We start from the raw sequence: 121896 nt of genomic DNA on the forward strand, positions 1-121896 counted from the left end.
TAATATAATTATTCTCCAGTTTGTGGGTCACCACCTGGGGATATAGGACTTGATTATATTGCAAGTACATCCCTCCTACCCATCTCGTTGTGGTTCCTTCTTTATGTTTTTAGTCGTAGGAGATTTTTTCTGGTAGGTTCCAGTCTTTTTTCTCTGATGGTTGTTCTGCAAACAGTTGTGATTATGATGTGCTCACGAGAAGAGGTGAGACCTCTCTAGTTTCCCATCTTGTAGCCATCTACTTTCTGAATTCGGCCCTTTTGGGTTTTTAAGGAGACTTTATTAATTAGGCATGATTGATTAAATCACTGGTTATTGGCAATCAATTCAACCTCCAGCCCCTTTCCTCTCCCCAGAGTTTGACAGAGTTCCTTTCAGAGTTGGGACTCAAAGTCCCAACATTCAATCCACTGGGTTGGTTCTTCTGGCAACCAGCCACCATTCTTAGGTTCATTCCAAATATCTCCTCATTTGCATAACAAAAAACCATTATGGCTCTCATCACTTAGGATATTTCAACGGTTTGAGGAGTTCTGTTTTGCCCAGCAAATTATGCTCTGAGACTGTTATGCTCTGAGACTAAGATTGCTCTGAGACTAAGATTGTCTTTGCCAATAATTTGTTTAACGCAGGTTCAAGGCAGTAATTATAATTTAAAATAGTAATATTTCACAAGCCAATAATGTATGGGATAATTTCTCTTAATAAGCCAGTAAAGAGATTTCATACGTCAATCCAATGATAGGTAAATTACACTATTGCCTGAGGCAGAAGGGAGGTAAAAGAAGTCCAAATTTAGTTGAGATGTACCTTTCTATAGTTCTCAGTAGAGTCAGGCAATCAAGAGCGGGTTTCCAGTTGCCAGTGCAAACAGAAAATCCCTTTTGTTGCTAGAGCTCAATGCCAGCAGAGTGAAGCTGCCAGTGTTGGCCAGGAAGGTAGGCTGCTCCGGAGACCCTCTCTTGCACAGCTTGCACCACTCCTATGAGGAGTAGCCTCTCCAAGGCAAGAACAGATGTCCTTTCTCTTCCTGAGACTGCTGCGCAGTTTAACATCACTGCTGATCAGGAGTGGCCATGGCAGGAGCCAGGGTCTTTATTATTACTATTATTATTATTACTTTTGGCTGCACTGGATCTTGGTTGCTGCACCAGGGCTTTCTCTAGTTGCGGTGCACTGGTTTCTTGTTGTGGTGGCTTCTCCTGCGGAGAAGCACAGGCTCTAGAAGTGCAGGCTTCACAGGCTCAGAAGCTGTGGTTCGTGGGCTCTAGAGCTTAGGCTGTCATTGAGGCACAAAGGTTTAGTTGCTCCAAGGCATGTGGAATCTTTCCAGACCAGGGATCAAACCTGTGTCCCCTGCATTAGCAGACAGGTTCTTATTCATGGTACCAGCAGGGAAGTCCAGGAGCCAGTGTCTTAAGCTTGTCGGATAGCTACTTTGATCAACAAACAGCTTTGCCCAGACTGAACGCTCCCAGTGAATCTTCACAAATACTTGGTATTTAAAATTTAAATGTCCATTCTGTGTTGGCCACTTTTCCATATGTTCTGACCCATTAGCACCTCCAGCAGCCCCTCTCAATAGCTGAGCTCCTGAGTGCTGATGCACAACAGATGTCAATGACATCGTCTTGACATAGCTTCCTCAAGATAAACAAGATCACTCTTAGATCAAAACTTAAGTCATAAACAAGCGGACTTGAACTCATAACCAATCCACAACAAGTTTCGTGCCAGAAACAGGGAGGACGACCAAACATATCTTATTATAAATCACAATAGCACACGTCCTATCACCATCAGTTGAAAAGACTATTCTTTCCCCACTGAATGTCTTGGCACTCTTGTAAACTGACCACGTAGATTTATTCCTGGACTCAATTCTTTTCCATTGATTTATATGTCTAATCTTACACTAGTACCAAACAATCTTGATGATTGTAGCTTTGTGGTAAGTTTGAAATTAAGAATCGTGAGTCCTAAACAACTTTGTTGCTTCTTTTCAAGAATGTTTTGACTATTTGAGGTCCCCTGAATTTCCGTGTGAATTTTAGAATCAGTTTGTCAGTTTCTATAAAAGGGCCAGACTGGATTTTGATAGGAATTGCATTGACTCTGTATATAAATCTGAAGAATATTCCCATCTTAACAGTGTTAAGACATCCAAACCAGTACTTGTTTCCTTTTGTTGAGTAACATCTTCCATAATTTCTTTTTTTTTCATAATTTCTTTCAATGGTGTTTTATAGCTTTCTGTGTAGCAGCAATTTTTGCAAAGCTCTTCAGAGAGTTATAATATGCAGCCAGTAAGGATCATTGTTTAATATCCTGAAAATTTTGTCCCCAGATCACAAATCTTAGGTTATGTGTCCATGTATGGCCCTGCTAGGCATAAGGAAGTGGGGCTGACTTTGACCAAGATGAAACACTTCTGAGAGATGTCCATTTCATGACCTTTCCTAGGACAAATCGGGCAGCAAAATCTAATTACACCATACAGAGAATCATAGAGTTGCAAAATCTTAAGAGGCATGAAAATTCATTTGTGTTGGCCCAGAGGGATGAGATCTATCCTGTTTTAGTGTCTGCTGAGAACAAATGTTCTTTGAACGATCTTTATCATTACAACCCATTCCCATGTTAACAAGTTCTCTCCTCTGGAAATATCCTCATCTACTACCTCTGCTTCCCTATTTATCACTAGATTTTGAATCCTCTGGGCTCTCCATCCCATCTGCACCAAAATTATGAGGTTTCTAAATTCTTATTATTACTACTTAAGGCCATTTCTCAGTGATCTGAGGAACATCTGTTCACCATCTCTAGTACAAAGATCAGAAGGAATTTGTTGTTTGTTTTTGTGTTGTTTGGTTTGGTTTGGTTATTTCCTTCTGGCTCTTGATTTTCACTGCCTTCTAGACTGGACAAAATCACTATGAGAGCTAAAGGGAATGAAGTGACCTTTCACTTTAATCCTATATTCTATGATCACGTCAGTGTCTAAGTTGGGCCCTGAGTAGCTGGACGTGTTGACTAAAAGTGCTTTCCTAGGACTTCCCTGGTAGTCCAGTGGTTAAGACTCAGCTTCCACTGCAGGGAGTGTGGGTTTGACCCTGCTTAGGGAGCTAAGGTTCCCATATGCCGTGCAGTATGGCCAAAAATAACTATCCTAACAAATGATCAGTCTATTTCCGGGGAAACTTTGTAACAGGTCAGCACATGGACTTATCTGTGGCTGTCATCTATTCTTGACTCCATATCACTCTCCTTCCTGTTGCTCAACCTGAGGGTCCCTCTAGGTCCTGACACCATCTGCTCTTCTGAAAGTCCAGTCCAGGTGAACTGCCTGGAGATTGAGGAGCAGTCTGGATTTCAGAATACTGATGTAGAGATGGGGTTGAAATACAGGCCCAAGGTTCTCATCTTTTTCTTACTGCAATCTGAATGATGGATGATGTTCACAACCATGCCACTCTCTCATGATCTATCCAGATATTGAAAAATATCTGGAAATATTTTATAGAGAAAAAATAAGAAAATAGTACTACTGACCTTTTTTCTTTATTTGAGATTAATGAAATCATTTTATTCATCTGATGAGTCAGTCCTTTGGAATTAAAAAAATTATGATACAACATGGAAAACCACAGGGTTTGTCTAATTTTTAAATTTTATTTACAATGCAAGATGAGTTATTTTTCAATTGACTTCTCCACATGCATATTAACATGACAAGGAAATATTACAACTGAAGAATAAGCTTAGATAAAACTTGTATTAATATGCCATCTGTTGAGTTTTTTTTAATTAGCATTAATATAAATAAAATAAATAATATATATTTATAAATATAAATAAATATTTATAATATAATATATAATAGTAATGCTAATTTCAATCACATTGTTTTAGTAATAACGACTACATATTGACTCTTTTGGGACCCCGTGGACTGTAGCCCACCAGGCTCCTCTGTCCATGAGATTCCCCAGACAAGAATACTGGAGTGGATTGCCATCCCTTCTCCAGGGGATCTCCCCAACCCCAGGGATCAAACCTGCATCTCCTGCATTGGGAGGCAGCTTCTTTACCACTGAACCACCAGGGAAGCCCCATTACATATTAGTAGTGATGCACATAGTCCCACTCTTGTTTACAAAGAGTATATGCATGTTGTCTACTCTTTATTTGTATTCTACTATATATCTATTCATGTTTCTCATTTAAAAGAAAATGAGAAATTTTCTCATGAAAAAACGTGTTTCAATGATTTACACTTTTCTTAACAAGTAATAGTATCTCAGAAATGAGGGCTAATTTGGGGCTTGGGAGAAAATTTGGCAAGCTGTATGACTCTTTTCCAGTGGGAAAAAAAGCATCCTACCAACAGCAAAGGCACAAATCACAAAATAAATAATTGATAAGCTGGGTTTCAATTTCAATTAAAATTGGAAACTTCTCTGCAAAAGACAACATGAAGAGAATGAGAAGAAAAGCCACAAACTCAGAGAAAATTTTCAAAAGCACATCAGATAAAGGACTGTTACCCAAAATATACAAAAAATACTTAAAATACAACAAAAAGGAAGCAAAAAAAAAAAATTTAAAAAATGGACCAAAGACCTTAACAGACACCTCTGTAAAGAACACATACAAGTGACAAGCAGGGAAATAAAAACATACTCCATATCATATGCTATCAGGGAAATGAAAATTAAAATAACAATGAAATACCATTTTACATCTATCTGCATGGCCAAATCCAAAACACTGACATCACCAAATCCCACTGAGGAGGTTGAGCATCAGGAACTCTCATTCGCTGCTAGGGTGGATGCAAAATGGTACACAACCACTTGGGAAGGAAATTGGCAGTTTCTGAGGAAACTGGACATACTCTTACCATACGAGCCAGCAATCATGAACAGTTGAAAACTTCTGTTCAACAAAATTCTACATAAAGATGTCTTTGTTTGTTTGTTTGTTTTAAACATTTATTTATTTGGCTTCACCGGGTCTTAGCTGTGGCATGCAAGATCTTTAATTGTGACATGCGCGATCTAGTTCCCTGACCAGGGATCAAATGCCAGTCCCCTGCATTGGCAGCTCAGAGTCTCAGCCACTGGACCACCAGGAAGTCCTGTATACAGATGTTTTTGTCAGCTTTATTTATAGCTGCCAAAACTTGGAAGCAACCAAGATGCCGTTCAGTAGATAAATGGATTGATAAACTGTGGTACAGACAGATAATGAAATATTATTCATCATTAGAAAGAAGCGATCAAGCTATGAAAAGACATGGAGGAAGCTTACATGCATGTTACTAAGTGAAAGAAGAAAATCTGAAAAGGCTACATACCATATGATTCCAACTATAAGACATTCTGAAAAAGGCAAAACTATGGAGACAGTAAAAAAGGTAGTTGCCAGGGGTTGGAGGGTGAAGAGAGGGATGAATTGGAGGGATGAATTGGCAGATTTGGGGAGCAGTGAAAATTCTTTGTATGATACAATAATGATGGGTTCAGTTCAGTTCAGTTCAGTCACTCATTTGTGTCTTTGCGACCCCATGGATGGCAGCACGCTAGGCTTCCCTGTCCATTACCAACTCCCAGAGCTTTCTCAGACTCATGTCCATTGAGTCAGTGATGCCATCCAACCATCTCATCCTCTGTTGTCCCCTTCTCCTGCCTTCAATCTTTCCCAGCATCAGGGTCTTTTCCAATGAGTCAGTTCCTTCCATCAGGTGGCCAAAGTTTTGGAGTTTCAGCTTCAGCATCAGTCCTTCCAATGAGTATTCAGGACTGACTTCCTTTAGGATGGACTGGTTGGATTTCCTTGCTGTCTAAGGGACCCTCAAGAGTCTTCTCCAACACCACAGTTCAAAAGCATCAGTTTTTCAGTGCTCAGCTTTTTTTATGGTCCAATTCTCATTTGTCCAAACTCATAGAATGTACAACAACACTAAGAGTGAATCCTAACGTAAACTGTGTACTCCGGGTGATAATGACATGTCTGTGAAGGTTCATCAGTTTTAACAAATGGTAAGGGATGTTGGTAGGAGAACAACATCTCTGGTAAGGGATGCTGATAATGGGGAAGGCTGTGCATGTGTAGAGCAGAGGTATTTGAGATATTTGTGTATTTTTAATTTGGCTATGAACTTAAACTTGCTTTAAAAAATAGTCTTTTAAATGAAAAAAAAAATTAAAGCACACTACCTATATAAGAACTGAGAGATAAACTGAGTCTGCTCTGATTTTTAAAAATCCCAGTCTGATATAAAACATTAACTGCAACATGTTTCACAGTTATTCAATTAAGACTGAGACCCTCTGGTCTAGACTGATAGTCTCTGATTTTTTTCTTTTTTTTTTGCACCCTACCATTAGAAAATGTGATCCTGCAACCCAGTGCTCTGTGACAACCTAGAGGGGTAGGATAGGGTGGGAAGTGGGAGGGAAGTTCAAGAGGAAGGGTACATATGTATGCCTATGGCTGATTCATGTTGATATAGGGCAGAAACCAACATAACATTGTAAAGCAATTTTCTGCCAATTAAAAATAAATAATTTTTTTAAAACATGAGCATGAACACCCCATATATGTGTGTGTGTGTGTGTGTATTTATTTTTAACTTATATTCATGTACCACTGTGCTGATAAATTCTGTACAGAGAGAGAAGGGAAATTTTTAAAAGGTGACATGAAAGTCAATACAAATCAAAACTTTAATATGTTTTTGTCCCATCTATATGGATTGTGCTGCAGAGACTTTGGCAAATTTATTTTCCCTCCAACTTTTAGCAAAAATAAACCGGAGAGTTATTTATGGGTCCACCAGGGAATATAGGCCTTAAATGTTGTTCTTTGGTTAAAAAAACAGCAAAACTACTAAAGAGCAGATCAGATATTTGCTTATCCATGTCATCTGTGTTCTGTGGGTGTCAGGAGGACTTTGGGTCTCCTTCAGAAGATTCCAGATTGGATTGGTTTTGACCTCTCCTGTGAACTCTGAAAAGAAGGCAGAAATGTGTCATCATGGAGACTTGCAATTTTTCTCTTATTTCCGCCTTTCTTCCCATTGTAGGAAGAGTACAGAGTGTTATGCAGCTTTCACAGTCTTTTCCTTCTGATGAAACATTGAAATGATGAGCCTTTGTGAATCGTCTGTAACACAAGGTGTGTCACGGGATATTCATAGACGCCTGCATTTGACTTTTGATCTATTCTGTACTTTGTTGTTTTGTTATTCATGTCTCCAGTGTCAATGATATGGGAATTGCAGTTATTTCATCCTCAGTGAAACTGAACCAATAATAATTCATTTACTTTCCTAGCTTCCTTTCTTCTTTTTTAAAAATTTTTAAAAAAATCTATTTTTCTGTTTTCTGATTCACTGATTTCTGTTCTTATCTCAATTTCTGTTACAGTCCCTCAGTTTATTTTTTGTTTTTATTTACTTTTCGTTTTTTTGGCTGCATCACTCAGAGTGTGGTATCTTAGTCCCCCGCCTAGGGATTGAACCTGCGCCCCTGCAGTGGAAGCAGAGTCCTAACCACTGAAACTCCAGGGAAGTCCCTGGATGGTGGTATTTCTGATATGCTGAAACAAGGCGGTAAAGCTGGGGAAGCTCCAGGAGCCATCATTCCTCTGTAATTCAGAAGCCCTGTAAAGCAGTTTTAATTTTTTTTCTATGCTGAAAACATAATCCTTCCTCTTATAATCTCTTTTTTTGTTTATGTTTAGAATGTCCGTCTCTCATTTATATCTTAATCTTTATTTTCAAATAAAATTGTATATCTTACGGCTATATGGAAATCTTGAGGCCAAAACATTGGAATTAAGCTTGGTTTTGTTGTTCTTTTTCATATAATCAATGAAAATATATATCATCTGTTGAATAATCTTTCCTTTTATCATTGGATAGTGATATTCTATCTCAAATACATATATTGATAGATACTAATAAATCTGTTTCAGGGCAGATGTTCTCTTCTGTTGTATTAATTTTTTTCATTCTTACAATACCACAACATTTAAAAAGCTGACATTCTGTGCTTTAATAAAGTGGAACAATAAAAATCTTGATTTTTCGCCTCATTCTATTTAGAATTATGTCCTCAAATGCCAACAACAAAACAAAATTCCACCGGGATTTTTTGATGGGATTGCCTTAATCTTGTAAATTAATATAAGGATGATTTGTTCATCCTTTCTAGCAGTCAGGTTTTATTCACCCGGGAATATAGTCTACCTCTCCATTTATTTCACCCTACTTGCATATTTCTTAATAAAGTTTTGGTTATATAGTGCCTTGTATATCCCAGAATGTTGTATGTTCTTCTGCTGCTCCTATGAATGTATTTTTTTTCCCATTGGTGTCCTTCAACTGATTATATATTGGAAAACTAAGCATAATTTTGGATAATTTACTCAATTTCACCCTACTCTTAGGGGCCTTCCTATTTAAGTTTATCCATGAAGTATGTCCCAGGAATAAAAGTTTTCAGTAAGAAAGAATTCACAGTTTCATTTGGTTCTCTGTTTTATAATACTTAAAGTATTGTCACTTCTTTAATATTTAAAAGTTACCAAACTGTCCATCAGTTCAGTTCAGTTCAGGTCAGTCGCTCAGTCATGTCCGACTCTTTGAAACCCCATGAATCGCAGTATGCCAGGCCTCCCTGTCCATCACCAACTCCCGGAGTTCACTCAAACTCACGTCCATCGAGTCGGTGATACCATCCAGCCATCTCACCCTCTGTCGTCCCCTTCTCCTCCTGCCCCCAACCCCTCCCAGCATCAGAGTCTTTTCCAATGAGTCAACTCTTCACATGAGGTGGTCAAAGTATTGGAATTTCAGCCTCAGCATCAGTCCTCCCAATGAACACCCAGGACTGATCTCCTTTAGAATGGACTGATTGGATCTCCTTGCAGTCCAAGGGACACTCAAGAGTCTTCTCCAACACCAAACTGTCAATATTATCCTGCAATTTACTTTTTCCACTCGACTGACAAGGAGAATTAGCTCCCTGAGGACAACCATTAGTGCTTCCTTTTCCTCGTTGTATGATAGTCCACCATGTAACTGATTGAAGGCAAAAAGAGCAGGGGGCTGCAGAGTACGAGATGGTTAGATAGCATCACTAACCCAATGGACATAAATTCGAGCAAACTCTGGGAGATAGTGAAGACAGGGAAGCCTGGCGTGCTGCGGTCCGTGAGGTTGCGAAGGGTTAAACACAACTTGGCAACTGAGCAACAGAACAGTACTTCCTTTCCCTTGTTGTATGATATTCCACAACATGATTACCCTAGTGTATTTGTCATCTTTCATTAATGGAAACTTAGGTGGTTTTCTGGGTTTTTTGCACAAGCAATGTTGCAATAAGTATCTTTGCCCTTGCTACCTAGGGCAGAGAGTAAGTGATGGTATATCAACTGAAATATTGATTTGTCATTGAGTTCCTAACCTATTTTCAAGGTCTTGGATCATTTTCATTATTTTTTCCATTGTTAAATAGTTAACCAAGATTGAGGCCCAGAGTTCTATTCTCAGACTTGAACTAGTTAACAAGCAGATCTGGCCGTTGTTTTCTTTATTGGGCAGGGTGATTCCTGGAAGCCTCTGGAAGCAAGCTGCTGCTGTTTGCTTTTTACTCTGGGCCGTTTGACTTGGAACATTTCTAAGGCTGTTCAGTTCCTGTGCATCTAAATGGACGGCTGTTTCTGAGTCCAGGTTGGTTGGTGGTTTTTAAAACCTGGACCCGGGCCTCTGTTTTTGGAGGACTGTGTTCTATGTACTTGCGTTCCCCTGTACAAGGGAGCCTTATGTGCGGAGCCATTCATCACACCTCTCAAATGGGCCACAGGAGAGAAGCAATTTCCCTCCAACCCACTGGTTATCACTATAAGGCGAGGGCCTGAGCTGAAGTCAGTGAGGGAAACATTAGTTCTCCTCATTTTGCATGGTGTAAATTCCACTCTCCCATATCTCATCAATATGAAATACCCCTCACCCTCTTCCCTGCTGCATCCTCCCTTTACTCCTCATTTCCTCATCCAACACCATGTTTATTATTATGTACCTACCAGTCCAGGCAAAACATCGAGTAACCTGTACACTTGGATGTATGAGGAAGGGTGATGGAATATGCTAAAACTTCTTTGATGAAAACGGAGTAAATTTCAACTAAACAGACCTTAAAATTAGCTGTAGTTTGGAATAAGATCATTCTGGGTTCAAATCCCAGCTTTGCTTGTTCATAATAAGCAAATATTTACAATCAACCCTAAGATCTTGAGCCAGTTACTTAGACTGGTGGAGTCTCACTATTTTTCATTACTAAATGAGTATAGTAGTAGATATCTCACTCAAGGTCATGAAAATATATGAGTTTGTTGTGAGTGCTCAACCAGTGATACCGGTTATCTTTATAGCGAGAGTTTAATATGAAATCCCACCAGGTTATAGACTAGTCTCTGTACTGATTTAGGTAAATCTCCTATATTGTTCTTTTAAAGCCCCATAAAAAGCCTGAATTCTCAAAGATTGACTCAGTTGGGTTTCTCATACTTTTAGGACTAATGTAAGGAAATTGATCAAACATCTTAATAAGATCATTAACAATAATCCTAGAAAGAAAGACCTTACTTAATGCTCCCAAATACTCCATTCCAGATTTGTGGGACTTGGGCATGGCATTCTCCAGATGACAGCCAGATCTGGTCATGAAAATCTGTGGCTTCAAACTTATCCGGCCTATGCCTGTCAGTCTAGTTGATGAGATCGCCACTGATCTAGGCTTACTTCCCTCTGCAGCCTCTACTGGTTTCCCTACACACAACTCAACACACACACACACATACACATACAATACAATACAAACTTGTATTCCATGTTCCATTCTGATTCACATTTTCTCTGTTTCTTAAACACAACCTGTTCTCATCACCAGGGCATTGAGTACACTGCTTTTGCTGTCTGGAACACATTTTCTTCAGCTTCTTGCCTAACTTCTCACTTTAAATGTCATTTTCTCTGAGTGACGTTGCTGCACCCATCACATCTGGTGCTTAATTCCATCCAGTGCTCCGTCTGTCATCGTCATAGTCAGTTCATTTGTCTGAATCCATGTCTAAACAAAAAATTCTTTGAATACAGAAACTGTACACCATCCTTTGCCACAGCACTGCCACACAGAAGACATCCAATCCATTAATTTTTCTTTTTCTTTGGCCACACCACATGGCATGTGAGATCTTAGTTCCCCAACCAGGGATCAAACCCATGCCCCCTGCAGAAGTGCAAACTGTTAACCACTGGGCCACCAGGAAAGTCTCATCCCATCTGTTCTTGAATAGATGAATAAATAGACTGGACATAGCATAACAATCTGGCCAATTTGTCTGAGCAGAATATTTATTAAGAGGAGTTTGGAAAGTAAGGTCAGAAAATAAGTTCATTTCCAATTTTAGAAGCTCTTAAATTTGAGTTAAACTTAGAGTTTGATCTATATCCTGTGAGCAGTGAAGAGCTATGAAAAAGTTTTAACCTTATGAAAGGACATGATTAAAATGTTTACTTAGGAATATTAATTTGGATGTGGAATGCTTGATAGAGAAAATGACTAGCAGACCACAGACAGGAGACTTGAGTTGAACCTTCAGTTTCTCACAAGGAGAAAAATGCCTGAGAAAGAGTTGATGACTGTGACCCTTAAGAAGCTTTGTGGGGCTTCCCTAGTGGCTCAGTGGTAAAGAATCCACCTGCCAATGCAGGAGACACAGGATCCGGGAAGATCCCACATGCCGCACAGCAGCTAAGCCCATGCAACACAGCTATCAAGCCTGTGTTCTGGAGCCTGGGAATTGCAACCGAGCCCGCACGCTACAGCTACTTCAGCCCACACCTCTAAAGTCCGTGCTCCGCAACAAGAGAAGCCATTGCGATGAGAAGCCGGTGCACCGCAACTAGAGTAGCAGAGAAAAGCCTGTTCAGCAATGAAGACCCAGCACAGTCACAAATAAATAAGTAAATAAAATTACCAAGCAAAGAAACTTCTTACAATAAGAACCAATTCTTCTTGGTCCTGGTTTAGTCACTAAGTCACATCTGACTCTTGCGACCTCAGGCTATAGTCCATGGGATTCTCCAGGCAAGAATATTAGACTGGATTGCCATTTCCTTCTCCAGGATCTTCCCAACCCTGGAATTGAACCCAGGTCTCCTGCATTGCAGGCAGTCTTTACCGACCGAGCTATGAGGGAAACCTATCTATTTCTTAGTCTTATTTTTACCCACTGCAACCGATACAATGGCTTACATTTCACTGATGCTTAGTAATCGTCACTAAGCAGATGAATAAGGAATGTAAAAAAGAACAGATGCACAGGCTTTGGAAAGGAAGAGCTGATAAGACTTGGCTGGTTGTCCCTGGAAAGATGTCATGTAGAAAAGAGGCCCTTTGCTAGAAACAGAGGATAAGGGAAGAAGATCCAGTTTATGTGAATCCAGGAATGCAACTTTTCATGGATGTTTTTCCTAGAAGGGATGGACAAAAAGCAATTCATTCTCATAATATCCTTAGGCCTTTGCAGTGTTCATAAGATTCCCCACTCTCGTTGTCTCCTTAAATGGCAGGAAGAAATTGGCCAGGTGGTTGAGTGAGTCACCTGCAGTCATAAAGCCAGGAGAGGCCGTCCTCAGAACAGAAGCCAAGCCCCCTCCTGACACGGGATCGAGGGGAGAGACCATGCCAGCTCCTCTTTGAACTAAGAGGCAAATGCAGTCTTTAACTAAGCAAACCACGACGCTCCAGTTGTGCTACCCGCTCTTCAACTTTTCACCGAGGCTCAAGTAGATGAAATCCTAACTGCCTGACTTCTGAGTGAACAGCAATAGTTGAAAGGAAATAAATCCACACACTGCTCTTAGCAGAGTCCTCAGGTGGGCTGTTTTCCAGGAATGCTGTCTTGAGTAAAGACGTAAATGTGGTGAAAATGGCTAAATTACAACTAAAACAAAGGGTGCGAGTGAAGCCTGGTGATGTGCAGTCCAACCTGGGATTAAGTAAATGGTAATCATCCTTGATGCAGGTTCAGTTAGGGGTCTTCCTTTCTATCTATATAGCATTCTTTTTTTAAGGCATAAAGATGTTAACTGTCACACATACTTGACCTGGGGTCTGTGGTCTTTGCCTGCCAGCTGTGAGCCACACACAGCCCTCCCAGACTGCCTCCTTTCCTCACAAATGCTCCGGCTGGGTCCCCTCATGTCAGGGATACTGGCTGCATAATACATGGGGCAGGCCATGGTTATTCATTCACACACAAATATTTATAGAGTGCCTGCTTGCCTGACGCTGTGCTAAGCCTAGCGGAGGTGGCAAAGAATCATAAATCCCAATATGCAGAAAGCATTCCCTGAAACTGAAAGGAGCTTACCATCTACTCTGGAAGACAAAGGAAGTAAAGCAGTATAAAACTGTATAAACATTATAAACACATGATAAGAGGTATAGGTGTCCCATGATACTATGCTAGGACTTTACAATGTGTGGGAAAATTCAAAGGTGGGTTGAGTCTGTAAGACAAAGACAGAGTTTATTTTTTGTTGGAAGGAAGATCTGCAGGAGGAGGACAGAGCTAAGCTGGACTCTTTAGCCATCATTATCCAAACCTGGCCTGAGGCTAAGCTAAAGCTGTTGTATGAGTCACCAGAGATAAAACGCTTAAACAACAGACCGCATGGCTTGCGCAGCCCAGCATCCAGTCCTGAAGCATTTTCCTTTGAATGCCCGACTGCTCTGATATCGCACAGCGTCAGCCTACTATTGCACCCTTTATTAAGCCTCTAAATTTACTGAATTTACTGTTTTAAGACTGGTATGAGCTTTAGTTGTTGTTATGACTTCCCTGGTAACTCTGATGGCAAAGAATCTGCCTGCAATATGAGGGACACCGGTTCACTCCCTGGGTCAGGAGGAGCTCTTGGAGAAGGGAATGGCTACCTACTCCAGTGTTCTTGCCTGGAGAATTCCATGGACAGAGGAGCCTGGTGGGGTACAATTCATGGGGTTGCAAAGATTCAGACATGGCTGAGTGACTCACACACACACACGCAAACACGAATGATTAGTTAGATCTCTGCATAATTACTCAGCAAATGGAAGCCAGCTCTCCCTAGAACTCTGGATTATCAAGACTCATCAGGAACCCCAAAGACCAATGGAACATGCCCGGCCTGATGAGTAACCCCAGTCTAAGACTCCAGCAGACAGGAGATCCTTTCCCTTTCTGAGCAGAGCCCTGGTTGGGAGGAAATGCTCTGAGATGGGGTAGAGTGTTCCCTGTTCAGTCTATTTGTTTAGAAGTGGGGAAAGACAATTTGGGGTCTAGAACTGTGTAAAGTTGCCCATCTTCTATCTCAATCCAGAAACTGTGATTTCAGTACAAGCTTGCCCACACCATGGTTGTTATAGAGCCTGGGAGCATACTCAAGGCCTTCCTACTGAAAGCCTTGGGCCCTTGTTTTAGCCTAGTGAGAAGAGGGTACCTAGGTCTGAGCTGGGCAGGGGGAAGGGAGTGATTTCAAGGGCAAATCCTTAGAGACAGGTACCACCCCTAGCCTCTTGTTCATCTGCAAACTCCTTTTCACCCAAGCTTCATCTATTAAAAATATATATATACATATATACTTATTTATTTAGTTGGCTATGCTGTGTCTTTGTTGTGGAATGTGAGATCTAGTTCCCTCACCAGGGATGGAATCCAGGCCCTGGAAGCAGGGAATCTTAGCCCCTGGACCACCAGGGAAGTCCTGCTTCATCTATTCTTGAAAGCTTTCCTGCCTGTGTCCTCTCTGAGCCACCAGGGTTCCCTGCCCTACCCTCTGTAACTGCACATTGCGTTGCAATGTGGTGAGTCACTCACCCAGGTGAATCACTCCTTAGAGAGTTCCTAGAAGGAAGAGACTGTCTTCAGTTCAGTTCAGTCACTCAGTCGTGTCTGACTCTTTGCGACCCCATGAATTGCAGCAAATTACCTTCAAATGCTCATTGCCTTCTTCATGCCTGGCACACTGTAAAGGTTCAACACAGGTTTATTGAAAGGATGAGTCCTTGGAAATAATAGTTGGCAAACTTGTGGCCAAGTGTGTTTCTTAAGCTAGGTTCATCAGACTCCTGGAGCTTCTGCCACTCTAGGGGTGTTCTAAAGCCCCAGAGACGTGTCTTGGGGACCCTCGTGGGAATGTGGGGGAGGATGTTCCCCAGGGCTCCTTCTCCTGTTACTGTCTTTGATCTGAGTGGTTCTGCTTTTGTGTTTTATATATTAGGGGGTGGGCGACAGTCCATGGAGGTCTCAAAGAGTTGAGTGCAACCGAGCACACACACACATCTGGTTTTGCTTGAAACTTGCTGGCAAACCCCTAAAGGTGGAGGGAAGAAGAGCCTTTGGGTCTGTATGGCACCGTTTCAGCAGGATATCGTCACAAGATAAAGAGGAGTGAGGCACTTGGGAGCATCTGAGCATGGTCACAGCCTCAAGACTGATTGCAGGCCACTAGGGAGAAGACCTCAGGAGAAGGAGAAAGGTGGTCACAGGGGTCTCTGAGTCACGTCTCAGGGGCCTCCTTGAGAAGATCACCGGCCATGGGCCAGACTCCTTAGAACAGCAGACAAGGCCCCCCTTCCTCCTCTTGGTGTTTCCATTCCCTCAGTCTACACTGCAGCCACTCTCCCCTCAAACACAATGCGATCTTTCCTGCCTCAGTATCTTTGCACAGACTGTTTCCTCTTCCTGGAAAACTTCCTTCCTCCTCTCTATCTGGACCAGTCCTTCTTTAAGCCTCCACTGAATTGCCTGTCCGTGACGTGCATCCTATCTCCCTCGACCTAGACCGGATAGGAGGAGCCTTTATTCCCTGTCTTTCCAACTCAGCCTGTTTGTTACCAGTTGCAATCATCTGAATGGCTGTCCCCTTTCCCCCAGATAGGTTGTGAATTGTGATGAGAGAAGGGTGCTCCTCACTGTATCCTCTGTACCTGGCACAGGGCCACACAGCTAGGAGGGGCTCAACAAATTCGTAACAGATGAGATGGACAACCTCTCAGATGGTCCCCACATATCTCTACCTACTGGTGTTCACAGCCTTGTGTATTCTCCTTACCCTGAGAAACTTGTTTCTGAACCATGAGAAATGGCAACTGTGAGAGGATCTCACTTTCATTATCAGGTCATAATAGAGTATAAATTCCATCTTGCTGGTTACCTTCTCAGCTTGCATACTTTGATGAAGCTAGCTGACATGTTGGAAATGATCACACAGCAAGGAGCCAAGGGAGTCCTCAGGAGGAGCTGAGGTCCAGTCCAACATCCTGCAAGAAACTGAATCCTGCCCACAACCACATGAGCTTGGGAGTGGATGCTTCCTGACTGGAGACTCCACCCCTGGCTGACACTTTGATTACAGCCCTGTGGGAGACACCAAAGCAGAGATCTCAGTTAAGCCACATCGGACTTCTGACCCTCAGGAACCAGGAGATAATAAATGTGTGCAGTTTTAAGCCACTAGGTCTTGGGGGTAATTTGATACACAGAAATAAACCACTAATAAGACAAGCACATGAATAAATCAGTACACTAATGAATGAAACTGAAGACCTCCACCAAAAAAGGAGGAACTTCAGACTTCGGGGGGGATAAACTGAGTTGCTAAGTCAATAACAAGGGCTAATGTTTCCTGTTTTTTCTCCTGGCTGTGAAATCTAAAGATGGGATTCTGAAGTTTTGATTCTGAAAATTCTCCAGAGTTTTCAGAATCAGAAATCCATCAAGTCTGTAGACATTATATTTGCCCAAGTCCTATTTGACATCTGAGTTCTTGAGAAACCTATATGCAGGTCAGGAAGCAACAGTTGGAACTAGACATGGAACAACAGACTGGTTCCAAATAGGAAAAGGAGTACATTAAGGCTGTATATTGTCACCTGGCTTATTTAACTTATATGCAGAGTACATCATGAGAAACACTGGGCTGGAAGAAACACAAGCTGGAATCAAGATTGCTGGGAGAAATATCAATAACCTCAGATATGCAGATGAAACCACCCTTATGGCAGAAAGTGAAGAGAAACTAAAAAGCCTCTCGATGAAAGTGAAAGAGGAGAGCGGAAAAGTTGGCTTAAAGCTCAACATTCAGAAAACGAAGATCATGGCATCCGGTCCCATCACTTCATGGCTGATAGATGGGAAAACAGTGGAAACAGTGTCAGACTTTATTTTTGGGGGCTCCAAAAATCACTGCAGATGGTGACTGCAGCCATGAAATTAAAAGACGCTTACTCCTTGGAAGGAAAGTTATGACCAACCTAGATAGCATATTCAAAAGCAGAGATATTACTTTGCCGACTAAGGTCCATCTAGTCAAGGCTATGGTTTTTCCAGTGGTCATGTATGGATGTGAGAGTTGGACTGTGAAGAAGGCTGAGCTCTGAAGAATTGATGTTTTTGAACAGTGGTGTTGGAGAAGACTCTTGAGAGTCCCTTGGACTGCAAGGAGATCCAACCAGTCCATTCTGAAGGAGATCAGCCCTGGGATTTCTTTGGAAGGAGTGATGCTAAAGCTGAAACTGCAGTACTTTGGCCACCTCATGCGAAGAGTTGACTCATTGGAAAAGATTCTGATGCTGGTAGGGATTGGGGGCAGGAGGAGAAGGGGACGACAGAGGATGAGATGGCTGGATGGCATCACTGACTCGATGGACATGAGTCTGAGTGAACCCTGGGAGTTGGTGATGAACAGGGAGGCCTGGCGTGCTGCGATTCATGGAGTCGCAAAGAGTCAGGCATGACTGAGCGACTGAATTGAACTGAACTGATTGAAGCAGTCTGGCTTCAGAAGCCTTTATTATAAATGACTGTATTTTAAATCTTGATCTGAGTGGACCCTCTCAAAACACCTCTATCTCAGGTATATCTGGCTGCAAGAAGGGTCTTGTGTGACTTTGAAAATGGAAACAGCACTAATTAACTGGAATGGGTTAGTGGGCATTGATTGTTTATATAGTCTAGATGTAAATAATATTAAATCCTTGATGGAGCTGTAAATACCAGCTTAACAAAAACTCTCATAATTTATAATTTACCAGTGCATTTCAAGATGCCAACTTCCACCTTTTCCCTAGATTGATGGGCTCACTTCAGTGTAATAAAAGGGTGGGAAAAAATAATGATATACTTTAATGTGGGGCTTCCCAGGTGGCTCAGTGGTAAAGAATCTGCCTGCCAAAGTAGGAGATGCGGGTATGATACCTGGGTCAGGAAGATCCCCTGAAGAAGGAAATGGCAACCCACTCTAGTATTCTTACCTGAAAAATTCCATGGACAGAGGAACCTGGCAGGCTACAGTCCATGGGGTCACAAACAGTTGGACATGATTTAGCAACTGAGCAAACACACGTTCTTTAAATGTTATGCAAGTTTCAACATCCGATTTTAATAGAGGTCTACAAGGAAGTTCCTTTTGTACATTTTAAATTCTCATATTTTTTCTTGCTCAGTTACATATGGGAAATATAATTGCCTGTTGAGTTTCCCTGGGTTAAGCTTATTTCAATAGTAACTACTAATTACTTGATCACTGTGGGATTGTAACTTGCCCTAACATTTAAAGTTTATTTGCTCTCAGATAAAGGGCATTTGCTTTTCCTGTTATTTATAATCATTTTCTTAATCTCCTAGCAGCATACTCCCATTTCAATTGCTCATTATGAAAAACTCTTATTTGCTGTGTGGAAATGCAGAAATGTGTGTAACGGCGTGAGGTACCTTTGTGTGTATCCTAAAAAGAAAGGGAGCAGGCTTATTGAAGAAATCTGAATGCTGAAATCTGAGCTTGAAGATAGGTTACAGGCTGTCTATTTGAGTAGAAAATCTTTTTTTGTCTATGTCATTTGTCATGCGGGATCTTAGTTCCCCACCTGGGATCGAACCCATGCCCCCTACTTTGGGGGCACAGAGTCTTAACCACTGGACCACCAGGGAAGCCCCTTGAGTAGCAAACTTTTAAAAATCACTCTTTGCAGAGGGATGTGTTGCACTTTTGGACTACTGGTTGCAAGACCATGATTCTTAAAGCTGCCATTTTAGAGGCCTCCGTCAAGAGACAATAGACCAGAAATTAAGATAAAGCGTCTGTGAAGTTGTAATGCAAGTGCACCAGAGCTGGAAGTCTACCCACACTGTGCTCAGGTGACCTGAGAAAGCAGCTTCTGACTTTCCCTCAAGCCCTTGCCTACTGACTCACCTTCTTCTGCTGCAATAATAAGTGAAAATGCTTGGGCTTTCTGATTTTGTTGCCCTTTCCTTTGTTTCCCTAAAATGGGATTGGGAGGAATAATCATGGGACTAGGGACGAAGGTCTAGAATCCAGAAGTGTCTCTCGTGCTCCGATCCCCACTGTTGCCCATTGCTGCCTCCCTGCTGACCTCTGCATATAGCTCAGTTGGCTGGAGATCAGGGTTTGGGGCTGATTCCTGGTGCCTGGGGGCTTCCAGGCAGGGCTTCTCAGTGTTAAAGAATCCTCTTGCCAAATCAGGAGACTCAGATTTGATTCCTGGGTCAGGAAGATCCCCTGAAGAAGAAGAAAAAATGGCAGTATTTTGCCCAGGAAGTTCTGTGAACAGAGGAGCCTGGCAGGTTACATCATGGGGTCTCAAGAGTAGGACACAACTTAGCAACTAAACAGCAACGTGGCTGCCTGGCTTCTGCAGCCTCTTGCTGGTGTTAAGCCCTCCAGGCCATGCCCTCTGTCCAGTCCCTGCTCTGGGGGATTAGCCCATCCTCCCTGCTGTAGGGTCAGCTCCCCTCGTGACAGTGGGCCTCTCTCAGCTCAGCTCCATCTTCTTCTCCCTTTCCATGAGAGGACGTCTAGGGCCCCTCCATGCCATATGGGAGCTGAAATAGTCACGGTGCTACCAGGCTTACTGAGGAGTGGCTACCTCCTAGGTTTGGCACAGGGAGGTGGCAAGACAGCCTCACCCCAGAGTCCTAGCCATGAATTAAAACAAAGAAAGAAATGAAATGCCCCTGCCCTTGGCATTCCTCTCCACCGCTCCCCCAGACTTCTCCTAAAATGGAGAGATGGAGTACCATGTGACTCACTTCCTGACTCACACGACTCTCTTCCCACCCCTTTATCCCTACAGGGAAGGAAGGGAACTTGTATTTCCCCTTTCTGAATCCCTGAGATCTCCTTACCAGCCCCAACCTCAAGGCTGAGACTTAATGACTGATAGTGTATGACAAAGACCCGCTTACCCATAAAGGAACTAATTCAGGAGGTATTTGAAAGATATCACACCTGTTCTATAAGTCAACGGAAAATATATCACCTGATTTGAAATGAGAATTGTATCTTGATTCTTTAAATCCACTTAGAAACGTATTGGATGTCAAGTATATGTCAGTCTTTAAAAATGATGAGCTTTCTTCTATTAATACATACTGCATGGTGACATTTATGACATTCAGTAAAAGGCAAAACTAGAGGGAGAGAAAACAGATCAGTGGTTGCCTGAGGTGGGGGGTGGGGAGAAGAGTTGATGACAGAGGGGAACAGAAGAACTTTTAGGGGTGATGCACCTTGATTGTGGTGTTGGTTACATGATTGTGTGTGCTTGTTAAAACTTGTGCATCAAGTGGGGTGAAATGTATTACACATAAATTAGACCTAAATAAACTTGACTTTTAGCAAAAATGATGAGCTTTCACACTCTCGGCATTATAGCTGACACGTATTGAACATTTATGAATGTTAAGTGGTTCTACCACTTTGACTGCCTTAGCTCATTCAGTCCTCAAAATAACTCTGATTGGACGGAGCTATTGTTATCATCATCTCCATCTTACTGATAAAGGAACTGAGACCTAGAAAAGTTAAGTAACTTGCCTAAGGCCACACAGTGAGCGCAGCTGGAATTCACACCTACATCTTTGTTGCCAAAGCCTGTGGGTTTCATCATGTTATATAAGTAGGTTTAGGCTGATAAATCTTTAAGAGATAAACTTGTAACGTTTATGTATGCCTATAACTTACCTTTCCCAGGGTAAGTTCAATCACATTTGCTCTCTGATCAGAAAGTAAGTGGTACACCCCACCCCCAACACAAACACACACACACACACATGCCCCAGGAATGTATTTCTCCAGTTTCCCCAATTCAACATCCTTAGTTAGACTGAGAGTTGCATTCCTGTTGGTGAACTAAGAATGAGTCAGAGCTGGGTAACTGCTGGTTAGGAGGATCTCCTGGAAATTTCCAGGAGCTGTGTGGCCCACCAAAGTTCAAACTCCTGACCAGGCCCCCATCCTATACTCTCAGGTGAGGTGAAGTTGCTCAGTCGTGTCCGACTCTTTGTGACCCCATGGACTGTAACCTACTAAGCGTCTCCGTCCATGGGATTCTCCAGGCAAGAATACTGGAGTGGATTGCCATTTCCTTCTCCAAGGGATCTTCCCTACCCAGGGATTGAACCCGGGTCTCCTGCATTGAAGGCAGACGCTGTAACCTCTGAGCCACCAGGGAAGCCAGATACTCTCAAGTAGGGGTCTTTTAGTTCCAACCCAGATACCTCCACAGCCTGGTGTAACAACGATGGCAGACTTCTCTGCTTCCAGAGACTCCTACTCAAGTTCCTGTTCAGTTGACCAGGGTCTGAGAACTCCAGCTCCTGCTTCCTCTGACAGCAGATGAATGAAGCACTGTTCTCATTAGCTGCTGGTTGCTAGCACACCCAGATTTCTGAGAGAGTCTTCCCAGTTCTTCTCTCTACAGCAGAGGGCTTTCCATAATCAGCCATGGAGTTCGATGGAGGACAGTGGTCAGTCAGTTCAGTTGCTCAGTCGTGTCTGACTCTTTGTGACCCCATAGACTGCAGCACACCAGGCTTCCCTGTCCATCACCAACTCCATGTGGCAAACTGTGAGAGCTCCAGGCTGATTCTCGCCAAGGGAAGGGGGCACTGAGGACCACATCTGGTCTTTGGTTCTCTCAGTCGGGAAGATATGCTGTGCAGCTCACTTATCAGTGAGCAAAGTGGTCCAGGAGTGCGCATCATTACAACAGGCGTGGGCATGTGCTATGCTCACTGCCGAGAGAATCTAACTGGTCGTATATCAGTTTGCTCAGCCAGGGACCTTGGTTCAGAAGTAGATGGTGCAAACACACTGAAAGGGAAATGATTTACCGCAGCAAAGACTACTTTGTGTTTTTTCTTATCTGCTTTACTTACGGGACAATTTGGTCCTCTGAAGTACCAGAGAATCACCAATGCCTATAGGGCTGGAGGAAGGTGCTATGGAATCGGGAGGGGACCACGCAGGGCACAGCTTCACTCACCTGTCAGCAATCTTTATGGCACTCCTGGATCCAAGGGTAGGGTTGCTTACGTTGGGTGATTTGAAGGTCTATCATCTCAAAAATGCACTTTAATTCTCACTATTAAGGGGCCTGTTGTTAGATTTGGTCAGTTTCTGACAAAGATACTGAAGACTGGGGCAAGGCTGGGTAAGTTTGGATGGGATGGTGAGAAGGGGAGAGGTACGGGGGTCAGGGCGAGACTGTAGGTCCAGAGCCTTCCCAGAGGCAATAGAGAGCCTCAGAGACATGCTCTGGGGTCCAGGGACACCTTGACACTGAAAACAGAGGATTAAAAGTAGTCAAGGAGGGGACTTCACTGGTGGCTCAGTGGTGAAGAATCTACCTGCCAATGCAGGAGACAAGGGGTCGATCCCTGATACGAGAAGATCTCATATGCCACAGAGCAACTAAGCCCATGAGTCCGTGCTCTAGAGGCTGGGAGCTGCAACCCACGCATCCTAGGGCTCCACAACAAGGGAAGCCTCTGCAATGAGAAGCCTGTGCGCCGCAACTAGAGAAAGCCTGCACAGCAAGGAAGATACAACACAGCCAAAAATAAATGAATAAATACTTTTTTAAAAAAAGTAGTCAAGGAGAGCCTTAGGAGACAAATTGGTCTGCAGTTTGGCCTGGAATACCACATCTCGACTACTCTAAACTGTCATCATTACCAGTTGTTCAGACCTGTGTATAGTTTTTCCCTTTTTACTACAGGAAGCCATGAAAATACGGGACACCTGATGGGGAGGATCCTGGGTGTAGGTCAACAAAGGACCCAGAGGAGTCTTAAGACTGGAGACAAAAGAGCAGATGTCGCTTCTATTTACCTTTGCAACCTAGGCATGAAGGATGAAGATTATTCAAATTTGAGAGGGCCTAGCAAATAAGCAGTAGAGAGATCAGCCAAGGTAATACCAGAAAACCAGTCTTCCTTCCTGAACAGAGGGTGGAGGGACCTGAGAAGGCAGCCCTCCTCTAATTTTATCTTCTCAAGCATTAGAAATCATGTGCATGAAACCTAGAAAGCCATCTTATATGTGTAAACATAAAAGAACATTGCTACATTTAGAGCCATCTCTTTTTCTGTCTCTTAGCAACCTGTTTTGTTTTTTCAATCCTCCTAAATCTTATTGTTTTGATATTCTTTTGTTTAACAAATAGGTATTTTTGGTGATGGTATATGCAAACCTCTTTCAAAGTTTGTTGCTACCAGTGGGGAAAGATAGCAATTTCCTAAAACTGCTCAGTGCTCTATACTCAGATTGTGAAAGAAATATCAGGGTATTTTTAAAAAATGAGCACCTACTGTATACAAACACCCTGCTGATAATCCAGAGTCACGCTGCTCTAACACTTTCAAAGATGGGGAATCCCTGATGAGAGGAAATGTCCTGGGAGGGAAACTGAGTTATGAAGTTTCCATTTTCATGATTAATTTCACTCTTTCCAAGCTCCTTCCCCCAAACCGCCTTTTTTCATCTATAAAATGCAGTCACAGTTTATTGATTTCAATAGTCTTCTCATTGATTTGTAAACACAGATCAGGATGCCAGACCAACATTTGTGCAAACTGGCCTTGCTCAAAGACGTAGAAACTAAAATAAATCAGACCTTGGGTTACAAGCGGTCAGCATGACCTCAGGAGGCAGAGTCAGGGTACTCCCTAGGAGCTGTCTCCCTCCCTCCTTCAGTGCTAAGTGGTGATTCAATGCTGACCTGCATGCTGGCTTGGTCTCATCAACTCTAGAAGATCCTTGCCCTCCCTCTATCTCCCAGGGTTCAGTTAGCTGCAGAGTGCACCTATTTATACAGTATTAGTTCTTAGATGTTAAAGATTCTATTCTGGTTCCCAGCACCAGAGGCAAGACCAATGCATTTCCAAAGTCCAGAATGTTTCAAGGCTAGCCTTTTTTAAAAAGTGGAAGTGGGGACTTCCCTACTAGTCCGGTGGTTAAGACTCTTCAATGCCACTGCAGGAAGCACAGGTACCATCCCTGGTGTGGGAACTAAGATCCTGTGTACTTCAAGACGCTGCTGCTAAGTCACTTCAGTCGTGTCCTACTCTGTGCGACCCCATAGAGGGCAGCTCACCAGGCTCTGCCGTCCCTAGGATTCTCTAGGCAAGAACACTGGAGTGGGTTGCCATTTCCTTCTCCAATGCATGAAAAGTGAAAATTGAAAGTGAAGTCGCTCAGTCATGTCCGATCTTCCTGACCCAATGGACTGCAGCCTACCAGCCTCCTCCATCCATGGGATTTTCCAGGCAAGAGTACTGGAGTGGGTTGCCATTGCCTTCTCCGCATACCTCAAGGTGCAACCAAAAAAAAAGTGAAAGCGACATAGGTTCATTTGTGGACAGTTTGGGGAATACAGAAAAGCACAAAGAATAGACAGAATTTGCCTTTAACCATGTCTTCTAGTATTGTTATGCATACATATCCAAATCACCTTAAGACTGTATTTTAGAGCAAAATCTGGCCCTTTTCATATGGTTGATTCTGCTCTTTCTTTAAGATTACCCAAGACTCCCCATGAAATCTTCTTTATCCTTTGCTTTACCCTCTGACCTGCTCATTAAGACCATTCTTGACAGAGAAAGAGGAGGGGGCAGATAAAAATTCTAAATACAGGATGGCAGTCCTTTCCCAATGATTTGGATTGTGTAAGGCACTTTCAGAAAATGCAATTCCCCTGTTTTATTTTAGGTTTTTGGCAGCGGTGGTGTGTGTGGAAGGGAATGCCAGGACAGAACAGGAGTATCTCTTAGTCCAGAAGACAAACCTTAGGGGCAAGTAAGTCAGAAACACAAGCCCCCTGCGTCCCCCCAGACCTACTGGTTGAGAATCTGCATTTTCATGAGATTCCCAGCTACTTCCACACTGTGCACCTGAAGTCTGAGAAGCCCTGGCCCGTGGAGCCCCTTTCTGGCCTTCCTCAGGTGGTACTGATTGTCAGGATTTGTACCTAACCTCACACCTCCTTGATGTTGAAACTAACAATAAAATCCCACCTCCACGGGAGTAAACACCTCTGGCTCGGGCCACAGCCCTCATTCTTCTGGGAGAACTCTATAAGTCGATCTCAATTCCCCTGCAGAGCGGGTCTAAATGGAAGTCAAAGGAGGCGGCCAACTTTTTACTCTGCGCCCCGCCCCCTAAAGTCCCCTCCAGGGTCAGAGCTGTCATCATAAAGCATTTACCAGGGGGACAAGAGAGATTCGGGACCGCGTTCTTTATTATATTTTTAAAGCTTATTTACTTATTTTATTTGGCTGTGGAGGGTCTTTGTTGCTGCACGCGGGCTCTGTCTAGATGCCGCAAGCCGGGGCTCCTCTTGATTGCGGTGCACGGGCTTCTCCTTGTGGTGGCTTCTTTTGTTGAGAAGCACAGACTCTAGGCGCTCAGGCTTCAGTAGTGGTGGCACACAGGCTTAGCTGCTTCTCAGCATGTGAGAAGACCAGGGATTGAACCTATGTCCCCTGCATTGGCAGGCCCCACCAGGGAAGCCCTCAACAGCACTCTAAGTTCTGTTGGAAAAATATCCATCCAAACCCTCTCTCCCTGTCTGCACCACCCCACTGGCCTCATTTCCAGCCTCCACTGATGCCTTTAACCTTGGTGGATCTACCAGGGGCCCCACGGGGGCACAGGCAGGGACCCACGGATTGCGGCGACCCTAATCAGGAGAGCTGGGATCAAGGACTCTTGAGTGTGGTACTGCTGATAGAGGGAGAAGAATCAGTGACAGAAGCCAAAACAGTCGTGTCTGCCTGAGCCGTCAGCCACAACCATGTGTGCACATCGGGATGCATGTCAGCCCAGCCTGGGGGAAGCCTCCAGAGAGCTGCTGCCATTAGGGCTTTGCTTGATGCCTCCAACCAGGCAGGCGGTGTCTGAAGCCCACCTGAAGAGGAGCATTCCCCTCCAGGACTAGCTGCACCCAGGGGGGAGGGGCGGGGCTTGTCATTCCTCTGTCTGCGCACAGACTTCAAAGGTGTCCCACAGCCTTTGTGCCTGGGCACTGCAGCTCCCTCTGGGTGCTGGCACCACATCCTCTCTGTCTGTTTGGCAGCATCAGAGGATCCCGCTGGCGCTCAGCCCCGGCCTTGGCTATCAAGCTCTCATCTGGCGTCTCTTCTCTCCCGGGGTTGGCACCCTAAGCTCTGGTGTTGGATCTGCAAATCCTTCCGTGGGTGCAGATGGGACACTTATGGGGCCCCACTGCCTGTAGCAATAGGGAGAAGGATGGTTAGAACTGGCTGCTTCCTAACCCTGGGGGAACATACAAATGTCACCCAATCCATCCTGGCAACACCGTGTTTATAAAGCAAGCAACTATAGTGGTCATCTTTCTAGAGGTTATGGTGCATAGTGAAAGTCGCTCAGTCATGTTCGACTCTTTGCAACCCTGGCCACAATTCTCCAGGCCAGAATACTGGAGTGGGTAGCCTTTCCCTTCTCCAGGGCATCTTCCCAACCCAGGGATCAAACCCAGGTCTCCCACATTGCAGGCAGATTCTTTACGGGCTGAGTCACAAAGAAAGCCCAAGAATACTGGAGTGGGTAGCCTATCCCTTCTCCAGACAATCTTCCTGACCCAGAAATTGAACCGGGGTCTCCTTTGCAGAGGATTTCTTTACCAACTGAGCTATTAGGGAAGGAGATGGTGCACAAGGGGTCGAAAACTCAGACCCTGAGGTTGCAGAGGCCTGTACTCAAAACCTGGCTTCCCATCACTAGTTGGGTGCTTCAGCTCTAAAGTGGGGCTCACAAGCCCAGCTTCACAGGGTCCTATGAGAATTAAATGAGATGCTGTCTATAAAGCACAGTGCCTGGCAGTTAGTGTGTGCTCAGTGAGAGGTAACTGTCATTGTTGTTATTATTACCTAAAGAGGACAGCAAGTCAGGCCAGAAAACCCATGAATCAGCGCTGGGTTCTGGATCCGTTCTGGATCTGCCTTGAATCACCCTGTTCGTCTCTGTTTCCTCATCTGTAAGATGGGGATGACGCTGTCTGGTGTCCTGACTTTGCTGTAGCTAACCCTTATCCATTCGCACCAGGCACTGTTGTAAATGCTGCTTCTATTCATCCATTTCATCCTCAGTATATCCCTGTTTGACAAGTGAAGAAACCAGGGTACCTTCCCAAGGTCAAGCAGTTGGTAGCAAATGGAGCTGAGATCCCAACCCAGGCCGCCTGGCCCCAGAGCTTGCATTTCTCCCTTTCTTACTGCGTCTCCGTTTTTCTCCACCAGCAAGCGCACGTGTGTGACAGCCCAGTTGCTTCAGTAGCGTCTGACTCTTTGTTTGACCCCATAAAGTGTAGACTGCCAGGCTCCTCTGTCCATGGGATGATCCCAGCAAGAATACTGGAGTGGGTTGCCATTTCCCCCTCCAGGGGATCCTCCCAACGCGGGGATCGAACTCGTATCTCCTGCATTGGCAGGCGGATTCTTTACCACTGAACTATCTAGGAAATTTACTTTTCTCACTGTGGGGAACCAAATGGTATTTTGATTATGAAAGTGCTTTGGGTGTGGGAAGTATAAAAACATGAGAGATTATTACCTTATTCAAGTCTCTCGGTGCTCGGTCTTATTTTTTTAATTTCTTTTTTTTTTTTTTTTGGTCATTCCCCTGGGCTTGTGGGATCTTAGTTCCTTGACCAGGGATTGGACCCAGGTCCCCTTCAGTGGAAGCTCGAAGTCTTAACCACTGGACTGCAGGAAGTCCCTCTTGGTGTTTAGTCTTGACCTGGAATCCTTACTCTTTCCTGGCAGGGTACAGAGCTGGGGGTTACTTTAGTTTTTCCTGAAGTCTTTTAATCACTGGATGTTGAGGTGAATTGTGTTCTCCAAAAAAAAAAATACATGTTGAAAGTCTAGCCCCTCATACCTTAGAGTATGACTGTTTTGGGAAATAAGATCTTTTCTGGTTACAGCTGGGGATTAGTCTTAGAGGAACAGATTGTCCATAGTCCACAATGCCGTGTGACTGTATGGATACGAAAGTTGGACCATAAAGAAGGCTAAGTGCCAAAGGATTGATGCTTTCGAACTGTGGAGCTAGACGATACTCCTGAGAGTCCCTTGGACTGCAAGGAGATCCAACCGGTCCATTCTAAAGGAGATCAGCCCTGGGTGTTCTTTGGAAGGAATGATGTTAAAGCTGAAACTCCAGTACTTTGGCCACCTCATGCGAAGAGTTGACTCATTGGAAAAGATTCTGATGCTGGGAGGGATTGGGGGCAGGAGGAGAAGGGGACGACCGAGGATGAGATGGCTGGATGGCATCACCGACTCAACGGACATGAGTCTGAGTGAACTCCGGGAGCTGGTGATGGACAGGGAGGCCTGGCGTGCTACGATTCATGGAGTCGCAAAGAATCGGACACGACTGAGCGACTGAAATGTACTGAACTGAACTGAAAAATAATTTTACTGATTGATTGATTGTTTTTTTCTGGCTGTGTTGGCTCCTCCTTGCTGGGAGGCTTTTTCTCTAGCTTCCGGTAGCAGTGGCTCCTCGCTAGCTACAGTGCTTTGGCTTCTCATTGTGGCAGAGCTCGGGTTCTAGAGCACAGGCTCGATAGCTGTGGTGCACAGGCTTAGTTGCCCTGTGGCATGCGGGATCTTCCCAGACTAGGGATTGAACTCATGTCTCCTGCATTGGCAAGTGGATTCTTTACCACTGACCCACCAGAGAAGCCCAGAAATAGGGTCTTGACAGAGGTCATCAAATTTAGATGAGGTGATTAGGGGGAGCCCTAACCAGTATGCCTGGTGTCTCTAACAAGAAGGGAAAATTTGGGCATGGATGTACAGAGAGGGACAGAGGTCATGAGAGAATGCCAAGTGGAGGCAAAGTATTGGAGCCATCATTCCGCAGCCAAGGATCACTGAGGCCACCCGAAGCTAGAAGAGAGGCACAGAAAAGATCCTGTCGTGGCTGCCAGCATCTTGATCTTGAACTTCTAGCCTCCAGAACTGTGAGATGAAAATTTTCTGTTGTCTTAAGCCATGTAGTCTGTGGAACTTTGTATGGCAACCCCAGGAGACAAATACACTTACTAAGATCAAGGAGGTGGAGATGAGATGAGGACAGAGATGACTGGGAAAGTCAAGGCTGACGATGGGTGATGAGAGGATGCTGAGAGGGGCTCAACACTCCCATGTGTGCACACGTGTACGTGCGCTTTGACTGTGAAATCCGAGCTGTAGGCTCATCAAGCCTGCAGAACTTTCTTCTACAAGATCACAGGAGATGTCAAGCAAATGTTCAATCTGTTCCATCTCCACCTAAACAGGTAGGAAGAGGTGTCTTCTCCAGGAGAGCATTTAATTAAACCCCACCCCTTTTTTTCTGCACCAGAGGATGTGAGAAGCGGGGAGCTGGGCTCCCAAGACCCCCACATCAGTGAACAGCAGCAGTGGGGTCGACATCAGCCACGCTGACATTAGAGGTTTATTTCTGGTTGGCATGGAGGAATTGACTTTTACGCTATTATAACTTACTTTACAAAATTACATTCTGGTTTGTTTATTTTTTAGGAAACTGTTGAATGAAATATAACAGACATACATGTCACAGATCCTAAGTGGACAGAACTGTGTCTATATCTGTGTAAGCAGCATCTGGACAAAGACTGAGCCCATCACTGTACCCCGAGGCCCTCCTGCCCCTCCCAGCCACTCACACAGACAAAGGAACCACTATACCGACTTCTAACATCACAGATGGATTTGCCTGTTTCCGAGATGATATGAATGGGATTCACAGTCCTCCTTTGTGTCTGCCTTCTTTCTCTGCACCTTATGTTTGTGAGATTTCTCTTCATCTCTCCTATGGAGCAGTTCAGTCTCACTGCGAGAGAATAATCCGTGTTTCTGGTCTTTTGAATCAAATCAAGAGATGCACAGAGAGAGAAGTGTCCTTACATAATTCAAGCTAGTCCTTTTAAAAAAACAAAACAGTTAAAGCCACTCAATTGCTGAGACAACAGCAAAACAAGTTAATTGATCTTTGTAAATTGGATCCAATTTATTGGCCCTCTTTTAAAAGCCACTTTCCCAGATCACTTTCAACCCACCCTTTCCTTTCCTGTTTCCCTGGATTCCCAAGCTCCAGTTATGTCACCCTGGGCTGACCCAGTCTGGACTTAGGGGAAGGGATAGGGGGTTCACTTGCTTGGATTTCCCCGGGTGAACCCATCTCCACCCCAGAGGAACTGGGAGCCTGGACTATCCCTCACTTGGCTAGGAGGGTTTCTGTGCCTTGAGCAGTGTCAGAGCCGCCTTCACCCAGAGTCGAGGAGGCTGCCCCCCACATCTGAGATTTTGGAGTTCTTCCCCGCATCTGAATCAGAGATAAAGCCTTTAGAGCTCCAGTCCCTCCGAGGCAGGAGGGAGTCCGAGAAAGGGGGCGGCTCCTCTGCGGAGTCCCTCCCCTGGTGCCGTGGCTGAGAGTCACTCCCACAACTCGCTCTCGGCCTCTGGCCTTCCTTCCCAAGAGCAGCCTGGCTGGAAAGGGTCTGCACCCCACCCCCACCGCACCGCCGCCCCGTCCCTCATCGTTCCACGCCAGACCACAATTGGCCAGATTCCTTTATGCTGACCAGCCTTTCTGGGGGCTTCCCTTTGGCTGGTAGCAATGACTTAATCCCAAAATGCAATTTTCTGGGAGCCCCGATGCCGGCCTGAGCCCGAGTCCATATATGGTCTTAATACAACCCCTGGGCCCGGGCAGGGGTAGCGCTGAGAGGCCCTCTCCCTCCCCACGCCGCGCCTGCCCACTCCAGTTTCCAGTGACGTCAGCCCTGCACCCATAACAAAAGATTAAGGCGGCCCCCCTCGCAGCACTTCTTTGTGCCTTTGGAAGGAGCAATATAGTTGTTGCTTCTTTTCAGGCTCCCCAGTTCCTGGGGGGCGCTTTCCCTTCAGGAATGTGATAAAACCGCGACACGACTGGTACTTTTCCTTCAGTTACTGCTCTGGCTGTGGGTGTGGGCAGGGAACTTGAGGAGAGAGGACAGTTACTTGCTCAAGCCCAGTTGCCCTGGACTGTTTTGAACTGGAAGCAGTCTCAGGGCCCCACCCTGGCATGGGGCAGAGTCCAGTTTTCGCAGACCTTAGTTGGAGCCTTGGCTGTGCCCTGGTCTCCACCCTCAACTAGTTTTTATTTGTTTGGCCTTCTGTATGAGTGAGAGAACTAAGACATTGTCAGACAGGGGAAAAAATATTGAAGTCTAGTTACCAGCTCTATTCAAAGCTCATTAGTAGATGAGCATGTTCTTTTTATTAGCATCCTCACCACCATTCTAGAACCAATTAAAAGTAAAGCCTGGGACTAGACTCCAGCAGTGGCGTGCTGGAGCTAGCTCAAACCAGTTGTGAACCTAATTTAAGTTTTCAGGAACTTTGCAAGCCTATGGTTAAACACAACAATTACTAAAGATTAATTTATATACAATTAAAATAGAAGCAACTGGATTTAAAACAAATTTTAAGAAATTATCAAAACTCATTCACTTCCTAAGGATTTTACTGTGTTTGCTGTTATCTGTGTTCTTGAGGTTGAAAAAAAGTGAAACTGTCAGTTGCTCAGTCGTGTCTGATTCTTTGTGATCCCATGGACTATAGAGCCCACCAGGCTCCTCTGTCCATGGAATTCTCCAGGGGAGAATACTGGAGTGGGTATCTGTGTTCTTGAGATTATTCACATCTATTGTATCTGTGGCCTTCTCTGGTGGTTCAGATAGTAAACAATCTGCCTGCAATGCAGGAGACCAGGGTTGGATCCCTGAGTCAAGAAGACCCCCGGAGAAGGGAATGTTGGTAGAAACCTCCTATAACGCAAACATCCTATGATGCTGCGCACTGTTCAGTCTTCCCACATCCCGGTTCAGTAAGATCACACTGGGATGTTGAAATCAGCTATGATGGGGGTATTTAACCACTAGAAACATTACAAATCAGACCTCCAACCCCCAACCCCCAAGGCAGTTGTTGACCTTAACTGTAGCTCTGAGAGGCAATAAGAAATGACTCACTCCCTGCCCTCAGGGTGCTTATAAGACATGGAAGGGGACAAGTCCAAATCCTTCATGACTTGAACTGCTCCGGATTTCTCTAAAATCCCAAATGAAGGGTGTCAGAGGACACAGGCATTGCAGTCGGAGAGACCTGCATCCGCACCCCAGTTCTGCTACTTACTGGCCATGTCCCCTTAAGTAAGTTACCTGAAGTTTCTGGATCATTTGCCAGGGAATAATAGCATCACAATATGGTTGCAAGGATTTAATGGTGAAGATATGCAAGTGCAGAAAGAATATTTCCAATTGAGGGACCAGCCTGAAGGGATGGTGTAGAAGCAAACAGAAGCGGAAAGACTATTCAGGGAATGGCCAGCAGTCTGGGAATGTCTGGATATTACGATACACTGGAAGTATCAAGTTGGGCAGAGTGCAGGTAAGATGTGAAGCTGAAAATACGGGATTAACAGGGAGGGAAAAGCTGAGACTCCTTGGAGCAGCGCTGGGGAGACTAAGCTGCTGTGAGGGCCACCAGTAGTCCAAGTCACCAGGTTTGAAGGACACAGCAAGTTCAGGTGCGATTCAGACAATCCTCTCAACCAGGATGTACAGGATGTTGTTATTGTTCAGTCGCCAAGTCATGTCTGACTCTTCCGGACCCCAAGGACTACAGCACACCACTCTTTCCTGTCCTTCACTATCTAGAAATTGAGTTTGCTCAAATTCATGTCCATTGAGTTAGGTGTGTTATCTAACCATCTCATCCTCTGCCTCCCACTTCTCCTGCCCTCAGTCTTTCCCAGCATCAGAGACTTTCCCGTGAGTCGGCTCTTCGCATATGGTAGTCAAAGTATTGGAGCTTCAGCTTCAGCATCAGTCCTTCCAATGAATATTCAGGGTTGATTTCCTTTAGGATTGACTAGTTTGATCTCCTTGCAGTCTAAGGGACTCTCAAGAGTATTCTCCAACTCCACAGTTCAAAAGCATCAATGCTTTGGCACGCAGCCTTCTTTATGGTCCAACTCTCATATCTGTACAGTTTGGCACATGGCATTGTGGACTATGGGCAATCTGTTCCTCTAAGACTGATCCCCAGCTGTAACCAGAAATACAGGGTCCTCCTCCTGCCCTAAAGAGAGGGCCAACAGGAATAGGTTAATAAGCTATGTTGATTCAGTGGCTCAACATCATCATCAAAAGGCCAAGCACACTTTTCATTTTGATATTCCCACAACTGTTCTCAGTGTGTGGTGTTGATGCCAAGCATGGTATGATGGTTGCCACAGCTCACAACCCTTCAATTAAAGTAGGTAAGAGTGGGGGCAAACCTCAAAATCATTATGCTGCACTGTGCTTAATCACTCAGTCGTGTCCAACTCTTTGCATCCCCATGGACTGTAGCCTGCCAGGCTCCTCGATCCATGGGATTCTCCAGGCAAGAATACTGGAGTGCATTGCCGTGCCCTCCTCCAGGGGATCTTCCCCACCGAGGAACCGAAGCCAAGTCTTCCACATTGCAGGCAGATTCTTTACCAGCTGAGCTACCAGGAAAGCCCCAAAGTTGTTGTATCAGGAAGCAAAATCTTTCTCCAAGCCCCAGCAGATTTCCTCTGTATCTCATCAGTCACAGTGGGTCACAAGCTATAGCAGGCAGACAATGGCCTCCAAAGACGATTACACTCTTATTCCCTGGAGCCTGTGAATTCGTTACTTTAAACAACAACATTGACTTTGTAGGTTAAAGGTAAATTCTTGAGATGGAGAGGTTATCCTGGATTTCTAGGATGTTCAGCATAATCACATATGGAAACTCCCTGGTGGTCCTGTGGTTGGGACTTCGAACTTCCACTGCAGGGGGCATGGGTTCAATCCCTGGTTGAAGAACTAAGATCCTGCAAGCCATCCTGTGTGGCCAAAACCCTTGCAAAAACAAAACAAAACAAACAAAAAAAACCCAGCATAATCACATAAACCCAGATGGGTGACAGAGATGGTAGTGTGGGGCAGGGGTTATATGTAAGAGAGAGGCTGCTAGATACTAACAAAGGCCCCCAGCTGATAGCTAGTGACCTCAGTCTTTCAGCTGCAAGAAACTCAATTCTATCTATGCCTAAAGGAACAAGGAAACCAATTCTTCCCCAGAGGCTACAGAAAGGAACTCAGCCCTACAGCCTTGATTTTAGCCCAGTGAGATCTATACCTGACTTCTGACACATACAGCCATAAGAAAATAAATTTGTGTTGTTTTATGCTCATTTGTTATGGCAGCAATAGTAAACTAATACACCTGCCCATCTTGTAAGCCAGTAAAGGTAAAAGGGACTGAGCTAACTATCCCTGGCTTAGGGAAAAACTAGGGATTTTCCCCTGGGACTAGGTGTTCCCTGCGGGTGCTGGCAACAGTCCATAAAACCAGGAAGAAGTACCACAGCCAGGGTGGGGATCGAGTAAGCTCCGGGACAGACATGTCTTCTTCTTCTCAAAAATATTTATTTATTTATTTGGCTGCATCGAGTCTTATTTCCAGCATGTGGGATCTAGTTCCCAGGGATGGAACCCGGGCCCCTTGTATTGGAAGCACAGTCTTAGCCACTGGATCACCACAGAAGTCCCTATCTTTTGTTTTGATGCTGCTGCTGCTAAGTCACTTCAGTCGTGTCCGACTCTGTGCAACCCCATAGACGGCAGCCCACCAGGCTCCCCCGTCCCTGGGATTCTCCAGGCAAGAACACTGGAGTGGGTTACCATTTCCTTCTCCAATGCATGAAGGTGAAAAGTGAAAGTGAAGTCACTCAGTTGCGTCCAACTCTTCATGACCCCATGGACGGCAGCCCACCAGGCTCCTCCATCCATGAGATTTTCCAGGCAAGAGTTCTGGAGTGAGGTGCCATTGCCTTCTCTGTGTTTGATTGGATCAAGTCTCTAAACATTTCAAATATCACACAGGGTTGCAGGCAGAGGTCCATACAGGCTTCCAGAGTTCACTCCTGTTACAGCAGCACCCAGGTCTGATTAGTGGGTGGTCTGGGGGGAAGACTCAGAGAATGGGAAAGCAGCTTTCTAGTTCTTGGACAAGCCTCCAGAGCTCTACTGTGGCAAACGCTATCCACCACACTCCATCAAACCTGAGATGCCTTCAGTTGGAAGCAACATCGTTACTTCATGAACCAACGAAAGAAAAAGTGCTGTCAGATATACAGCAGCCTGCCACAAACTGCAGTGTTTAAATGAGTAAGGTGTTAAAGTGAGAAAAAGAGTACATCTTAAAATCAAGAGTTAACTCTTAAGATGCTGCCAGCTCAATCAAAATTGGCAGGGGATGTACTTATGAGTTTCTAAGGACCAAGGTGGGAGGGCGAGCTTGGGCTTACAGCTCTCCTCAAAGCCAATCGTAAGGATGTGGGCTTCCTCCTGTGGGCAACGGGCAGTGACTGAGGGGTCCTGGTAGGAAGGGGGCCCCCAGTTTCCGAAATCAAATTTACAACTTTGTTTCAGATCAGAGCATGAAAGACTGCTCCTCTATCGCCCAAGAGAGTTGGGCAAAGCTGACCTCACCTTTGACTAGCACTGGTCACCTCTGTTACAAGTGAGGATGCATTTGAAGGATAGCTCTTTATTAATAAGGGGCTTGGGTTTACCCACCCTGATGTGCAGGGTCTACCTGTTCTTTGATTTATTCAGTTCAGTCACTCAGTTGTGTCCAACTATTTGAGACCCCATGAACTGCAGCATGTGAGGCCTCCCAGTCCATCACCAACTCCTGGAGTTTACCCAAACTCACGTCCATTGAGTCAGTGATGCCATCCAACCATCTTCTGTCCTCCCCTTCTCCTCTTGCCCCCAATCTTTCCCAGCATCGGGGTCTTTTCAAATGAGTCAGCTCTTCACATCAGTTGGCCAAAGTATTGGAGTTTCAACATCAGTCCTTCCAATGAACGCCCAGGATTGATCTTCTTTAGGATGGACTGGTTGGATCTCCTTGCTGTCCAAGGGACTCTCAAGAGTCTTCTCCAACACCACAGTTCAAAAGCATCAATTCTTTGGTGCTCAGCTTTCTTTATAGTTCAACTCTCACATCCTACATGACCACAGGAAAAACCATAGCCTCGACTAGACAAACCTTTGTTGGCAAAGTAAAGTCTCTGCTTCACGACTTCACTTTGAATATGCTATCTAGGTTGGTCATAACTTCCTTCCAAGGAGTAAGTGTCTTTTAATTTCATTGCAACAATCACCATCTGCAGTGATTTTGGAGCCCCCCCAAATAAAGTCTGACACTGTTTCCTCATCTATTTGCCATGAAGTGATGGGACCAGATGCCATGATCTTAGTTTTCTGAATGTTGAATGTTAAGCCAACTTTTTCACTCTCCTCTTTCACTTTCATCAAGAGGCTCTTTAGTTCTTCTTCACTTTCTGCCATAAGGGTGGTGTCATCTGCATATCTGAGGTGATTGATGTTTCTGCCGGCAATCTTGATTCCAGCTTGTGCTTCCTCCAGCCCAGCGTTTCTCATGATGTACTCTGCATAGAAGTTAAATAAGCAGGGTGACAATATACAGCCTTGACATACTCCTTTTCCTATTTGGAACCAGTCTGTTGTTCCATGTCCAGTTCTAACTGTTGCTTCCTGACCTGCATACAGATTTCTCAAGAGGCAGGTCAGGTGGTCTGGTATTCCCATCTCTTGAAGAATTTTCCACAGTTTACTATGATCCACATAGTCAAAGGCTTTGGAATAGTCAATAAAGCAGAAATAGATGTTTTTGTGGCACTCTCTTGCTTTTTCGATGATCATGTTGGCAATTTGATCTCTGGTTCCTCTGCCTTTTCTAAAACCAGCTTGAACATCTGGAAGTTCTCAGTTCATGTATTGTTGAAGCCTGACTTGGAGAATTTTGAGCATTACTTTGCTAGTGTGTGAGATGAGTGCAATTGTGCAGTAGTTTGAGCATTCTTTGGCTTTGCCTTTCTTTGGGATTGGAATGAAAACTGACCTTTTCTAGTCGTGTGGCCTCTGCTGAGTTTTCCAAATTTGTGGGCATATTGAGTGCAGCACTTTCACAGCATTATCTTTTAGGATTTGAAATAGCTCAACTGGAATTTCATCACCTCCACTAGCTTTGTTTGTAGTGATGCTTCCTAAGGCCTACTTGATTTCACATTCCTGGATGTCTGGCTCTAGGTGAGTTATCATATCATCGTGGTTATCTGGGTCATGAAGATCTTTTTTGTACAGTTCTTCTGTGTATTCTTGCCACCTCTTCTTAATATCTTCTGCTTCTGTTAGGTCCATACCATTTCTGTCCTTTATCAAGCCCATCTTTGCATGAAACGTTCCCTCAGTATGTCTAATTTTCTTGAAGGGATCTCTAGTCTTTCCCATTCTATTATTTTCCTCTATTTCTTTTTTTTTTTGTTGTTAAGATTTTCATGCATTCCATTAATTATTATTATTATTTTATTTTACTTTACAATACTGTATTGGTTTTGCCATACATCAACATGAATCCGCCACAGGTATACATGAGTTCCCAATCCTGAACCCCATTGAGGAAGGCTTGCTTATCTCTCCTTGCTATTCTTTGATTTATTAGGTGATAGACAAACCTTCTTTGGGGCCTCCCAGGTGGCTCAGTGGTAAAGAATCTGCCTGCCAGGCAGGAGTCGTGGGTTCAATCCCTGGGTCAGGAAGATCCTCTGGAGAAGAAAATGGTAACCCACTTCAGTATTCTTGCCTGGGGAATCCCATGGACAGAGGAGCCTGGAGGGCTACAGTCCGTGGGGTCAAAACAAGAGTTGGACACAACTTAGCAACAAAACAAGAACAGCAAATCTTCTTTTCATCCACCCAAGGATTTGGGGGCCCAGAAGCATAGCAGGACTCCAGAGGCGTGGTCTGGACAGAGGGAAACATGGTAGATGGAACTCCGAGGGGTCACCAGTGATCACCTTTGCCACCCACTCCATCCCTTTGCCTGTGCTTGACCTCAGGTCCAGAGAGCTTGGAGATCTTTTGGATTGCCTTTATAAGTAACGGGGGAAAGTCACAGCATCATCACATGGAAGGGCCCCAAGAAATCACCTCTTCCTCTTAATTTTTCCCATTAGGAAAGAGTGTAGCTAGCCTAAGTTCACCCATCCTGGTAGTGGCAGAACCAGTCTGGAGTCTAAGTCTCCTCCTTCCCCCAGGGCACATCCGGAGAAGCGAGGGTGGGGACAGAAGTGCCATCCCCAGGCACACCCTGCCCTAGTGTCCTGGGACCCTGGGCCAGTTACTTAGTATCTCTGGGCTTCTACGTCCTGTAAATCAGGACTAATAGCAGTACCTGAGGATTATGTTCGTGAGAGGGCAGAGGCCGCTGGGTGCCAGCTGGTAATTGCTCCATCAAGAGCAATGGCTGTCATTGTTATTCTTTCCTGTGATTTCAGGCCGCCTCCATCACCATGCTCCTGCTATCAAACAGGAGGTCTGAACTTTGAGACTCTGGGACTGAGGCATCCATGGAATTTGCTCCCCTTGCTAATCTGGCAAAGTCAACAAACCCTTTCTGTCCAATCGGACAGGAGTCTCCTGGAGGTGTTAGGTCGCAGCATGGAAGAGTGTGCTGGGAGGTCCCAGTGATAGCAGGGAGGCGGCCCTCCGGGGGCTGGGGGGGCCTGGCCAAGGGTGCCGGGGAAGGGGTGCAGGAGCCAGCAGGCGCCGGGCGGGGCACTTGGCATGTGAGTGGAGTGTGGAAGGCCAAGAAGGGGGTTGTGATTGGGCCTTCACGCTAGAAAGGAAGGGGACTGGAGTCAATGAAAAGAAGCATTTTCTGTGGTGCTCAGGAAGGGCCTCTCACTGGGGATTTCCTACCCGGGGCCGCAGGCCTTGGCCGCCTTCCCAGGAAAAGGTGGTGCTGGTCGTGGGGAGCCCGCACACTGCGAGGCCTCAGTCTGCGGACAGAGGTGCCCACTCCTGTCTCTGGTGCTGCTGGGCTCCCTGAGCCTGCTTCAGCCTGGAACAAAATGCTCTTTGCTTGAACTGTCCATTTCAGATGTCTCCAGTGCAGGACAGGGACACCAAGGTCTGGGCGGAAGTGGAAGAGGGGACTGGAAACTACGAAGAGTGGGGAGTAAGGGAGGTCAGGGCCTCGCAGGGTGGGCCTTGAAGACTGAGCAGAAAGGCTATTTCAAAGCAACAGGCCTTGGCACAGGGGCTGGCGTGGGCCTAAGACCGCAGGTCAGCCCTGGACCACTGCTCGTGCTGACGTGGCTGTTCCAAGGAGCTCGAGGTGGGCTAGGGCTAAACCTCCTTGGGGAAAAGAATTTCAAGATTAAAAAAAGGAAAAAAAAAAAAAAAACCAACCCACAGATCAACTCCCTTTTCCTCTTTTTTCCCAACCCCAATCAAAAAGTATGCTATCTGCTATTGAAAAATCACATCTCAGAAGCAGCACCACTTTCTGACAGTATCAGCCAAGACTTCTGATGAGGCTGATGGACGTGCGTTCCATTTTCACATTGTATAGTGAGTAGAGAGAGTCCTCTCACATTTGTTCAGGCGAGATAATGATGATATTATTACTAGAAGCACTGTGTTGCAAAGAGAATCTATCTTTTTTTTTTCTCCTTCCTACCCGCTGGCTATGTCCTATCCGCTTTGTCTCTTTCCTCTCTTCTCTCTTTACTGTCTTACTCCTCCCATCTTCTGGTGTTTATGTTCTTGCTCTCACTCTTAACTCTTCTCTTTCTTTCTTTCCTCACCTCAGTGCCCCACTCAGCTTGTGGAAACCCAGAGGACAAAGCAAGGAATTCTTCTCTTATCAGGAGGAGGGGCTGCTGAGAAGGGGCAGCGGCCAGGGGCTGGCTGCCAAGATCAGGAGAGAGGGGTCTTGTCTCCCTCCACAGAGCCCTGCTGCTGCCCAGTGAAGGGCCCTCTCCCACTCGTCAATGAGTCCTTCAGCCCAGTCAGAGAAACCTCTGGGCTTGCCCAGCAAAGAATCAAGCAAAACAGCAATGTGACCCACTCGTTCCTGCCAAAGAGACAACAGATGGAAAGGGTTTCATGTATTTAGCATCCAGGAATATTTTGCATCATAACTGGACACTTTCTGGACACTTACTTGATTTACAAAGGAATGAACTTTTCATGTTGGAATATAATCGCAGAGAATCAGAATGTGAGGATGACTATCAGAGTCAGGGGGAGCTCTCGTTGTGTTTCCCAAATAATTTATTCATTCATTTTTGTCAACAAATATTCACTTAGCACCTATTCTGTAGCAGAGAATGAGGTGGTTATTAATACTAAGGCACACATGAAAAGTTATGATTCCAATCTCTCAGGGTCTTAAAATCAACCTCAAGGTTCTATCCACCCTAAATGTAGCTTTGTTCTTGAACACACCTCCTGTGTGGAAGCAGACTCCCCTTGGGGCTCCTTCACTATGGAATTACCTTGGGCACCTATATAAATATGGAATAGTATGGATTCCTTCATGATGGTGGTGGTTTAGTTGCTAAGTTGTGTCCAACTCTTGCAACCCTATGGACTGTAGCCTGCCAGTCTCCTTTGCCCATGGGATTTCCCAGGCAAGAATACTGGGGTGAGTTGCCATTTCCTTCTCGAGGGGATCTTCCCAACCCAGGCATCCAACCCACATTTTCTGCTTGGCAGCTGGATTATTTACAGCTGAGCCACCAGGGAAGCCCAGATTCCTTCATGTTGATCCGTTAATCCATACACTCTTCCACACATCCAATCATCCACCTTTCCAACCTTTCATTCACCTATCCAGCTACCTTCAACCTTGTATCCATTCATTCATCTACCTACCCATCCAACCATCCTACCATACACCAATCTTCCCTTCCACTCATCTATCCATCCATCCACCCACCCTTTGACTCACACATCATCCATGCAAGCACACAGCAGGAGGTCAATTATCTGCTCAGTGGGGATCGAGGCACCCAGAAACAATTATTGTGGTTGGGAACTGTACAAAGAGAGACCCAGTGGTTGTATGTAGTGTTACTGATCGACAGCTCACAAGTGAATGGTTCCTGAAGCCTGGGCTGTGATGTGAGAATCAAGATGGGATGGATTTCGTGGACTGGTACCAAAGGTCCACAGAGAGGTGCTTAAATGTAATCAATGTCTCCCTTTCTCCCCAGTCTGGGCGAAAGCTGCTTGGGGAAGGCAGTGGCTCCTATAAGCCATGTTTCCATTGAGCTTTTCCTCACTGTGACGCCCACTGCATAACAGAGCTACTGCTCTGATAGTTACTGCTTTCTTTTTATAAAAACTAAGGATAAGTTTCCCAGATAGTTTCCATCTAAAGATGCCCCCCACACTGGAGAACTCAGTGGAAGTCAAGATCTGAAATTGTTCCTTTCCTCCCCAAATGTTGTATTCAAATTATTTTTCTGGTTGCAGGAATTCTGACCTCAATGTATTCATTTCTAGTGTTAACTTGAGTTGCGTCTCTTCTTAAAAATGCCCCCCACTTCCCTTCTGAATGGTGGCACATTCGTTAGTCGTCTGGAATAAATCTGTCTCCAACTGAATGAGAGCTGGAAAGAGGAAATAGAGGGCAGTGGTTAGAGCCCTGAGTGTCAGGAGTCCTGGTTCCCATGTGTTACTCTGCCCCTGAGTCACTAGCTGCCACTGGACGAGCTGCTTGTTTTTTCTGAGTTACTGCCTGTCAGCCAGAGACTAGTGAGCATGGGATACTGAGACTGGGCTGGGAGCTCCAGGCCGGGAAGGGAGGCCTTGTCCTTGCCCCAACTCACCAGTCTTATGGGCTTTCTTCTCATTGTCTCTAAAAGGAGGGGAGTGGGCTATTTTAAGGTAGTTTTTAATACCTGGACTCTTAACTCTACATTCTCTTATACTTAGCATATTTAATAGTGAGCTGGCATTTTTTTTTTTAAAGACTCTGCTCCTTTCCCCCCAGCAAAAAACAAAAACCAGAAATAATCATGACACATTACATGAAATTAATAATAATAAAAAATAATAATGGTATTTGTACTCTGTCTCACTGTTCTAAATTTTAAAACACAAATACGAGCTGCAAGTGGTCACACAGAATGATGGAACGAAAGTAACAATTTGTCTCTTCATCTGTAAAATCATTATCATTGTTTATTTCCAATCTGTGGTTCAAATGCAAGCTTCTGCTACACTAGAGGGTGGAGATCTGGCTGTGCAGGAATTGAGTTCCGCTGATTCCAATCCCGTATGAGCTTACCTGAAACAAATGTGAGCATCTGAGAACCTGTAAACTAGGGGCCAGAGGTGTATATGAGAACTGAATTAACTTCACATAGGGTGCAATGCTTATTAAAAGATAAGCAATAAAAATGGGCTAAGTTACATATTTATTATTAAAACTCAATAGCAACAACAATTATTTAGAACTTAGAGCAAAGGTTTTGGGCAAGAAGGAGATAGTTTACATAGTTATTATAACTTAACAGCAATGACAACACTTGTTTAGAACTTATAGCAGAAGTTTTGGGCAAGCGGGCGGTATTTTTACTTCTAACGTTGCTTGCCAACATCCGCTGGATCATCGAAAAAGCAAGAGAGTGCCAGAAAAACATCTATTTCTGCTTTATTGACTATGCTAAAGACTTTGACTGTGTGGATCACCATATACTGTGGAAAATTCTTCAAGAGATGGGAATACCAGACCACCTGACCTGCCTCCTGAGAAATCTGTATGCAGGTCAGGAAGCAACAGTTAGAACTGGACATGGAACAACAGACTGGTTCCAAATAGGGAAAGGAGTACGTCAAGGCTGTATATTGTCACCCTGCTTATTTAACTTCTATGCAGAGTACATCATGAGAAACGCTGGGCTGGAGGAAGCACAAGCTGGAATCAAGATTGCCGGGAGAAACATCAATCACCTCAGATATGCAGATGACACCACCCTTATGGCAGATAGTGAAGAGGAACTGAAAAGCCTCTTGATGAAAGTGAAAGAGGAGAGTGAAAAAGTTGGCTTAAAGCTCAACATTCAGAAAACAAAGATCATGGCAACTGGTCCCATCACTTCATGGGAAATAGATGGGGAAACAGTGGAAACAGTGTCAGACTTTATTTTTCTGGGCTCCAAAATCACTGCAGATGGTAATTGCAGCCATGAAATTAAAAGATGCTTACTTTTTGGAAGGAAAGTTATGACCAACTTAGATAGCATATTCAAAAGCAGAGACATTACTTTGCCAACAAAGGTCTGTCTAGTCAAGGCTATGGTTTTCCCTGTGGTCATGTATGGATGTGAGAGTTGGACTGTGAAGAAGGCTGAGCACTGGAGAATTGATGCTTTTGAACTGTGGTGTTGGAGAAGACTCTTGAGAGTCCCTTAGACTGCAAGGAGATCCAACCAATCCATTCTGAAGGAGATCAGCCCTGGGTGTTCTTTGGAAGGAATGATGCTAAAGCTGAAATTCCAGTACTTTGGCCACCTCATGCGAAGAGTTGACTCATTAGGAAAGAGGGATGCTGGGAGGGATTAGGGGCATGAGGAGAAGGGGATGGCAGAGGATGAGATGGTTGGATGGCATCACTGACTCGATGGATGTGAGTTTGAGTGAACTCCACGAGTTGGTGATGGACAGGGAGTCCTGTCGTGCTGCGATTCATGGGGTCGCAAAGAGTCGGACTCAACTGAGCGACTGAACTGAACTGAACATCACTTAGAATTGCCATGGTGATATTAAAAAAAAAGAAACACCAATTTTTAGTCACTTTTTTCATTTAAATTCTTTTAACTTTGTAATAATTTTAAATTTACAGGAGAGTTGCAAAAATATTATGGACAGTCCTCATAAAACTTTTCGCTCAGCTTATATAACTGTGGTCCCTTTTTTGAAACAGAAATTAACATTGGTACAATACTATTAACACTATACTCTGTGTTTGGGTTTGAGCAATGTTTTCACTAGTGTCCTTTTTCTGTTCCAGGGTTCAATCCAGGATACCACAGTGCCTTTAAAGGTTTTCATTGTTTTAAAATTCTTTATAGATCATGCAACTCCTTTGTCCCTGCCCCCAGGGCTAACTGCTTCCACTGCCCTGACCTTGGTACACCACTGATTCCACTACACTGCTGTGGGGTACAAGGCAAGAAGATCAGATGGTTCGTCATTTGGCAAAAGGTGGTATGGAGTCTGCTTTAATATGCTAGACTCCAAGAGAAACAATACTTCACTTTGTCAAGCTGGAGCTCCGTCAGCCAGACGCTTCAACAGTGACTGTTAGGTGTGTAACATTTGCAAAATTCATATGTCTACTGTATAGAAACCAGAAAGCCGGACTCATTTTGGGCAAGAGTGCCATGAGTCCCATAAGGCAAAGAAGTGAAAATATACAGAGTAAAAAACCTTGACAGGGGCTTCCCTGGTGGCTCAGTGGTAGAGAATCTGCCTGCCATCGTAGGAGACATGGATTCAATCCCTGATCCAGGAAGATCCCCCATGCTGTGCAGCAACTGAGACTGTTAGCCACAACTATTAAACCTGTGCTCTAGAGCCCAGGAGCCACAACTAGAGAAAAGCCTGTGCAGCAAGGACGTCAAAAATAAATTAATAATAATAAAAAGCCCTGACAAAAATTACCGTGCAGACGTTTCCGGATGCCTGCTCCATACCAGTCTCCCAGCCCTTTTTTCTTGCCGTCAGTAGTCAGGATCTTCACAGGAGGCTGAAAGCCTCAGCTCTTCTGAGGATGGCTTCCTGGTGAGGTTACTCTAATCATGCTAGTTCCACTCACCTTGCCAATGATTGGATTAAGTATGGACATGTGGTACGATCTGGTCAATGAGGCATGAGGGGAAAGTCTGGGGTTTCTGGGGAAGTTTTCTTCACTCTTCAAAATGCCCCTCTCCATCTTGTCTGAATTTTGGGTCTCATTGTATGAAGGATAGACTACCTGGTGCTATCGCAGCCCCTTTGTAACCATGAGGAACAAGTCTGAGACAAAAGCAAAGTGGGAGGACAGTAAGATTCCAGGGTTGGATGAATCACATACACACCTGGGAATGAACTAATTCAGGACTTCCTGCTATGAGGGAAAAGACATTTTCAATTTGCTGGGGATAGTTGTCATCCCTGTACCAGCCATGACAACAGCATTTCTCTTTCAGCCATTTATTCGATTAACTAACACTTGATGAGAACACACCATGATATGAGAGTTAATGGCTAGATTCCTGCCTTGAAAGGTGACATCATCCAAAGGGGGTGTAAAACTCATGGGCAAATCCACTGGTTGCAGGAGAACTTGCTGCTTCCTGAGTACGCAGGTGCCACGTGTCCAGCCTGAACGCCCTGAAGACAGTTTTGTGAAGGAAGAGGTAACGCCCTTTATCTTGAAGGTTGGCTACTTTTAGCAAAGGGACACACGGCACAAGGGTCTTATGAGGGGAACAAAGACACAGAAAGTAGAAACCACAGGGTGTGGTCTAGAAAGACGGGCTACTTCAGTTTAGTTAGGAATTGGTGTTCAGAATTATCAGTCTCCACTTCCCTGGTGACTCAGACGGTAAAGAATCTTTCTGCAATGAAGGAGATCTGGGTTCAATCCGTGGGTCAGGAAGAACCCCTGGAGAAGGGAATGGCAACCCACTCCAGTATACTTGCCTAGAGAATCCCATGGACAAAGGAGCCTGTGGGATATAGACCATGGTGTTGCAAAGAGTCAGACATGACTGGGTAACTAATGCTTTACTATGGGACTGGTGGAGAGAGAGAGATGGCACCTACCTGATCAGTGCCATGCTCTAGGAAGCCTGAAAGGCTCCAGTCTGGGCAGGCAGAGGGGACCCAGTGCTGACCTCTGGTCTGAGTCCTGTTTCATCAACCTGCTAATTATGTGGCCCTTGGTTCATGTGTCTCAGAGCAGCTATAAGAAGGGGCTGGTAATCACTATCTTGCTCCCTTACGGGGCAACTGTAAGCACAATATAAATGTGAGAGGTTATCATCTCCTCCACCTCCAGGCCTAACTATATATTCACCCATCTTAGGTTGTTGTCCTAGGCTCAGAGGAGTTTTCCTTCTTGCTTTTGTCGTTGGAGCGGCCCTCATGCCTCTTCCTTGGTTTCATCCATGATCTCCCGTATTTCTAGTATTTTATATTTCCTTCTCTTTCTCCTGACTGTTTCTTCTCCGTCTCCAAACAATCTCAGATCTTAAAAAATAAAGATCCTTCTTTGGATCCTCCATATCTCCCAAGAACACCATCCATTTTCCTTTTTTTTCACCAAACTTCTTAAAAGAATAGACTATTTTCTCATCGCCTTTTCTTATCTCCTACCCAATGTTAATTAAGTCCACTCCAATATCCATTTAAGAGTGGGCCTCAAAACCCTCCTATACTGTAGCCAAGACATGGAAGCAACCTAAATGTACATCAACAGACGAATGGATAAAGAAGATGTGATACAGATACACAGTAGATTGTGTGGATTGAATATTGTTGTTCAGTTGTTAAATTGTGTCCAACTCTTTGTGACCCCATGGACTGCAGCACACCAGGCTTCCTTGTTCTTCACTATCTCCTAGAATTTTCTCAAATTCATGTCCATTGAGTCAGGGATGCTACCTAACCATCTCATCCTCTGCTCTCCTTTTCTCCTTTTGCAAACTTCCATCTTTCCCAGAATCAGGGTCTTTTCCAATGAGTCAGCTCTTCACACCAGGTGGTCAAAGTATTTAGCTTCAGCATCAGTCCTTCCAATGAGTATTTAGGGTTGATTTCCTTTAGGATTGACTAGTTTTATCTCCTTGCAGTCCAAGGGACATACACACAAGGGAATATTAACCAGCCATTAAAAAAGAATGGAAGGATTTCCCTGGTGGTCCTGTGGCTAAGAAGACTGCACTTCCACTGCAGGGGCATGCACACGAATCTGAAATATGTATATAACTGAATCACTTTGCTGTATGCTTGAAACATTGTAAATCAGCTCTACTTCAATTAATTTTTTTTTTTAAGTAGGCTCTTGAAGACTGTAATGCCTACATCTAGGGGCTTCATCCTCTTCTCATCTTGCCTGATTTAACCTGTCCTGCTGAAATGCTTATGTTCCAGCTTCCTCCACCCCACCCTTTACTTTTCCTTCTCCTTCTCCTCTCTTCTTAGGATTGGGTAAGGAATCTCTTCTTAGAGATTCTCAGAATCTCTTCTCAGATTCTGCTGAGTCTGGGCTTTTACCTCACTCAGCACACTCTCCTAGAACACTTGGTTAACCTCATTGATTCAACAGTCCCCTTGCAGATGAAGCACTGCTGCTGCTGCTGCTAAGTCACTTCAGTGTCTGACTCAGTGTCTGACTCTGTGCGATCCCACAGATGGCAGCCCACAGGCTCCCCCATCCCTGGGATCCTCCAGGCAAGAACACTGGAGTGGGTTGCCATTTCCTTCTCCAATGCATGAAAGTGAAAAGTAAAAGTGAAGTCACTCAGTCGTGTCCGACTCTTAGTGACGCCACTTTCCAAGCAAGTGTACTGGAGTGGGGTGCCATCGCCTTCTCCAAGATGAAGCACAAATACCTTTAATTCTGGCTTTCCCTCCCTTAATCCAATCCAGTGGTTTCCAACTTACCTGTCAAAGCATCAGGGACTCCTCAGGCTCAGCTTGTGCAAAGGGGAGGCTCACTTTTCCTCTCTTATAACTGTTCTTTCTCTGTTGTTCCATATACATTTTTTTTTTAATGGTCCCACTATCGTTTAGGTCATTGCCTGGAAAATTCCATGGACAGAGGAGCCTGGTGGGCTACTGTCCATGGGATCGCAAAGAGTCTGACTCAACTGAGCAAGTGAGCATGAGCACCAGAGCCTAAAGTTTTGACTCCTCCATCTTCTATACATCATATATTAAAGCAAACACCAAATCCAATGAATTAACCCTTGCAATGTCCCTGAAATCATCCACTGCCCTTTCACTCTTATCACTATTGAGAAGGGTTCCTTTTTTTTTTTTCTTCTTGACTAGGCTGTTATAATAGTTTTTCAATTGGTCTTCCAGATACCACTCTTTTTAAATAAAAATGATCTTTATATTCCTGATGGTTCTCTCTCTAAAGAGAAATTCAGTTATGCTAAAAAAAACTCCCACTGTCTGCAGAATAAAGTCACAATTCTCTCTCTCTTTTTATAAATTTTCAGTTTTACTAAGGTATAATTGATAAATAAAATTGTAAGACATTCATGGTGTTTTGATACATGTATACCTTGAAAGGTACAATTCTTTATCATGGCATTTGAAATGCATTACAATCCAGCTCCATCTTAAGTCTCCAAAATTTATCTCACACTGCTCTTCTGCATTCTCTATTAGTAAAATAGAGAATGGACCTACTAAAGGTCCAGCCTGAACTTCCTCTTCCCAATACCCAAACCAGAATTAAGTTGCCTTTTCTTTGTTCTCATAGGGTACATATTTCAAACTGTTCTTAGAGTCACCATCATCACACTGAATTGTAATGATGCCTCTGTCTCTTCTAACAGATTGTAAGCTGCAGCATACCTCTTGCTGTATAACAAATGACAACCAGATTTAATGACTTAAAACAGCAGATGTTTATTATTTCACAGTTGCTGTGTGTCAGAAATTTGGGAGTGGCTGGTTTTGGCTAGGGGTATATCATGAAGTTGCAGTCAAGAGGTCAGCCAGGGCTGCAGTCATCTGAAGGCTTGATCAGAGCTGGAAGATTTGCTTCCAACAAGGCTCATGCAGAAGCTTGGCAAGTTAGCCCTGGCTGTTGGCTGAAGGTCCTGGTTCCTGTCCATAGGGACTTCTCCATAAAGCTGCTTGAGTATCCTCAGAACATGGCAGCACACTTCCTCCCCAGAGCAAGTGATCCAGGACAAGAAATAAAGAAGAAAACCAAAATGCCTTTATGACCATCACTTATTCTGTTAAAAGCAAGCCACCAAATCCAGGCCACACGCAAGGGGGAGAGGTGAATTAATCACCACCTCTTTTTGGGAGAGAGACGGAAGAACTAGAGGACATATTTAAAAAAAAACCACCAAGGGCTGTCCTATCTTCCTGTCTTCAGTAACTAGCACAGTTTCTGGCACTTGGTAGGTGCTCAGTAGATATTTCTAGTGGAATAATGTGTGAAGGGGGAAATATTGGAGTCATTGTAATATGGGTAATTAGTGTGGTCCAGGTGAAGAATGGTGGAGGTGAGAGTTGAAGGGAGAGATTCTGAGATAAGAATTCATGGAACTCCATGACTGGTTACATGAGAAGGGTTGGGAAGAGATTCATTTGGGGTTGAAGGTGGTCTCGAAACTAGGACTTAAAGATGGTCGTGTCAGTTGAAATAGGCATCTAGGACTTCCTCGTTGGGGTTTCAAAGGTAATGATATATAAATCATACAGCTAAACTTAAGCCCCAAGTCTAGTTGTTCAGTGATATTTGGAAAGATTTGGAGTTGGCAGTCATCAATTTGAGCCAGAAGTCATCCCCTATATATCATGTTTCTCATTTATAAATGTGGAGGTTATAGTACCTAACTGTGTACCAGAACTGTCCAACTAAATTCTTGGGAATATTAAAAGGTTGGCAACATCTCATCTTTTGCAAGAAATTCCCACCACTGCATCCTCTAGAAATGGTCATGTTTAAACACAAGGGAACCATCAGATTAAACCATATGAAATACTGGTATTCCAGTTTTGACTTAAAGAAATCAGTTCCATAGGGTTCAACCTAATAGATATACGTCTGCAGTTTGAAGATTTGAACACCTCTTCACAGATGGAAAATTGAGATGTTCCAGAGTTCTGGATCTTTCTATTCCTGAGACTGAGGTCCAACTAAAAGAAAGGTCAGTCTTGAAGTTAAATTAGGTTTAGCCCAATACAGGCATTACTTTCTCATTTTCTTAAGTCAGATAAAGGAATTAAAGAACAAAGACTAAATACTGGATTCAAGAAACTTAAGATGGAAAACTTATCTTGGAACTCCAGCTAAGTCCAGATTCAACTCCATTTCCTTCACTGTGCCGTTTCTAAGAAATTGTATTTACTTAGAACTGAAATAGCTGAGGACCTAATAAAAAAGGAAGTAGGAATTAAATAGTTCTTTGCTCATTTTTGTATTTTTGTATATCTGGAAGGTGATTAGTTGACTCCTTCATTACTGGTAGGAATAATTTCAATATTTGCCGATATAAATTAATTTATGAAAAATACCTTTTGTCATTTCCAGGAGTACTTCTAAAACTTAATACCGAACAGAAACTTTCAGTGTGAAAGTTCTTTCTTTTCTTCTTCTTCAGTGTTTATTCTTCCACTTTTTCGGATTAATACCGAAGATATTTGGGTAAAAGGTGTGAAACTCATTGATAGCGGCATAAAGATCTCAAATGTCAGAGCAAACCCGCACGAATTCATCCATTCCCCTCTTTGGAAAACAAACTCCCCGAGGGCAAGGTCTTTGCCGCATATTCCCAGCATTCTGAACCGTGCCTAACGCTCTCCAGCTTTCAGCAAACACTTGGTTATCCGTCCATTCATAATCATCGGTGCAGGGCGCGGGCCATCAAGGAAACCGGCCTGCAGCTTTTCCTTCCTGCGCCCAACCTGCGCTGCTCTCAACCCCCCAGGGTCACAGCTCGCACCGCCGGAAGAACCCTGGAGGCGCGGCCCACCTCTCGGTGGCCCTGCGGCCCTTCCCTTCCCGTGGAGGAAGGAGCGGTAGCCGAGGAGAGAGGGAAACCCGGGCCCACTTCCTGTCCGGGCAGGGCAGGGCGTCCGTGAGCCCCTCAGCTGGAAACTGCAGATTCGCAGCACTGGAGAAGGCAGTGGGGTGCGGGAGCCGGGCGAGAAGGACCCGGCCGCGGGTACCGCCCCCACCGGCCCCGGCCCCGCCCCCCGCGCGTCCCCGGCGGCGGCGAGAGGGTTAAGCGCGCGGGGGGCGGGGCCCGAGCGAGCCGGGCGCGCGGACTGAGGGCCGCGGGCGGCGAGGGGGCTGCGCCGGGGGCGGTTCCGGGCGGCGGGGGCGGGGGCGGGCGGAGGAAGGGGGCGGGCCCCAGAAGTTGTTGGGCGCTGGGCCGGCGGCGGGAGGGCGAGCGAGCGGGCGGGCGGCGGGCCGGCGGGTGGAGCGGGGCCGGGGCTCGAGAAGTTTGCACGGCGGCTCCTGAGCGCCGGGTGCGGGCCCCGCCGGCCGTGCGCGCCCGCTGCCATGGCTTTCCGCCGGCGGACGAAAAGTTACCCGCTCTTCAGCCAGGAGTTCGTCATCCACAACCATGCGGACATCGGCTTCTGCCTGGTGCTCTGCGTCCTTATCGGGCTTATGTTCGAGGTGAGCGACATCGGGGCGGGGAGCGTCCTTCTCGCGCGCCGCCCGGCGTCCCCCTACGGGTCCCCCGGGGTCTGCGTCTGCGCCCGGGCGCCGGGCCGCCGTGTCGGTCCCCCGCATCCCCCCGGCTTTGTGCACCGTGCGCCCCTCGGCCTCCTAGTCAGCCCAGACACCGCCGCCAGCTCCGCGTCGTGCCCGCCAGCCCTGTCGCCCCGTTGGGTACCCACTGGACCCTGCAGCTCTCTCTGCAGCCCCGGCTCTCAACCCTGGCCTCTAACCGACGTGGCCCTGGCCCGCCCAGCGGAGGTTCCTTTCTGGTGTCCAGGAGCCAAGCCCGGAGACTCCCAGACCCGCAGGCATTGCACAACTACCCCTTCCTAGCCCTAGCTGCCAACTCCTCCGGGCTTTTCCAGTGGGAGGGACCCCGGCCCTTTTCCACTTCCCACCTGATTTTCGGTGTCTTTTGCATCCTCAGTTCTGGGCCATAGTGGGGGTGTTCGGGGTACGGCCCTAGCCCCATTCCAGCAGTGCCCTTTGCGGTCCTCCTGACACCCCTCCTTTTTTTTTTTTTTTGCTCTTGCCCCAAAGGCCAGTTTTCATATACCCTGTGAACATAACGTTCTGTGAACTGTTCCTTCACTCCATCTGTGGTGGACCTAGAGCTTCTCCCTGTGACAGGAGCAAGGTGAAGGCGAGGCATACCCTCTGCTTTTAGGAGAAAGGTGATTCTACCATAACTGTGGGGGTAGGGGGCAGCTGGAGCAGGCCTCACCGACTTGCCTCGAATGGGGTCGGAATCCAAGGGGGCTCATGGGAAGACTCCCTGCTCCACAGCCAGAAAAATGTGATAGTCACAAGCAGGGAGAATTGGCAAACAGTGAAGGACTCGCCCTGGTCTGCCTTGTCTCAAGGTGAGTGCCGCTTCATCGGCAGCTTATCTGCATCTCAGGAACGGGCTGGGAAGCTGTAACCATCTATCAGTTGCCTTGGATATGGAGGATTCCTGGTGTGGCTAATTTCCTCTTCCGTGTCCCTCTGTGTCTGGCTTTCCTATCTCTTCTCTCAGGATGAGGAGGGCCCTGCTAGGCAGGGAAGCTGCCCTCAAGGTGGGGATGTTCTTGTGGTGGCTGAGCCAGGGTTGGATGGGTGCACGCGTCCTTGGCTGGGCTTCAGGGTCTGTTGGAAGTAACTGGAGACCCCTATTGGGGTCTGCAGGCCTGCTTTACTTTTCCCTCATAACCCCCATAACTCGCATGGTATATCCGAGGCAAGGGCTTTGTCAGGCCAGGATCATCTCCTGTGCTGCCGTCTCTGCTTGGTCACTAATCTGATGAAATTAAAAAAAAAAACAAAAAAACAAACAGCTGCAGCCTCAGTTTCCCCATCAGTACAGATTAGTAAAAACCCGTCTTTCTCCTGGGGGTTATTGTGAGGTTTAATTGAGATCGTGTGAGCAGCAAAAGCAGTAATAGCTTCTACCAATATAAAAGCAAGTCATTTGCGCCTGAACCTTTATTGTTGGCCATAAAAATAGCCTATGGGATAGGGAATTTGTTTGCTCCAGCAGATGCCCTCAGTATCTCCTTGCTGTCCTTCGTTCTGAGGGGCCTCCCAGTGCCTTGTCACCAGTCTTGGAGGGTGTGGTTGGAGAGACGCACGTGACAGCTGTCGCACTCACAGCCACATGCTCGCTCCGCAGCCTGGTGGGCCTCTGCTGTGTCTCTGGCGTTCATTAAGGGTGGTGACTCTACCTACTCTGTCTTTGCTCCAAAAGAGCTGCCGAGCATTTAAACTCTGGATACCTCCTTCCCTCACCACCTGTGGTCTGGTGAAAAGTCCTGTTGGTTAAACCTGGCCGCCTATGGGAGGTAGAAAGTGCCAGGAGTCCTTAATCCCGTACGTGAAGAGGAGGAAGGAAGGCCCAGGGTGGGAAAAAACAGCAAAAAGACTGCCCTGCTGTCCTCCCCATCTTGGGATTGGACTGGGAAATGCGGAAAGGATCGTGGCTGGAATGCCTCTGTCCGTGTCACCACCCTCTTCCAGTAGAGTCAGTCCAGTGGCATCCATGCCTTCAGGCAGGTTGTCTCCTGGGAAAGGTGCACTGAGGTGTGATGTGGGTCAACGTGGGCTGGCCTGGGAGGAGGAGGGCCATGCCCCATCCTCCCTTACGAAGCATGAGTGTTCTGCTGTGCTAGGCACACAGAAGGTCCTCATCGTATCTACCAGCTGATGCTCCACGGAGATAGGTATTTGGGGAGACTCAGGTTTCTAGAACTACCTAATGAAAGTGGAAACAACTCACTGTCTTCTGGGGACCTCCAAGAAACACATGTGGGCTCCCTCACAGGGGAGACCGTCAGGGAAGTACTGCTGTCACTCGGGGCCATCTGGGCTCTCCCCTGGAGGGGTGCTGTGCCTGTATGTGTAGGTAGGGATGTGGGTGAGAGTGCAGGGGCAGGCCAGCACTTAACGCCGCCCAACTGAAGAGGGAGGAGATGGAAAGGGGAGGGGGAGGCAGGGCGAGGGGACTGCCAGCTTTTGGGTTTCTAACTTGGGGCAGGGCTAGGATGCCTTCATTCAGAAGCTGAGTCAGGAAAACTCAATTATAATTCTTCCCACAAAGAGCGAGTATCCTGGCCACTCCCTCCTCTAGGGTCCCCTGCCCAACCTCAGCCAATGAGCTGAGGCCCTCTCCCCCCACCCTGGCAGCCGCGGCTCTTGCATCCTAACTGGTCTCCACCTCTTCTGTGCCTCGCCCCTTCCCCAACTCACTGGTCAACTCACCAGCATTCAGAAGGGCTCTCGTTCCCCAGCAGGGACCTCAGGACCTTAGTTCTGTCCCGTGGGAGATGCTGACTCCAAGTTCCTTCCCTTGGGATCGCTTCCTTTGAGAACACACGTGAAAGAGTTCCCCTCCCACCTCCATCTGGCTCAGTTTTGAACCCTTCTGAAATTCCTTCTCCCATTTTTGAGGCTGGTGTAGGGGGACAGGCTCTTCCCCCCTGAGCCCAGGTTTTCTTTCCATCCTGCGGGCTGTTTGGAATAGAGTTGTTCTGTGCAGTCTCGGCGCTCGGCTAAAAAATGTCAGGAATGTGGAGCTTTATTTTCCCCCCTCCTTCCCTTCCAGCTCTCTCTTTCTTGACTCTGCTGGGGAGAGATGGTGCAAGGGGGGGTTTCTACTCCACACTTTGGGTCCTTCAGGCCTGTCTTAGGTGGAGTCCGGCCCCAGCGGCCTTCAGGGTGTGGGCAGCCAGTGGGGTGTGTGTCCGATTTGAAAGCCGCATTCCCTCCCCTCCCCTTTGCCTTCCCTTTCCAGTGTCCTGTTCCTTCGGTGCCACGTTTCAGACCAAACCAGGCAGGGGAAGAGAGAGGAAAAGGCACTCATTAGCGATCTGAGAATGAGAACAAGGTTGGGGGGGGAGGGGGCGGCACATCCAGCGGAGACAGGCCACTTGTATATTACCTCTAAAGTCATTTCGAGACAGAAACTTTTGTTTGTTGCCCAAGCTCATTTACAAGCGCTGCCGGTCTGCAGCATGGAAACGGTTCTGAAATTCTGGGCCCATCGTTTGGAGGTTGGGTTTCTGTTTTGGTCCATGATGACTGTAAGAATTTTGGACTCAGAACTTTGAGGGCAGTGGCTGGCTTTTGCTTTCAAATTGGTTTGGAGACAGATGTAGTAGGGCCACCTTTCCCCCAGGAACCACCTTCTTCCTGGTTGCCACGGTCAGCTTGTCAGGGTGATGTGTTTGCAGCATATACAGTGGGAGCCGGTTGTGTTACAACCTGGCAGGACACGGGTCCGTGGCACCAGTCCACATCCTGCCAGGCGTCCCCATAGGCACCGCAGCCCGAAGTGAGGCTGCCGGTCCTGCCTCTTAGCATTCACGAGTGCCCTAAGACAGTTCTGCGTCCCTTCCGCTAAGACGAAGAGCTGTGTATACGGCACAGATGTTCATCCGCGGGCATGTGTCGCCTCTCTTTGACTAACTCCTAATGGGCTTTTAAAGACGTTCCTCTGCCAGCTTGTACAGTTCCTGACTTACGCGTCTTCCTCTCCTGCCTCTGACGTGGCCCATCAGTGGTGTTCTAAAGAAATGAGTCAGGGGAAGCCGAGAAGGGCTGTCTCTGGGTTGCCATTGCTCTGTGATTGGATTTCTACCCACATTTCAGTGATCTGAACGACAGAACAGAGATTTGGAGCTAGCGTTCCTCCTGGTCTACCTAAAGCGTCAAACCCTCTCCTGTGGGATGTAAGGGTACCTCAGTGATCCCTGTTTATTCCCTTGGCAAAAATGTGATGGCCAGAAAGGAGGTGTTGATCAGTGAGTTCATTTTTAACTGTCACCACAGGATAATGTGTAAATGTCTCGCACTGGGCCTGGCATGCAGGCATTCAGTTGATGGTCTCAGCAACCACGCTGGTGGTCTCTGTTACTGGCGTCCCAGTTGGGCGTGTGAGCACACCTTCTGCCATCACGCTGGCCCCGATTTCCATTTAGATATGACCTGTTTTTCCGTGAGACCTTTCCCCCGAGTTCTCTAGTGCCAGCCGTCTGCCCCAAAGGGGACCGTCACAATACCCTAGGTGCCTCTTTCCCCGGAGAACATCAGTTGTTCCTCTTCCATCCGTCTTATTGAAAGGTGGGCTGGGGGTGCTGGAGGGTCTCAGATATGTGGCTGTCAGCTGCCCTGCCAGCTCCGTCCTTGCCACTTCCCTCTCGCCTGCGCTGTGTCTTTACCCTCAGCTGCTGCTTCTCTGGAGCACTGTCCAGCCCAGTCACAACAGAGCGCCTTAGTTCTGCCTGTTTGCGGAGTCCCATGTGTTGCTATGGAGAAAACTTCAGTCTGGCAGGCATGAGCTCCTTTTTTGATCTGCTTCATCGTGGGCAGGGGCCCCAGAAATCACTCTATGGCAGATGTATCCCCCGTTCCCACCCTGATAAATGCCTAAGCTGAAGGGTTGATAAGAGGGGATTAGAATTCCCAAACTACAGAAATGCTTTCTAATCAACTAGAGTGCTTTTAGCAGGCCGTGGTGGGAAACTTCACTGATATGATCTCGTAACCTTTTTATCCAGCTCTGTGTATCTGGTGTCCACTGGTACCTAATGGTTAAAGAAAAGGGAGTTAAAAAAAACAAAAGCTGGGGGGAGAAAACAGTAAGGCTACCACCATGGCTCCTGACACAGCCCTTCTCATTTCACGAGCACACCTTTATCTCGTATACAGCCTCGACTTGCTGCCTCGTCTCAGGTGTCCCGGGTGGAAAGAAACCCAGCCTAGCGTACTCACAGCTGGTTAACGTTGGGGGTTGACTGTGAGGTTTAAAGAGCTTTGCAAGTGGGTCTCCTGGACCCCGCAGGTTCGCATAGCTTTCCTGCACGAAGGAACGGAGCCTGGTCATCATGAATGGGGGCCTGGGAGGCCCCTGGCGGGAATTTGGGGACTGCAGGGTTAGGTGAGGTGCTGCTCTGTGGCTCTCCACCCGAGCCACGTTGCCTCTCGACGGCTTCCCTCATCTGTCTCGAGGGGTTGGCAGCAGTCTCCATCTGTGAAATGCTTTACTGGCCTCACCCTGTAATCTGGATGGTTTATGGGGGTTGTCATACCCATCCAGAGCCTGGCTTCTAGAGCAGAGACTTGGCCAAGGACCATCCTCCCCGAGTCAGAGCCAAGACAAGAAGTCAGCCCCGTCTGGCTCACACTTAGAGCTCAGCTCTGATGTTTCCACGAATGGGGCGTCTACGGAATGTAGCTGTAGGGCCGCTTTATTTTTCTTTGTCTGAGTGGAATCCGTTTATTACCTGGAAGTAATGTCTGGGGGTCATTGTTCCATGTGGAGACTTTTCTTCCTGGAACAGTCATTGCAATTTGCTCCCTGATAGAGACTCCAGAGAGTAACCCGAATATGTGTGTCATATGTGACCAAGGGTGAGCTGGCAGAAGCTTTACCTCCTGTTAAAGTCACTGCCTGCTCTTGGCCCACATCTGCGTGAGAATCATTGCCTCTGGCGGTGACATCTTCATTGGCCTTTTCATCAAGTTAATATCGTGGTCACTGCTCAAGGGCACAGCTTTTCTTCATATTTTACAAGCCCAGAGTCTAAAGGAAAACCTAGACACCATCTACTACATTCATAGAAGAGGAAAACATGACCCCAGAGGTTGAGTGATTCGCCCAGGACGATCGAGTGAATTTCTGGCAAACTCAGGGCTTGAACACATGTCATCTGACTCAGGTCCAGTGTGTTTTTACACATCTGCTCATTGGCTTTCCAGACACTGCATTTGAATGCAACTGTGTGTGCAGAAGCCTTGAGACTGATAGATCTTTTTTTAGTGTGCTGCATGCATTTATTTGGCACCTCATTGCTGACTGAGTGCCTGCTGTATGCCTGTGTGGAGTTCTGGGGATGAATGTGAACATGGTGACCTCCTCTCCAAGGAGGTTATGATGTGGTAGCTTGAAGCTGATAGTCTGTTTTGCAGATAGAAGTAAGGTCTTGAATTTGATGAAAGCGGCAGGTGCAACTTACAGAGTTACAGATGATTGGGCCTCACCTTCAAGCCACTGCCATTGGCGGAAGAGGGGATTTATTGAATAGAGCCCCAACACCCTGAGCAGAGGATAAGTGTGGCAGTGACTCCTAGGCATTGTGTATGACACAGCTTCATGGATGAGTGAACTGACCGAAGGTGGGGTGTGTGTGTGCGTGCATGCAGGTGTGATTTCTTGTACGCGGAGGCCTTCATTGGTTGGAGCTTTGGTTGAGGTTTGAAGAACTCCTCCATATGGTTTCTTAAGATTTTCAACATCAAACCCCAACATGATTTGAGTTGGTAGGGGAGAGAAGGACGTCATCCCCAGAGCCTCGGTCGTCCTGCCTCTGAAGAGGGTTTCTTTTCCTTTTTTGGCTGCGCTGGGCTTTCGTCACTGCCCTCAGACTTTGTCTTGCGGCGAGCGGGGCTGCTCTCTAGTGGTGATGCGCAAGCTTCTCCTTGCAGTGGGTTCTCTTATTGCAGAGCACGGGCTCTGGAGTGAGTGGAGCTTTAGTAGTCGTGACTCTTGGGCTCTAGGGCCTGGGCTCAGTAACTGTGGTGCTTGATGGGCGAGGAGTAACTGTTGATATGGATTTTGTGACTGCTGTTTGAAAGAGGCTGACGGGGGACCTGGGAAGAGCAAGAAGAAGCCACTGTCCTGGGCAGAATGGCCAGCGTCTGCCCTGCCCGCCCAGCGTTCATCACACGGGTGCTCAGGGTGGTCCTGGGCCCTGGGCGGAGTGTGTGTGCATATTCAGTGATATGCCACCCACACACGCACACACCACACCCCCCCCACACACATCCCCCCCCCCCCCCGCCTGTGGCCTCTCTATTTCAGATCAGTGGGGTGAACCTAGAGTCTGAAGCCACCCTAACCCCACACCCATGGCAGCGTTCTTAAGGCATTGCCTGCCAGCTGGTAGGGTCCCACTCCATCTGCAAGGCCTCTTCAGCTCCTCTGACCACGGGCATGCTTTCTGCCTTGAAATTATAAGAGCAAGTTAATTAAAGGGGTAGAGAGATGTTGTAAAAGAGAGGCATCAGCACTTGGTGACATCCTTCTGAAGCCTAGTTTCGAGGAGGGCTTATCCGTTACGGTTAGCATTTGAGCTGCCCCAGTTGTGGACTCAGCCAGCACAGGCCTCACATGTGCCATCCAGTAGGCAGCCACACGCCACACCCGGCTGTTTCAGTGTAAACTCATCAAGATGATACAAAAGGTTCAGTTGCTCAGCCACACTCGCCACATTTCGAGAAAGTTCTTTTGGACATGCTGATCTCCATGTAGCTTTCAGAATTTGGTTTTTGTGGTTTTTGTTTGTGTAGTAATGTGAAATGGGGTGGGGGGTCTTTAAGGTGTGGTTCTGTTAAGGACTGTCAGAGGCATGAATTATGGGGCTGAGGTCATGGGCCTGGAGCCACGTGGCCTGAGTCTGAATTCTGGTCTTCCCTGTCATAGCAGTGTCATCTCTGTAGATTATTTCATCGCTCCATGCCTCAGTTTCCTCATCTGGAAAATGTGGGTAACACTATGTCTGATAGTCGTTGGGAGGACTAGAAACATCAGCACAAAAGGTGAAATGTTGATATAGCTACAGCGCTTAGAAGATGGCTTGGTGCAGGGCATTAGCTGAGTGCATGTGCCCTGTTCTGCATGTTGCTCTCGGGAGGTGTTGGAGAGATGTCTTGGCTCGTGGGGCTCCCCTTTGCGGCTCCCTCGGCATTTGGAACGCAGCTGGGAACAGGGTGTGTGGGGAGGTCAGCCCTGTGCCCTGTCCTGTGACCTCCACACCGGGTAGTCACTCAGGTCCTTGCCCAGCTGCCTGCACTCACGTCACATAGTTATAGGAAGCGTGGGTATGTGATCCAAGGTTACAGAAGAAAGAACAAATTCAGATGGAGCAGTGGCTGGGCAGATAGACAACTGTGGGCAGGTAGGTGGTGGCCGCCAGCCTGAGACTTTCTCCTGGAGGTAATGGGGGCCTTTGAAGAGCTTTGGGAGGGCAGTGACCTGAGACTCTGTCCTCTGCTCTGTTGATCCCTGGGGGGTGGGGTTGGAGGCGAGGAGTCTGATCAGAAGGCTGTGGCAGGGCCTCCCCAGGAGAACTCCCCCTACCTCCTAATACAATTTCAGTCTCCACCCCAACCGGGAAGTACGCCCCGGGCCCCCACTTTCCTTAGGACCCCCACATCTGAACTTTCTGGTGTCCACTCAGAGACTCTCCCTGTCCACCCAGTGTGGCAGACACTCTCTGTGACCAGGCAGTTGTGTGGGACCCGCTGTGACCTGGCTGCCCCGGTGCGGAGTTGCTCTTGAATGCGAGTGTTGCTCTGAGCCACTGTCTGGCGGAGCCTTTGTGTGACCTTATCACTGAAGTGTCCTTCAGACTTACTCAGACAGTATGTTTTGCGTCTAGCGCGATTTCTAATTTTTTAAGAAGTCAGGCCTCAGCCAGATGGAACATCTTCACCCCCCTCCCTTTTTTTCTCGCTACATAAGCCATGAAGGGGCTTATGTTCAAGTGCAGCAGCCTGACCCAGGGAAGCAGGGTTTGTTCCAGTGTCAGAGGAGGCGGAGGGCGAGGGAGACCTTTCCTGGGGTTGGGGGATGGGGGTTGACTGGGGAGGGGAGGAGAGAGGCTCGGCCTGTGCACAGCTTCGTTTTGTTCACGAAGTTGCTTCGCTCACTGTACATAAGGAGCCGTCTGCGCTCCGTCCGTCAGGCGGTGGGTGCTGGTGGGTGTCAGTCATCATCTTTGACCTGTGTCTTCCATCTCTGAGCTGGTGCCAGGCCCCTGGAGACAAAACGAGGGGGTCGGCCCCTTGTCTGAGCTCTCGCAGTGGAACCGTGGGGGTCTTCTTCCCAAGGCCCGTTGGTGATCACTCGTCATCTTAGCTGGACAGCCCTGGCCCCCAGTGCCTGTAGTTTGCGTGGTCTGCAGCAGAGGGACGTAAAGCAGGGGCATCTGTCGGAGCAGCCCCTGTGGTCACTGGCCACGTCTCGTCTGTTGGTCCCGCCGGCTTGACCTTCTGGGCTGCCCCGCTTGCCTGCTCACCCTTACTGCTCCTCGACCTTTGCTCCCACCCTGGGTGTCTCCCTCCTGAGTGGCGACAGTGAGTCCCAGCTTGGTCCTCGGCCTCTTGTCTGGTCCCTTCTCCACGGATGTCCTCTGGCTCAGAGCTGGGTCTGGGTCTTTCTCCCTTCCAGGCCTCTGGTGGTGCCCACCTGAAGTCTGGGGAGCCCAGCGTGGCGTCCCAGGCCCCCTGGAGTCTGACCATCCTGTCCTGCAAGCTCAGCCTGCTCCTGCCCTGACCCCTCATCACAATCCACCCTGGTGCTTCCTGAACATTCCTCTTCCCTGCCTCCTGCTTTGTGTATGCACCCCTTCCCCACCCCCTCTCTCCCGTTCTGTTGACTGACTCTAGCTTCTCCCCAGATGTCACCTCCCGTGTCGCACTGGCACCACCTACTCTGAACACTCTCCCAGCCTCTAACGGTTCACGCCTCCTCACTGCCAGCCTTGGCCTTTCTCATCTGTTCATTCAACCCAACTCAGACCGGGCGTGTGCTCTCTGCCAAGTGGGTCACAGATGGAAAGGTGAAGGTCTTGCTGTCTCAAGGGCCCGGAGTCTTCTGGGAGGGGACAGTATCCTTGGTGCTCTTGTGTGCAGAGGTACAGAGTGAGTCACTGTAAACAGGAGATGTGTGTGCTGGGGCTCAAGGCCTGAGGGCCGCTGGCCTGGCAGATGGGCCTGGGAGAAGGTGTTTCAGGCAGAGAGAGGATGTGTGGAAAGGACAGAGAGGTTAGGGAGTGGGAAGTGGCTCTGGGTTGCCTAAGTCGGGGAGGTGGCTCAGGAAGGAAGTTATGGAAGATGAGTCTGCACTGGTCTCAGGGCCATGGACACCCAGCGTTTGGATTTGCTCCTCAGCTTAGGGAACAGAGAGCCATTGCTTGAGTCCATTTTAATGATACTAAAAAACATTTGTATATGCAAAGGCAAAATCTGGAAAAATCATAGCATACTGTCAACACTGATTATGTCTCTCTCAGGTAGCTCATAGAAGACTTTAGTTTTCAGTGTTATATCTTTCCCTTAACTTTTTTTTTCTAACAGTAGGTGTATGTAGCTTTTAAATTCATCTAACTCCGCCCAGTTCTGTTTTGGAAAAAAAGAAGCTTGAGATAAGAATTCAATCTGAATCACTAGATATCAGTGTAGGAAGTAGTGCTAGATATCAGCTTATAACTACATGCTGAATACACTTGTGAATACAGTGGTTTTAGCCACTGTGTAAGCCTGGAGTTGAGAAAGCTTTTAGATTCCGGCAAGGGAAGCTTCGTCAGAGAAGAGTGGGACTTGGCTGGAGCCTCAGAGGATGCTGACGTTCATGTAGCACTTTACAGCTTGTGGGGTCAAAGGACAAAGTGTGCTGAGCGCTGACCTTGTGCCAAGCACTGCTGTGAGCACCTTCCTTGGGTCCCGTTATCCCGCCCTCCCAGCCACCCTTAGCGTGGGTACCGTGGTTGCTCCCGTAGTACAGATGAGGGAACTGAGGTCTGCAAAGACCAGGGAGCCTAACCAGGCTTCTGTTGGTCAAGAGGCCAGAGCCAGGATCGACAGCCCACCTGTCTGACTTCAGAGCCCGAGTTCTGACTCCATTTTAAAGAGAGGGAAAACTGAGGCCAAGAGAATTCACTAACTTGCCTGAGGTCACACAGCTAGTAAATTGGGGAGCCAGGTATGCACTCAGGATATTCTAAATAATCCATCTACTCACACCGATATTTCCTGATTCGAGTTCCAGGCTGTTGGAATCCCTGGCGTGGTGACAGGAGGCTGGAAGTTTCTGGGTCAGAGGGGTACATGAAACTCTTCCTACCAGGCCCCCTTCCTTGGAGATTCATGCACCACATAAACTTATCAAAGTAGAGGAACATCTCAGGTCTACTGGCCCTCCCTCTCCAGCAGGATTTAGTAACATCCACAGGTTTGCTCGGGTTTCCTTGCTGGCTCAGTGGTCAAGAATCTGCCTACCGAGACGCAGGAGACGAGGGTTCGATCCCTGAGTCGGGGAAGATCCCTTGGAGGAGGAAGTGGCAACCCACTGCAGTATTCTTGCCTGGGAAATCCCATGGACAGAGGGAGCCTGGCAGGCTACAGTCCATGGGCTCGCAGAGTTGGACACAGCAGAGCCCCTGAGCACGCACACAGAGGTCTGCTCTGTAGACCGCCGCCCTCCCATCCTGTTACAAGGAGCTGGGAGTGAAGCAGCTGTGTGGACAGCTCCCGCTCCTGTGACCGGTGGAGTGCCAGCTCTCAGGTCTGGGGTTGAAAGTGTGTGGGGAAGAGTCTGGTTTCTTGGATGGATGTGGGGCTTTGTCTCTGACCGCTTTCACATTTATTGACTCTTCCTGCTTTAGGATACCTGGAAGGACCTACTGAGTGTCCTGTTTGCCACCTCTGTGACATTTTGTTTCAGTAAATCATGGTTCACTGTTAATTGTTACCTTATTAAACCCACCCCATACTTGTTAAACTCAAATTATTCAATGCACACAATGCCACATTTCATACAATGGGTATTAAAAGTATCTGAGTGTCACCACCTGTTATTTTTCTGTGATACGTTTTTTAATTGTGGTAAAATATACCTACTTCCCTGGTGGCTCAGACGGTAAAGCCTCTGTCTACAATGTGGGAGACCCGGGTTCGAGCCCTGAGTTGGGAAGATACCCTGCAGAAGGAAATGGCAATCCACTCCAGTACAATTGCCTGGAAAATCCCATGGACAGAGGAGCCTGGCAGGCTGCAGTCTATGGGGTCACAAAGAGTCGGACGCGACTGAGCTACTTCACTCACTTCATACATAACGTGGGCTTCCCTGCTGGCTCAGAGGTTAAAGCGTCTGTCTGCAATGCAGTAGACCTGGGTTCGATCCCTGGGTCGGGAAGATGCCCTGGAGAAGGAAATGGCAACTCACTCCAGTACTCTTGCCTGGAGAATCCCATGGACGGAGGAGCCTGGTAGGCTGTAGTCCACGGGGTCACAAAGAGTCGGACATGACTGAGTGACTTCACTTTCACTATACATAAGGTACTAGTTAGTATCTTACCATTTACAACTTTTAATTTTAAAAATTGAATGGAAGGTTCTTTAAATTCCATAGTCCTTTACAATTTTCAGAAGTTTCACACACATGACTTCATATAATCCCATGGCCCTTTTAGCCCCCTACCCTGATAGTACCATTTAAGTGTACCATCCCATAGCATTAAGGACATTCCCGTTGTTGTACAGCCATCCCCAGAACTCTTTTAAATTTGTCACTGTTGTTTATTTGTTGTTTAGTTGCTAAGTTGTGTCCGACTCTTGAAACCCCATGGACTGTAGCCCGCCAGGCTCCTCTGTCCATGGGATCTCCCAGGCAAGAATACTGGAGTAGATGGCCATTTTCTCCTCCAGGGGATCTTCCCGATCTGGGATCTCCCTGACCTGGGTCAAACCCAGGTCTCCTGCGTTGGCAGACAGATCCTTTACTGTTGAGTCACCAGGGAAGCTCAAATATTTATTGAGCCCCTGCTGATTGAAGGTGCCAGGGACCTGGAGATGATTGAGCCTCATGTGGAGGACGGATAGGAAAACCAGTGGTTACAGTTCATTGTGGCCAGAGTTGTGAGGGGCTCTGTCTGAACTCGATCACTGAGGGGCTTCTGCACCTGGGGCGGGGCCACGTTACCACCTCGTGCTGCAGGGCTCCCTCCTGGCTTCCTGTGGGCTCCGGGCTGGTTTTCTCAACTGCATCACTTCCTGGAGCGGTGGTGCCGCCTCTGCTCCTGGGAGCCCCAGGGAGGATCCAGGGACGTGCCTGTGTCAGAGCCAAGTGCTCGAGCCACGTGGCTTGGGTGGCGGCAGGCGCGGGTGGGAGAAGGGCGCTGCCACCCAAGCCAGCGCTCCACTGAAGCTCCTATCAATGGTTTGCCCAAATATAGTCTCCTTGTCCTTCACCCAGCATGCTGAAGCTAAATAGACGGTCTTTCAGCTGTGATTAGTCCCAAGTGCCTTCGCTCCACTTTACTGCTAAAAAAAAAAAAAAAAAAAAAAGGACCACGGTGACGTGGCCAAAGTCCCAGACGAGGGGCATGTGTAAAACCAAACAGATCGGAGAGGCCTGGCTCCAGGGCGCAATCGGTTCTGTGCATTTCCATGGAGACCTCCGGGAAGTGAAAGGCAGTCGTGGTGTTCTTGTGCGGGTTTATTAGGATGGTTCACTCCCAGGCTGTCCTTCTCCTGGAAAACAGACTGCTGGTGTGAGGCTCGGCTGCCCTTGCCATCCGGGTGGGCACCCCGTTTCCCAGCATCATGTTGCCAGGTCGTGCCGGGCTTGTACATACCCCAGAGCACGTACAGCTTGGGAGTGCAGGCGTTGCTTTCACACCTCCTGGTTCTTTACCGGCTCCTCCACGTCACTAATTTAAGATCCTCAACTGTGCCCCACATAAGCTCAGTAAAATGGGAATGAAAATGATTGTGCTTATCTCATTGAGTTTTTTGTGAGCTAATCACAGAGCTTGATATCAAGGACTCCATTGATGTTCATTATTCATGAATACTGATTAATTCTGTGACCATCACAAGCCATCATTAGGCAGCCGCTTTTCTGTTGTCTCTCATTTTCATATATATTTATATATCGTCCTGATGTATCGATGCCACACCAGACACACCATTTGCTGCCTGGGCCACCAAGACTGCTAAGAAATGTGGAAGTGGGGTACGTTTGCTGAGGTTTTCTCCTCGGTGGGCTCTGAGCCCCCAGCCCATGGTTCACTGGGCTCCCTCAAGTGATCAAGCCTCAGAATTACCTCTCACCTCTTCCCCTTCTCAAAGATCCTATGACTTCAGACCACTGTCTCCTTTTCCCCCTAGGAAGAAAACTCTGTGGTCCAATGAAGTGGAGATCTGCTGCCTGAACTATGTTCTACTATGGTGTGGCCTGTCATGAGCTGCTCAGGTGGTAATCTGCCTGCCAGTGCAGGAGACCTGAGTTTCATCTCTGGGTCGGGAAGATGCCCTGGAGGAGGACATAGCAACCCTCTCCAGTATTCTTGCCTAGAGAACCCCATTGACAGCTGTCCGTAGGGTCCCAGAGAGTCAGACACAACTTAGCGGCTGAGCACCCATGCACAGCCCATCATAGCGTTTTTTAAAGATAATATGGTATTTGCATTTTACCAATTGCTTTTATTGAATGACTTTCTTTGCTGTTTGAATGCCACTCTTATAAACAGATTTCTTCGAGCCCTCCCGCTTAGCACAGTTGATTTAAGTTTTACTCTGTTTGCTCAGTGTACGTGCGAGCTTAGTCATGTCCGACTCTTTGTGACCTCATGGACTGTAACCTGCCAGGCTCCCCTGTCCGTGAATACCATAGTGGGTTGCCGTTTCTTACTCCAGGGGATCTTCCTGGCCCAGGGATCGAACTCCCATCTCCTGTGTCTCCTGCATTGGCAGGCAGATTCTTTACCAGTGAGACACCTGGATACTGTGGTTTTTCATGATTGTAATAGAAATGCACAGACCAAATTCTGACCTTTCCCCCCAGGCAATGGTATATCCAAATATTTTGAGATGTTAGCATTTTTAAAAGTTGAGGTTGTTTCTGAATGCCTGCCAGTAAGGGATTGGTTAGATCAGTTGAAAATGGTGACATAAATCTATATGCACTGTCACAGAAAGCTGTCCATAGCCTATGGGTGTGTGTTTCTTTTTAAATCAGGTTATAGAATGTAATGTCAGTGTGGTCCTCTCTAAAAACTTGGATTTGTGTTATTTTTATGAAAAGACAGCGGTAAGGATAATTATCAAGATACAGTCGATGGTTTTGTTTTCTATGTGTGGCACAACTGTAATTTAATTTTTTCCATGCTTCTATATATCATACATATATTTTTTTCAACGAAATACAGTTTTGCTAAGCAGAAAAGGCACATTAAGGCTGTTACCATTTTGGAGATGGAAAGATGGAAAGTTTGGATTGGTGCAGAGCCTGTTGCTTGGGGAACAGGAAAGATGAATGGCGAGAGGAGAATGGGGAAAGCAGCTGGAGGTGGAGTGGGAATTCGGGTGTGTTGGGCGGGGGAGCTGGGAGGGAGCTCCAGACGCTGCAGATATAAGCTCACACCCTGGATCTTAGAGACGTCGTTCCCACCTGATGTAAATAAGAGTTTGCTTTTCTGAAGCCTTTTCTATTTTAAAGACAATATTTATTTGGCTACTCCAGATTTTTGGTTGTAGCGTGTGAGATCTAGTTCCCCTATGAGGGATTGAAGCTGAGTCCCCAGCATTGGGAGTGTAGGGTCTTAGCCACTGGATCACCAGGGAAATCTTTCTGAAGACTTATGAAGAGAGGTTCAGAGGGTGAAACGGGGGTGTTTCAAGCCATTCAGAGAAGCGACTACAGACACATCAGGAAAAACGCAAGTCAGGGTGGACCAGAAGTGGAAATGAAACTTCTCAGTTTCAGTTATTAACCGAGCAAGTCACATGAACATGAATGAAAGGGCCTGTGGTGAAAATTTAAGCTTTTAGAAACAGCAATTGAAAATTTCAAGTTAAATCCTAACACAGCAGGTCATCGTGGCCCAGTGTGGGGCTGTGGAAACCAGTCACCCTGTCCATTTTGGGGTGAGACCCACCCCACCTTGGTTTCCTGAGCACCTTCTTACCCTTCCAGGGCTGTAGCGGGTGAACAGGTGGTGGGGGCAGGGCTGGATGGTACTCTCTGGGGGAGGGGTTCAGCGAAGGTACGGGTCTTGACTGCTTGAAGAATCTTTGGACCCACAGCGCCTTGCTCAATGCTAATAGCCTGGGGCTGCTGACTCCACTTCCCTGCCCAGGTGTGTACCTACCTGCTGTTTGTGATGGTGGCTTTTGTGCATGCTCCGTCGCTTAATTGTGTCCGACTCTTTGTGACCTCGTGGACTGTAGCCCATCAAGCTCCTCTGTCCATGGGATTTCCAGGCAAAAATGCTGTGGCCCTTTCCTCCTCCGGGGGATTTTCCTGACCCAGGGCTCGAACCTGAGTCTCCTGTGTCTCCTGCATTGGCAGGTGGATTCTTTACCACTGAGCCATTGCATCAACACATTATTTGTTAAACCTGATTGTGTAGAGGGAAGAGCGGGAGAAGGAACAGCCTTGGGGCTTTCTGTGGTTTCCTATCGAAAAGATACACAGAAAATGATAAATGGCAAAGCAGCGGTAACAAATTGGAAGAAAAATGGCTGATGATGACTTACTGAGTGTGTGATGTGCCCAGCCTTGTGCTGGATTGGCCCTTCCCTGTCAGCAGCTCTCTTCAGTACATCCTGTTGTCTCGCCATACACAGAGCACTCTAAGCAGCTCCATCAGAGTTGCTGAAGGCAGGACTGGGATTGAACACCATCTTTCTGAGTTCAGAATCCAGGCTCTTCACTGCCGTGCTCCCCTGCATCTCAGGAAGGCCCGTAGGCAGCATGGGCTTCGGGGTGAGGCAAGGAAGCAGTGTGGGCACGGACGGCAGGAGGGGGGAGTCTGGGAAAGGGGCGGCCAGAGCTGGCCCTCGAAGGGAAATCGAGGCAGAGACACAAATGGAAGGCAGAACAGAGGGCTGATCTTCCAGGCAAGAGAAGTCGTGCAGAGAACTGAAGGGAGCCGTTAATAGATGAAATGCTGTAGAAGTTTCTAGGCTGAGTAGGCTGGGGAAATGATAGGCTAAACAGGTTTCTTTGCTGCAGGACTCATCAGAGCCTTTAACGGAGCATAATGAGTCTTGTATACCTGCACCCCAAACATATTTGTTGCCCTTGGAGAGTATTTCATGCAGTGATATTCTAGAATATTCTTTAGGGTATCCAGGGCTATTGTACTGAGTTTGGGGAGTTGTGGTAATCAAGGGCGGAGAGGGAAGGAGGTGCAGGAATGTCAGATGGAAGGGTTAGACGTTTTCCTATAAGCAGTGGGGAGCTTGGAAGAGCATGGCTGTTCTAGCTAGGATGGCCAGAGAAGAGAAAGGAAGACAGTCCTGAGGCAGAGACTCCAGTTAGAACCCTCTTCTGTAGGCTGGTGAGAGGTGAGGGTGTGAGCGGAAATAGTGGATTTAATTACATAATAAAGCCAACAGGTGACTGTGAGGGCCATGGGAGTCCTTGACTGCAGCCTGGGACACGGGCAGATGTGGGCCTGTCTCTTGGGTACCAGCTTTTGAAATAAAGATGCGAGTGAGAGTTTTGGCATGCCGAATGGGGTCAGTGGCATGCTGTTTAGGTAAAGATGCAGGAACGTCCCCCAGGAGAAAGATCTGAGTAGGAAAAGTAGATTTGAGTGTCACTGGCTTCGAGGCAGCCACTGGGGCAGGATTTCTAAAGGACCAACAAGGGCCGAGCCTTGAACCCTGAACATGGGGGTGAGTCTCTGTCCTGGAAGCGTCTGTGTGTGGAGGAATCCGAGGGAGCAAAGGGACTGCAGGGAAAAACCCTTTGGAAGAGGTGACTCCCCAGGCCTTGTGGGCGGTGGCTTATAGCCTGAGGCTCCACAGCCGCTTTGTGGCTGAGCTTCTAAGAACAGTCAGCTGAGTCCTCCGGGTGCTGTTTTCCTTGTGTTCTGCAGGGCTGCCTGCCTCTTCTGCTTAGTGATAAATATCACGTCAGGGTTAGATATTTACAGGTGCTTCACGGAGGGCTGCTTCCCTGGGTCGGGAAGATCCCCTGGAGGAGGGCACTGCAACCTACTCCAGTATTCTTGCCTGGAGAATCCCACGGCCAGAGGAGCCTGGCAGGCTACAGTCTGTGGGTTCGCAAAGGATCGGACACGGCTGAGCGTGTGCGCACACAGGAGGGCTGCAGGCGGCTTCCTGTCAGGTGTGTCCCCCAGGACTTTGGACTTGGGTCGCTTCTTGTCCCCCGCACCCTCTGCCAGGTGGTGGAAGGACGTGAGGGTTTTGTGGTCCCACCCAGCGATCCATCTCCCCTGAATCCTTGCCTTCTGGACTTCACCTGGGGGAGCCTGAAGTCTCCGTATTTGAGGCTGGGGCCCTGCGTGGCCCAGGGCCTGCTTGTCAGCACGTGGCTTGGGTTTCCGTGTTAACGTTCCCAAATCGGGATCACAGAGGATCGAGTGTCGTGCTGGCTGGTCATGCCGAGCCTTCTGGAGCAGCCAGCTGCAGAACTTTCAAAGGGCCGCATGTAACTTGCGCAGGAGATGTGGAAGGGGTGGGGGCACCGAGATGGGGACAAAGAAGCCAGTTTGTGAAAGGGAAAAAATAAATGAGCATAACAGCTCTGGGCCATTGGGTGGGGTACGGCAGGACACTTGGGCACTATGCAACCCCTTTCCTCTTCCCTTCGGATTTTTCCCCTTCCAGAGCCGCCTTTAGTCAGAGCCTTAGTGACCCCTGCAGACCCCCTCTGGGTAAATACAGCCCCTGCCTCCCACCCCTCCACTCATTATGCATTCCTTTAATCCGGCCCATCTCCAGGTTGCCAGCTGGCAGAGACTCAGCGGATTCCAAACCCCAGCTGGTGCCGGAGTGTTTACACGGGGAAGCTTGGCAGACAGCTTGCCCCCAGGCTGCTCAGCTGGAGGAAAAGGTGGAAGGACGTCCCAGAGCTGAGGCCCGGTGTCTGCAGGCTCTCCCTTCCCCACCACCTCCCAGGCCTGCTCTGTCCCTGAAAAGGAAAAGGGAAAAAAATCCCCCCATGTCTGAGGAGGTGTTGGACTGAGGTCTCTCTGGCTTACCCCTTCCACCCACTTGGAGCCTAAATAGGCCGAGAGCCTTTCAGTTGCCTGCTGGAGCAAATGAGATTATTATTTCAAAGCTGTTATTTGTCAGTATAAAGTCAGTCTCCAGAGTGGATGTGACTTTCCAAAATCAGTGCTGGAAGCTCTGTGATCAAATATTCCTGAAGCCAAGCTTGGGGTTCCATCCTGCAGCCTGAGGGCAGTGGTGTCCTCGGAAAAGGCCCCTGAACACGCAGGTCACTGGTCTGAAGCGGGGGCTTGTGTTGACGACAGTGTGTGAGAAGCCAGTCCCAAGGCATCTTGCCCAGGGGAAGTGGTTTCTGCTGGTTGTCAGCATCGCTGGTCATTGGAACTCGGAGCAGCTGTCTGTCCGCCTTCCCGTTAGTTTCCTGGTTAATGCTCCCAGCATACATGGATAGGAGAGGATTCGAATGATGTGATATGCCCTGTTGCCAGCAGTTGTATAGATGAGGTTAATTATTGTCACGTGGTATTAGTAGTAAGCCTTTTATTTGAAGAGCATAACAGTTTCAGTCCAGGTCCCAGTGGAAACAGATGAGGTGATTGAAGGTGCTGTTAACACAGGTGGAGACAGACAGGATGAGGGGAAATGGACAAGACATGGTAAACTGCCCCAGGGCTTTCGATCATGGAAGGTGGCCCCAAATCTGAAGAGACGGAGGATGGAGTGGGTGCAGAAGTTGTGCTGTGAGGGAGAGAGGGAGGAAGAAGGAGAGCTGGTGGCCGTGGGAGCTGTGGCTGAAGGAGGGGGCTGGACCTTTGGTATGTGATCGAGTCACTGCCACGTCAGTAGCACCTCCTGGTGTCCTCTCACCTCCTGTGGACTCAGATGAAGGCAGGACTCCAAGAAGCCCACTGATGCACTCGGTAAAGGTCGTCACGCCCTCTGCTCTGGGTCCCAGAGCAGGATGGAGACTCAGCCAGACCAGTAGCACTTGCACATTCTCTTCTATCTCCTGTTTGATTCCTTCCTCCTTTATGCCTGCGGGTAGTCGGAAAGGGGGGCAAAGGCACACTGGTACTCCTGAAATACTGCAAACTCTGACGACAGCCTTTTGGGGCAGATGTTTCCTGATTGCAATAATTCAAATCCTAGAACATGTTTACTGTAAGCTACTGACTACCCTGATTGATCTCTGGGGAGACCAGGATCGCCCTGGCTCCTGAACCAGTTCAGATAATGCTCAGGTACCACTTCAACCCATTTCCTTCTCTGCCACTGCTCTGCACCCTCAGCCTCTGGGACCAAGAAGAGGTTCCAGTGGAACGTACATGGGATTCTTATCATGTGTCCAGTTAACCACTGGCTTTGGAATATCAGTATCCAACAGGAAATTACTTCCTTGATGGCTTCATGTGGAGAAGCTCAGACTCACTAGACCGTTAAATAACTGATAAAATTTAATTGGCAAACTGAAATGCAGGATGGTCTGTCAAGTTTTGTGTCTGGAAGTAGAGTTCGGATTTTTATGTGACAGTGTTGCCTCCCTAATTGAGGGAAGCAATTATTTTTTCATCTGTGCTTGGCTCTTTGGGGAAGCAAGATGTTGAAATGCCCATGATGTGGGAATGGACAGCATTCCATGGGTGAATTCAGTAGGTAAAAAGTCGACTTTGGAGCCAGGTTGCTTTTAGAATGAATGAATGAATGCTTGAATGAATGAATGCGAACTTTAAGGGGTCTGAGGGCCAGATTTCCCTTCCTTTTCCTGTTTTAGACTAGCTTCTTTGAAACACATGGTATTCAGCTGATCTGACCCACACAGTAGATGGCCCCAAAGTTGCCCACACAGATGCCCCCCAAAGTTGCCCAACATAGTAGATGCCCCCAAAGTTGCCCACACAGATGCCCTCCAAAGTTGCCCCACACGGTAGATGCCCCCCAAAGCCGCCCCACACGGTAGATCCCCCTGAAGCCACCCCTCACAGTAGATCCACCTCCCCACCACCGCCTCCCCTGAAGCCACCCCACACCATAGATCCACCTCCCCACCCCGCCCCACCAAAGCCGCCCTGGTGCACTGAGCTGGCTGGCTCCATCTGGGTCCTCCCGCACTGTCTCAGCACAGTTGTGTCTCTTCTCACCCTTGCCCCTCCCCTCTACTTATCCGCAATCTGTACATCTTTCTGGCTGAGCTCACGCCCTCCCAGGAGTCTTCCCCAAGGAGATCCATAGGCTGCAAGCCCAGAGCACTTGCTGCTATTTACAGAGTCGCTCCTTTGTACCAAGGACCCTCAGGGTGCAAAGATGAATAAAGCCACAGTCTCTGCCCCAGATAGTAGAAGGACCCCCACTTGTCCTCTGTCTCGTCGTGTCCTGATTCACGGCATCTTTTCTTGTTGTCTCACCAATAACTTCGCGTGCAACAGAATCTCTGTCGTTAGTTTTCAGGCTCATTGTTCAGGGGTGCATGTGGCTAAGAGTCCACACGTCACACTCTGATAGATCTGAGGTTCCAGTCCCATTTCTGGGGCTTATTAGTTGTGTGCCTCTGGGCAACCCTCCTAAGCTCTTTGAGCCTCACTTGTTCTGTATAATAGGGCTTGTGGGAGGATTAAATGAAATAATTTCTGTTAAGTGTTTACAGCGATTCCCGGCACATGGTCAGAGGATAGTAAGTAGAGGCAGTGTTCGTAGCAGCAGGAGTTTCTACAACAGAAGGTTAAATGGGGTGATCCTGTTTGCTGTTTACCACGGGACCCAGCATTTAATGAGATCTCACACATTCATTGTTGTTCCTTACAGGCTTGTTGAGGGTTACGTGAGGTAATCACATAAAACGCCTCAACCTGGCCCAGCTGGCAGTAAATGTTCAGTGAAGGGCGGTCAGTTTTACCACTGCTGAAATTAAGGAGTTGCACTGGATTGACAGCCTGTAGCTTCTGGTTTTGGTCTCTGAGCTTTTGAGGGAAGGAAGTAGATCTTAGAAATTTTTGTGTCTCCAGTAGCATCGTGCCTTGCACAAAGCATGCACTCAGTAAATATTTTGTGATTGATTTTATATTTTTAAAAGTTTTACATGTTCTTTAACTTTTCAGATTTTCCACTTCTAAGCAGAGGTATGTTTCTGGGGAGTGAGAGTGTCTTTCTTACCAGCCTGATTTACATGCATGTGCACACACATACACGCTTCTCTTGCTTTCCTTGACCCAGCCATTAGAATGCCCGGTGTGGCCACTATAAGATCCAGGAGAAGGCCCCAGAATCCCGCCTGCGGCTGTGGTGGGCAACGTGGACCCCAGCCTCAGCCAGACCTTATCTGTGTGTCTGAGGGTTCTGATTCCGAGCCCCATCGCTCCGACCAGAGACAGTGAAGGCTGATGGAATGATGGGAAGTCGGAGGCCTCCTGGTGGTCCTCTGGCCAGCACCCTAACAGTTCCCCCGGAACTGGCAGAACAGCTGTCCTCCTGTGAGTCCATGCAGGCGGCCCTGCCTCTCCCTCTCGGGCCACTCCTGAAGGTGAACTGATGGCCTCAGAGAGTGACCGTGCAGTGCTGGGCCAGAGGAAGTGACTGACAGGCCAAAACGTTTCCCAGCCCTGTTGAGCGTGACAGTGCGGGGGTGGTGTTATGATTTTGGTTTTGCTCCCCCACCACATCCTCCCCAGTCCTCTTGACTTCTTGTTTCCCCATTGAATTACATCAGTTCAAGGCATACTGAATAAGCATCTTCTCAGATCTGAACAGGTGTCAGAACTTCAGAGGCAGCAGCAATCTTGTGCAGCTGCCCATGGCCGGTGTTCCCTCAGCCACCCCTCTTCTGCAGTCCTGGATCTCACTTCCTCAAGAGATCCCCCCTGAGTAGATGTATTCCTTCCAGCTCCCCCGTTTTCTGCGTATCTAGTCACTTCACCTCCCGTAGACTTTCTCCTGACCACACGGAGGTTTGAGAACTCTTCCATCCCTCCCTGACCTCCTGGCCACCGGAACAAGCAGTCCAGACCTGTCTCCCCTTCCCTGTACGTTTCACGCTCATCCCATGCACCAGCTTCTGCCACCTCCTTTTCTGCAACATTATACTCAGCAAATAAGGACTTTATGACCTTCCCATCCCCAAATCTGATAGACTCTTCATGTACTCATTCATTCAGCAAATATTTATTGCGGTCCCAGTGTGTACTGAGCTCTGTTACAGCTGCTCTGGATCCATCAGAAGAAAAAAAGACCACTGCCCCCTGCAGCAAGAATCTCCATCCCAGGCTGGCTGGTCCTCCCTGGAGCCCAGACTCCTCCTGATGCCCTCTCCCCTGGCTGCTGTTGCTTCTGCCTCTCTTGTGGGTCCTTCTCAGCCCCCCTCCCTTTCCCTCCCCGACCCAGCCCTGGACCACAGCTGTCTTCTCTCTCAGCTGATGATCCCACCACCCGCCCAGCATTCCGCATTACCATTCTAACACCAAGCCCATCTTCCTGAAGTTGTATGTTTCGCCGTCCGTCTCCTGAACCAGATGGGAACATCGCTGTTGGATACTCCATCTGAATTCACTGTGCCATCGAATCTTCTGAAAATGACCCACACTGCCTGTGTCTGTGGCCATCACCTTCGTTCAGGTCTGCGTTATCCTTCCTTCCAAACTGGTTTCCTGCCCCCCAGCCTTCCCCAGCCCCTCCTCTGCGCCCCGAGCAGGTATGCTCTCTGCAGTGGAGACCTCATTGTGTTCTCCCCTGCTTAAAGCCTCCCACAGGGAGCAAAAAGTCCAGTTTTTATACCCACTATAGAGGGTCCTTCATGGGACCTGGTTCTTGCCAGCCTTCCAGCTTCATCACTTTCCACACACAGACCATTCATTTCCCCAGAGTCATATTTTTCTGGTGTCTCTGAGAGCATGCAACCCGCTTCCTGCCTGTCTTTGGCCTGTCCATCCCTTCTGTTCTTCACTGCAGGCAGAGCTGCCCTGTGGTCTCCAGAACTGCTGTGTGTACCCTCTGAAAATGACGAGGTTGTGTTGTGAGCTTTTCCACGCTGTTTTATCTGGCTGGGCTCCAGGTTTGGGCAGTGCCTTTCCCGCCTGGGATGGTGTTTGGGGTGAGGGTGTTCTTGTGTCTGGGAGTTGAGGGGGCAAAGCTTAGAGAGGTGGGGTGGGGTACCTGTGGTGTCCTGGGATCCAGGAGGGGGCCTGATTCCTTTGTAGGCACTAAGGAGTCCCAGAGGACTGTGGAGTGGGCCTGTGGTGTTTTCAGGGAGGCCGATCCTGGTCTTTCCCAGTGCAGTCTGGGAAGAGGGTGAGACCGCACTCAGGCCTGCTCTTTGACCTGCTCTCTGCAGCCCATGGCCTGGGCTCCTGCCTTAGAGGGGGCAGAGCAGTGGCTGCAGCATTGGCCCCCTCAAGGCCTTGGCAGGGAGGCCCCCCCTTTATGTGTGCCTATTTGCACCTCCCCTCCTCCACCTTTGCTGTGTGGTTGATGGCTCTGCGTGGAGTTCATCCGTGCTTCTCAGCCAAAACTTAAAGTCACTGGTGTCCCCAGCGGTTCCTGTTCCTTCAGAGGGACATAAGTCCCTCTGAAATACAGTTGCCCAGTTTCGCCCCTGGCCCTTGCTCCAAGGCCTGGATTCACCAGCAGGTGGTCGGGGGTTTGCACACTGGATGTTGGATGAGGGTGCCTGCTGCTGCCTGTCTGCCTCTGAGGACCTGCCCTGAGTTCAGCCTCGGTCCAACCTCTCCCTCTGAGGTGTGGTTTTCTTCCTGGGCCGCCTTCACCTGTGTGAGGTCACAGGCAGCCTCCTGGGCTGCTGAGAAACTGAGATGGAAGCTGGCCTCCCCAGCAGAGGAAAAGCACCACCCATTTTTAGATCTCATTTAAAAAACCACTTTGAATTAGTAAAGTGAGATTTTGCACTAACATGTATTGCTTTATCTGAGTATGTGTGTGTGTGTATCTTGGAATATAGCATGTAACCTAGATATTAGTGTTTGCCTGGGCTCTGTTTAGGCGAACGGAGGGACTCTTGTGGCAGAGTGTGGGTAGTGTCTACCTCAAGTGGTGCCTTGGGGGTTAGAATTGTGTATTCTGTCTGTCTGTAGCACATTTTTCTGGGAACTCTTGCCTTTCATGTTGTTTTCCTTCTCCACTTTGAAGATTTGGAACATCCCTCTGTGAATATTATTTGCAGACACACAAGGGATGTTTGAGTGCTTGGTGTTTTTCATTCACCTGATGGCCTTGATTTAATTCACCTGAACCAAGTCATCATCCATGAAGTTCTCTCAGGTGCCCTGCTGCGGGTGGTCTTCGGCAGGCCTTCCTGGACTCGTGCTGGGTAGGCTGGGGGCCGCCCAGAGCAGGGTATAGTACGTGCGCAGTGAGCGCGGGAAAGAGCGGTGGTTCAGAGGTGCGGTGCCCAGAGCAGTGCTCGGCCGGCCTCGACTGTGGAGGGTAAGGCGCTGCCTGCAGTTAGGTGGCATCACAGGGGACCCGCTGGAACCCGCGAGACCGAGACGACAGACATCCTCAATTGCAGAGGAATGGCCGATTGTAAGAGCTCACTTATTTGCATTTTTGCCCTCGTTCGCTCAGTTCGCGTGTGGGTGGAGGTGGACAGCCTGAGTCAGGGCCTCTCTTCGCGGCGGCCCGACTGGAGCCCAAGAGGAATCCGAGGGTTCCCACGGGAATCAGGCCTGGTCTGCGGGCCCCGGAGAAGCTTCACCGCTCTCCCCAGTTCCCTTCTCTAGCAAGCCCCGCTCCCCACGCCTGGCTCTCCCCATGCCTGGCTGACGTTTTAAGTAGGAAACTTTACAGACGGTGGAAAATCATTTAAAAGGGTAGCCTTCGACCCTGGTCTACCCCGCTCTTTCCTTCCTTCATTGTAAACAAGCAAATGAAGGCAGATCCACCTGGGCCCCGCCAGGTTCCCCCGCCCCCCACCCTCAGCGAATAATCCTTCTACTTCCTCCAAACAGGAGGAAATGCCACGAGCTCCTTGGGGCTGATTCTTGCTGGCAGCCACTGGTGATGGTGGCCAGTGAGTAGTGACTGGCTGCTGCAGACACATGTGCCTTCAGGATTGCCCCCTCCCTGTGTGTCCCGCCTTATGGAGCTAAAGCTTCTCTAGAAACTGCAGCTCGGTGGACGCTGTGGTGTATTGGTGCCAGAGTTCCTTTTCTGCAGTCAAGTCTAAGATGTTACTTAATCTGAACCCTCCCCCCAAAATCACTTGGAGCCTAAAATTCTACACTCCACAACCCTTTCTTTTTTCTGTGTTGATTTTTATTTTAACGATGATACTGCATCTGAACAAGTAGCTTTTGCTCATAAAAATAGTTTGTTCTCACTCATGAATGTGCTCTGGGAATATCCGCAGAGAATCTGAACTCTGCCTGCAAGAGAAGCACATTTTAGGTACATTGACATGCTAGAAAGGTATTCTGTGTACACACTTCCTTATTCTGTTATTTTTAAATTTTGAATGACTAAGTGCTTCTTTGAGCGTCCTGGGTGGCTCAGAGGTAAAGAATCCTCCTGCCAGTGCAGGAGACTCAAGGTCAGACCCTTGGTTGGAAAGATCCCTTGGAGAAGGAAATGGCAACCCACTCCTGTATTTTTGCCTGGAGAATCCCATGGACAGAGGAACCTGGCGGGCTACAGTCCACTGGGTCCCCAAAGAGCTGGACACAACTGAGTGACTAAACAACAACAAGGCCCTTCTTTATTTTTATATAGCTTTTAGCTTCTGTGAGGAACGGTTTCTGAGTATGCTGACCCACCCAAATAAGGGGAGAGCTGCTGAGGATGAACGGGAGGTGAAGTATGTAATCAACTAAGATTAATTAAAATATTGGCTCAGGGCTCTTTTTGGGAGGGAGCAGATGAGAGTGTGCATATATTAAGGCCTCCAGAGAAGAAATATAATTACACAGGATGTAGGTATTTCATCTAAGGCTGTCTGTAAGGCACATAGTGGGTCGAATTCCTTCTGTACAAGCATAGGTTGCATAAATATGCAGTCTTAAGGTTATCAGTCAGTTGCGGCTGTAAAGGAAGTGGGAAGAGCTGACCTTAGACCACCTCCTGTGTTTTAGTACTGGATTAACTTCAAATTCAGTTTGCATATGTATCTTTTTTTTTTTCTTCTGTTTTTGAATAGCTCATCCTGGGAATTCCCTTGCTGTCCTGTGGTTAGAACTCAGTTCTTTCACTGCCAAGGGCTGGGGTTCAGTCACTGGTCAGAGAAGTAAGATCCTGCAAGCCGCTCAGCGTGGCCAAAAAAATTTAAAAGCTCAACTTCAAAATTTTAGAAACGGTTTAAGTGGCCCTTTCTAAATTCCTCTTGATCCCAATATAAAGTTTAGAGCTTGGAATTAATGTCCTGGAGCCCCTGCTATCATTGTATCATGGCTGCTCTGATGATGGGTTTTTCTCATAAATATACAGTGTCTTTTTTTTTCATTTGATATAGGACTATGATCATGACTGTTAACAGAGAGTCTTTTCAGCACAATGAACACAGGCTTGTAGAGAATCTGTTGTGTGTGTTTGAGTAGCTTTTGCCTTGTTCTTACATTAAGGCGGTTTTTCAGGTGAGAAAACTGAATCTCCAGGTGTTTATAAAAGCCACATGCAAGGTACCATCAGCAACCTGCCCCTGACTGCCGGCACTCGGCCCTCCCTGCCAGCCCCTGCTCATCCAGATGGAAACTTTGAGAAAGCAAGTGTGAAGAGCATCTTTGTCTCAGCTGTATCTGCCTTTTATTGAGTGGCAGAGGGGCTTCGAACCTCACCGAGTCCCAGCCATATTACAGTGCATGTAGGTGACCAGCTGGACTCACTCTAGGAGAGAAAGGCTAAAAGACTTAGTAAAAACACTCATCAGTTGAGCATGACTTATTTACTTTTTCTTGCAGTTTTTTAAAACTGAAGTATAGTTGCTGTACAATATCATATAACTTACAGGTGTACAATATACTGATTCACAATTGTAAATGTTATAGTTATTATAAAATACTGGCTATATCCCCCATGTTGTACACTATGTACCTGTAGCTTATTTTATACGTAACTGTGCCTCTTAATCCCCTACTCCTATATTGCCCCTCCCCCCACCTACTGTTAACCACTAGTTTGTTTTCTGTATCTGTGAGGGGTGTGAGTTTTAAATGTTTTTCTGACTAAAATTTTTCTGTGCACCACCTGGGCAGGAAGATGCAAGAGCAGTTTTGGGAAATTCTAAGTGGAGATCGTGTGGCTTCAGAGAGCAGGCTGGGGCATGAGAAGGGGACAGGTCACTTGGCTCACTTGTGCTCCTGAGGAGCTGGCCGTGAGCATCCCTCCCCAGAGGTTCCAGGTTGGCTGCATGGACTGCGGTTCAGCCCCTGGGTGGGTGAGCTTCATTTGGAGCAGGACCCCTCCCATCTCCTGTCCTTGGTGGTGAGTCCTGCAGTGCAGCCCCATTCAAGGACCAGTGTGTGGATATGGCCAAAAAATAAACAATAAACCAAACTGAAGGTCAAATACTGCTTACCAGGAAAGCCAGGAGACTGCCTTCGTTGCATCTCTCCTCTCTCATCTCTGCTGTCCAGACATCAGCTTGCAGTGGAAGAGAGCAGACTGGGGCACTGGGAAGCCCAGGTGTGCGTGGTAGGTGGGCCTGGCAGGTGGACCCAGGAGGCCTTGTTTTCTTGCTGTGGGTTACAGGTGACACCTGGGCCTCGTCTTCTCACGATGCAAATACAGTAGTAGAGTTTACACTCAGCAAGCTGTCAGCTTGAAATTGTTTTTAAAATTTGTGTGTGTGTGTGTTTGGCTTGCTGGGTGTTTCTCAGTGTGCAGGATTTTCTCTAGTTGTGGTCCTCTGGCTTCTCCTTGGAGTGGCTTCTCCTGTGGTGGAGCGCGGGCTCTAGACGTCAGTAGTTGCGGCTCCCAGGCTCTAGAGCGCAGGATGAGGAGTTATGGTGCACGGGGTTAGTTGCTCGGAAGCATGTGGGATCTTCCCGGACCAGGGATCAAACCTGTGTCTTCTGCATTGGCAGGCGGATTCTTTATCACTGAGCCACCAAGGTAGGCCAAGGCTATGTTTTTAGCATTGATGTAAGTGGAACCAGGAAATAACTTTTTGGAGCTGAAGGTGGAGAGAGGACCTTTAAGGACATGCATTCTTATACCTAATCCTTTCTATGCTTATCTGTAAAATGGGAATATTATGAGTATCTGCCTCACAGGGTGGTTGTGAGAATTACGGGAACTAGTTTCTGTGAAGCCCTTAGAACCATGCATCGCACTGAGTAAGCCCTAACATTCGCCACCATTGTTGTTCATGGATAAACAGACAGGTCCAGAGAGGTGAAATGTCTTGCCAGAGGTCACCCACACCAGGACTGGGACTGGAGTCCCAAGTCCATTATGCTTCGCTGGAGGCAGCTGTTTTACTGGCATCCTTGTCTCAATGCAGCTGAGCGCTCAGATTCCTGTGCCCCTAATAGAACACGGAATGACATTTTCAGTAGGTTTCTGTTTCTTAGCCCTCTGTGTTAATGAAGCCAGCCAGTGCTGGCACAGGGGGGTTTGTTGGCTGTTTCATCCTTGTTCTGAAGTTGGGAGAAGTTTGGAGTGAAGCTTTGGGGTGCCAGAAGACCTCAGAAGTTTCTTGTGCTGGAAAAGTAGAGCTGCCTTTTTTGTGTGCTGGAAAAGTAGAGTTGCTTTTGGCGTGGCCGTCTTTTTTGTTTTCTTAATTAATGGATGTGATCAATCTAGGAGCTGATGATCCTCTTCCTTCCTTCTGACGACTTTGAGAAAGCTTAAGGCCAAATTTCTGGGGGCCTTAAGCCAGTGAGACTTTCTGAAGTGAGTTTTTGTGGATCAGCCTCATCACTGCTCCTTCTCTTTGCCTTCAATATATATTTTTTGGTCATCCTCTCCTCCTATTTTATGTCATCATTCTATTTTATGTGCCATGTTGTATGTCTCCTAAATTTGTTTTTGAAATGCATTAAAAAAAAAAAATCAAATTGTTGCCTTTTCTGCTTGTAAACTTGTGAGGTCTTGGTGGACCGGGGACCTCTCTGTGGCTCAGGTGTAGTCTCTTTGTCGTCAAAGCAGAGAAAACACGTTATCTTGCTGAGGCGTGTAATGTGGAGGCAAGCTTGGCTGCCGCAGACAAGGATGCGTGGCTTGAAATGGTTTCTGCTGTTATGACCAGGGGCGTGGGGATGGAAAAATACAGGAATCTCAAACTTTTTGCCTCAAGCAGAGTCCCAGATCCTTTCCTCTTAGAATCATGTTTAGAAAGCATCTGTTAAACTTTTGTCTGTGGTTACTAAATACTATAGCTTCTTGCAGTATTCGCTCATCAAATAGGCGTTTATGAGAGATCTACTACATGCCCAGCACTGGGAAGGACCCCAGGGGGAGAGAGGGGACATGCACAGGGGAATGAGGGCAGAGGACAAGCTGAGGGTCAAGTGACAAAGTAGCAGCGCCTCCCCTGCTTAATCAGGTCTGCATTTAACAAGCGCTTGCTCAGTGCAGGCTGTTTCTAGGCACTGTTGCCGCAGTAGATTGAAGATAATCAAAGTAAGACCCTTCCTCTTATAGACTTTACATCCCAGTGAAGAGAGAGTTTAAAAACAAGGAAAGATAAGCCCTATAAAGCTGGCTGCTTATCAAGGATGAAGTTTATGGTGCGTAAATTACACCCCAATAAAAGTTAAAAAAGAGAAAACCTTTCGGGTTCACCCCAGAACAGATTACCCTCACTCTTGGCACCTCTCACGTGTGCACTGCTGCTGTGTTCTGATGTGGACCTGTGACCCCAGCGCCCCACCTCCTGGCGACTTTGCGGTGTCTGTGGACACGCTCAGGGTGGTGGGGTGTGTGGCTCACTTGACGAGCACGCCCCGGATGGAGGGGAACCGGGTGATGCTCTGCCGTCCCGATCCAGCTCCTGCCGTGAGCGAGTGGCCTTCTTGCTGTCTGTTTAGTGCCACAGTCTTGCATCTTCATGGCTTTCGTTGGTGACTTAGCTGCTTACAGTGGCCCTCACACGGGGTGCCAGGGTGCCATCTGAGCATCTCGAGCATGGAGAGGCCGGGATGGGCCTGGCGGAGAACGTTCATGTGTTAGAGAAGCTTCCGCAGGCTCAAGCCACAAGCTCCGGGTTCATGTTTCAACAGTGTGTTCCATGCAGCTTCTCTCAAAGGGAACACGTGTAAACCAAGGTTACATATTGATCAGTTGATGGAAATGTGCTCAGAGGCCTGTAGGAGTCTGATCCCCTGTCCCCTAGGAGCAGTGAGTGGTCCACTGTTGCTGCGATCACAGTGATTTTGCAGAACAGCAGTAACAAGAATTGACTGGGTATGCAGGGCTAGGCCAAGGGCATTGGTACAGCCCATATATCAGATTGCTGTCGTCCCTAAAGCAAAGTGGGATAATCCATCCACCAGTTAGAGGCTAATGCTCTGGGTGTTAACTCCTGTGTCAATAGCTGTTTCCCTTAATCCAGGGTACAGCTTCTTGTGTAGGACAGCATTCCTTCACATACCATTTTTGTGGATGTGTGTATTGGGGCTAATTGAGATAGAAACACAGCTTTTTCTTTAAAGTATAGTTGATTTACAGTGTGGCGTTTCAGGTGTACAGCCAAGTGATTCAGTTATATATATTTATTCTTTTTTCAGATTTTCCATGATAGGTTGTTCTTTTTCATATTTTTTCCATCATGGTTTATCACAGGATATTGAATATAGTTCCTTGTGCTATACAGCAGGTCCTTGTTGTTTATCTGTCTTATATACTGCCATTTGTAAGTGCTAATACCATACTCCTAATTTATCCCCCACCCCCAGCTTTCCCCTTTGGTAACCATAAGTTTGTGTTCTATGTCTAAAAGCACGGCTTTTTAATTAGTTTAAAATAGACTTTCTGCCTGTTACACTTTGTGCTTTTAACAGTTAAGCCAGTGGCATGCTTGCTTCTGCCTTGTCTGTGTTTTCTACTTGTATATCCCTGTTGATTTGTTTGTGCCCTTTATTGTCATTTTCTAAAAGTTTTTTTCAATGAAAAGGAAAAAACGTCCATCTGTATACACTTCCACAGAGAGGCCATTTTATTTGGCCAGACTTTTCAGCCTAAAACTTTAGGGGTGACCCCATGGGAAACAGTAATGAAAAGGCCTAGTATTTATAGAAAGTTTTTTTATTATATAGCGACTCATCTCTGTGTTGCCATCAGTAAAGAAAAAGTCAAGCTACGCATTCTGTGTCACCATACTCGGAATACTTTCATGTATGCTGAATGTTTTTGGGCCTTGGTCTGTGCATTCCTGCCACAACCATTTGATTAACTGAGCTAAGAAAGTGACTTAAACAGTACTTAATAAGTTCTTTTACTAATTAGTCAAGGAGATAGACAAATACCATGTAGTATTGGTGTATGTGAATATATTGCCTGTATGTGAAATCTAAAATATACAGATTTGTTTACAAAACAGACAGACATGGAAAACAAATTTATGGTTACCAAAGGGAAAAGCTAGGGGGGCAGGGAGGGATAAATTAAGAGTTTGGGATTAGCAGATGCAAACTACTATATACCAAATAAATAACAAGGTCCTACTGTATAGCACAGGGAGCTATATTCAATATCCTGGAATAAACATAGTGGAAAATATGAAAAATATGTGTGTATAACTGAATTTGGTACACTAGAGCTGTACACCAGAAACGAACACTACATTGTAAATCAACTATACTTCAATTAAGAAAAAATTGGGGGGGAAAAAAAGTTTAAAAGCTCTTTTAAAATTTCTTTACTCTAAATTTAATCCCTTGTGTCAAGTGGTATAAACGCAGCCTAAGTTATGATGTCAGAGTAAAATGAAATTAATTCCAAGATGGGTAGATACATAGGAAAGCTCTCAGAAAACTGACCCCACCCAAGTGGGGAGAGAGGAAAACCGAGAATGTAGAGTGAATATTCAGCTCTTAGTTTTACATTTCTGAATTGTTTCAGTTTTTAAAGTATGTGTGTTTCTCTTAAAGTTAAAAATTGACCTATGGAGGACACAGACAGAAACTGGCCAGAGAGACGTGCTTTGCAAGACTGGGGAGGGTGGATCTCCCATGAGGGGCTCCCAGGCCAGGCTGCACCTGGCCTGCTTTGGGGAGCCTGGTGGGTTGCTGACACCCCCAAGCTGTGGGGTTAACTGGGGGTGGTCCAGGAATCGAGATTCTAGAAGCTCCCCCAGAGGTTCGAACATGCCGCCTGGGTTGGACCCCAATGCTGTTATTCATGAGACTCTGATATATCTTAGGATGGACTCTGAGCCAACTTTGAGAGACTGCCTGGGGGTTCCTACAGTTGCTGTGAGTCTCTGCTTCAGGGCAGAGCTTCAGGCACCCCAGCAGGAGAGTCTGGCAGGCACGTGGCACTGACCAGGTTTTCCTCCATCCCCGCCCAAGATTCAGAGCCCGGGAGAGGGTGTCTGATGGGTTGGGGAGAGCGTCTGCCCCCTCCATCCTTCCAGGAGGATGGGGGTCATCACAACTCAGGTGGGGAGAGGTATCTCTTCAGGAAATGTTGGTGCCATTGGGCAGGGGCCAGGGGGTCCTGGTCAGCCAGAACCACACTGAGGTCTACTTCAGCCCGCCAGCTTAAAAGGCGAGTATATTTCTTGGGTGACACGGGAGGAGACTGTGCCTTAAGCACACAGCGTTTGGTTGAGGGGCCGTAGGGCGTCCTTCAGCCATCTCCCTGCTGTTTCTGCCACAGAAACCTGTGTTCCCCCACACCCACGGGGCACCCTTCACATCTTTCTGTTTAGAGGCAAACCAGTAACTCTGCTGATGAAGTGTCCCCAGGGGCCTGCCTGGAAAGGCCTGGGGTCTGGCTACCCCACACCTGGCCTCTGCACCTGCTCCAGAAACATCAGCACATCAGAAACATCTGGGGAGCTTTAAATGACACTGACAGCTGGGCCATCGCTGCCGCCACTTCCTCCCCCAGACCAGCCAGGGCACCGCAAATACCCTGCCTTTTACAGACAGGGGAAGTGAGACTCCAGGTGTAAGATCGTAGCTCCTGGTTGCAAGGTAGGCAAATGCAGAGGCAGCGTCTGAGCCCAGGCAGTCGGTTCTAGAGTCCAAGCGTCGAATCCCCTCATCTTACAGTCTCTCCCCTGCAGGCTGAACCTCAAGAGGACTGAGTGGGCTGTTAATAACCCAGGTGACAGCCACGGTTTTATCACAGCACCACTGAGATTTGAAAGGCAGCTTTCAAAATGAACAGACCAACAGAAGGGGGTGTTGTGTCCTACCACCCCCTGAGCAGAGAAGATGTGAAATTAGCAGCTGGAGTTCTCTGTTTCTGAGGCTCAGGTTTAGATTTGGGGGGCTGCTGCCCACTGTGCAGTTAATCAGCGTGCTGGGGAGCCTCAGCTAGGTCCTGAGTTCTGGAAAACTCTGGAAGGCTGTGACCTTATCTTCTATTAGTTCCTGTCTTCACTGGTGCTGGGTACCTAGAACTAACTTGATAAACAGTTGAGTGAATGAATGAATGATGCGCAGACAAATGTGTCTCCCTTGCTTTTGAGCTCTCTGCCGGTGGGTAGAGCACACCTTGTCACATTCTGTCTGCAGCGAGCACAAGTCTAGATACCATCCAGGACTTGGGGTGGTTTTGTTTGTTTTCAGTGCAGGTATTGGGAAGGGATGTTATTAAAGAAAATGGGCGAGAAAATCAAACGTTGCTAACTCAGCTCCAGGTGAAACCCTTCATTGGAGAGGCCTGTGGGTCTGAGAATGTGAAAGGCATGGACTCCGGGACTGGTCGCAGGCTTTGCTGGTTGGGTGTTGTTTTGTTTTTGTTTTTTTTTTTTAAAGTGTGGCCAAGAAGCTAACTTGGACCTTTTCCCTCTGTTTCACAGGTCACCGCCAAGACTGCCTTCCTATTTATCTTACCTCAGTACAATGTTAGCATGCCTACAGCAGGTAAGGAAAGCACTGATCTCTATCTTTCTCGGGCCCTGTTAACCCAAAAGTTCTTGGAAAAACTTCCTTTTCCTGTGCCATGTATGATCATTTTGGATATCTAGACTCAGCATCCGACTTCCTGTTGCTGAAAAGGTGTGGGCCACGTGCAGTGCTCAGCCAGGGGCTCTGCAAGCTTGGGGTTCTGAGGTCCACCTCCAGGAACTGGGTGGGCATCTCTGGGGCCCTCCTGGTGAATAAAGGGGGAAATGTTCTTCCCTGAATCCAGTCCTCCCTCTTCTTCCTGCAGTGAGGAGGTGAGTTGTCTGGACATGGAGGTAAGATTCCTTTCTTGGCTTGGCTCCACTAGAGGCTGCCTGAAGGGCACTGGGGGCAAAACTCTTAAACCATGGCCTTTGCAGGACATGGCTGGCGTCTCTCCCAGATTCGCCTGCCCCTGCAGTCCCTGTAGCTAGGCTCTAGGGGAAGTCACACCCTGGGGACGGCTTACTCAGCCCTTCATCTAGAATCAGAGCTGGTTGGAGAGGGAGAAGACACCATACTTATGACAGAAGAGATAGGAAATGGCACAGCCAGCTCATCCCAAAGCACACACCAGCCTGGTGGGCACACAGACCATCTTACTCCTTGCCGTGTGGTCCAGGGTCAAATTCGGCCTTCTGTACCTATGTCTTTTGAAAATCGTAATAACTAGGACAACTCTGGACCCAGCTATACTTATGATTTATGCATTTAGCATTTTAAAAAGTATTTTGGTTTTTTAAAAAACTGGGGTAAAATACACATGTCGTTTACCATCTTAGTTGTTTTAAAGTGTACCAGTTCAGTGGTATGAAGTTCCTTCACCACCATCCATCCGTCTGTAGGACTATTTCATCTTGCAAAACTGAACTCTGTAGCTCTTAAATGACTCACCATTCTCCCCTACCCCCTCCTGCCCACTACCACTCTACTTTCTGTTGCTATAAATTTGACTTTTCTAGGGCCTCCAATAAGTAGAGTTGTATAGTATTTGTGTGTGTGTGTTGGTTACAGTTTAGTTTTAAATGTTTTCCAAAGTACATTTATGACTCTCACAGGAAACTTATAAAATACAGGTAAACATAAGATAAAAGTCATACTTGACTCTACCACCCAAAGACTACAGTTAGCATTTTGTAATCTTGATTCATATAACGCACTTCTCTGGTGTTAGCATATGATGAACCTTTTCCCTATGTCATTCATTATTCTTCCATTCAATTAGGCATTTGCAAAAATTACAGAAAACTTATTAATAAGGATTACCGCAGTTATGTATTCAGTCATACATTGTTGGATATTTAAGTTTCCAGTTTTTATAGTGCTACAGTAAACATTCTTGTGACTTCCTGCATTCATGATTTTTTTTGATAAATTCCTATTACTGGAATTTCTGTGTCAAGTAGTATGTACATTATAAAGTTTTTATATATGTATTGCCCAGATACCCTCAGACATCTAATTCTTATGACTCATAAATCATGTTTTTTATAGATAGCATCAAATGCATTTTTTCTTGAGAGTCACTCACTTGTGTCTGACTCTTTGTAACCCCATGGACTGTATAGTCCCTGGAATTCTCCAGGCCAGAATACTGGAGTGGGTAGCCTTTCCCTTCTCCAGGGGATCTTCCCAACCCAGGGATCGAACCCAGGTCTCCCCACATGGCAGATGGATTCTTTACCAGCTGAGCTACAAGGGAAGTCTGAGAATACTGGAGTGGGTAGCCTATCCCTTCTCCAGCGGGTCTTCTTGTCCCACGAATCGAACCAGGGTCTCTTGCATTGCAGGCGGATTCTTTACTAACTGAGCTATTAGGGAAGCCCAAATGCGTAGGCTTTTAAAAAATGTCAGAATGCCAGTTTATTAATTCGTAAAGAGATATCCAGGGGCTTCCCTGCTTATGCAGTGGTAAAGAATCCGTCTGTAATGCAGGAGACACAGGTTCAATCCTTGGTTCAAGAAGATCCCCTGGAGAGGGAAATGGCAACCCACTCCAGTATTCTTGCCTAGGAAATTCCACGGACAGAGGAGCTTGGTGGGCTATAGTCCATGGGATTACAATGAGTCCAACACCACTTAGCAACTAAACAGCAACAGCTGGACATGACCTAGCAACTAAGTCAAAGAGATACAGCAAAGAGATATGCACCTATCAGAGGTGGTGCCTCTACTTTCTTTACCTTTCTACCCAAAATCGACTTAGAGGGGCTGCCTGCCAGATCCTAGCCCAGCCTTGCTTTGTTCATTACTGGGAGAACGTACCGTGGTTGAAGCATGTGTGAGTGGGATGTGGCTTTATTGTAGGAAGGGCCTGTTTGTAAAGCCAGATCATGACCAGGGGATTGATTGTTTCAGTCTGAAACTTTCCAGGAGAAATTAGGCGACAAGTGATATCCTAAAAGCGTCCCTCTTCACAGCAAGGGTAACAAGTGAGGCTTCCTGCTCCCCGGCTGAACCCAGAGCTCCTGAGCAGGAGGCGCTTCCTATCCTGCCCTCATTTGTTTGTTTTAACTAATTAGGTAATTGATTGATCCAGACAAATATTTGTGTGCCTGCTGTGTGCCAGGCCCGGACTGTAAAGTAATTCATGAAACACGTCTGATCTCTGACTCATGAAACTTAACCGTTTATTAGGGAGGGAATGGGTACTACACAGCAAACAATAAATAATTACAGTTGTGATATGGGTGTCGAAAGGAGCATACAGGTTGTGCGATAAGGAAACATCAATGGGTGATTACCAGATGTTCCTGGGAAACTGCTGTTTGAACTTCTGGTAAACAGCTGGTGTGAAGGGGGTTGGGGAGGGGGGTATGTGCAGAAGAAGGAACATTCCAGACATGGATTGGCATGCACAAAGCCCCCAGGTGAGGCACAGACACCTTGGCATTTTCTAGTAACTGAACCAAGGCCAGTGTGTCTGGAGCTAGTGAAGTTTGGCATTTTTCTCAGGTGGGGCAGTTGTGTCCTGGAATCCCCATCCAAGCCAGAATAAGGCCTGGGTAGAGGTGGAGGGATGTACTGACAGAGGAGATAAAGTATTGCTAAAGAGCCTGGCTTTTGTTTAAATCTTGCCACTGGGGCTGTTCAAAATAAGACTGCACATCACCCAGAGAGACAGTGCAGTTAGAGCAGCCTGCTTAATTTTGCTTTGAGCTCCTTGGTCGCCAGACCAGTGTGGTGGTATTTGGTTTGTAAGTTGCAGAGGAGGGCCAACTTCTCACTGGAAAGAAGCAGTTCGCAACCCAGGGCAGAGGGCCCTTGAAGCTGTGGATTTAAACCCCACATCAATGGCAACCCACTCCAGTATTCTTGCCTGGAGAATCCCATGGACAGAGGAGCCTGGCGGGCTACTGTCCTTGGGGTCGCAAGAGTCGGACACTACTTAGTGACTAAACCACCACCGCACGCCCCTCTTTGGGACTTCCCTGGTGGTCCACTGGTTAAGAACCCACCTTGCAATGCAGGGATTTGGGTTTGATCCCTGGTCGGGGAACTAAGATTCCACATGCTGCGGGGTCAACTAAACCCATGGGCCATCAAAATAAAAATTAAAAAAACCCTCCCACTCACATCTCTTCCAGCCTGTAGCTTCTTGAGGATGAGTCCTATTTGTAGAACCAGGGTCAGTTCTGATTTCTAAGGTTTCTTCTTTCAGTGGCTTGTGACTTATTCAAATCAGTGTTTAACGTGGATTTTAGGAGAGCAGCGACGGTTTTCCTATAACTGGCCTGCTGATTCTAAATCCCTAACCTCCCTCAGCGGAGGTGTTCAGGTTCTACAGGAAACAGCCAGTGGGAGCGCTGAGGAGTTTCTTCCCAGTTTCCTTTCCTCCATCTCCTCTCTTCTTTCCAGCTCCCAGCATGTGTTTATAGGCCAGCGGTGAGAACAACATGCCGCAAGCTGAGTGGCTTAAGCAACAGAAATGTAACATGTACTGTAAAAGTGTAAGAGCAAGGTGTCAGCAGGGCTGTGCTCCCTGGCTTGGACCCGCGGGACACCAGTCTTTGTGTTTGCAGCCATCTCTGCATCCAGTTTCTCTTTCTGTAAGGACGTCAGTCATATCCGATTAGAACACATTCTACTTCATCATGGTCCCGTCTCAACTATTTACATCTGCAATAACTCTGACTCCAAATGAGCTCACGTTCTGAGGTGCTGGCAGTTTGGACTTCACGGGAGTTTTGTTCGATTCAGCTCATAATGCTGGCTGAAAAATGCACGACTCTGTCATATTATATTAAGCTAGCTAAGAAGATTAAGCTCCATTCAGAGAAATGAACTAGAAGAGAAGATGGCACAGTCCTTGCAGCCAGAAGTTGTGCATCCTGGGACAGTGTCAGTGTCCCTGGGGTTTTCTTTAAGGTCAACAGTGATGAAGCAGGAAGTGTTCTTGGCACATCATTCCCACCTGTTAGGGTTGCCAGACTTTGCAAATAAAAATCCAGGACTGTCTGTTAAATTGGCATTTCAGAGAAACAGTCCTTTTTTTTTTTTTTTTTTTTTAATTCCAGTGTAAGTATATCTCAAAGAATATATGGGGCATAATTATACTAGAAAAGTAGTCTTTGTTTATCTGGAATTCAAGTTTAACTGACCATCATGTATTTTATCTGCAACCATACACCCAGCTCTGGCAAGGAATAAAATGTCATGTTTCTGGTCTTAACCATCAGACAGAGTCTTTCTGATTCAAATACCCTACAGTATCTGGTATTATGGCCAGAAGTATATAGACTGTAAAAGGTCAGCAAAGAACAGAGGCTTGAGTCCCTCCACAGACAAACTGGTGGCTTCCTGACTCCCTTCTGATATAGAACAGGGGACCCCACACAGGCTGAAATGTACCAGCTTCTTTTGAGTTGTTCTAAGAGTTTGCTGAGCTGTCTTGGGCAAACCAGGTGGTGTCAGGGTCCCCATCCCTATCTGTCAAGTTGAGGGTGATGGTCACTGTCTCCACCCAGCACCTCCTGAAGACAGGGATCCAGGAGGCACTCACTCCCCAGATTGTCACAGACGTGCACCATCTGGGAATTGGTTAGAAACACAGACTCCAGGTCCCGCCCTGGATCCCTCGTGGTAACGAGACCCCCAGGTGTCTAAAGTGCTGCTCCCCGTGCTTTGGGTGGAACCCGCTAAGTAGGCTTTTAGAGGACCCTGTGCTCCCAGCCCCCAAGTTCAGGGAGGAAACCACCTAAATCCAGGAACTCATTTGCATCTTTCTGTTCTCATCCAATTTTGGCTTTTCTAGAACTGTTTTTAGTCTGAGGCGTGGAGGTGGGGGGTTACTATTGTTGGGTGGATTTGGTTTTGAGCGAGGGGTTACTATTATTGGGTGGATTTGGTTTCGAGCTGGGGCTGCCACTGCAGGAGGCAAGGGCACCTAGGTGTTCCTGGCATCTGGAGAGAGAAGGCTGGGTGTGCAGGGCCTGTTCTGGAGAAGGGCTGGTTTCACAGTGAGGAAGGAGGACAAGGACCATTCCCTGTTGGTCCCGGTGGCTTTATCACCACCAGCTGCCACGTAGCATTTAACAGCTGGAGATGAAAAGCCCAGGGACCCCCCAGGGTCCCTCCCCTGCACCAGAGTGTGGCCCTTGTTCTCACAGCCCTCCCAGGGCGAGACACACGGCCCCATCAAAACAACCTCAGACAGATGGTTTTAAAGCCTTATTCAGCTGAAAGCCTTTGTCCAGGGCTCAAGAGTGTGTTTTGTTCCCTTGCTAGCCGGTGGGAGTTAGCCCTGTGCTTGTATCACGTACTTAGGAGATTGGCGGCACATACCAAACAGAGCCCCTATTTGTAAGATGAGCTTGTGGGAGACTAAGAGGGAAGAGACAGGTGGGCGACAGTGACTCTGGAAGTGGAAACCTGACTTGACTACAGGCGGAAGCTGCCCAACCAGGACCTGTGGTCTGTCCAGCTGCAGGAGACTTGAGACTTGCAGAGTCTGGCCTTGTCCTTTTACAACAAGGAAGAGAGATGATGGAAGTTCCGAAGGATACACCAGTAGGGACAGAGGGGGTGCTGGGCTGTCACACCCCTGAATGCGAATGGGGCGGTGGGCGTGGCTCCAGGGGGCCCATCAAGGCCGGCAGAGAGCTGGCTCCATCCTAGTCCCCCTGGCTAAACAGCTGCCAAGATGCCTTTTTGCCCTGAGGTCCTGTCTGTATGAATAAGAGAAAATGAAAGTAAACCCAATACTGGTTGTCATCTAAAGAGGCGTGGGAGTTTATAGCCAGCCCTGGGTATAATCTTTTTTTGTCGTTAACTTATTAACCTTTCTTAGTCTGTTCAGGCTGCTGTGACAAAATACAGACCAGGCGGCTTATAAACCACAGAAATTTACTCCTCCGAGTCCTGGAGGCTGGAGTGCGAGATCTGGGTGCAGTCTGGTCGAGTGAGGCCCCTCTCACAGGTCACAGGCTTCCTGCTGTGTCCCCACCCGCGTGGTGGGAGGGGCAGGGGAGCACTCCGGAGCCTCTTTCATAAGGGCACTAATTCCATTCATGAGGGCTGCACCCTCAGGGTTTAAACACCTCCCAAAGGCTCCACCCACTAATACCATCATCTTTGGGAGTTGGGAGTCCAGCGTGAACTCTAGGGGGGACACCAGCATTCAGATCATAGCACTTATTATTTAAGTGTAACGGTTGTGCAGAAAAGTGGACGCGCAGTCATTGATCAGCCCTAGGTAACAGCCCCTCAGAAGTGTGTCCCTTTCCTGCCTAGACTTGATTTTTATCCAGTCCCCCTGTTACAGCCCAGAGAGTATGCCACGTGGAGCTCCTGAGGTTTAAGCAGGGGCCGCTGAGTTGCTGTGGCTAATTGTTAACCAGCCTGAAGCCTCGAAGCCGGCAGCATCTTTGAATAGCTGCCTCCCCTCCCCCACACACCCATTTCTCCTGAGCAAGTCTTTTCTTCTCCTATCTAGCCAGGATTGTTTTTTTTTTTTTTTTCTCTTTCTTGCTTAGTTCTTACTGAAGTAATTTTTGTCCTTAAACAGTGAACCTGATATTTTTATCCAAGTTAAAAACAAGGCTGAGATTTTAGACATTTTTTTGGTGTATGATCTTGAGTTGTTTTTTCTTTATGGCCGTCAGTTCACCTTGTCCCCTCGGTAGGCGCCTTCAAGGACTGCACAATTTCTGCCCAGGCCTCAGACTTGTGAACCACAGTGAGGCTGAGTGTGTGCCTGTGGTATTTCTTTCTTGAAGGCCTCAGGCAGAACTATACAGCCTTATAGAAAGAAATGGTTCACCAGGAAAACTCCGCAGAGGCTGGACACTTTTATTTGCAGGTTCTCTTTAAGGAGTCTCTCATTTTTTGCTACATTTTTGTACCATAAAAATATCCTTGTCTTCCTACGTCCAGTGAAACTGGAGAAAAAATATTGCGACAAATCGTGCAGTCTGCAATTAAAATGGTGACTTTGAAGATTCTTTCATTCTCTGAACAGCCTGGGAGAGAGAGAGAGAGTGTGTGTGTGTATTAAGTTTGCTAAGGCTGCCATGATGAAGTACCACAGACTGGGTGGTTTGAACAACAGTAAAGCATGCAGACACTTAGGGGCACAGTGGGATGAGTTTTTGCACCCGTGTGTGCCATGCACCCATCCCCCAGGGCAGGAGGCAGCCCTCCTAGCTTCCTCAGACCCCTCCTGTGAGCGCCCCCTCCCAAAGCAACCGCTGTCTGCCCTCATGTTTTCTGATTAGTTTGTCCTGTTCTCGCCCTTCATTTCTCCCTGATTTTTTAAAACTGGCTCCATTGTCTATATGGACAATGTGTTGGGATCCCCTGGTGACATTAAGCATGGATTCCTGGGCCATGTCCAAGTTTCTGATTCACTGGCCTTGGGGTGGACGTGCAGCAGCGTGCTCCCCTGGGCTCCCTGGGGAGGTATTGTGGTACCTCGTTACAACTGTGTGTTATAAGACGTTGTAACCCAGGCACCCGCAGATGAAAACTACTTGGGCTGTTTTCGTAAGGGTGCTGTTAAAAACCATGCTGCTGAGCACCACCTTTTGCAGGAGTCATTTTGAACATGGCAGATACGGCTATACGACAGATCCCCAGAAGTGGAATTGCCATATCCAAAGGCCGATGGTTTGTAATCTCAGTGGAAATTTTCAAATCGCCTTTCCAAAGAGGTGGTCCATTTCGCATCCCACCGCTGGATGAGAGCCTGGTTTCCCATAGCTTCAGTAAGAGTGAGCGACCAACTTTGGATTTATGCCAGTCTGACAGGGGTGGGATGGTATCTCATTGTGTCTGTAGTTCGTTTCTCTTCTCAGTGAAGTTGAGCATCCTTTTAAATGTAAAAGGGCCATCTGTGTTGTTTTCCTCTGTGAATTGTCTGTTCAAATCCTTTGCCCATTCTTCTGTTGGGTTTGTTACCTTTTCATCCTCAAGTTCTAGGAGCTCTTCATACCTTGGAAGATCAACCTTTGTTTCTAATCCGAATTATAAATGTTTTCCCCTCAGACATCATTTGCGTCCTTATTTTGCTTTTGGTGTCATGTCAGAGTTCTGGATTTATTTATTGTGTAGAAGATTCAGAATAATGAGGAAACAGTTGCCCACAAGCACAGAAACCAATAGAAAGTAACTCATAAATCCAGGTTTGCAAGGGTGAGGAAGGAAGCTCGGAGCAAAAGAGGCATCCAGGTTGTACAGTGGTGTTCTTTGAGGCACCAGGTTTCGGGACAAAGGCAGAACCCTCGCTGGCAGTGCCTGGACTTTAAGCGGATGTAAAGAGCGGATGGGGCATCAGCCATAGCTGGCCACTGGCCAGCTCAGGTCCCTGGGAGGAGGTCAGACACTGCACAGCTGTGTCCAGACAAGATGGGATTTGTGGAGGCAGGCGGGAGAAGCTGCTTCCAGGTGACACCAGGGAAAACGGGAAAATGTCTGTTAGTCATAGGAAGCAAACAAAGCAGGAGGTGAGAGGGTGCTCCCGAAAGGGCCGGCTCCACCCGAGGTTGTCGGGACAGCCAGGCTCTTACTGATCACGTTGATTCTTTTTTTAAACTGTTGTTGTCCAGTCGCTAAGTCGTGTCCAGCTCCTTGTGACCCCGTGGGCGGCAGCACACCAGGCTTCCCTATCCTTCACTTTTAAACTGTGATCAGAGATAAAGCGAGTGCCACTTTTGACAGGAGACAGGATGAGTCACTCATAGAGGGAGGGTCATTATTGAAGGTGCTTCTTCCAGGGCGAGGTTAACCCCTCCTGGGGATATACTGACCTTCTCCATCGTGGTGCGCAGGAAGAAGACTTGGAATATGGGCGTTGGGAGGTGTCAGGAGGCATCTGGGCTAGGGATTGTAAATCAGTGGCCTGTGGTCAGAGCTGGCTTATATGCCTATTTTCTTTGGCCAGTTTGGTAATTGGCCCATAAAGTGTTTTTACAATTTTGGAATTAGTCACCAGCATTTTAAAATCAGATGATTTCATGTAGGGAATCTCTCTCTCTCTCTCTCTCTGCTTTTGAAATACGGGGCCGCACCCCTCCAGTGGCCTTCCCCCTCCTTCCTTCACCCCCTTGGGGCAGATGCTCTGCACTTCACCACGGTCACCGCTCCTCTCTAATGTGCCCCCAAAGCCGAGACTGCCTGGCAGCCACTGCGTATCCCAGTCTGAATTGTTTTACTTCTAGCAAGGTTAAAAGGGGTGTCACTCTTTTCTTAAACTTGTTTCTCTCTGAAAGTGGAAATGTGAAAGACAGACCAGGAGGGCCCTACAGCTGGGGAGAAACAGTGGGGAGCTCTGTGGTCGTGAAGACTGCTAGTGAAGCAGACCCTGGGTTGAAAGGACTTACCTGAAGACGCCTGGACCACTTTGCTCATTGCGTTCCCCGCCTGGTCTCTGCGGGCGTTTGCTGTGACTCTGGGTTGGAATCACCTCTCTGGTCTAAGAGCTCAGATGTGCCAAAACATACTCTTCTTAAAAATCACGGCAGCTCAGAAACTTCCCTGGTGGCCCAGTGGCTAAGACTTTGCACTTCCAGTATAAGAAGTGTGGGTTAGTTCCCTGGTCGGGGAAGTAAGGTCCCACATGCCACGCAGTAAAGCCAAGAAAGGTTTTTTTTTTCTTTTCTTTTAAAAAGGGACCTATTGGCTATACCCCAATACAAAATAAAAAGTTTAAAAAAAAAGACCTAAACTTTAATTAAAAAAAAATCACAGTAGCTCATTGCCAGACTGCTGCCATTCTTTTCTGAGAGCTCATACAAAGTGGGGGTGCTGCTTAAAGGGTCAGAACTCTAACATGGGGGGAGAGAGGATTTTTTAAGAATTTGTTAGCAACCAAACATTAAAAAAAAAAAATCCATTTGTTTATAACCTCCTGAAAAACACAGGTTTCCGACCTCCATAGCTCCATGGTGAGCAGAAGGGGCCAAACCAGTCCCCTTTCCTGCTCTGATTAAGGGCAGGAGGGTAGCAGATAAGGGCAGAGCAGTGGAGATGCTGTGCGTGAATCAGAGCACAGCTCGTGAGTGTTTGTGTGATGTTCCTTGCTCTGTGGTAGGAGAAAGAAGTCCAAGGATCAGCTTCTCGCCAGTCAGGGTGTGGGGTCAGGGCGAGGGTCATGAAGGGGGGTCCTGTTGACCCGAGGTGGCTTTGGGGGCCGGGCTGGGCTGTGGGACCCTGGGAGACCTGAGAAATGGCCCTGTCCCTTAACCCTGTGAGGCCTGCTGGTTCATCCACTCTGCCTCCCCATGGATGGGGACAAGGACCAAACAAGACAGCATGTTGACGCATTCTGAAACTGTGGGCGCTACCAGAGGACAGATTCCAGAGGGAACTTGAGAACCGTTCCGCACAACCAGCCCACCAGCTGGTCCTTGTGAGTCCATTGCCCACATCTCTCGGAATTTGTCTTCTCAGACATCACGCTGCCACCCTCTGAGTGGAGGGCACCCCTGCACCCCACCCTGGCCTCCTATGGGCACCTCCTGACCGCTCTCCTGGCCCTATTCCGGCCCGCTTAACCCTTCCATCTGACAGGAAGAGTGATCTTTACAGAAAGTGTCTGTGGCTCAGCGCTCCAGAACCTTCCCTTGCCTTTGGATGCTTGTCAGGGGTGGGAGGTGGGGCGTGCCATGGCCTGCTCACCCCTACTCTCCAGGTCGCCCAGTCCTCTGCCCACCAGGATCTTCCCTGGTCGCCTCTACCCAGACCTCTGACCGGCACACCTGAGCGATGCCTCCTCCCCAGGGCCTTGCCCTCGTCATTTCCTGCCCACGTCATTAGCACTCATCATACCTGGCCACTGATTTTTTTTTTTTCCCCTGTCATGAAATACGCCTATCATGAGATATACAGTCTTACCCGTTTCTGAGTATCCAGTTCAGTAGTGTTAAGCACACTGATACTGTTGGTGCAACCTCCAGAACGCTTCATCCTGCAAAACTGAAACTGCATCCTTGAAACAGCGGCTCCCCATCCCTCCCCCGCCCCAGTCCCTGGCAACCACCATTCTTGTTGTCTCTCTGAATTTTTCTCCTCTGGGACCCTCTGGTAATGAAATCATGCAATATTTATCTTCTAGTGACTGATTTCACTTAGCATGATGCCCTCAAGGTTCTGTGTAGCATGTGACAGGTTCTCCTTCCTTTTTAAGGCTGGATGGTGTTCATGGTCTGTGTTATGTGTGGACCATAGATTTTGTCCTTCCATTCATCTGTGGATAGGCATGTGGGTTGTTTCTACCTTTGGTTCTTGTGATGTGTGTTGTGAATGTGGGATTTATAGATACTCCATCAAGATCCTACTTCCGGTTCTTTTTCTTCTGTATCCAGAAGTGGAATTGCTGGATCATCTGGTAGTTCTATTTTTAATTTTCCAAGGAATCATCGTACAGTTTCTGATAGTGACTACGCCATTTTACATTCTCAAAACAATGCATAAATATGGTTCTAATTTGTCCACACCCTCACCAACGATTATTCTTTTTTTCCTAAATTGTGGCCATTCTAATGGATTTGAGGTGGTACCTTATGGTGGTTTTGATTTGCATTTCCCTGATGATGGTGATGTTGAGGGTCTCTCCATATACTGGTTGACCATTTGTGTGTCCGCTTTGGAGGAATGTCTATTCCTTTGCCCATTAAAAAAAATTATTTTCCATTATGATTTATTACAGGATATTAAATACAGTTCCCTGAGCTATACAGCAGGGCCTTGTCTATCTAGTTTGTGTATAGTGGTTTGTATCTGCTAATCCAAACTCCTGCTTTCTCTGCGCACCCCCTCCCCCACCTCTCTCCCCTTTGGTAAGCATAAGTTCTCTGTGTCTGGCGTCTGTTTCTGTTTTATAGGTAAGTTCATTTGTGTCTATTTTGGATTCCACTTATAAGTGATATCACATGGTGTTTGTCTTTCTCTGTCTGACTGACTTCAGTTAGTTTGATCATCTCTAGGTCCTTCCCTGTTGCTCCAAGTCTTTGCCCAATTTCCAATCTAATTGTGTTTTTTGGTTTGTTTTGTTTCTGTCGTCGTTGTCGGCCTCTGGTTTTGGGTATAGAGAATTTGGTGTGTAGCTGCTAAGCTGCGAGAGGGCAGGGCCGTGCCCACCTCATTCCCTGCCATGCCCCAATGTCCAGCATGGAGCCCTGCCTGTGGTTTATTGGTGGGTGAGCAAACACGCATGGAGCTCTTATCAGCAAAGGAGTAAAAGTATGTTAGTTCATGCATCCCTTCTTGTTGCAAGAAGGATTTAAGGCTCTGGTCACATCTCTTTGGAAGCATAGTGAATGGGGTGATGAATGGAAGTAATTTGAAGAGGCTTTAAGATGGATAATCCAAAGTCTTAACTTTTTTTTTTTTTTAAGATTTATTTATTTTGGCTGCTTTGGGTTTCCGTTGTGTGCGGGCTTTCCCTAGTTGCGGCAGTCAGGGGTTACCCTTCGTTGCGGTCTGAGGGCTTGGCAGTTGCCACTCGAAGGCTCTAGAACACTGGCTCAGTAGTTGTGGCTCACGGGCTTAGTTGTTCTGCAACATGTGGGATCCTCCCCAACCAGTGATCGAACCGGTGTCCCCGGAACTGCAAGGTGGATTCTTAACCACTGGACCACCAGCGAAGCCCTTGACATGTGTTATTCAACTACTTTGGGGCCATGCTTTTTTTGGTTGAGTGCCGTTTTGCCTAATAAGGCTGGTCTTGATGGTGAAACTTTGCATGTATTATTTTATAGTTTCAAAATATGCTGCCAACTAGTTAGTCTCCGCTGATCCTCCATTACGAAGGCTGGGAAAGGGTGATGCCGGCCTTGCAAATGGAAGGGCAGAAGCATAGGCTGACCCACAGGCCCGCCTCTTCCCTTCCTCCTGTGCGTCCCCCATCCTGGGTCCCAGCTCCCCTCCCTGGGTCCCAGCTCTCTTCCCGTGTCTCAGCCCCTGCCCCTGTCAGTCACCTTGACTGACAGGTCTAGGCTATCGACAGCCCTCCTCCCTCCCTGTTTCCTCTTCCACTGGACTTCCTGTCCCCCTGGTTCCTTACCTGTCTCACTGGCATCTGCCTCCAGGCCCAATGCTTATGCAGCACTGCTGCCAGAGTAGACTGTCTGAAACCCAGCTTCTGCATTTTCCTGCTGAGTTTGAATTCTTCGATGTTTCCACGTTGCCTTCAGGATCATGTCCACACCCTTTTATGTGGTGCTGTGGCCGCCCTCAGCAGTGTGTCCTCATTCCCTGAATCCTTAGCAGATGCTCCTCTGCCCAGGATGCTCCACCGCCCCCTTCCCCCCCACCCCCCGCCAGCCCCCACCTGCCTACCCCTGCTTGTTCTTGAGCTTCTATATCACCCCATTTATCCTGACAGGCTACCCCGCCTCCCCCGCCCCATCTGGAGGCCCCCTCACCTGCCCTGGCTCCCTGTGTGGCTGTGTTTACCTCTTGCTGCCGCGTGGCTGCCTGCCTGTCTGTAGGTCTTTCTACGCTTATTTGTCAGTCTCCTGGCTGGTCTGTGCTCTCCGAAGCTGAGGCAGTGTCTTTGGTCTCCGTGTTTCAGCAGTCAGCCCAGTGGCTCTCACAGAGTAGGGTGTTTGTGGAAGCAAGGAGGGAGAGGACGAAGGAAAGCTGGCCTGATCTCAAAGTTCATGTCTTCCTGCACCCTCCCCAGCCCACTCCCCACCCCCTCCACCACCCACCACTGCATTCTTCCGGTCCAGGGTGGAGGGTCATGGGTTGGCTCCCAGAGTGACCCAGTCGGCTCTGCTTGGCTCTGTGGCCACCCTGAACTCACTCACCCTGGCCTACCTTCTGGTAAACGCATCCCAGCAGAGAGAGATGACTCATGTGCGTGTGACTCAGTGCAAAGGCAGCACAGCTGGAGAGGTGGCCAGTGTGTCTGCCTGGGGGAGGGCGGGCCACGGAGCACCAGGGCTCCAGGCCTGGGACCTGAGCTCCTGCAGGTCTGCCAGCTGGACGGAAGGCAGGAGCCTCCTCTGTCCGTGGAGGGAGCGGTTGCACTAGCAGAGCTTTGCAAGACTTAAGATATCTGGAATTGCATCTCATTTACCACTACCAGATACTATTTTTAACAACTTTAGTGTACATCTTGCATGTAACCAAAACAAGAACAAAAATAATAGCAGATACTTGTACGGTACTTCCTATACAGCAGATACTATTCTAAGTAAGCACTTTGCATTTTTGAAGTCACCTAATTCTCACAAAAATCCTATAGTACAAGAATTCCATTGTCCTCATTTTATAGATGAGGAATCTGAGGCTCAGAAAGGTCACACATAGAGGTGCCCCAGAGCTACATTGGGAAGAAATGACATTCTCTTTATCCATTGTTCTGTCGAAAGACACTTAGGTTTGCTTCCATGTCTTGGCTTTTGTAAAATAGTGCTGCTGTGAACACTGAGGTGCTTGTATCTTTTCGAATTATAGTTTTCCTCTTTTTTTTTTTTCCTGGATAAAGATGTTTTATATATATACAGTGGAATATTACTCAGCCATAAAAAGAATGAAATAATGCAGTTTGTAGCAACATGAATGGACCTAGAGATGACCATACTAAGTGAAACTAAGTCAGACAATGACCAGTATTATATGATGTCACTCATATGTGGAATCTAAAAGAATAATGTGAATAAATCTATTCACAAAACAGAGACAGGCAGACATGGAAAACAAGCTTATAGTTACCAAAGGGGAAGGTAGGGGGAGGGATAAGTTAGGATTGACAGATAGGATTAACAGATGCACACTACTATATATAAAATAGACAAGCAACAGGGAATTACATATAGCACAGGGAACCGTATTCAGTGTCTGTGGTAACCAATACTGGAACATAATCTGAAAAAAATTACATATAACAGAATCACTTTGCTGTGTACCTAAAACCAAAACAATGTTATAAGTCGCCTATACTTGAGATTTTTTTTTTTTTTAAGAGGGAGGAGTGGGTTTCCTGGTGGCCTAGAGGTTAGGACTCCGGACTTTCGCTGCCATCGCCTGGGGTCAGGAACTGAGATCCTGCAAGCCGCGCAGTGTGGCCAAAAAGCAAAAAGAGGGAGGAGATAAATGACAGTTTCGATATGAGCTCAGGTTTCTGAGCTTGCACTCTGAACCCCACCCTGTGCTTTCTCAATGAAATCTGTAATCTGCAGTCCCGTTTTTACAGAGGAGGTGATTATGGCTCAGAGAGGTTGGTCACTTTTTTGTAGTCACACAGCCAGGGAGAGATGGAAGCTGGTTGTCTCCAACCCCTAGCTGCAGCCACCAAGCCCTCCTGCCCAAATCAGGGCATGCCATGGGCTGGCTTCTCCTTACCCCTCCCCGCTGGTGCTCCCGGGGCCCAAGTCCAGAGGGTGGGTGGGTTCTCCGGAGTAAACTCTTTCTTCTAAGGCTGGCGTCACAGCCAAAGGGAAGCCCTTGATGGCACGTTCCGCTCCAGTGTCCCTTCAGCTGTGGGTTGCAGGGCTGCTGACGTGGCTGTTTTGCCTCCGCAGACGGCGAGACGGTGCACTACCGCTACGGCCCAAAAGACCTGGTCACTGTCCTGTTCTACATCTTCATTGCCGTCATCCTGCACGCCGTGGTGCAGGAGTACATACTAGACGTGAGTGCCGGGCCTGGGCTCGGAGGTGGGAGGCTGAGGGGACGCGCGCGGGGAGTGGCCGCAGCTCAGAGGCCTTTGTCCCCTTTCGCAGGCTCCGGCTGGCCCTGGGGGGCCGACCTTCCACACCACACTGTGGTCCCCCTCCCCGCCTCCTAGTAGTGGTGTTTATTCACGGGAGGGAGCTGCCTGAAGTGTGTCGACACGGCGTCATCGGGGCTCACCCGGCACGGGTCGGGGACGTTGCCTTTACATCTCGGCTAAAGACATGCACCTCACCGCTTGTTCAGAGTGCTTGCCTTCAACTCAACACTGCAGCACTCACACGAAATAGCTTCAGCCCCTTTGTGGGGAGAGCAGAGGTGTTTGAAACCTGCCCGTTATCCATACACTTACATATTAACACGTGGGTCCCTCTCTCTTCTTTAGAAAATCAGCAAACGGCTTCATCTCTCCAAAGTCAAGCACAGCAAGTTCAACGAATCTGGGCAGCTGGTCGTCTTTCATCTCAGCTCGGTGATCTGGTGCTTCTATGTGGTGGTGACGGTGAGTGGTCCTCGTGACTGCTGACGGCTGGGGCCCGGGCAGCCGTGGTATCGTGGTGGAAGAGGGATCAGCGGTTTAGGAGCTGTGTGAAGCTGGGGAGCATCATCTGATCCAAAAGATGTCACCGTGATGACAGCGTACAGCTACATAGCTCCGTGTCCCCTCCCAGGGTCCCCGCACCGTGCTGTCCCTTGAGCTGAGGTTTATGTTCACCTTGGCACCTGGGTCATGGATTGAAGGAATCCAAGCTCAGGTTTCTGGTCCTGCAGTCATGTGGTTCTGCAGCGGATAGGACTTGAGGCTCTGCTTCTGATTCACCACGTTGGCCTCCCAGGGCATGGCCAGCCCTGCTGTGTGCACATCAGGCCCCCGAGAGTTAGCACCGCCCCCATCAAATGCCTGGAGGAGCAGGCAGCTGACCTGCCTTCCCTCTTTGCACAATACGACTCTTAAGCAACCTTTGATACAGCAAAATTCCTTTGTACAGCAGAATGTGGACAGTCCTTTGAGGTTCCCTCTAAGAAGCCAGTCGTGCTAGGAAGTTTTTAATTCCCCAACCACAGCCTGGAGCACCTCCTGTCTGTAACCAGGTGTCTTCCTCATGAGCTAGAATCGTCCTGTGAGAAATCCAGGCCAGGGGCTTGGAAAATTCTGCAACCTTGTGATCTTTTAGGAGCTTCTTTCCCTGCTTCCCCTGACCCCTTACCCCCTTCCTCTTCCTTAGCAACAGTGGCCCACTCTCCCATCCTCGGGACCCCTCTGTCCCTGGTCTGAACCCTGGGCCCATGTTCTCAAAGCAGGACTCAGCATGTCCTTCAGCATGTTGCCTGTATTTCTGTTACCACTGAACACTAGGGATTCGAAACCCAGGGCCCCAGGCCTCTATGCTGCAGAGCAGGCCCTGGGGCGGACTTTCGGTGTGGTCTGTGCGAGTAGCGCCCCCTGCTATTGTGCAGCGCAGATGCGGCCCCAGGAAGTATACACACCGCTGGGCTCAGATCTCTCCCTTCTGCTGGCTGTTTGGGTCCCCTGGCCTCTGGAGACCCGGAGCTCCCTTGAGGCAGAGCAACCCTGGGGTCCTTCAGATACCTCACTGCTCTTGCCTCGTGTCTGAATCACTGTTGCCCTTTCAGTCTCACCCCACCGTCCACCCGAACTGTGACCCAGCTACTCACCCAGGGGATTTCCCACCCCCTCCAGAGTGTGCAAGGCTCCACGCCAAGTCCCTGCTTCTCTGGGGCCTGTCGAGGGCTTGGAAGCGAGGCTTGTTAGTCTGGAGCGGTTGCGCTTTCCTGCGTTCACTCCTAACAGGCTTTTTCTGTGGTGACAGCCAGGCCTCCACTCAGCATCTCCAGCTGGAGATAGACACCCTGGAAAGTTCCAGTGACCCCGGTCCTTATCCCCCATGTGGCTCTCAGCCTTCACGTGCTCCCTGCATGCCATTCCAAGGGAAAGTGACTGAAGAAGAGAGGGTCCTCATGTAAAAGGAGTAAAAACAGCTAGGTTTTTAAAATCATATGTTTCTGTTATGATGAACCTTTTCTCAATTCTTCTCTTTCACTCTCCAGCCAGTTCATCAGCAGGCCCCCTGCCTCCACCAGAACGTGGAGGGCCTGTCCCCTGCTTTCTGCCTGCATCTCTGCCCCCAGGCCGGTGGGTCTCTCCAGGGGACACTTGACAACATGCTCCTGGCATCTCATGAGTCGAGGCCTGCGATGAGCTGAGTGTCCTGCAGTGCACAGGAGAGTTTCCACAGCAAAGACCAGTCTGGCCCTGGGCTTCACTAGTGCCACAGCTGGGCAGCCCTGATCTGTAATCTAGGCCACCATCATCCTTGCTGGACCACTTGTAGAAGGAGGCTGTTTCCACTCTGTGTCCATCCACCCACCCCTATCCATTTTCTGCCCAGCCAGACAGGTCTTCATAGAATGTAATCCAAGTCATGCACCCTCTGCTTTCAAAGCTGCTGTCCAACTTGTAGGGAAACGGTGCTTTTTCCTGAGCTCTGGGCCGGCCTTATCCATCTCTTCTCACTCAGCCCAGGCCCTGCCGTTCTGACTCTCCTGGCCTTCCTGCCTCCTGGGCTTCACAGGCAGTGCTCTATCCCCTGACATCCCATGCCTTCCAGCTCTCCACCTAAATGTCACCTCCACAGAGAACGCCCGTCCTCTTGTATCTGCTTCACTCTGCCCTCTACTCTGGTGTTTGCTTGTTAACGGGTGTTCTCTGTGGCCTGCTCCTGCCTAGCACTGCTCCCAGAATTGTGCTCACAGCTGGCCCCCAAGTTCAGTTCTCGGTGTGTTTCCAGCATGTACAGCATGTACAGAGTGCTCTCTCAATACAGTTGTGAGAAGGAATAAACTGCAAATGTATCTTCTTGTTCCAGCTTTCAGCAGTTTTTAAAGTAATCAATCACTTGTTTTTATGAATTCAGAGATCTTTTTTTTTTTAAACATGAGCCATACATAAAAGGTTATAAAAAGAGAGTAAAAATTGATCCTAAATCCCTCCCCCACAAAATAACCAGTTTTATCTTGGCACTGGATTCAGATTTCTCTCTGCATTGATGTAGGCAGGGTGATGGGGTTGTGGATGGGCCAACTGATCATTTAATAAGAATGTCAACCTCCTACCTTTAATCTAGCCCAACTGCTGTTCATCGTTCAGGGCAAAGAAACAGAACTGTGCTGCGGAAATCAGGCTGGGTGGGCACCTGGCCCCCTTGCCTGGCTTCCCAGGGACACCTCCCTTCCTAGTGTGGGCCTGCAGCTGGGCGCTCAGCGGGAGCCTTGCCCTGGAGCACCTTCGGGGCAGGTGTGCAGACCAGGGCTGCCGCCTCCTGACAGACAGCCTGCCTGGAGCGGAACCTCCACAGTGGTGTTCCTGAAGGACCGGTGGGTCCAGGGAGCAGCTGGCTGTATCAGGACTGGATTCTCCTCTTCCGTTGGTGCTTTCTGGCTGTGGGGGAGGGGAGGGAGTGTGGAGGCTCAGCGGGCCTCCTTGCTGCCTAGTTGATTTGTAGAACCAGGAAGAAACAGAGGACCCAAAAGGCCCCCAGACAGCATGCCCAGCAGCAAGATCTGGGGGTGGTGAGCCCACACTCCATGTGCTGAGCTCCGAGGGTCCCGGCCTGGGCCTCCCTGGGCGGCTGCCTGGCCCGAGGTCTGGAAAAGACTGTTCTCAGAGCAGTGAGTCATTCTTCCTCCGGCTGCCCCGTGTGCCTCCCTCCTGCCCTGCGCGGGCAGGCAGCATTGTTGTGGGGCGTTCTCTCTGCCGTTGGTTGCTCCACAGTTCTGACTTCCTTGTCTCCTAAATGAAGGGCCAAGCCGGGAGGGCCCCTGTTTGATATCCCAGGATTCTCTGGGCTTGGAATTTCTGTCAGTGCTGCTTTTCTTGGCCGGTCCTGTTTTTTGGCTGAAATTCTCCCACCTCAGTCCTCGAAGTACCATATTCCTCCTGAAGTACACTGGTGCTTCTTCCAGGGAGGAACGTCCTGCCTGCTCTGGTTTCCTGGAAGGGAGGGTGGAAGGCTGTGAACCTCTGTGCCCAGGGTTGGTGTCTGATGCAGGTGGCGTGTGGGTGGCAGCGAGGGGTGGCCTCTATGCAGAAAAGCCCTGTCTTCACCCAACTCGCCCTGGAGCCTCCCACTACTGCTGGACGGTGAGGAGGAAGATGGAATGAGGCCGGGAGAGTTTGGGGGGAGACCATGACTGCCCTGGGCCTGTGCCTGAGGGCACCCAATCAGTTGGGAAGCTGTGTTAATAAAGCCCTGGTCGTGGGTTTGGGGCCATGGGCCATACCTGAAATGCCCTCAGTGGGGGTAGACTGGCCCTCCCGTGGAAATAAGGCTGAGGCTCCTGTAGCTACCTGGAGGTTCCCCTGTGAGCCACTGGGCCTCCTCTCCCCAGCACAGCTGGTCCTTGGTCCTGGTGGGAACATCTGAAACTCTCGGCCGCCTCATCCAAGCCACTAGCTCAGTTTCTTTCTGACGGACCTGGCAACCAGGCCTGGGGTGCCGGGACCAGGAGGCTGGGGATGCAGCTCAGATTTCGGTTGTACTGCTGAGAAGCTGCCTCGTTTCCAGGGCTCCTTCCTTGCCCTTATCTAAAATGAGGTCAGGCTGCCATCACCTCTGTCCTCTTTGAGCGTCCCGTTGGCCTCCTCGCTCTTGATGGGTTGTTTCCTTGTATGTTTTGTGATCCTGGATAATAAAGTCATCTTTAGCAAGGCTTTGCGTGTCAGAACCCTGTATGTCCTTGGACAAGAGTATGTCCTGGAGGTCTCACTGGCCTGCAGTACCGCCAATGCTGAGTTCTTAGGTGGGGACTCCTGGACACACAGGTGATGTCCATGTGCGCTCCAAACCCACGTGAAAGTGAATCTGCGGTTACAGACGTTCCGGAGGTCATATTTTTTTGTTTCCATACTGAGCCGAGGGTGAGCAGACATTGACCTCTTCTCCCTCTGTTCTTTGTCAGATCCTTTCTAGTCTCCCCTTCCTCTGGAGTGGTAGCCGTTTGAGGGTCTTCCTGTCCCCATGTGGGTACATGTGCCCTGGTCCCACAGCCTCAGCCCCCTGCTCTGCCCTCCTGGGCCGTAGGGGTTTTGCCTTTCTTATTGTGAGCTCAGCTTTGCATCCGAAAGAACACTTGTTAGATTTCACGCAGCATGTCTAGGTGTCTTCTGATCGGAAGGTGTTCAGGTTGCCTCCCCTTACTCTGTAAGAGGCCCTGGGCTAGATGCAAAGAAGGGCTAGAAAAGAACCAGGAAAAAAAAAAAAGGCCGGAAGAGAAGGCCTGTGGTGTCCTGGCGCCAGGACAGGGGCTGCACTGTGCGATGAGTGTCACACAGGACACCGTTGGGGAGGCCTGTGGGCTCCTGCCGCTGTTTTTACCCATGGCGTTGTGAAAAACCAGAGGAGGCTTTTCGTTTCTCCAGTGGACGGTGATTCTGGAGTTGATCTGCTTATTCACCCTGCAAGCATTTCCTGAGTGCCTGCATGCCAGGCATAATACTCGACACTGTCACATAAACATAAACTGTCAAGTTTATTTCTAACAATAACTCTGGGAGGGTATTTTTATCCTCATTTTACAGACAAGCCAGCTGAAGTTCAGGGAGAGACACTTGCTCGGAGGATGCGGCCAGTCAGGGTCAGACCCACAGTCAGACTCTGGTCTTCAGTCAGTCAGACCCCAGAGCAGGGCTGTTCTCCTGCCTCATAACTCCTTTTTATGATAAAGAGACCGGCCAAGGGCCAGAGGGCCTCCGTGTTCAGTTTCCCGTTGCCGCCTCATTCTTTCATCTGGGGACTAGGTGTGTCTCTGACCCCTGACCCCCCCAGCTGGCCTCACAGTCACGTCTCTAAACGCGGTCTCTTCCCGCCCATGACAGGAAGGATACTTAACAAACCCGAGGAGCCTCTGGGAAGACTACCCACATGTGTACCTCCCGTGAGTATTGTCACGTTCTGTCCCCAGGGAGGAGCGGGCTGGGTGTGCCAGCTTCTCGCCCCAGACTGGCCAGAACATGGGCCAGTGGGCATGAAGACCGGACGCCCCCCAAGCCTTCTGGGGCCAGTGTCGTGGAGGCTGGTCTGGGAGCTGCTGCCTCCCTCAGCGCTCACGGGTACTTCCTGCAGGAGCTCAGGTGCAGGGTCTCCGCCTGGCTGCCATCAGGGAGCACTGCAGACGGCGGGGGTCCAGAGGGCTTACAAACCCCAGACAGTCCTTCCTTGCAGTTCTGGAGGCTGGCAGACCTAGCGTCTGCTGAGGCCGCTTCCAGCTTCACAGATGGCATCTTCTTCACATGTAGAAGTGGACAAGGGCCTTTATCACCAGGGCCCTAATCCCACTCGGGAGAGTCCACCCCTGTGCCCTCATCACCTCCCAGAGGCCCCACGTCCTGGTACCGTGTCACTGCGGGGTTAGGATTTCAAATGTGAATTTCAAGGGTAGGGGGCATAAGCGTTGGGTCTGTAGCGGGTTCCTAAACTGCCGGGAGGGAGGGGGAAGCAGAGCTACTGCCTGGAGCCCCGTGGGCTGCGCCTCCTGGCACCTGCTCACATCCACACCTGCGTCTATCTGAGCTCCACTGGACGCAGCACCCTCCCCACTTCTATTCCAGTGGGATACCAGGAGGGCAAAGCTGGGCCCGCATGCTCCCGAAATGACTCTCAGCCTCTCCTAAGACCCTTAGAACAGCAGCCCCGGAGACTTAGCGGAGTTAGATCCATCCTCTGCGGCTGAGACCCCTGCCTTCCTTGGCATGTACCCACTGCCCACTACCTCCTCCCTGACAGGGCTCTGGAATCAGGCCCCTCCTCAGCCTTTCCTCTTCTGGGCTGAAGACCCCCATCCTCTGCTCTTTTCATCCTTCTTGTGTCTTTTCATGGGCTCCCTGTGTCCCTCCGCATGTGGAGCAGTGTCGCAGCCCAGGGGTCTAGTAGTGCGTGCCAGCTGCCCGCCCCCCTCCCCGCAGCCCATCTCTCCCTTACCTGCCCAGCCCAGCTCCTCACCCCGCCTGCCCCCGCCCACCCTGGCAGGGGCCTCTCCGTCCCTCTGGGTGACTGGCCCCCTTGTCTCCAGCTTCCAGGTGAAGTTCTTCTACCTGTGCCAGCTGGCTTACTGGCTGCACGCACTTCCCGAGCTCTACTTCCAGAAGGTACGGAAGGTGAGTATTCGCCGCCCCTCTCTGACGCCACTTGTCCCCCTACCCTCCTGCTGTTCCTCCCTCTGGCTGCCCACTCATGGTGGAGATGGGGGTGTATTGAGTGAGATGCTGAGCCAGCGCCTGTCAGAGTCTCCCTGATGTCCTCCAGGATTGTTGGGGCAGGCAGGGAGGGAGTGAGGAGCTGCCAGTTCAGCCTCTTCCTCCCCTAGAGGACGTGCAACTATGGGGGAAACCTGACTCATCTTCAGGGGAGCTGATGGAGAAGTCTTTGCCTTTTCCACAGAGTTTTTTTTTTTTTTAATTTCCCTCTGACTTATTTCCAAAAGCCCTGCTCCCCAGTCCCTGTCTCTTCTGTTTGAACCCAGTCGCGCCCTCTGACCATCGCATTACCTTTGGACTTCGTACAGCCTGGTGCACGGGCCTCTGGGGGCACCCCAGTCTGCCTGTGTTGGAGCAGCATCGTTCTGCGCCCCTCCTGCCTGCTCTGCAGCTCTGCCTGCGCCTTCTTCCCCTGCTCCTGCATCTCAGGTTAGGGAGTCAGCACGTGTGCCGTCTGTGTCTCTCTTTTGCAGGAGGAGATCCCGCGGCAGCTCCAGTACATCTGCCTCTATTTGGTCCACATAGCAGGCGCATACCTCTTAAAGTGAGTGGGACCCAGAGCGGGCCAGTCTCCCCGCCCTTTTATGTTTGTGCCCCTCTCCACACCATCATTTAATCAGGAGGCACTGATCAGACACTCTGTGTGCCAAGTACCATGCTGACACCTGGGACTGCATAGATGGACAGTGGATGGTTCCTTTATGTTTACCGGATTTTTTCTCCGACGAGTAGGAGAGAAAACTACAAAGATAAGTGGGATGAACACTGTGCTACCACGTGGACCACCTGCCACGGGAACCCAGAGGAGTGACCGCCTCAACCCGAGACAGAGCTGGGAGGGATCTGAGGCAAACAGCTGCCGACCCAGGGCGTTGCAGGTTGCCGGCAGCCTGAGCGGGGCTCCCGCCCCACGCGTCCAGGTGGGGGCGCTGCCAGAGCTCGTGGCCCTGGACTTCCCTTTGGTCCGCAGTGAAGCGTAGAGTAGGCACTGCTTGGCTGTCCCGAGGTCAGAAGTGTGGCCGTCACCCCGAGTGTGTCTGTAGTGAAGAGAATCACCGCTGGGCAGGATGTGTCTTCTAGTTTGAAGTTTTCTCAGGCTGGGTTTTTTAGCGGGACAGGAAAGCAATGCACTGGGTAACCTTCTCAGGTGCCCCGGGGGTCCTGGCCCTGGGGTTTCCTGGGTCTGCACTACGGCCTCCTGTAAGAATGACCAAACAGGGCAATCCAGAGCCAGGTCCGCTCTCCTGTCTGGAGGCTGGGAGCAGCGTCCGTGCCTGGACAGGCCTCTGAAGGGCACAGGCCGTGCGGGGCCCGTTCTGCTCTTGGTGCTGCGTGCAGGGCAGGTCTGAGCAAGCCAGCCCGCGGTCACCCAGTCCTGAGGTGAGGACAGGCTGAGGGTGCGCAGGCAGGACCGCTCAAAGGAAGGGAAGGAGTGTCTGTCAGGAAAGAGTTTCCCGTGGTGGGCAGGGTGAGGAGGTGGCCCCTTTGTGGTGGGAAGAGCTCTCTGAGGAGGGGACTTGGTGGGGGGCGAGTGGCAGAGTCAGGCAGGTGGAGACCTTGGTGGGGTGCTGTGCAGGAGCAGGGCCCTGAGGTGGGAGCGGGGTTGGGAAGTGAGGCTTGCGACGGCCAAGGGCACGATCCCGCTGGCCAGCCTCAGTCATGCTCTCGACCATTCTTAGGATCCAGAGAACTCGTGGTTTAAGAGGCCGGTTCACTCACACGTGTTCTTATGTTGTGTTGAGTTTTGCTTCTTCGTGCGCCTCTTAGCCGTAAAGACTTGGATGACAAATCGGGCAGTGGGTCTCCCTCCCACCAGCTCCCCCGTATTTCTGCACGCGCACAGCTCAGCTACTCGCCGTGAACACCTTTTCTGTGCTTGGCCCCACCCTGGGCCAGGTGATGAACGCAGAGTGACGGGTGCCGTGAAGTCAGCCAGGTCCACGAGGGGAGCAGGTGGGGGCAGCGGGCCCAGCAGGTGAAAGGCCAGGCTTGGTGTGGGGAGAGACTGGAAGGAGCAGAGCTGAATCGCGGGGTGAGGCAGGGCCCCAGGGCGGTGGGTGTTTCGTGGGGACCATGAGGCTCGCCTGTGTCTCCGCAGCCTGAGCCGCCTGGGCCTCGTCCTGCTCCTGCTGCAGTACTCGACCGAGTTCCTCTTCCACACAGCCCGGCTCTGCCACTTCGCGGACGAGAACAACGAGAAGCTGTGAGTGATGCTGGGCTGAGGCGGCGGGGTGGGATGGGAGGGCCCTGAGGTTAGGTGGAGCCCTGGGGTTATTTTTTCCCTGGAGCATCTTATTTTGGACACCTCAGTTATCAAGCACCCTCCCTGACCACCCTTGAACCCTCTTCCCATTTGGGCCCCAACGGCTGACACACCTTCTGCACCTCCCTGCGGGCAGATTCAACGCCTGGGCGGCCGTATTTGGAGTCACCCGCCTCTTCATCCTCACCCTTGCCGTGCTGGCCATCGGCTTCGGCCTCGCTCGCGTGGATAACCAGGCCTTTGACCCCGAGAAAGGGAACTTCAACACGTTACTCTGCAGGTGAGCTGGCCAAGAGCCTTGTGAACTCAGCCCAACTTCGGCTGGAGGTCAGGAGGGGACAGACCCCCAGATCTCCCACACCTTGATGTTTAGGGGGGAATCTCAGACATCCGGCCAGGAGGGGAGAAGAGATGCCACCCCTCTGCTTCCGTCACAGCCATCTCTCCTGCCTGGCCCTAGACCGTCAGTCTGCAGGCCAGGTCCCAGTGTCAAGAGTCCCCCACCGGCCCACGCCTCATGGTGGGTGCTGGGCTTGCAAACAGCCTCTCATTTGTCCGTCATGACCCCTCGTGGGCTCTTCACAGCGTGTTCTCCCAAGCGGCCAGGAGGGCAGCGAGGAGGCCACGGTCCTCATGACCCCTGGGATCTGGGGTGGGGGGATCAGAGATTTGTCTGGGTTGCTTGCCGGGTGAGAATTCGCTCTTCTAGAATGATTTCTGCTGTATCGTACCTGTGTTCACTTGAGCCGTCACCCCCCGATGTATGGAGCTTATATGTGCTGTGTTCTGGGCGGCAGGTCCCAGGCAGGCACGGGGAGTTGTGACAGGAGCTGGAATCACATCTGTCATCTCCTCCCAGCCGGCACACCCCCCTCCCCCGCCACGCGCCTGGAGCTGAGCCCGGCACTGGCTGCGTTCTTCCCAGAGGGCTGGCAGGCCGAGCGCTGCGGGGTCCTGGTTGTGCCTCCGCCCAAGCCCACCCGGCCCCTCTCCCCGCAGGCTGTGCGTGCTGCTGCTGGTGTGTGCCGCCCAGGCCTGGCTCATGTGGCGCTTCATCCACTCGCAGCTGCGGCACTGGCGCGAGTATTGGAGTGAGCAGAGCGCCAAGCGCAGGGTGCCCGCTGCCCCCAGGCTGGCAGCCAGGCTCATCAAGAGGGAGTCAGGTGAGTGTGGATCTGCGTGTGGTAGGTGGGCTCCCCCAGCACCCTGGACCAGACCTGCTGCTCCTCCTCCCCAAAGGGGGCTCTTTGGCTCCTGCCGGGGCCTGACTGGCACGTGGCTGGGTCCGGATGGCTTGTCAGGGGGCGGGGGCAGGCAGGTGAGGCAGGGGCCCTTGTGGCCACCGAGGGCAGGGCGGTGGTGGGGTGGGGAGCTCTGGCAGGAAGCATGCCTTCAGGCTGGCCTTGGGGACCCTATCAAGGGCGGCCGCCTGCCCTTGTGTCCTCGCCTGCCCCCTTGCTCTGCATCTCGGCCTGGCTGTCTCCCAGGATGCCGGCTCTGCCTCTCTCTTCAGGGGTGACCCGAGGTGACAGCACTAGGGGCTGGCGGATGGGGGACACCCCCTTCTCCTCTGGCCCCTGCCAGGTCCTGGGGCACTGCCAGCCCCATGCTCTCCGTGCAGCCTGGGGGCCTGTCTGCGCCAGGCTCTGTCTTCTGAGTCACCGGCCTTTCTCCAGGTGTGGCCTGCTTGGTAGGGCTTGTGTGTGTTTCAGACACGTGTGCGGCTGGGTGTGGCTAGGAGTCGGGCCCTGCTGGGGGCAGGGGTGGGTATGGGGCGAGGCCGCAGCCAAATGAGCCTCTGACTCTGAGCAGGGAGACTAGGGTGTTGCTGACAAGAAAAGCGGAGGTTTTTCGGGCAGAGGGAGCATCAGGCAAGAGGGTACAGCCTTGTTCCTGCAGCCTCTCCACCTCCTCCTGTCTGGCCGGTCAGCTTCCCTGAAGCTTTGCTGAAGCCGGCCAGTGCCCTGCAGGGGCCTGAGGGGAGCTGAGGACTCCAGAGGCCTTGGAGTGATTTCAGGGAGGGTCTAGGCTGGCCTCAGTGACTGTGTGTCACCTCAGCCCCTCCTGCTGAAGGACAGAGACCACCCACCTTAGAGGGGATCAGGAGCCCCCGGAAGTGGCCTGCTGGTGTCCTTCGCCATGGGGGGCTGCAGCCTGGGTCCCCTCGGCTTGTCCCGTGCAGAGCCACAGGGCTGCCAGGCCTCTCCCCACCCTTCCACCCCCACCCCCCGCCTCCCGTTTCAGATGCAACAGAAACACCACGTCCATCTCCTTTCATTCCCAGGTTACCACGAAAATGGGGTGGTGAAAGCCGAGAACGGAGCCTCCACACGGACTAAGAAACTGAAGTCTCCTTAAGGCCAAAGTGCTGAGAACAGGAATCCTCTCGTGGGGGCCAGCAGGGAGCGCCCCCACCCGCCTTCCAGCTGCAGACACCCCGCCTCAAACAGCGCAATCCCGTCTTCACACAGGGCCTTTTCCTCTTCCTCATGTCTCAGCTGTCTCCTCTTCTTCCTCCATGAACCATTCTCAATAAAACCAAAAATCTCCCTCTCTCCCTTCCTCAGACCGCCTCACCTCCTCACCTCTGTCCTGGGTAGGGTTTGCTAGAAGCCCAGGCTCTCTCACGGTTCCTCTTCTGTTGGCCTCCTCTTTCTCTTCCTTCGTGGCTTCTCTTTCTACTCGTTAGTGTCCCTTATCGTGCAATTTCTCCATGTCTGATTTTTTACGAGAGGAGGCTAAGCCTGCAGTGCTGGCCATCCAACACCCAGTCCCTGGGACTTGAGTCGGCCACCCCGTGCCATGGAGCCTCCGCCAGGCTGGCAGTGGCCCCTCGGTGATCTCTGTGCGGATGGGCTGCAGGAGGAGAGACCAACCCTCTTGGATCATCATCTTCTAGGTGCTGATGAACTGACGAGATGTATGATTCTGGTTCTGCACATGCCATCTTGAGCACACCCCCTCCCCCATCCCGGGGGCCCTTTCTGGTCCTAAGTGCCAAGGCATTTGGCTTTGGGACGTGACGACGCGTTCCAGAAGGACGGTGGTGACTGAGTTGGGTCCCGTAGCTGGTCATGCATCGGCAGCCACCCCTGCTCTCTGTTGGGGCCCTGCTAGAGGAGGACGAGTCATCCCACTCTACAGCAAGAGCAAAGTGACCGGCGTGGCGGGCGCCTCTAGAGAGGTAACGTAGCAGAAACGACGGCGTCGACCTGGCCTTCTGCGGCACGTCCAGCTGCACTGCTCTTCCTGTCATTCACCAGCAACCAAACCAAACAGCAGTTAACAGACAGCCCGGCGGGGGACACGCCGGTTCTAAACCCAGCAGCCCTGCCTGTTGGGGGCCGGCCTTGCCCCGACTTCATCTCTCTCGCTGCAGGAACACTAAGCTCCCCGGTGACCCCTGGTGCCCCAGCGAAGGTCACCTAGGCCTCTCACCCGCGAGCCTCACTTGCCGACTGTCCTGTGGAGTTGTTGTCGTTGTCTGCTGCTGTTTGCTGAGCACGCCCACAGCATTTTAGACGGTATAAGCCCAGGCTGAATCAGAATCAATCTGCTGGTTAGGAGGGCAGACCCAGCCTTGTTGACGGGAGTCTTTTTGCACCTTCCCCTGACGTGTTCCTCCCCAACCCCCCCAAAGACAAAGCTTCCAGGCCTCACAGTGCCTTGTGGGGACTCCAGCAGGGAGCGAGGCTCTCAGGAGGAGCCCTGAGTGCCGTGTGGAGCTGGTGGGAGCAGGCATGGTAGTGCCATGTGAGGGGCTGCTCTTCTTCCTGACATCAGAAAGTAAACCTTGAGTTATTACCCAGCACGGGGGAGATGAGTCTCTTCATCAAGGCAGCTTCCTTCTCCAGGTCACTTGCCCCAGAGAGATTTAACCTCCCAGTGCCTGGGATTTGCTTCCTGACAGCCTGGTAGACCCTTGCCTCTCTGCTCAGGATGAGGCCCTGGAGAGGGGAAGGGGTTCTCTTGATTATCATTAGGAGAAGGACAATGCTTGTGAAAACGTGAATTTCTCCCATCTTCCCCTTCCCTGACACTTATCTGGGCTGCAAGGGAGAATGTTGGTGAAAGGATGGCTTGTACCAACTGAGCGGACCCAGTCTAGAATGCCCTAAGCTGTTCAAATAGTCCCCCTCCCCGCTCGCAGCTGTAGCCAAGTTTCTGCTCTTGCTTGCCCGGGGATGCTGTGTATGTAGCCCAGGTCAGCCTGTGGCCTCCTCAGCCCCTGCTGGCCTCACGCCTGGCCCAGTCCTCTCTAGGTGTCCTTGGCACTGCTCCCTGGAGGCCACCCCCCATGTTGGGGAGCCCTGCAGCCTCCTGCCTTCTTGCTGGGCCAGGGAGGAGGGAGCCGCAGCTGAGGCCCTGCCCAGAGCTGCGTCCCTTCTCGGGTACCAAGGTGATCACGGACAGAACACAGGTGTTTGGCGTGCCCTTGGTCTCCACGATACCGTGTGCCTCATGGTGGTACCACCAGCCCGGGGCTGGGCCAGCTCTCCCTGCGTCCAAAACGATGGGGTCGGTTCCCCGGTGAGAGTTGGGGAAATCTTCCCCGCCATGTGAAGCCCCCAAGAACATTACGGGAGGCTAGTGTCCCACCTGCCAGCTTCAGGAGTGATTTGAGGGGAGGCTGAGAGGATAACTAGGTGCCTGTCACCCCAGGCATGCCTGGCACATTCGCTTCAGAGCAGAGCCAGGCCTGTGGCAAGTTGGCTCACAGTGTGTGGCCAGGGGCCGAAAGATCTCAGCTCCACTTGGTCCTGAGAACTGTGGCTGCCTTGTCTTGGTTTGGCCGGTCTGGCTCTGTTCTTCAGTCTCAAATCCTCTGTGATGGCCCGGCCACTCGCCCCCAAGTTTGAGAGGCTGCTTAGCACCATCTGGCAGGAGCCGAGCAGACACTTACCTACCTCAGCAGCCCCGCCCTACCCCAGCAGCATTGGCTGGCATGTGTGGGGGCATCTGGTAGCATGGGAGAGGAGGCCCTGGGGTGGCAAGCCTAACCCTCTCTGGAGGCTCTGTGATGGGAAGTTGTTTTCTCGCTCCAGGTTCTGATATCTGCATATTATTCCTTGGTTATAGGTGCCCCTTCTGAAGGCAGGGCAGTTCTGGGGGACCCAGGAGCAGGCCGAGCTGGGCCTGGTCAGTCCTAGTCCTGCATGTGTCTGCAGACCTGTGTCCTTTCCCAATGAGGACCTCTCCCATTTCTGTCCCAAGCGGAGCTACCACACTTCAGAAACCAGACTAGATCCCTGCCCTGGCCACTTCTGCAGAGGCTGCTGTTGACTGGAAAGCCCTGGAGCTGGGCCGGGTGTTCCGGGATGCGCGTGGCTGGGTTTGCTTTGGGGACCTTCTTTCTCATCCCCTTTGACTGTTTTCCTCGGTGCTGAGGAGGAAGTAGGGGCAGGGTGTGCGCCCCCGTCCCGGGTTCCTTTTCAAGTCTGAAGTGGCTGCTCCTTGCAGCCTTTTGGGTTCTTTCCTGGGCTTTGGCCTCCCTGTTGGTCTGTCCTAGGCCATGGGGCCAAGAAGGCTGGGAGGTCTGCACGTGACTCACACGCCTGCAGGGGCCCCCGTGTCCCCGTGAACAGAGCCCCTCTCCTGAGGGTCACGGCCTGACCCTGTGGAGTGTGGCCACAGGCTTGTGAGTCAGGACCGCCGAGTGGTCTTTCTCCCTCCCCACTGCCATCCTAGCTCGCAGCCCTCTCCTCAGGAGGGCTTAGGCACGACTGCACAACTGGGCTGACAGATCATGTGGGACCTGAGTTGAGTCTCTCTCCCGGTATGGCTGGCTCAGGGAGGGGCCTTCACCAACTTCTCTGTCAGTTCCTACGTGAGTAGTAATTCCTTTCAGAAGGCTGTGAAAGACCACGGGTCCCCCAGCCGCCTACCTTTACCAGCTCGCTCTGTTTTATGGAGGTCCCCAGAAAGCACGGGGACGCTGGCTCTGCGAGGCCTTTCTCTGCCCTGAGCTGATCCTGTATCTTTTTGTCAGAAGTGCCTTACTTGCCGGGGTCTCCTGGCCTCCACCTGCACTGCGTGGCCAGCCCCCGGCCCCAGTACAGCTACATGGAAAAGGGACACGGACTGTGACAGTTTCCCCTCATTCATCCTAGCCTCACCCCCGCTCGTTGTCAGGACCTGGTGGTTTCCAATTCCTCCTGGAGTCCAGGTGCTTGTGAGGGCCCCTCTGCGGGCACCTGCCTATCAGGGAAGCTCGGGGCTCCCTGGGCACCAGGCCGCCATGCCTCTGGCCCATGTGCTGAACCCTGTTCATCCAGCTCCCCAACATGTAGAAGAAAAGGTATCCTTGCAGTAGCCTCTTCTCATCTGTTTCCCATTCGACCCAAAGTTTATGCAGAAGGTGTCTACTCTTACTTCCGGTCACAAGTGTTACTCACAGCTGCCCGTCTGACGTGGGTCCTGCTGGGCTGTGGCAGACGCCCCCTCCACGCAGTGTTACCTTGCTGAGCATCAGCTCCCCCTCGCCCGCCCCTCCCCGCCACCTCCTCACTCTTCCGGGTTGTGCAATAACTCTCCCAGCCAGTGGTCTTTCCCACAGGCCGTCTGTCCCTTGCAGTGCTCGGCCACTGGGGCAGGACGGAACCCATGGGAGGGTGGTCGTCATCCCCACAGAAGAAACGGTAGCCACGCTCCTTCTGTTGTCGTTCTCGTGACCTTGGTGGCACTCTAGTGGAACATTATAGCATCGTCTTAGAAGTCCCTGTATTTTTTAAACTGTTTAAAAACGAAAAAAAAAAAAAACCATCCTCATGATGGGGCATTAATAGGTTAGCATCTGGGAATAAGATCTGTGAGACACCCGAGGCATCCCCAGCACTTCGCTGAAAGCGTTCAAGAGTTTGTGTGGAGAGGAGGGAGGTTTTCCCGGGAATCAGCCGTGTGTGGACACCCCTGGTCACCCAGTTGCATCTGACCGGTGGTAAGTGCCACCGTCTCCTTGGGTACAGAGTCAAGTGTTTCTGTGACGAGACTTTACACCTCATCTTTTTCAGTTTCTCTTGTTTAATAAACATCTGAAGGATGAGCTGAGGCTGCTGGTGCCCTGAGCAACTCATAATGCAGATGTGGACGAAGTATCTCTTCACTTTTCCACTTCAGCCTGTTCCTGTTACGGACCAAATTTCCAACAGGGAACTCAAGGAAAATTTGTACCTGCCGTATTTATGCTTTCATGTAAAAGGGTTTGTTTTTTTTTTTTTGAGGGGGCTCTTTTTACTTTCAGTGAACTTTTTTCCAAATCCTTTTCCCACTGTTTCTGTCCAATTTTAAAACAAATTACAGTTTTGTATGAATTTTTTTAATGTACATTTTGAAACAAATGATCAAATATTTTTGAAATAACTGAATAAAAGGCATAGAATTATTAGTCTAATTGTCTCAGGTATAATTCCTTTTTACCTGGATGCTCACGTTTGCTTTTTAAAGTTGCAGTTATTTTATTTCACCTCGAAGTCAGATGGCTCTATGGGAATTGATTAGAGTGTTGCTTCAATGCATTTATAGAGTATGTTTCTTCCCCTGAAGATTGAAAAGGTTAAAATTAAGATTGTTTGAAAATAGTGATATTGCTGGCAACTTTGTTTTTTGTAAGAACTTGCACCAACTGTAATCTTAAATTTGTATTCTCAAGTGTGCTTTTATATGAAGAATGAGTTTGCCTCCATTTCAACCTCATTTCTAATGTTTTTCACTGTTAGTATATTTCTTGCATACCTTTTGAGATAGTTGTTTATTGTGGTCATGTGAGTAAGGGAGCTGGAATTAAGGAGAGAGAACAAGTCAGTTATTTTGAGTGGTGGGTAGCAGAACACCTCTTTCACTTGTGCCTGTAACAGGAGGTGTAAATGTGGACAGGAGTGTGCTGACGTGGGGTGGGGGTGGTGAGGCAGCTCCAGGAGGCAGCGCACTGTGCCCGAGGCCTCTGTGCGGCTCCCCGTCATCCATGGGTGTGTTCTGAGACCCTTGGTGGGTCCCTGAAACCCCAGACAGGACTGGGCCCTGTACACACTGTGTTTTTCTATACATACCTACCTACGTACCTACAGTGAAGTCTATAAATGAGGCACAGTCAGAGATGAACAATTACAAACATACACCATAATGAAAGCTATGTGAGTGTGGTCTCTACAGATTTTATCTTAACTGTGCTGACTCCTCCTCCTCATGATGTGAGCTGCCTGGCTGTGTGGTGGGGTGATGTGAGCACCCATGATGCATACATGATGCAGCCTTGGGCTACTGCTGACCTGAGCACATGTCCGGAGGAAGTGCACCTGCTTGGGGCGATCCTGGGTCTCAACGCTTATGGCTGGGGATCCCGGGTGGGACAGAGCGGGATGGTGCAAGAGTCAGCACAGTACTCAGAATGGCATGCAATTTAAAACTTACAAAGCAGTTCTGGAACTTCCCATCTAATATGTTCGGACCATGGCTTGCTGTGGTAATTGTAAAGTGAAGGTGTGGATAAGGGAGGATGACTGTGTTATGGCGTCACCTGGCTAAGACGATGGGGCTGAGTCTGTGTAGAAGCCACCAGATGTCAGTGTCGGTGCTGAATAGGTGCTGCCCGAGTGCTGGTCCTAGCGGTGGGCAAGGGACACAGCTGGCACAGTCAGGTGGCCTGCTGCCCATCTCCAGAGCGAGCTTAGGAGATGGGTGCAGTTGGCTGAGGGACACACACGGGCTGTGAGGACCAAGCAGGAACCGTGCACCTGAGGCAAAGGCGCAGGAGAGCCAGGGGCTCAGCTGGATGGGCTGGGTGACCTGAGCGGTCGAACTTTCTGAGCTGGCTCGCTCACCTTTGCTCAGTGTTTTGGGGGAGGCGGTTGGCTGCACAGTCGGGTCCAACTCCTTGCGACCCCATGAACTACAGCACGCCAGGCCTCCCTGTCCATCACCAACTCCCGGAGTTTACCCAAACTCATGTCCATCGAGTCGGTGATACCATCCAGTCATCTCATCCTCTGTCGTCCCCTTCTCCTGCCCCCAATCCCTCCCAGCATCAGTCTTTTCCAATGAGTCAACTCTTTGCATGAGGTGGCCAAAGTACTGGAGTTTCAGCTTCAGCATCAGTCCTTCCAAAGAACACCCAGGGCTGATCTCCTTCAGAATGGACTGGTTGGATCTCCTTGCAGTCCAAGGGACTCTCAAGAGTCTTCTCCAACACC

General features: G+C 48.9%; 1 protein-coding gene and 1 non-coding gene across 2 annotated transcripts; one reads left to right on the forward strand and one right to left on the reverse strand.

Moving 5' to 3' along the window:
• TRNASTOP-UCA lies at nt 21522-21593 on the reverse strand. Its single transcript has one exon. It is a non-coding gene; the product is annotated as a tRNA-Sec (tRNA).
• On the forward strand, nt 51507-120101 carry TRAM2 (translocation associated membrane protein 2). Its single transcript, XM_018039059.1, has 11 exons — nt 51507-51774; nt 86972-87035; nt 103025-103134; nt 103561-103677; nt 109072-109130; nt 110265-110349; nt 110922-110992; nt 112547-112651; nt 112848-112991; nt 113711-113874; nt 114996-120101. Exons 1-11 carry the CDS (start codon nt 51655-51657, stop codon nt 115067-115069), a joined length of 1113 nt encoding a protein of 370 aa, XP_017894548.1. The 5' UTR covers nt 51507-51654; the 3' UTR covers nt 115070-120101.

This window comes from Capra hircus, chromosome 23 (assembly GCF_001704415.2).
Source record: "Capra hircus breed San Clemente chromosome 23, ASM170441v1, whole genome shotgun sequence".
Lineage (NCBI taxonomy): Eukaryota > Metazoa > Chordata > Mammalia > Artiodactyla > Bovidae > Capra > Capra hircus.

What these genes read in the sequence shown, in the direction of transcription:
- TRAM2 (XM_018039059.1), top strand. Translation starts at nt 51,655, where the DNA reads ATGGCTTTCCGCCGGCGGACGAAAAGTTACCCGCTCTTCAGCCAGGAG. An exon ending in TTATCGGGCTTATGTTCGAG is followed by an intron (nt 51,775 to 86,971) that starts GTGAGCGACATC and finishes TCTGTTTCACAG; the next exon opens with GTCACCGCCAAGACTGCCTT. An exon ending in GCAGGCGCATACCTCTTAAA is followed by an intron (nt 110,993 to 112,546) that starts GTGAGTGGGACC and finishes GTGTCTCCGCAG; the next exon opens with CCTGAGCCGCCTGGGCCTCG.